This window comes from Denticeps clupeoides, chromosome 4 (genome assembly GCF_900700375.1).
Source record: "Denticeps clupeoides chromosome 4, fDenClu1.1, whole genome shotgun sequence".
NCBI lineage: Eukaryota > Metazoa > Chordata > Actinopteri > Clupeiformes > Denticipitidae > Denticeps > Denticeps clupeoides.
Window position 1 is genome coordinate 8130980 of NC_041710.1, and position 143703 is coordinate 8274682.

Here is a 143703-nt window from a genome sequence, read left to right on the forward strand (position 1 = left end):
TAGGGACTGCTGGGCATGACCGATAAGTGAAAGTGAAGAGATTATCATTGTGATACACAACACATGGTGCACACAACAAAATGTGTCCTCTGCTTTTAACCCATGATCAGTTTAACTAAAAACAGGAAACGTCTTAATATTTGAAGGGCACAAGTGAGAATCACTTGAGCTTTTAAAAAAAGTGAGGAGGATGTGAATTTGATTGCCTTCAGTGACTGGGCATCCACTGTAGGGGACAGCTGTAGCACTATGATGTTTCAGCCAAGCAGAACAAGGCCCCTCAATTTCCTGGAAGTCAAAGAAACAGCCAACGGTGGCACTGTCAACTTGTGAAGCTAAATGTGTCAGTCTTGCATTCACTGTACATGAAATATCTACAACTACTAAATTGTATGGATAATAAAGAGTCTGGCTGTACATAAATTCATGGTGACAACAAAAGGGGACATTGCACCAAGTGAAAACCCATGTCCAAACACATCGATGGGAAATATCATTAGACCTAATTTAGTGCCTGACAGAGGACATGATTGCAGATATATCGACAGGGTAAACACTGCACCACAGCAAATGGTGACAACAAAAAGAGTCCTCTGCTTTTAACCATCACCCTTGGTAAGCAGTGGGCAGCCATGAAATGATTACGGGTCTGCTCCCTTACCCGCCAGGCCACCACCACCCCATATTTTATCTATTGAATCTGCTCATTGCGTTGGGCCAAACACCAGCTTGGTTGGCTAAGGAAGTGGAATGTTGCCGGTTTGATTCCTGAACCACCAAGGTGCCATTGAGCAAAATACTGTCACCAAACACACTGCTCCCTGGGCGCCTTTCAGGGTTGCCCACTGCTCCCTCACGGGACGGGTTAAATGCAGAGACGACATTTCACTGGGTGCTGTGCTGTGTCACATCTGAAAACTAATGTCTTTCACATTTAGAAGAAGCGGATGAAGAAGAACGTATCTGAAGTGTTGAAGACGAGTATGTTGAAGAGTAAATATGCAGGCCAATAAGTGGCAAAAAAAATGTTCTCAAACTTAAATTTGAGTTTTTTAATCGTTTTAGCCTAATGTGCGAATATTCTTGGCTCTCGAGTGTAACGCATTGAGCCTACAAAATTATTCGTAGGCTAATATACTGCAAAATATGCATATGAAACAAAATTAGGCCACAATAATATGCCAATTAAACAAGTGTGTCTCAGCTGAGGTCCCACCAGCCAATAAAAAAAGAAAAACAGCAGTATTGTATCTGGGTAAAATGCAACACAGCAACCAATGAAAAGGCATCATGGAATTTTTCACGTGATTCTGCTACTTGTAACGAAATCTCATTGACCCCATCCATAGGAGCTCCTAGCATCACTTCAAGCAAGTAAATCATCTTCTGTTTTAATGTTACACTTACACTTATCTTCATTTATAATGCCACGTCAAGAGCTGTGTACCGTTACTAGGCAAGCCTAGTCATACTGCCATAGTACAGTATATAACAAAACATGTTCCAACTGACTTTGAAAATTTATTAGCCTTTGAATTTCAAATATTTCGAAAGCTTTTAGAAAATCTTTTTTCAGCTTTATAAATATTTCTAATGCTGAATTTTAAGATCCCCTATTATGAAAATGTTTCTTTTACATAAGTCTTAGTGCTCCCCTAATACAATATCTGAAGTCTCTTACGAAAATCCAGCCACTTTTAGCCAGTCACACAGTGAGATTTCCCCAGGACATGCCATTTCTGTGTTTACATGCAAATGAGGAGCGAGGCGGGATGAGGAGGAGAGCAGCCTATTAAAGGTGAGGGGGCATTCACGGAAATTACGTCATCAACATCATTCACCAACCACAATATTTGGCACAGACAGGAAATCGTGTCTGCGTTTTTCAGAGTCTTGCTTAACGGAACTAAAAATTACATTTTTGCTAATTTTTACATCCAATCACCAAGCAATAACTGAGTTTGTAAGAACTGCCTCAGACCGATACAATCAGTGCTTCATATTGCCGGACCATACTATTAGATCTATATTAAATTATCTTCCGAGCTGCAAGTCTGATTCCCATGTGTTACATTGTGCATTGATCGGCTGTAAAGGCACATGAGATGACTACGCATGAACAAGCCAAGTATATCGCCGCAGACAGATAAAAACAGAGATCTGTACCCTGTTGTGCTAATGAAAAAGCTTATAGCCATAAAATAAAGGGGTAAAATTATCGGACATTATGGGATTTTTGGAATTATTGATAGAGAGTGTAAATTTATCGTACAAATACGATAATTATCGTACGTCTGGCACTATGTTTTTCAGCAATAAACGTGATAAAAGTTCTAACAATAAAAGTAATAAAAAGTGATAAAAGAAGATAAACACATTTTGCTTTTACATTCAAGCCATTGTATGAGAATGGTCACTCAAAACCCCCATTGTGAGTACAGTATTCTTTTAGAACGACTTTAATTACACTCTGTCCCATTTATATTTGTACTTGCTGTAATTCTTATTTTGAGATAAGCGACCGTTTTCCTGGCTTCCTTCGTAATATCATAAATTCCAGGATAATTTCAATATCATGAGTTTTCAAGGTTTGTCAGATTTTACAATCCACATGTGGATTTCTCCCATCCACATTTTCATGTAGGGATGAATCGGGGGTCACAAGTCAGACTTCACACAGGAAGTTAACGAAACACAGCTGCATTATTGTGTCAATATTCAATTGTATTTAAAATGAATTTTAGAGGGTGGTAGTAGCCTACTGGGTAACACACTCGTCTATGAACCAGAAGACCCGGGTTCAAATCCCACTTACTACCATTGTGTCCCTGAGCAAGACACTTAACTCTAAGTTGCTCCAGGGAGACTGTCCCTGTAACTGATTGTAAGTCGCTCTGGATAAGGGCGTCTGATAAATGCTGTAAATGTAAATGAATTGCAGTGATTAACACATTGAATGTGTTACACAACTGAATTATGACTATGAGCAATGCAAACATTATGCATCTTTTTTTTTTTCAGCAGCAGCAGAAGCTATCGTCTTAGCAGCTGCATCTGACACTCTACTGTGGTCTCTTTGATCTTGCACATTCCTGATAAAATTCAAACCCCGCGGCCCAGTACATGACTGAATCTTTGCCCATCAGACCAAACTGGTTTAGACTCTTGCTGTTTCAGAGACCAACTGAAGCGAGCAACTGGTTTGAATGTTATTTTCGCAGATTGAATCAAAGCAAGTTTTAGATGAAATTAGGATCCTCTGTGCCAGGCGAAACACGTTTTGCCAGATCTAGGAGGGGAAATTATACATTTCTGAAATCACCTCTACTTTCCCTCCTTTTCCGTCTACCGCGAACCCGGAGTTCTATCTCACTGAATGCTTTCTCTTTCTCCCTGTCCCTCCCTTTCCTCTCCTGCCCCCTGCCCTCTCCCCCTTATTCTCTCTTCTATGGTCTTCCCTGCTTTTCTTGGGAGAATGTCCCATTACCCTCTCTGTTGAGTGTTTACAGTGAGCACTTTTCAGGCCTGCAGGGGCCTTGAGGAAAATAGCAACACGGTAACCCCTCAAACCAGCACAGGCCCCTCTCCAGAGTGGGAAGGAACAAGAGCCCGAAAGGGCAAGGGACTGGTGTGGCATCTGGAGTGTTTTCAACTCTCCAGAGGCTTTTGTGTGCTGAGACCGTGAAGGGATCAGCGAGGATAAAATCAGTAAAAAAAAAAGAAGAAAAAAAGTGTGTACTTGTTCCTTTGAAAGAATGAAAATGAATGATGAAGAAAGCTACTAAGAAAATATCTAATCATCTAATGAAATTGTCCACTCTGTGTGTGTGTGTTTGTGTGTGTGCACCGTGTTACATTTAAGTGCTGCCAGCTCAGGCAGCAGTTGTGAGTGGAAACAGTGGCTTTCTGAAAATTGCAGCGCGGGGTTTTGTCCGGCACTGAAAGCGCGGCTGGCCCTCCCCGATGGGATGTGTTCCCACAGAACATCGGCAAGGACCACGCAAGAAGGATGCCCCCCATCACTAATGCCCCTCTAAATACTTTGTAGCATCGCCAACACTCCACCCCTGTTTGTTTTTATGGGCCAGGGAGGAGTTTGGGCTGGAGTGTGTGTATGTGTGTGGTTGTGTGATGGTGTAAGGGAGGCGGGTTGAACTGAATGCAGCACATCTATAATCTCTCTCTCTCTCTCTCTCTCTCTCTCTCTCTCACACACACACACAGGCTGTAACAGAATGTTAAATTGAAACAAGTCATGACAAGTCATGCTGCTGTGTTTAATAAGAACACACACTGAAACCCTCACGGCATTAGACGCCACCCCAGTCAGAGGCAGCTCCTCTTAAGAGTGGGGAGATTGATATCGGGGGTCTGTTTTTGCAAATCTAGTCGCCCCCCCCCTCCCTCCCTCTTCCCCCCCTCCTGGGAAAACAGCGACAACAAATTAGCCTTCTTTTATGTCAGGGCCTAAGGACGACACTTGGACAGCCCAGAGGTTGTCCTCCCGGGTTCCCATGAACCCCTCTAACCTTCCTTTTCAGCACAGAAGGAAGCAGCCATTGTGCCAGCACCTGTTTCTGTGGAAATTGGTAAAATGATGGCTTTGTTAGGCATTGCCCAGGCAACCAGGAGAAAAGAGTATGGGGGGTGGGGTAGATGGAGAGTGGATATGGGAGGGGGGGGGGGGGGGGGGGTAGGAGAAAGGCAGGGTCTCGGGGGGAATGGAGAAGGCCTGTGTGCTGAGGAAGAAGATAAGGGGAGAGTGTGTGTGTGTGTGTGTGTGTGTGCTTTTGGGGAGGGGTGGCAGGGGTGTGAGGTAGAGGGAGGAGCACTGCTCTGCATCCCGACGGACAAGATAAAGTCATCTGGAAAGGTTTACCACGGCGATGTCCCCTCTGACATGACAGCAGTGTGAAGACACTGACAGAGAGAATGAGAGGGAGGGCGAACAGCATCATTTTACTAGATCCACCCACGCAGCCGAAAGGTCCACACAGGGATGAGAAACCAACAACCACTGAAATCAATCACCACTCAGCATGAACACACTCATTCCGAATGTGGTTATACTTGGAATGATTCGGGATTTTACAGGTCATTTAAAGGTGCCTACACCTTCAGAATCTAATGAGTTCTTACTGATCAGTAATATAAACCTCTCCTGCTCCACCTGTCTATGCAAAGAGGAGGACAGGATGGAGGGAGGTGAGGAGAGACAAAGGACATTGCTCATTTAAAGCATCAAACTAAAAAAAGTCATACACACACTCGCCTGCATCATGTTTTAACATTTAGCAATGTTAATCTGGTCACAGAAGCCATGCATGCTCAATTTATTTGTCCACCAGGTGGTGCTCAGTAATAGCCGGTGTTTGAAGGATGGTACAATTTGAGAGAAAAACGTCTAAATCCAATGTGACTTGAACAGTGCAAGGAATGAAGAACAACCAGAGTATGAGCTGTGTGACTGGCTCCCACAAAAACTTTGTGTTCTAGCCCTTGAAGGTCTATGAAGGCTCTGCTCGAAGAAAAGAGAAGAGAAAATCAATCATTTTGATACATGGATAATACTTCATAAGAAATTTGAAGCATTCACTTATAACCCTCATTCATAATTCATCTATAATTTAGTCCTTGACTGTCACAAAGCAACTGAACATTGTAAATCAGTGTTTCTTCCTCATTTTCGAATCCTTGATTCACTATTATTTAACCATAAAATGAAAGATGAATTATGTTATTATCTATCAGGTTAAAGGCCCATGGCCTTTCCAGTTTCCAAAATGATCCAAAGTAAAGCATTGGCCATGTCTGGAAAAATCATTCAATTTCCACTAGAAACTACATTTACCCTTCTTCACAGTGCATATGCAGCACTGATTGGTTGCCCATATTCCCACAGGAAAACCTTCAATTCACATTGTCAGCAAAAGCAAAGTCTCTTTTCCACCAACCTGTGTGGAGTTTGCTCATAACTCACTGTGTGTCAGGAAACTTGCGGTAACACCAGCTTACCATAACTCCACACCAACTCTTGTGCATAAAGGGCATAAAATCTCACGACTCCCAACAGTTTTGCAAAAAGAGCAGGTGTGCTGTGACTTGGTTGTGGTTCGGTAAAACAAACATGGTCTTCTCATGCTTTGATTAATGCAGGCTCTATATAAAAATTATTCTGTTTGGAGGAAATGTGAGTTGGAAAAGAAGCCACATCAGTTCCACGTTCACAGGCATGATCCTTCTAACAGTCATATCTCAAGTGACTGTTGGGTTTGATTGATGGCACTAATTTAAGTGTAAGTGGTAAAAGGAGATGCCTGTTGTGCGGTTCTTTTCAGTCTTATGGGAAATGGTTGCTTAATTCTTAAATCAGTATTTTATAGTGTGGCTTATAAAAGGCCTTGCTAACAGATGTATTCCCAGTGTCACCTAACAGCGACTATTGCCTAAATCAGGGGTGGGCAAACTGTCAGACGGGCCAGGCCAGCATCAGATGCATACATATCAGACATAAACATAAAAAAAGGCATTACAGTGACCATATGAGCGGGTTGGACGTAAATAGTTGAATGTTGCATATTGAGATGTGTGTTACATGGAGATTAAACACAGTTTAAATGTGGGTGGGCGGTTAGGCACCTTCTCCATTGCGTGGTGCAAGAGAGTAAGAGCAGCCGCGTTCTCACTTCGGCTTGTACAAATAAAAAGATCTTATTCCAGCCAGAATGAGTGCTGCTTATTCTCTTTTACTTTATCAAAAATGTGTCGTTTATACGTCCATTTGAACTCTGCACCTCCCCACCATTTTCAGTCAAACGCATCACCTGACTGCTCGTTTTCAGCTCCATCTGCGCCTAATGCGCCAGCTGATGGGACGAGTAATTATGACAATATTTCGGCAATTCTATAGCGGTCTTCGGCAGGTCAGATGTGGCCCGTGAGCCGTTGTTTGCCCACCCCTACCCTTAACACTGTCCTGACTTTGTCATGTTGTGTGGAACAGCTACAATTTTCTTTTCTGCTGGATATTTTGTGAGCATTTACTTCTTCCATTCATTTATTGACCCAAAGGTACTACTTTCTCATCAAACTGAAAACTGTGGATAATCTATAACTGTTAGCAGGGTGGCAAGAGGAGGATTCTGGCACTGGCTCGCCATTCCACTGGAACAGATTTCAGTTTCAAAGTCAGCCAAGATATAAATGAACGGACAATTAATGAATTCCTTTAAAGAGAAGCTTTATTATGAGAATTGCTAATGTATAAAGTGTAGTATAGGGGCAGTGGTGGCCTAGCGGGTAAGAAGGTCATGGGTTTGAAACCCGATCCACCAAGGTTGCACTGAGGTGCCACTGAGCAAATCACCATCCCCACACGCTGCTCCCCGGGCGCCTGTCATGCTCACCAATGGTGATGGGTTAAAAGAAGAGGGCACATTTATTTGTGTCACCGTGTATCACAATGACAATCACTTCACTTTCACTTTCAGAAGCTTTCTCCGCCATACAAGAATGTGCTTTTTTTTTTTTTTTTTTTTAAATGGAGCTAAAATACATTGGACACTCTCAAAAATGCAGACTGCTACAGTTGCCCTAATCACTGCTTCCTGGCCAGATCTCAGAAACGGTCCGGGGATTGTTATCCCGCGTTGGTGGCCCCTGGGCTTGGCTGGCCGGGACGCCCAGTGGGACTCTCTGTGTCACAGTGTTAGTGCGGTGCGGTGGTCCTCCATTGTCAGGAGCTGAGCAGGCTTTGTGTCAGGCATGTAAAGCACCTTCGTTAGCATGCTGAAGGCCTAGCGCTGGGCCCTGAGTAGCCTCCCCATTCCTCGGAGATTGCCCCGGCCCGGGTGATCTCATTAGCATGTCCATTCACCGTTCAGTCTCCTTGGCCGGCAGGCCACAAGCAGGGCTTTAATTGCCTTAAATAAGGTAGAAGCTAATTGACTTGGGTGGTTATAGAGTTGGTCCATAGAGAAAAGTAGGGAGTGTGACTGCAGGCCTGTGCCGAACGGGATTCCTGTTATTCAGTAAATTTAGAACAGATAGAGAAGTCCGCACCGTAGCTGCTCAACAGCAATGATTCAAAAGCTCCTCACTCAAGGGTAACTGATTCCCCCTTTTTTTCCTTCCCGGTCCAGATGTGGCTGCTGGATTCATGTGAGACTTCTTCTCCCAAGAGCAGGCATTGTTAGCTTGTTACTGATTTAAATCTCGTTCTAAAAAATTTTTTTCTGTTCATAGTAAATAGCAACTGGCATTTAAGAATTACAATGAGGTTGAGAAAATGTACTAGCTTACATTTCAATCACAGAGAAGCTCCTCGTGATAGCTGCATGTGTGTTAGCACATGTGTGTGTGCGCGCATGCCCCTGTCATTGCCTGTGAAAAATCTCTCTTTGAATGCGGCGCCCTGGGAAATATTCTGAATGAGTAAAGAGGTTGTGATGCTCACTAAAAGTGTCTTCGGTGCTGTCACGCATGTGTTATTTATCCCCGCGCAGAGGCTGCGCAACCTGGGCTCAACCCGCCGAGGTGGATACCATCTGTGGAAGGAGCGGCGTCGCCTCTGTTCCAGGCCTCACGTCCGACGCACCCTTCACTGTCTCGCACCCTGTGTATCTGTAGAGTACTTTAGGGGTGAACGATGCACATACACACAGACACACATAGTGAGGGAGTCACATACATACATATATATACACACAACAGACTTAAACCGACATATGTAGGTAGGCCTATACATACCCGCTTATACAGGCACCCACAGTACGGCATATGTGGGTGAAAGCACACACGGGATGACACGCTTCCATGGACACACACACACACACACACATGCACGTTTCAGCAGACGTAGACAAGTCACACAAGTAGACACTCAGCGACAAAAACGTATGTTGAAACACGCGCTCTCTCTCACACACACACACACACACTCAGTGCGCAGGCTAAACACATGCCTGGTTTTGTGGGCTGTGTGCTCTAGAGTGTGTGAGGGGGCTAGTTAAGGATGATTTATCTTCACTTGGGGATTCACAAGATGGCCCTGGTTCAACTGGTTTCCCAGAGTGAGCGGAAGCTGCTACCAGCCACAGCCGGCAGGAATTCTCATCCCCCCTCATCCCTCCATCCCACCCCCCATCCCTCCACCTTCCTAGATCCAAGTTCTAACAGATCCGCTGCACTGGAGAAGGGCGCCGAGCTCCCTGCATTCTGCAACTTGACCACTGAGGGGCGCTGCACATGCACATTCTGAAAGATATATATATTTTTAAGTGTAAGAAACTGTAAGGGCATTAAATGAGTAAGTAAATCAAGCAGCTGTTACAGAGTTTTATTTTTGGTTGGTTGCTTGGTTTTGAATATAGGCCTCCTAATACATACAATTGTTTCCACATGTTTTTATGGTGTTTGGAGTTATAGTCTCTGAGGAAGCATTGACTTTTCCACATAGTAAAACACATTACCAGTATCTACACAGTTTTATAAAAAGTACACGCTACACGGAGACAGATTTTATTGTTATCAAAGAGTCACACACAGAAACCACCAACAGGAAAAGTACACAGGCAGCTCAGTTTTCATTTACAATGAGAAATACAGACAAATCAAGCCGAAACTCCCAATAAAAACATTGGGGTGTGTAGTAATATCCTATGAAGGATTTGTAGAAAAGTTCCCTTTTCTCTGGCATACTCTCTATCTCTCAATCAACCCCACCTCCTGCTTCACCCAACAAACACACACATACACACACACATACGCAGGTAAACACCCAGACAGAGACACACACCTTTACGAGACTTGCCCCTCACAAAGTGTTGACAGGACCACACATACTGTCCCATACAAAATGTTTGGAATGCTATAAACATTTATTTCAGCGGCGAGCCTAGCGCTTTCAGTTCAAAGCGCATCCAGGAGGCGACGGCCACACCTGCGCTCCATAATAAATAAAAGATGGATACAAATAAAGCAGGGAAATTGGGGAAAATGTCTTTTTGGGTGGCTTTCTGGGTGCTTTGCCGGCTGATAGATGGCTCCTGTTCGACATTGCACACGTCATCTTTACTGTCGGGGTTAAAGGGGGAGGATAGCGGGCTGGAATAGAACCACGCCCTCTGCTAGCCTTTGTTCACCTCTGATATTAGATTTTTTTTGGTTTGTTTTATTAGTATGGCACAGGGTTCATGTGGGTGTGAGGCGGCTAGGAACCCCACTTCCGTAATGTGAATGTGTCCGTTGCAAGGGCTATCGTGTGGCCTCAATTAAGGGCCAAATTGGCCATGGGAAGATAACTGCGATGTTTAGAGTAGAACTCCAGAGTAGAACCATGACTCAGGCTGCGCCTTGGCCTCTTTAGCCTGCTAAATGGGAGCTGAATGTAAGACTGTGTGTGTGTGTGTGTGAGTGGTGAGGTCCCACCCATGTTTGTTCTGCCAGCAGACCCGTCGCCCAGGGAAAAAGGTAGACCTCACACAGCGCTCAGCCAGGGCTGAAGCCGCGGCCCCAGAGCTTCCGGCTGTGCAGCGGCGCTGGCAGCCGCCGCGGATGGGAAGTGAGGAATTCTCCGGGAATGATGCGGCCTGTGCCAGACGAGCGGAGGAACCCGGGGGCTGGTGAGCAACACGCTCTCTGCGGCTCCCGTCTCTACAGTCAACCCCCCCCCCCCTCCATCCCTCCCAACCAGAGCCCACAGCTCCAGGATTCCTCACACGGCTCGAGTGACGATCAGGCCAATTAGATGTGGGGATAAAATGCCTTCTCACCGCCACCTAACAGGCGTTAGGTTTGAGGTCTGCTGCTGCTTTACTGAAGAGTAGCCAAGGGGGAGGATGATCTGTCATCTTCACCTTTTCTTTCAAACCTTCCTCGCTGTGATATATGGCCGTGTGGTTAAAACACAATAAAACGTGCATTACTGCAGGTGAATGGACATAAACTTGATGTAATGCAACTCAGAGATACATCTCGGGAAACCACACAAGTATATTATGTCAGTTATGCTTGGCACGGAAAACACAAACTGTCCTCCTCCCTGTCATCCAGGGATAAATCAGATCTTTATAAATCTGTTTAAGGATTTTTATATTTCCCCTGCTCGCTCCCCAGCCTCCCGTCCTTCTCGCTGCAGAGGGGATTTGGGCCAGCTGGAGGCCGCTCGCAGGGCTTCAGGGGAGGCAGGCACCGAGACGGACAGCCCTCCCTGAGGCCCGCTCAGCCCTGGAGCATGACAGCGGCAGGGGCCATATGGGCCATATGGTTCACCGTGTCACGTAAACAAGAGCGTCAGACAAACACTGTCCCGGGGAGCCAAACAGTGTTATGGCAGCTAATAACACAAAGGCAAATAAAGCAAGCGACCAGCAGGCTGTTGTTTTACATCTGAGATCATGGGCCGTTTCTTTCTTTTTTTTTAGAGGAGGAGAAAAACACCAGCTCTTTTTTTTTTTGATGGATCAGAAATGGCCACTACAGAAGAACACATGGACCACAATTCATCTTTGTCCCACAGATGGTTGGTGGCATAAAGGTTTCTCAGAAGACGGCCACGGGGCGGAACGCTAGAACAAGTGCGTGCGGCGGCCAGAGTCCCTGCTCACCAGCGCAGGCCACCCCGTGTGGAGAGGACAAGGTTAATGGGCAGAGGGCACTGCGGTTGGAGGACCTCACAGACACAGGGGTTTCGGGTGGGCAGAGCTGGGGCAGACACACACAGAGATCACAGGGACCTGGCTGGGTGCTGTTTGCCCTGCTGTGGCTTCCCTTTCCTGGGCTGCTTCTCTAAAACCCCAACCCTAGCAGAGCCAGAGAAATCACCCCTAAACCACAGGTCTGTGTACATCTAAATGCAAACACACACACATTCAGATGCATGATATAAATATTGGGCATGCACATGCATATGTTCTATAAAACAGGAGATCAACACACACACAACACACACACACACACACACACACAGATATGTACGTGTGAATGAATGAAAACATATTTTACTTGTTCATCTATTTATTAGGTGGAGCAAGTTATCCAATGAGTGGTAAATGTGTTAAATATGAAAGTGCCCTAATTTTTATTATTACTTTTTTTAGAACAGCATTCTCTACTGAAGTCTGATCTTCAAGGAAAAGTCTTTTTTGTAAAAATCACTTTAAAATGACTTCAATCAAATGTAGTGAATTAAATTTTAATGTTATTAAAATGTATCTGTAATTTCCTTTCAAAATGTAGGGTTAGTTGAGATATTGAGGTGTTCAAAAACTTACCACAGTACGTGCAGCGGTGTCTGTTTAAGGGTTAAGGGTCCAGCATGTTTCTGTCTTGCTCTCTTTGTCTCCCTACTTCCTCTCCAGGTCTTGCCCAGTATGGTCCTCACCCACCTGAGGAGTTATGGTAGCCATTAAGCAGTGGAGATATGAGAAGATCCAGACAGCACGTAAAAAAGTCACAGAGCTGACACAGACCTTGCACAGCAGAGCTGGTCCTCGCCCTTCCTCCCCAGTCCCAACGCCATCCGGATGGGAGAGGCCTGTGGTCATCCCAGCCGAGGGTTCCGGGTGGGGGCAACAGCAGGGGCAACAGCGTGTGGCGGTGTAATTCTGGGCCTGTGGCTCCTGTACAGGCACCGGGCTGCCAGCACATCTGGGTTAACAAGGAATGCTGGGATTTTATGAAGTGTCACCCTGCAAAGCTTGTGTTTAAAGTTGAGGAGGAAACTGTGACCCTTGGCGCAGTTATCACAAATTATAATTCTCAGGAGGAGACTCCCCCAACCCCGAAAGAAAATCACAGGGCAGCTAATAAAATTAATAAACTGCAGAAAACGCCCATAAAAAGCAACCATGTTGCCCTGATTTGCTATGTAAGTGGCATTGCTATTCTTCTTGCACTGAGAAATGCTGGCATACCTAGCGGCTACTGCAATGAAACCTAATCCAGGCCGATCGCAGGTGCGATAGCACAGTGTTGCAAGTCACATGAATTTTTTTCACCATCATTTTGAGAATCAAGATGTAAAACCCGGCAACACCAGGAGATCCCTCAGCCAATATCCGAATGCCAGCATGGGTCCCACATGCCTACACATGTCCATAAACACCCCGAATCTCAGAAGATAAGTATGTAAATATGTGAGGCAGAGGGACGCTGAGGGACATTGCCGCTGCGGTACTCCAGAAATGCAGAAGATGAGGTCATTTGAACTTCTTCTTTGAGAGGAGAAAAAATCTCATTCCTTTATGCAGCTGGATCATCGTGTAAAAAACAAAAAGTATGTGTGTGTGTCTGCTAACTGCAGATGTTAAACGCCATACATATTAAAACATATTAAGCCAACCACACTTTTGCACTGTCACATTTCATACAAATTGTAGAAAAAAGCCTTTATAAAACTTTCTCGCCATGTATTATTTTACAAGAATTATTTTCTTTTACCAGAAGTCTTTACTGTTTTTAGCTGCCACTGAACAACCAGTTATAACTCCATCTAAACAGATAAGGGCCCAGAATAACCAAGGTGTGCTGCTGATTTCCCTGCTGTACATAAAAAATGTTGAACTCTTTGTCGTTTATTTGAGCCACTGTTGGCTCAAATTTAACCTCACAATTTAATAAATAGTTTTTTTGTCACTTGTGTCAGTTAAAAAAAAGAATTACTGTGTAGTTCCATGCATTTCTCTATTTCAACTCTTACATGCACTGACCACACAGTCGAACCCCCAAACCCCTGGACTTCCTTCCTTCAAACCTACAGTTGTGCAATATAAATATTAATATTTAATAACATTGAATATTGTGCAATAACTGTATACTTTTAAATAACATTATTCTCACCAAACACTCACTACTCACCACAACATTCATTATTACTATGGATACTTGGATATAAATGTGCATTAATTCTTATGTAACCCACACACTCTATATAAAATATACATTGTATATAAAACCATACTCAGTTATATATTTTTCCCATATGTATAAAACGTTGACACTTCACTTGTAATTACTGCTTTTATCTTATTGTATTGTGTTTATTTGTATTTTCTGCACTATTTTCTACATATATGTCTGCACTGAAGGAGCTGCTTTTAATCTCATTGTACATGCGTATATTGACAATAAAAGGCGTCCTATTCTTCTATTCTATGCCAAAAATCATATAACAGAAGTGCATTTGTGGGAACATCTTGGACGTTATTTCGGCTGCCAGTAGCACAAGTGTGTTCTCCTGCAGTTAAACCTGTAAATGTGGTCTGCCTCTCACACTGAGACGGACCGAGCAGGAACGGCAATACAGTAACGAGAACCATGTGTTTTATGCAGGGCTTCACTTATCAAACCCCCCTGCTCCCTCCCCGTCGACGTCTCTTCCACGCTCAGTTCTGGGAGGTCAAAAGGCCTGCCATTCTGAGTTAACACATCACACATCAGTTTGTCACACACTCTTCCTTCCTTAAACTCTCGAGCGCGCGATAAAGATCGGCCATTCGTGCTCGTCAGGTGTAAGCCGTTTCTTTTTTTTTTATTACGTGAACGACACATGTCCTGAGAGCAACGGAGAAAGCGGGTTTGTAACAGCGACGGCCAGCGTGGAGAAGGCCCTGCAGAGAGGAGCGTGTTTATCTATGTCACAGTCTATCGGTGGCTGACTGTGAATGAGCAGGGCAGAGGGGGTGTGGGGGGGGGGGGGGTGTTTTTGTTTCCATGGCAGCTGGGGCCCTGGAAGTGGCGCAAACACAAACCACACTGAGCGTGTTGTGCTTTTCGGCCTCGCCGCGGCTTGCGGGCCCAGGACTTGCTCCCTGGGTGGTCTGGCCCTGCGAATGTTTATGATCTAAACCAACCTAATCCAACTGGCTTGTTTAAGGGAATTGAGAATGATTTACAAGGGGTGGCTTCGGCCAGGAATAGGAAATCAGAGGAAATCGAGGCACAGCTTCAAGCCTGTGGTAGTCCTAAGGCTCTACGGTTTACCCCACGCTTTTTTAATCTACCTTTTTTCCCTTTTCCCCCATCACCATGGTGTCCTAGGGGGTCTTTATGTGTTATTCGCTGTGTGCCAAATTGCCAGCCTTTTTTGAGCTCCTAAATCCAGAGGGCTCAGTGAATTTGCTCTGGGTTATGAAGTCCTGCACCTGTATTTGCATTGTGTTGCATCGAAACCGATTTTCCACTGGCAGGAGAAACTAATCGTGCTTACATTCCCCAGCAGCATGGTGCACGATGTATGGACATGTCTGTGATTTCAATAACACAGAGCCCGCTGCATTATATTCTGATGGCGCTCTAACACGTATGGCCATTTTAAAACGATTGCCTCTTTCAGAAAACTGTGGGACGGATTACATTTTCAAAAAATAAGTTGTAGTCTTCTTTCCAAGGCCTTCTTTAACTTCTTACGGGCCCCTCAGCTCAGTAACCTCCTACACTCTACCATTATAGGTGACTCTACAAGCCTGTTTCGGCTGTTATTCTTCACCGCTGTGTGGAGTTCATGCCCATTTATGAACAACGCGGTCACGGGTGAGGGGTGACTTTTAGAATAGCTCTAAGTCAATAGGCACATTGTGAGCAGCATATGATTTCAAATGATATATTACATAATTAGAGGCTACAGATAACAGAGAAAGGCAACTTTCACAGTAATAAAAAAAAACTAAAAAGCCTAAGAAAATCACGTTCACCATAATATAGTAAATTGTTCAGTGTAAAACCATTTTTGCCTATTTTTTTCTCTGGTTCACATAAACTAGACAAAGGGCATGAAATATAAAATATTAACTGCTTTAAAATATTTTTTAAATGCTGTAAATGTGGACTTTTCATTTCTCATTATTTGACCAAGAGCAGTGTGCACCTCACCTGCACTACCAGGAATGTTCAGACATAACTTTCAAATGGTCAACTGAAAGGTAAATTTGTGTGTTTAGCTGGGTTTTAAAATGCAAATGTCAGCAATCCCTGTTTTCCTTAGCTGTTTATTTATGATCATTAAAAGAGATTTAACTGGCAAAAAGTCAGTGGGCTATTCATGCCGTGTGTGTAATTGCTTGAATTTGTCAAAGAGCCACCTGCCATGTGGTAAACTGGTCATGTCAACCACGCAGCATTAGCAGGGTGGTCTGCATAAAGGCTCACTATCTGTGAGACCACGTCTCTATTCCAAAGAAATGGAGTCGAGGCAAAAAGCAGAAAATTAATTCAAAAGTTGGGTGGCTTTCTTAATTTTCTGGACGAATGTGTCAATCAGCTAAACTATATGTTTTAACAGCTATATTCATATTTATGCTCTTTCTCTCTCCTTCTTTTTCTGCGCTTTCTGGAGGATTTCTACTGCTTGTCCTGTTATTCCCAAGTTTCCTTTGCAGGCGGCGACCAATGAAGCTCATCTCCTTTCCAGAAAAAACAAAGCCAAGCCACATTCCCAGAGTTCAATTTGCTGTTACAATGGCGGTCAGAGGCAGTCATCTCTGCTGATGAAGGGAAGGTGGTGGATCTGCACCAGTACAAGTAAAAAACAATTGCCTTAAATTAATTTGTCATCCGTTTCACTCCCAGTTGTTCTGCAAGGTTGCTGTTAATGAAACATTGCGATTATGAAGCTTTTACATATACTTAGGTATATATTTTTTTACATATACATATGTGAAACAAAAACATATTTTACAATATTATATGCAATTTGTTTTTATTATTAAATTATATGCATTATTAAATTTTGTTGGATGACCATGTTAACGGAACTACTTCTCTTAAAAGAAGTCATGAAATGAAATCATACATGAAAATATATATTATTCACATGTCCTTCAATAAATATTAACTAAATTATTTATTTTCTAGTCTAATAATATCCACATTTTACAAAACTGTATTTTTGGAGATGTGACAGGTTCACATTACCTAGGAACTTTATCCACCGGCTTGTGTTTCCGCTCCGGATTCATTAGGGAATGCGCTACAAATGTTAGCAAGTCTACATCCAGCGAATTTAATTTAGTGCAGCAAATATTAAATCTGCATTTTTCACAGTCATTAAATTAGCTAGCGTTCACTGTCTGGCTATATCGTCAGCTTCGACATTAATGTAACTCGGATCGTTGTCTTATTTACGTGGTTAGCTGCGCTGGCTAGTTAGCCACATGTGTTTGGTATTTCGGCTTTATCCGAAACCTGCTGATTCTCTTCTTACTGTCATTATTTCGGGGGCGCCGGGGTCACGGGTAAGTATTTCATCCACGCATATTGTCAATGTTTTTTTTTTCTAGCGTACACGTTTGTACACTTGTTAGCGCTGTCAGCTAACCAGCTAACATGAGTTCTGAAGGCATCACAAGCAACAGACGCGCTCCTTCGAGCTTCCTTATAGCGCAACATTTAATTAAAATTGACTTGTAACTGAGTGAAGAGGTTTAATGACCCTCCCGTGTCCGTTCGTTGACGTTTATATTACGGCTTGCACGCAAAGTGGCTCTTAATGGAGGTGTCGAACACGTTGGCAGGTGTGAGATGGAGCTGCAGGCGGTGCTGATGGCCGCCGGCGGCGGCTCCCGCATGATGGAGCTCACCTACAACACCCACAAGCCACTGCTGCCCGTGGGAAACAAACCTCTCATCTGGTACCCTCTCAACCTGTTGGAAAGAGTGGGCTTTGAAGGTAACGTTTGGTCGATATTTATGGCCCTTTCGCATTTTCCTCAGTAAATAGGCTGCTTATACATATTTAAATGAGAGGAAAAAATGATAATCTATTGTTCATTAGGTCACTGTGGGTTTTGCCCTTTGAGTGGGTAACAAATGTTTGTCATTTATTTAACAATTGTTCCATTATACATATTTACTAAATGCAAGAATTGTGCATTGTGTCACAAGAGAGTGACAAGTATTTTAATAAGTGATTGCTATGATGTAATAGTGTGAGGCTGCTTCCTCTTCATTAAAAAAATAATAATTGAAGGAAACTCAGTGGGGTAATGGTTCTGTTTACGGCACATTTATACCAATACGCCGTAATCGCTGTAGTAACGAGAGAGAGAGAGAGTGAGGTTGTAATAAATCACTATAACAGTGGGGTTGCGGCAGGTATGGCGGCGTTTGAGCCAGAGCCCTGCTCCCTGTGTGGCTCTCTGAGCCGGATTCACAGCCAGCCTGCCAGCACGGCCATGCAATTAGCTTTTACAAGTCTCAGCAAAAAGCTACAGTAACTACATAAACGCTTTCTCACAAAACCTGCAAGTTTAATCCGAGCCTTGGGACCAGCCATTCCCGGTTGGCTGTTGCACACCCTGGCTGCTTTTGTGGGTAAATAATGTAGCTTCTGTTCAGATGACATGCGTATTGTTCTTAAGGGGTGATATTTTGTGTGTTCCCTTCCCAAATAATGATAAAGCAATAGTCTGTACAGTTATTTTTCACCCAGTGCTGTTTAATTTTGATTAATTTCTGTCTAATTCTGTCAATCTGTATAGATGACAGTCAGGCACAAGGCTTTTGTTATATGGTCTGTCCAAATGATGTCAGTCAGGGTCATTAGTAACATTAGTAACTTTTTAATGGACAGTAATAGATAAAGTTGCATTGTAATTTCTTTGTTTTTTGTATCAAAGCTATGCATGGAGTCTGAATGTCCTCCTTGAAACAGGAAGTTAAAGTCAGCTTCAAGCTCAGTCATTAGTACAGCGGTAACAGCCACTGTCCCTGACACTCTCTCCTGCAGAGGTCATCATCATCACCACTAAGGATGTGCAGAAGATGCTGACCCCAGATCGGCTGAAGCTAGATGGGAAGATGAAGCTTGACGTGGTGTGTATCCAGCTGGAGGGGGAGATGGGGACCGCTGATGCTCTTCGACACGTCCAGCAGAAGATTAAGGTGAGTGGATTGTTGCTGCGGGGGTCAGCAGGTCAATCAGGATGTTGAGTTGTATGTACCAAAGTTTGTAAAAAAATAAGTGAGTAATAAACCGGCCATTTTGTAAGGCAAGCAATAATATGCAATCCAAAGTGCTAATCAGGCTACATAATTAGTTGGTACAGCGGCTCAAAAAGTCTAGATTATTCCTTAAATGTTATTCATTTTAGTACAAGTACATTAATCAGTACACAAATGACCTTTTAACCCTTAGTAGTGTATTTGCTCAGTGGTCAGACTGGAACAAAATATTTTATGGAATTTTGGTATATCAGTGGAAAGTAAATTGACCAGAGCTTATGAGGGACTGTGTGGGTGAATAAAAAGTGAATTATCTTTTTTTTTGTTTAAACATTAATCATGTGTTGATCTATTTTGCGGTCTGTGGGATTCCCACTTTGACCTCAAGTGAAAGACTCACAACAAAATATATATAACAGAGTTATTATTTAGGCTGTAAAACGTTCAGTTTTAAATGGGTCGGTCCATATTTTTCAGTTTTGCTCAACGATGAACGATTGCTATAAAAAGCAGTTCCCTGGTCTACATAATAAGCCAAGCAAGGCTGAGCCTGCTGGCCCGGTTTCTATGGCCACAGTCATTCCTGAGCCAGTTTGACTGGAAGAACCAGTGAAGATGTCCAGTCCAGGCCAGTTCCAGCAGACAGAGCACGGTTGTTTAAGATGTTTCCTGCTGCCAAATACCTGGATACTTTCAGTTCCTGCTGGACGTCACTGTCTGTCTATGTGTGTCTGTCTATGTGTGTCTGTCTATGTGTGTGTGTCTATGAGTGTGTGTGTGTGTGTGTTGGGGGGGGTGTAGCTCTAGAGATATGAAACTGTTGGACGTTTTGAGAGTTGAAGTGCATGGACACACACACACACACACACGACCCCGCCGGGGTCGTTTTCAGCATCTCCTCAGAACTGTTAGCATGTCGTGGTTGATGAAGTGCGGATGATTTATGATTTTGACATTTAGGAGGAACAGAGGCAGCTGCAGGCTCTCTGGATGACTGATAATCTGACAGTGAGGGGAAAAAGACAAACAAATGGACACAGAGTGTTAGTGTGTGAGCTGTGGTAAAGGGTGTGTGTGTGTTTGTGTGTGGAAGATTGAGCACAACCATTGACTCTTTGTTTTTTCTTTACCCTGTAGATCCCCCATTTGTAGCTTGCAAGGGCATCCAGAGTTTTTATTGACTGGATGAAACATAATAAGCCTTATTATTCTCCTGACTTGTCAATTTCATACAGATATCTATAATTTTGGGGGTACAAACCTTTCTTCAGACCTCTTCATTTTGTCCCAAGTTGCCCCTTTATCCTATCACTACATCTGTAAATCCACAAAGCAGATAATTCATCTGGGGTTGTGGTGTGCTGAGGGACTGGTGAGAAACGAGCTGTGAGGAGAGAACTGACGCGAGAAACAGGTAACGGGAAGGTGGGATGTAGCGGTGTAACTCTGCTGTCCTACGCGTCGATTGCTGTTTTATCTGTAATCACACCAATCTTGGGTCTTTCTGTCAGGACCGCTCATGGCACAGTGGTTGGTGCTGCTGCCTTCCCTCAAGCCCAGTGGCGTCTGAATGCCAACCTGTCCTCTCCCTCAGCGTGGAGATTGTACTTCTAGTGCACTTCTTTTTTTTTTTTTTGGTCACTGACACATATTGAAGAGCAGTTTAGTTTAGGGGCTGGTTTAGAGTTCTAAGACATTTTGTTAAAAGGTTACATACTTTCAATACTGATTGCAATATTTTCCTCACTATAATCTGTTTGTGTATTATAGTGCCAGAATGGAGATTTACCTTGACATGGTCACATGCCAAACATGTTAAATGTTTTTTTTTTTTTTTTTTTTAATATAACCAAAACATTGGTAATTGCCTTTTTCCTGCTGATTAATATGCCTATTGGGTAGACTTTGTGTCTGTATGTGTGTCACATGTGAGACTTTCTTTAGATGCTATATTGTGTATGTATGTGTATGTAAGATCCCGTGTTCCTCTGGTCACTCACTGATCCGTGGGCTTCTGTGTTCCAACTCTGCAGCAAACCGCCTCATTTCACCTGCTGAAAACACTCCTCTCCTTCTCTTCTGTCCATTCCTCCCTCCTTCCATCCATCCATTCCCAAACAGATGAGGTCAGCAGGAGCCAACTGTTGTCCTGCGGGGAAGGGGGGGCCCTTCCACAAAGATGTGCTGGGCTCGTGGACTGTGCGTGTGTGTGGGGGGCCTGTATCATGTCATTGTGTATTAGTCAGTATTCATGTGTTCGTATATATGAGAGCCTTTTTTAATGGCTTGTCTTGACATCTGGGTTCCGCTCCAAATCGGTGACTAGACTATCTGAGTTTCCCCTAATTTAACTCAGGAGGGTGAAAGCCTCAGAAGAGCAGATTCACTGCGTGTGCGTGCAGACCGTGTGTAGCCAAATGCATTACGGACCAATCGCTGGAGTAAGAAAAAAAATATTGAAACTAGCACTCACACGAATGCATCTTAGAGACGCATCTCTTCCAACATAACAAACAGTGGCTGCAGAGGCCGGACCTGCTTCAGCACGTCCCCCATTTGTAGCAGATGCATTTTTATTTCTAATCCTGTGCAGAAATGAGAGATTAGGCGCATTGAGTTGCACAGGCCCGGAGCGCACCAGCCCACTGTCGAAGTGATGAGCGAAGAACCTTGGCAATGGGGGCTCCTAATCCCCTTCCCAAAAAAAAGACAACCCTGCAGTACTGTACAAGCGCAGTCACCCCTTCCACTCCCCCAAGACCAACAGTGGCGTTTAAGACTCATAACAGCAGGTATAATGGAGCCATTTGTCTGAGGGACACTGCTTTAAAAGCCTGGGCTTTTGAAGGGCGAGGACTCCGAGTTAAATATTTGAGTTTGTCTTTGTGCCGTGGAAGTGAGTTAGCAGCTGTGTTGTTGGGACATGCTGCTGAAATGCATGTTGATGTGTTCCTTTTCTGTCTTTTATATTCATGCCGCCTTTCAGTTTAAAGCTGTGCAATTCTCATGTACCATTTAATGCAGTGATTTAAAAAAAAAAAAAAAAAGCTACTCAAATAGGACGTCTTAACTCCTTTTAGAGGCTTCGAATTCTCAATTTCGGATGTGTAATCTACATGGATCACCGGACAACTCACCTTTACAGCTCAATCTTTTGACACCTCCTTAAGACACTGAAGCCTATTTGTATGTGCCTATTCTTAATCTGTGTAATGAGTGTAATTCTGAGTAGAATTCAGAAATTTTCAGTTAGAACTAGATCATTTTCTGATTATAAGTAAATGAAAATTCTTTCTATTAATAGGTTTTTAGAAAATGTATTTAATTTATATAATGTGATTACTTGCAACATAATTACTTGCTCATTCATTCATAAATTTCTGGCTTTTAGTATTCTCTTAATTCTATAAAATGTATATTTAATGTGGATAATGTCTGGATCTGCATTTAAAATGTTTACATATTCTATAGTTAATTATGTTTCTAATATTACAAATAAAAATCTAATTTCACACTGAAGCACAAACGGAATGTTTAAAAGTCAACAAATGCCAACCTGGAGGAAATAGACAGCTTCAATTAATAAAACAAATCAATGTTCACCCAATCATGCAGCTGGTGTAATGGAGGCCCTTTGTGTGTTCCGCCACGTGTGAGTGTGTGAGAGATCATGCTGACGTCGGCTCTCCGTTCATCTTGTGTGTCCCGGTGTCAGGAATGAACTGTCCTTCCTGCTAGATAGTGGGAGTTCTGTTGTTCCTCTTTCCCTCCTTCCTCCTTCCTTCCTTCTCACTATTTCTCTCTCTCTCATGCTGTCTCTTTCTCCCCCATCTCGTCTCTTCCTGGGTGGTCTCACCTGGCGAGCCGTGGAGCCCTGGGGGCAACCAGGCAGAACCAGAGCAGCTGTATGTGGGTGGGCTGACCTCTGCCTCCCAGGCAGCAGCAGCCTGCCTGGCAGCCAGCACACACCAGGCCCCTGCTGAAAGAACCAGGAGCGCCGGCAGATGACCCCCGACCATGGCCACCCGGCCCCCCTCCTGCAGCTGACGCCCACTCCAGTGTCGCAGCGGCTGGAGCGGGGTGGCGGGGGTGGGATCTGCTCCCTCTGAAATAGCTCAGCATCTCTGAGCGCTTGAATCAGCTCGACCTGGGAGTCGGCGCTTCTGAGCTTCTAAAATCATGATTGATTGAACAATAACGGCTGTGTTTCCAGTGATGTTTAAGTCACAGCCTCAATGGCTTGACAGGGAAATCAATAAAAAATTATGTAATATTTAAATTAGGCATGCAGCAGGGGAGTGGAGAGTTTTTACCAACTGTGCCCAAATCAGGCCTCAAGTCAGGCTGGAAAATAAATCTCATAGAATAAATGTTCTCAGATCTGGATAATGATAAATATCGCAATATAGTACGTTTCGGTAAATTCATTGAGTTCATTTGTATACAGTTTAAAATGAACAGTTTAATACAATATATGGATCATTGCATTTAGATAGATATAGCTCAGGCTTTTTAACGGTAGTGGTGGGTCGTTGAATTTTGTGCATGCTTAGACTGAAAAGCAGTGGCATATTTTGTGCTATTGTGGCATGTTAGGGTTAATTTTCATGTTAGGGTGGAACAGTGAATAGATTTTAAATTTAAATCATAATTAGAAACATTGCAACAACTTAATTCATAGAATTCGTTATACAAAATGTGTGCATTGGCAATTCAGTATGTTTCATATTGCTCAGTCCTAATGTCAATAATATAATATCCTAATGTCTTCAGAAGGAAGCAGGGAGTTTTACTGTAATCACGTCCATCTTTATTTTGTCCTTGCTTCCTTTTTATCTACATGTCCTCCCCGCCCTCCGTGTCTCAGTAAGGCCTGTAATCTCAGTTGCATGAAGGTCTCCGCTACCCTTCATGGCAGAGTGGACACTGCACGCAGAAACAGACCGATGCCTGTGTTTGTGTGTGTCTACGTCTACGTGTACGTGTCCGTGCGCGTGCATGCTCTCCACTTGTGGGCCGCCTGCCCGGGACGGAAAGCGTGGCTGGACTCTGAGCGTAGCGTAGTCCAAGTCTGAGCGCAGCAGATCCCCTCTCTCCAGGCCCCCCGATGAGGCATGCGGCTCTGTCTCCCAGATCCAGGGCGGTTTTTACGGGCCCGCGCTCCGCTCTGCTCCCCTGTTTGTTTATCCACAGGCCCGCGATGGACACAGCAGATGGGAACCAGACAAGTCAAACAGAAACAATGGATTTATCGCCAGTCCCCCCCCCGCCCTCTCTCTGTCCTGCCCTGCGCCTGCACACGCACAGACACACAGGCATACTCTCTCTGTGAGGTTCGCGGTCAGCGGAGAGAGACTGTGTTTATCAGAACGTCCCCCCAGACGCTCTCGTGTTAGCATTAGCTGTGCGGTCCTGTTCTAAATGCAGATTCTGTTGTGACTGTCGTCAGGAAAACGTGCTGATTTTTCATGCACTGAGGTCTGCGAGTGGCGTGTGCGCACATGTGGAGTCGAAATCCATCTAATGGGTCTTCATTCATTCATTCATTCATTCATTCATTAAAAAAAAAAGGCCATGTGGTGGTGGTCTTCTCTCACCTGGGTATTTTCTTTTTAATAAAAAAAAAAAAATGTTCCAGATGATGCTAAAGTGGTAATAAAACGTGTCCTTGTCCTCGCTGCAGATCTCCAACAGCCCCTCTCACTCACTCAGCACCCGCTTGCTTAACAGAGTGCGTTTGGGTGCTCTGATTGCAGGCAGTTTGGGAAATGTAAACTATCGTTATGTTAATAACGGCACCCCGATATCAGTCTGCGCTCTTCGGTTCAGCTTTATGGGTAATTGGAGTGCTGTAGGACTATTTATGGCATTTATCTGTATCTGTGTCTCTGAGACTCGGTGGTTAGTGCTTAATGAAATTTACAAAGTTACTGTATATAGTGTATACATTATATATGCTTATAATGTCTCTCTAATATTAGTGGCTAAACACACACACAGTCACCCCATCAGCTATTGAAATCTGTCTGAATGATGTCACTTAAGCCATGGTTAAAATACAGGTTTTTATAGTGCACACTTGTCTGGTCTAAGCATATCTATATCTGTAAAGCAGTGGTTTTAGGCTAGTTTGGGCTATTTGTGTGTGTGTGTGTGTGTGTGTGTGAAATTTGTCTGGTTAAAACATTTCAGTTTAATGCATTTGTGGAACAATTAATTTATTTTAAGTGTTGTGTTCTGAAACGTGCACAACTGAGTTCTTGGGTATTTATGGTCAAGTCTGGCTTCCTAAAAGCTCAGGCGTTGACTGTCATATATAATTAAGTAAAGTGGTTCTTAGATCTGTCGTGATGATTGATGTGACCTTGCTGCACTGGAAATTAAGCAGGAAATGCAACAGCTCGCCATCAATACCTGTCGAAGACAATATCAATCTTGTGTTAACAGACTGATGTGTTGGTGTTGAGCTGTGATCTGATCACAGACGTGGCGCTGCATGAGGTGGTGGACCTGTTCCGTGCACATAACGCCAGCATGGCCATGCTCATGAGCAAACTGCACGAGTTCACCGAAACTGTGCCTGGACAGAAGGGCAAGAAGAAAGCAGGTAGGGGTTTTGTATAATTTCTAGTTGACTTTCATTCATAGCAGCTTAATTTTTTTCATTCTATTATTTAGGTATTACTTATGAAACATGCACATATCATTGTACGTCCTACATTGTAAGTAGTAGCCTAGTGGGTAACACACTTGCCTATGAATCAGAAGACCCAGGTTCAAGTCCCACTTACTACCATTGTGTCCCTGAGCAAGACATTTAACCCTAAGTTGCTCCAGGGGGGACTGTCCCTGTAACTACTGATTGTAAGTTGCTCTGGATAAGGGCATCTGGTAAATGCTGTAAATGTAAGTACACTGCCCTGGACCTTCAAAAAAATTGCGCACACTAATAATTCATTGGACCATTCTTTCACAACTGGAGCCTGATGAATCCTGACATTGTCATACTGAAATATGCCCATGCCATCAGGAACTTCTATTAATGGAAAAAAAATATATGTTGATGGAAATGTTTTCAGCTTGTCAGATGAACCCAGATCAGACCAACTGAAGCAACTTCATATATTGGCAATACCTCCAGGGCAGTGTACATTACGGCATAATATAATAGTAAAGCAGCACAGAAGGAACATGTGGATTAGTTTTTACTTCATGTTTTTCATTACATAACCTCTGTCACCTTCTGCAATTCGTCTTCAGAGCCTCGGCAAACAAATCAAGTTCATTGTGTGGCCATTAGCCTAACCAAGCTTGTTGGCATGATGACATGCAAACTTCAGCTGTTAGATATCTGTTAGATGGGAAAATGTATAATAAATAATACTGAATTGTGTGCGCAGTAAGCTTTGCTATGTTCTGTTCCTGACAGCTTTTCAAATATTTGTGTGCACCTAGATATCCAAGGTCTGTCCAGGCAAACAGTGTAGACAAGTGTTGGTCCACTAATGGATGATGATGCGTGGCTATCCCAGAAGTTTATAAATAAAGCAGATTGCACTGTCTGCAGTCTTTGTAATTTGCTTTCCTTTCTTGTAGCTAAGCAGTACGTGATTCTCACAATTGTGCATGTTTTAACACAGGAGAACAGAGAGACTTTGTTGGGGTCGATGCCACTGGACAGAGGCTCCTCTTCATGGCAAATGAGGCTGACCTAGAAGATGGTCTGACCATCAGGAAGTCCATCATGTGCAAGTGGGTATCACCTCGACCACTGATGATCATCAATAATGCGACTATTGGGCTGACCATTTATGAAGATCAAGTAATTTGCATTTGGAAAATATGACCCCTGACTCTATTGCACATTCTGTATGGAGCAGAAAGCAAAAAAAACAAAAAAAACACTTTACTAGTGTTTAAGCTTGTCACAATACTGAAATTTCAAACTTCAAATACTAAGGATGGTACTCGACACGTGATACTTTTTTCAATTCTAAAAACAAACACATGAACATTCTAAATGTTTTTTTTTTTTATAAATAATGTTTGTTTTTTTTGTTTTTTTTAATAAAGCTATAACACACAAACACACACACATGCGCACACATATGAAAAATATATACTTCAACAGTATTGCTTGACAGTGGCAATAAAATATTCATATTATGTTTTAACAACTTTGCTCCCCTTTTGGGGACTTTAAATCGGGTATAATTTGGAGTGATTGTCTTTCAAGTGCTAAACCTGTTCTTTGATGGTGACAACTAGAAAGCACTTTTTCCACATCTTTTGGTGTTCCCCCTTCATCTGGTTGATATCCAAAAAATTTTCAGACAGTCCTCTTGCTTTTCACATTTTCCAGCAAGCTTGGTGCTGCAGAATTAACTCTGGAGCTGCTTTCGACCGCTGCCATGTTTAAAGTGCATCTCTCGTGAAAACATTGGGTCCTCCAGTGGGTCTGCATGGTGCAATGCCTGTTGAAAATTGTTGTAGTCTGCCGGAGATTTCCATGAACCAGGAGATGCAAAACTGAAATTTAAGTATCGATACCAGTGCAAATTTTTATTGAAATCAATACTAAATGTTTGTTTCAATTATTATCTGAGAATAGATTTTTTTACATTAGTACACATGCACACATTATATAGTCACATTTTGTGAAATTGATTGTTATTGTGAAACACAGCATAGCACACAGTGCACACAACGGAATGTGTCCTCTGCTTTTAACCCTTGGTGAGCAGTGGGCAGCCATGACAGGCCCCCGGGGAGCAGTGTATGGGGACGTTTTTTTGCATAGTGGCACCTTGCCGGTTTGGGGATTCGAACCGGCAACCTTTGGTTACGGGTCCACTTCATTACCCACTAGGCCACCACTGGCCCTTTACACACACTTACACTTATAATTGTTTGCACACTTCCATATAACTGAATGCACTAATGCATGCACAATATTTCTCTCTCTCACACACACACACACACACACACACACACACACACACACACACACACACACACACACACACACACACACACACATGTTTTATTGTTGCAAACACATTGTAATATTTGTTTCACAAATGCTTTATACAATTGAACTTGTGATGAATGAAAGTCCTTTCTTACAAATACTACAGTAGGGTATAAGCATTGGTAGTCAATTATCTGTCCATCCACAAGTGTTTTCCATTCTCACCACATTTTCTGTTCACAGGAACACACACACACACACACACACACACACACACACACATACATGTACTTGTGAACAAATTGCACCCGGCTCCTTTAAACAGTTTAGTCTGATGTCCTGGTAACTAAGCCACCACCACCAAGTAATCCCAGTCTCCACCGCACACACTCGCACACACAGAGCCAGTACACAGAATCCCATTAGAAGTTGCGTCCGTTTCTGCTTTCGATCTCACAGATGTGCCCGGGCACACACACACGCTCTTTTTCTAAGCCACTGTAACTATGTATCCTGATCTCTGACACACACTGCAAAGTGTACATGCAGTGTGCTGTATCAGTGTCTTTGTTTTACTTGGCTGTCTCAGAACATTTTAAACGTGTGTGTGTGTGTATTTAGACTGTAACACTCTTCTCAGGTACCTCTGCCCCATGGCATTACGGGTAACTGCTCTGTTAGTTCCTGCATGATATTGTGTGCATGTGCTGAAAGCAGAGAGTCATGTGTGGATGGAGAGAGAGGTGACAGTCATAGTAGTGGCCTGGTTTGTTTTCTCATTTGCCAATGAACTGCTTTTATAGTTGCAGTTCATGTTTATAATGGTCGTATTTGATGCATCAGCTCCCACCCACAGCCTGTACGCCAGCGCAGATGTCCTACAGACGCAGCACAGATAAATACTTTAATGACCAGAAAGAATCTGGCCCTTGTTTTTCCTTAGGACTGTGTGGCTTTTCTCGGAATTCATTTTTGCCACCCATACGGCTGTAATCTTCTTTTATTCAGAGCAGGTATAGTCTACACTGTCCTCCCCCCCAAAAAGTTGCCATCTGGATTTTTATTTATTAGCCTTTGATTTGGATAATTAAGTGATTTAACGTTTTTGAGATGGCAACGTGTTATTTAATTGTAACCGATGTGAATATCTTTTATTTCAGGAAACTCATCCTCATGGTCAAGGAAATGGTGGCGAACATAAAGGGTTAGTCTCATTAAGCATGAGCCAGTGTAACTCTATGATCTCGCACAGAGACATTTCAGGTTAGGAAAACAGGACGTTTTGGTTGAACAAGAATGGCGTTGTAGACATAACTGTTTTATACTGAGGTCAGCGTGAGGGCTTTCTTATTGGTTCATATGTATGGTGCATTTAAACCCCCCCATAGATCATAGTAACCTAGTGCCCATCCGGACTATACATCAGAGGATTATAAATCATAAACACATATTTCTTAATGTCTCCTTACTTCGATACACAATGTATACATCTATACATTCAACATCTGTATATTTTTCCATCATTTCTGTATATTTACAGCCCTTATAAGTCAGGGCCTGTGTGTGTGTGTGTGTGTGTGTGTGTGTCTGTGAAAGAGAATGTGTCAATATGTGTACATATGTGGGAGAAAGCAGGGGAGAAAGGGAATGTCTGTATGTGTCTGCAATGCACTCCCAGCTTTAAAAAAATGCAGTAAAGGTTTTACAGATGGTGGAATCAGGCGGGCGAGTGTGTTAACACTGCCTTCGGAGCGCACACTGACTTGTTTGAAAGGTGCAGACGTTCTGCAGCAACATGTGGCTGTGTCTTATCCAAACAGGCTGCTCAGACTTTACTGTCTAAAGCGCCGTTTGGCCTCTTTTCTGAGGGTGAAGGTGTGAGCCATATGTCTCCAGCTATATGTCCCTGACCCTCCCCATGGGCCCAAGGTTGGGGTGTTTACCCAGCATTCAGTGCAGAGGTCTGGAGAGTCGGGCCTTTGTCGTGGACCGGGGCAGTGGGTACATTTGCCCCGTTATCCATGTTGACTCAGACACTCGCTGTGTGTCCTGCGAGAGCAGTATGACCTCAGCACGCTGCAATGTGGAGTGTGTTGTGGGGGGAGTGTGTGTGTGTGTGTGTGTGTGTGTGTGTGTTCGTAGTAAGCCATTAAAGTCATTGGTGACTCATTCACACACATAACCAGGCCTGAAGGCTTTTCCCATTTTTTTTTCTTCTCGTTGTTTCATGAGAACTCGAACAATAAAGAGGAAACCTGGATGGAAACCCAGAAACTTTATAGAATTACGTTTGGTTTTAGTTGAATTTTGAAACACAATTGGTTGATCGAGTTCAGTTCATGAAACTAGATGGACAACAAGTTCATTCTAAATTCTCATGTCTGGATCAGTGTTGTGCATAGCAGGATTTGCTTTCTGAGCAGACTGGCCGTGATGTCAGTGATTGGCAATGGTGTTGTTTTTCCCTTAAACCGTGTAAAGACTTTAGCGCTAACTGCACTATTAACATGCCGGCTGTGGTGAAGTTGCTGGTTTGAACCCAGTTGTGTTCCTGTATCCTGAATTGCTCCAGATTTACTGTCACTGAGGATCTTTAGCTACATGGCATCCAATGTACTGTAATGTATCACTGTGTGTGATTTATCCCAATATTTTAATTTCCTTAAGGTGTTAACACAAGTTTAAGATTACTTGAGAAGTAGTGAAACAGTGAAACTAATGGCATATTATTAGTATTAAAATAATTACCACATGGAATCGTTACATTACTCTAAACCTGAGAACATCAGATCGTAATGTTATTTTTTCGTTCATGAACAGTGTACAAAAACAAAAGCGACCAACAAACCAAGCTCTATTGCTAATGTAAAGCAAGCGTAAATACGGCCTGCCGGGTGAGAATCGAAACGTGTTGCACTTCTTCCTGTTTATCGTGATGAAGTCGGTCCTCCTGCCTCATACATCTTCCTCTGTCCACAGGGGTCAGTCTGGATGCTGTTGATCTGTGCAGTTTGTTTTGATATAGTCTGCAATAAATCACAGAGCAAAGACACCCGGACATAATCCCTCTACTGTCTGCCTCCTGCTGGTTATATTGCTACAGGCAACATGCGCTCATACACAACACACACACACACACACACACACACACACACAGCCGCTGCTGGCCGCAGGTGCCAAACTGTTATGTCACATGCTGAGAGGACCATAAACCTGACAGTTATTCTCCTGTTCTTTAACACAGGTTGGGGGTGTGTTGTATTTGTCTGCATACACACATCCATGCATTTCAGGAATTTTAGCACAGAAGTCCTTCTTCCATTTTTATTAATATTTCCCAAAAAGGCATGTGTGTGTATGTGTGTGCCTCGCACTCTGGTGAGGTCACATCACCTAAATTGTGCAGGAGAAGAGGGCCTTCACTTCACCCTGAAGATAGAACACTTCTCTTACATCGTTAATGTCTCCCACGTCATTAACGTGTGTGTGTCTGTTCTCCCTCTCACACACCGTATGGACACTAACAGGTCCTCGGGTCGAGGTGGCCTCACCACACGTCTTTGGTGATCAGAGTCTGTATCTCCAGTGAAACATGAAACTGGTAGGAGGCAGGAGTTTATTTCCATGTCTAGTCTGTTATCAATTGAAATAATAATATAGGAAGAAATTAAGGCAATAGTTGTAGCATTTTGAGCTCTTTTAATACAACTGTTTTTGATTTCATTTATTGATAACTTACATTTTTATTTTGCTTCCTTCCTTTTTCTTCAACATGTTTTGATTGTTATGTTGGTAGGTGTGAAACAGCATGGGTGGAAACCTAATCCAGAATCTCTAACAATGTGAGACAGTTCAGTGAAATTCTGTTTGGGGATGTATGGACTTCGAACGTAGTGGTCAGCAATCAGTTGCACTTCTGCCAGAGACGGCAAACACCCTTGTCATGAATCAGTTCGGGCCCCAGAAGCCTGTAAAAGGTTTGAATGGTGCTCTGGCCTTGTTGGCATCTGAAAAGCCAGTAGTGGCGGAGCAGGCGACGGAATCAGCAGGGGTTTCCATTGCAGCTGGATTGTTAATGTTCTTTGAATTTGTCCTCTGGTTGGAGACGGACCACAGATGCCCCCTCTGCCCCATTCAGTCTGCCTCCTGCAAAAGCAGATGTTCCCCAGTGGTGCCAAAATTAGGTCTATTAAATCTGGAGCTGGGGAAATGAAAGCCTTTATGATGAGAAATATGGCTTCTTCACCATCTTATCAGAAAGAAGGGAGCCCAATCAGGATATATATATACACACACACACACACACAAATAGAAAAAACACAATATAACTCCAAGTCAATCACAATTCTGTGAAATCAAACTGTCCTCTAAGGAAGCAACACCGATTGACCATCACATGCTGGCCAGTACATCAGGAGATGTGGTGTAGGCCATAAGAGGGCAACAACCTAGCAGCAGGACCGGTACCGCCGCCTTTGTGCAAGGAGCAACAGGAGGAACCCTGCAAAATGACCTCCAGCAGGCCACAAATGTGCATGTGTCTGCTCAAACGGTCAGAAACAGACTCTGCGAGGGTGGTATGAGGGCCTGACGTCCACATGTGGGGGTTTTGCTTACAGCCCAACACCATGCAGCATGTTTTGGCATTTGCTAGGGAATACCAAGATTTGCAAATTCGCCACTGGTGCCCTGACCTCTTCAGAGATGATGACAGATTTTCACTGAGCACATATGACAGTTGTGAAAGAGTCTGGAGACGCCGTGGAGATCATTCAGCTGCCTGCAACATCCTCCAGCATGACCAGTTTGGCATTGGGTCAGTAATGGTGATTGGTGGCATTTCTTTGGGGGCCGCACAGCCCTCCATGTGCTCGCCAGAGGTAGCCTGCCTGCCCTTAGGTACCGAGATGAGATCCTCATACTCCTTGTGAGACCATATGCTGGTGCGGTTGGTCCTGGGTTCCTCCTAATGCAAGATGAAGCTAAACTACTGTGGCTGAAGTGCGTTCCCCAGACCTGAATTCAACCGAGCACATGTTGCACCACAGACTGTACAAGAGTTGGCAGATGCTTTAGTGCAGGTCTGGGAGGAGAACCCTTATGAGACCATCCGGCACCACATCAGGGGCATGTCCAGGTGTTGTAGGGAGGTCATACAGGCACGTGGAGGCCACGCACACTACTCTGTCTCATTTTGGTTTTAAGGACATTGCATCAAAGTTGGATCAGCCTGTAGTAATCAGGCCGTAATCAGAAGGTTGCCGGTTCGAATCCCGATCCGCCAAGGTGCCACTGAGGTGCCACTGAGCAAAGCACCGTCCCCACACACTGCTCCCCGGGCGCCTGTCATGGCTGCCCACTGCTCACTCAGGGTGATGGGTTAAATGCAGAGGACAAATTTCACTGTGTGCATCGTGTGCTGTGCTGCTGTGTATCACATGTGACAATCACTTCACTTTTTCACTTTAGTGTGTTTTCCACTTTAATTTTGACTCCAAATCCTGACATCTATGGGTTGATAAATTTGATTTCCATCAATACTTTTTGTGCTTGTGTCAGCACATTCAGCATTTGCAAAGAACAAAGTATTTAAAATTTCATTCATTCAGATGAATGAATCTTATTTTTGTGTTCCCTTTATTTATTTTTTTGGAGCAGTGTATTTTGTCTGCTTTGACGGGCTGCAGGGCACCACTGTGGGTTTGTCGTGTCAGATTTTATAATAGAGCCAACCACAAGCAAGGTTTTATTAGAAATGTGAGTCACAGTGACACCTCAATCTCTTCCTTCCAGACATCCCTCGATGCGCATCCGAACAGGCCTGCTCGATGCCCACCTGTACTGCCTGAAGAGATGTGTGGTTGACTTCTTGGTTGAAAACAAGTAAGGGATTTTCCACTCTCTGTTTATGAGCCTCACTCTTCTGTCTGCATCCGTTGATCTGCGTTCTGTCTTCCTCCCAGCTGTTTTTCTGACCCACTGCCAAGTATTTTACTGTGGTTACTGTACCTGGATCAGGTGTGAGGACTACTGGAGCCATTAAGTAGTATTAAAGCTGTAGTTTTACAGAAAAAACTGTTTTCGACATTCCAAGCTCAAAAGGGCATAACGATCTTGCTTGGCCAAAACCTTATTTATTCATTTTTTTAAATATTGCAACACGTAGAATTGGCTGAAATTTATAGTATTTTGAGCATGTACAGTATGTGCTGTACAGCATAAGTTACAGCATTGTGTTCTCAGGAGGTGTTCAGAGGTTTTACAGTGTGCAGATGGGTCAAAAGCAATGAAATGCTCTTGCCAGGTTGGGTTCAGGCTTCCATCACCATGAATTCTCCTCCTGTAGTTTCTTGTTTCTTGTCTTTTTTTTTTTTTTTTTTACATTTGTAATATTGTATTGTGTGTTTTTTTTAGTTTTTTTTATGGCTTTTTTATCACATTAAGAAATTACATTTCTTTGTGTGTTGAGATCATATGCAATTTTGCCCGGATGGGGTTATGAGGCTAAAACAGTATAAAAATACATTTCCTCGCAAAGCATTTAATTTTAAACAGTACCTTTGTTGTCGGGGGCATGCAAGCACTGCACCTTGTCTTGAAGGGTTAAAGCTGACTGAAGTGGGTCACTTCATTGATCTCTTAGCATGCTTTTTTTGTTGTATCAGGTAATTCTTCCCCGTTAAGAATTCAGATGATGCTCAGGGTCTCTCCTCTTCGTCCACCTTGTTTTATCGCTCTCACACAACCTCATATCTTTCTTCACTTCGAAATGGGAATTCAAAAAACATTAAAGTGAGAGCAGACACTTTTTCTTACCCAGACACCTTGGGTAATACACACACACACACACACACACACACACACACACAAATTGTTAAGATGTGTCTTTTTGCCTTCCACAGGAACATTTCTTCTATTCGAGGAGAGTTAATACCATACTTGGTGCGTAAACAGTTCTCCAAATCTGTAAATTTACCAAACAATAAAGATGAGGTGGAAATGAGCCAGAAGATGGAAGGACAGACGAATTTGGGTACAGTCACCTGAACCTTCTTCTTATTGTTCTTATTGTTTTTTTAAACACACAAACACGCACCAACACATAATAGTGGATTACTGACACACACTTCATTGATGGACACATACACACCACTTACACAGTGAACACAGTGTCTCACACACACATAACTTATTCATTGTGTTACTAGACATGTAACGGACACACACTCTGTTTTATCAGAGATCCTAGGATCCTGTAAGGATGAAGAACTGTTAAGGCTGACACAGGAGCGCTCTTGCTGGAATGATCACCATGGAGACATGAGCGAGGCCTACCATGGTGGGAAGGTGCGGTGCTACGTGCACATTATGGAGGATGGCGTTTGTTACCGTGTGAACACGCTGGCCGCCTACATCGAGGCCAACCGCATGGTAAGTGCCGGCGCTTCGAGGCCTACAACGAGGTGTCATTTTTTCTGTATTTTTATTTATTTTTATTTTTTTTAAACACTTCCTCAATTATCTTTGATCCATGGGGAAAATGTTTCAAAACTGAACAAATGCCACAGTATGAACAGGATTAGAAAAATTGCGTGTTTATCGCGGTGATGTGATATGTGTGATGTACTCATTTCAGGATGTGAGTACATATGAAATGTTTTAAATCTGTGTTGAGTGGTTTTTATTTATTTATTTGTTTATTTATTTTCTATACCGTGTTCTAATGTGTGTCTCAGGCCCCGAAGCTGATTGAAGATCCCCCGATACACCCGTCAGCTGTCATCTCTGAGTGTACTCAGGTAAGCAGGACCGACTGTGTTGACTGGGCTATCAGGAGATACATTTATATTTATTCCTTAATATTAACAGCATTGTACCAGATGCCCTTATCCAGAGCGACTTACAATCAGTAGTTACAGGGACAGTTTCCCTGGAGACACTCAGGCAGGGTCAAGTGTCTTCCTCAGGGACACAGTTATAGTAAGTGGGGTTTGAACCTGTCACTGTCGTCTTCTGGTTCATATGCGATCGTGTTATCCACGAGGCTAATGTCAGCATGTGGCCGAAATCCACTGTCCTCCTCTACTTTCCTACCTCTCTCCCCTCCTGCCGTTCACCCACTCATTCTGTGCATCTCCACCTGTTTCCTGCATTCTCGCGCCCTACCCTCTTCGTCTCTACTGTAGGTCTGTTGCTCACATCTTCACTTTCACGCTCTCGGAGCCCATTAAGGATTACGTTATCAAGTGCACGCTAGCGCTGATGAATAGGAGCTTACGCGTATTGAGCGCTCCAGTAGTCCATGCTAATCCACTTTATCTGAAAACACGACTCTGTTTCTCCTCTGAAAGGTGGGAGCTGACAGCATAATCGGGGCTTCCTGTCAGATATCAGACAAGACATCCATCAAGCGCTCAACTGTCGGCGCATCCTCGACCGTCAGGGAGAAGGTGAAGATAACCAACTCCATCCTTATGAACGGGGTTACAGTGGAGGAAGGGTGAGTTGCCTCTGCCTCGTCGGTGCAGCATCGTGCGTTTTGGAGAGTAGCTGGTCTACGGCATTGTTGAACCTCACGAGCCAGACCTGTTGTCTTAAACCCATATATAGCGAGAACAGTTCGCTTCTGGTGTGAGATGGGAGACTGGAGGACGGACGGAGGGAGGGAGGGAGAGAAAGAGTTGGGGCGTAGGGGTGGGGTCATTGTGTTGAGAAAAAACAGAAACCTGTTTTGTCAAATGTGCATGGGTATGCAGTGACCCCTGAAGAAGGTCACCATGCAACACATGCAGACATAAATAGGTGATGAATATAAATACAGATATCCCCATGCCACCCAAAAAACAAAAACAAAACCGTGACGGAGCCAGGGTAGAAAAATTCCAATCCATATATATAAAGCGAAAAAAGGAGAGAAGAGCACAAATACAAATAGTATACTGCAGTCAGATTATACAATTCTCTCCTTATTTCCCTTTTTTGAGGTAAGGAACTTTTTATAAATGACGTTCCTCCTCTCCATTCAGAAGACGGAGGGGCAGCATGAATTGCAGTGAAAGGAGAAAGGGGGTCTCATTTAAAATCCTGCAGGAGAGCTTCGGGCCCTTCGGAGCAAGAGATGGAGAGGGAGGGCAGGCGGCCGTGGGCGAGCAAGAGCCCGCACGGGTACAGCACTAGCGTGCTCATGAAAGGAGAAGCGGATGAAAAGAGAGGGACGGCAGCGGTTCTTTGACGACAAGAAAAAAATGTAAGAGGGGATTAGCGGATCCCTGGCACAGTGAAGAAGGCACTTGCATTTTTTGGGCCTTTGTTTGCGCGGAGGAGTGCTTGTTTACAAAGCGGAGGAGTTTCTTTCTTTCTTTTCTTGGTGTGGGTGGGGACTGGTGGAGGGTATACGGAGCGCGCGGGGGGGGGTGTTGAGGAGTGAGGAGCAGCACAGTGTCAGTAATTAGTGGAGTTTCAGGGCTGCTTCTTTGGTGGTCTCTCTGTTTAAAATCCCAATCCTTGTAATCTCCCATCACCGACTGAACCCCCCCGCCACCCCTCTCTCGTCCCGTCAGCGCCTGAATAGAAATGGGCCCCGTTCCACTGCCAACACAAACCTGACTGTGTCGGTACCACTGCAGGAACCAACATGTCTCTCTCACACACACACACACACACACACACACACACACACACACACACACCCACACCCACACACACTACCTCTGACGGAGACAATTACACATTAGTGCATACACACACACACACACACACACACAGTCTGTCTCTGTCATACTCTGTCTCAGAGACATACACGGGGAAACACACTCACATTTACACACACATACACACACTACCTCTGACGGAGACAATTACACATTAGTGCATACACACACACACACAGTCTGTCTCTGTCATACTCTGTCTCAGAGACATACACGGGGAAACACACTCACATTTACACACACATACACACACATACACACACTACCTCTGATGGAGACAATTACACATTAGTGCATACACACACACACAGTCTGTCTCTGTCATACTCTGTCTCAGAGACATACACGGGGAAACACACTCACATTTACACACACATACACACACTACCTCTGACGGAGACAATTACACATTAGTGCATACACACACACACACAGTCTGTCTCTGTCATACACTGTCTCAGAGACACACACGGGGAAACGCACTCACATTTACACACACATACACACACTACCTCTGACGGAGACAATTACACATTAGTGCATACACACACACACAGTCTGTCTCTGTCATACACTGTCTCAGAGACATACACGGGGAAACACACTCACATTTACACACACATACACACACTACCTCTGACGGAGACAATTACACATTAGTGCATACACACACACACAGTCTGTCTCTGTCATACACTGTCTCAGAGACATACACGGGGAAACACACTCACATTTACACACACATACACACACATACACACACTACCTCTGACGGAGACAATTACACATTAGTGCATACACACACACACAGTCTGTCTCTGTCATACTCTGTCTCAGAGACATACACGGGGAAACACACTCACATTTACACACACATACACTACCTCTGACAGAGACAATTACACATTAGTGCATACACACACACACAGTCTGTCTCTGTCATACACTGTCTCAGAGACATACACGGGGAAACACACTCACATTTACACACACATACACACATACACACACTACCTCTGACGGAGACAATTACACATTAGTGCATACACACACACTCACACAGTCTGTCTCTGTCATACACTGTCTCAGAGACACACACGGGGAAACACACTCACATTTATTCACACACACACGCAGTCTGTTTCTGTCAGTGTAACACAGACACTGGCATACATACACACCGTACATCTTTTCTTTCTCATGTTCCGTCACCCCCTCACTCATTCAGTCCATCTCTCCCCCATCCCTCCATCTCTTTATCTGCTCTCTCTGTGCGTAGCAGCGCTGCTATCTCAGCAGCTCAGGTGGGTGATTACATCAGCGCCTTCACCACCCAGGAGTCGCGCTTCCTCTCGCGCTGATGTGTGCCGATAGATGATCGGCCGGCGGCTTCGCTCCTCATTCACAGAGAGCAGATAACGCAGAAACGTTTTCTGTGCGAGCGCCGTTCCCCCATAACACGGCCATATCAATCCGACGGCCAGGAATGTGCACCGATATCGCTTCTTTTGGGAAATGGCCCAGTTTTCTTGTTTTAAAAGTCGCTTTTCATAGTTAAATGAGAATCACTGGAGTCTGGTGAGTGTGTTCTATAATGTCTGCGTCTTGGTATTCATATGGTTTAATGTATTCATAACTCATGTTTATCAGTGACGTCAGTCAGTTTTAGTCTTTTGAAAGTTTATATATGTCCTTATTCATTTAGAAATGTCCCTGTTCTTGATTATGTAGTATAATTTAGTAGATACCTACTACCGTTGTCCCTGAGCAAGACACTTAATCCTGAGTGTCTCAAGGGGGACTGTAACTACTGATTGTAAACCACTCTGGATTTATGAATAAATATATAATCTTTTTAAATACTGTATTAAAATAAATAAATAAATAATAATAATAACTTTTTGCTCACTGATATAATTATTTAAAATGCATTAGGTGTCATGAGTCATTTCTATGAAAGGTGCCAGAGACTTAGGACTACACCCACCCAACTGGAATCAATTGAAACATAATTTTTTTAATTTGGTTAAGATGGTTGAGTTATACATTAAAAAGTAAAAAAATGAGGATATTTAGGTGTTGACTGGAATGTTCTAACCTGGGTCAACACACACATGCTACACACTGCCCTGCATACATCGGTTCCTGCTTCCATTATTTTCTTTGTCAATGATGTCAGTGCTGCTGATTTTAATATATATGTTAATGTCTTCTTTAGGCAAATAAAACATGGCTACTGAAAAGTGCAGTATTGGGTTTCCTTTCAGCTGGGAGTCTGAGCTCTCAGCTGTGCAATTAGTAAAAACATGAAAGGAGAATGTTCGTGGCAATTTTCGTCTCTGCACCAGCGAGGAAAAAGAAAGCAAGTCAGGGAGAAAGCAGTTGGCCAAGCAACTCGAGTAAACATGAAACTGCGCAAATAAAATTTTACAGTGCCAATGCGATCCCAGGAAAATATTATTATTTGAATGTGGCAGACATCGACACGTGTATGTCTCTCTCTGTCTCTCTCTTGGTCTGTCTTTCTGTCTGTCTCTGTCTTTCTGTCTGTCTGTCTTTCTCTCTCTGTGTCTGTCGGTCTGTCTCGGTCTGTCTCTGTCTCTCTGTCTGTCTCTGTCTGTCTCTGTGTCTGTCTCTCTGTCTCTCTGTGGGTTTCTCTCTCTGTCTGCGTCTCTGTGTGTTGCACTTGCTCTTCTCTCAGTCTGTTCTACCAACAAGTGTGTGTAATTTATGGGATGGGATGTGATAGGGTTCTAATATTGAATAAACAACTGTTTTTGTGTGTGTTTTATTATGTTTTTGAGTAAATGAATGTTTCTGAGGTTTATAAAGTGTGTGTATGAATGTGTTTTACAGTGAATTCATACTAGACGTATGTGGTGTAAATATGATTTGTATGTGTGCAGGTGTAATATCCAGGGGAGTGTAATCTGCAGTAATGCTGTGATTGGTCGTAACGCTGACATTAAGTACTGTTTAGTGGGGAGCAGCCAGCGCATAGAACCAGACGGTGAGTGTCTCACAGTTACACAAAATGCAGGTATACATTTACACTATGTCTATGGATGCTTATTCATATGCGTTAAAACTCATTCAACTCCGCACAGCTCGGCAGTAAGTAGAGTCTGTTGTGTGCATGTGTGTGTGAGACAGAGAGTGGCTGGATGAATGAATTTGTTAGCATGTGTGTGTGTGTGTGTGTGTGTGTGTGTGTGTGTGTGTGAGCAAGCCGTGTCTTGTAATCTATTTTAATAGTGTATTAAAACCAAAGCTTGTGTGTACAATTGAGTTTTTTTTTAACCTCTCAATCTTAGTTCACACTGTGAGGTTTGTGTGTGTGCCCAAGTCTCTCCCTCCCTCTCACTCTGTTTGTATGTGCGTGCTGTGTGTGTGTGTGTGGCTGTTGTATTCTGGGTGGTCTCAGCCTGGACTCTAACCTCTCTATCAATGACAGTGCCTTAGGCAGTCTTAAGATGTCCAGAGACTGGCCAGCCTAATTGACTGAACAACAGGGTGTTGCAGCTCCAGCCCCCCCTCCTTTTTCACTCCCAAACTGCAACACTTACACCCCCCTATACACACACACTCTGCATCTCTCTTACCATGTACTCCCCCAGTACCGGGCATCAAAGTTCGACTGGACCTGCCCGCCAAAATCCCACATTACAAGTCAGGCCCGCCGACATCGCACACCCACATGGTCTCCTCAGAGCGAAAGTCTCCAGCGATCCCCAGGAAAACCCAAAGCAGAGGTTAATGTAACCTAATAATTTAAAAAGCAGTGCTTATAATAAAGGCTGTAAATTTCTCCCAGCAACCCCGGGGGCAGGCATTAACTCTCCTCTGAACTTCTGAAGTCTCAGTCTAACCGGAGAAATGCATCAAAGTGCCATATTGCCCTTTAGTTTGGATGTTCCGGCCCACCTGAAGCGACGCTGTCTCTGCTTTGATGTGACATCAAACTTAAGAGTGTTTTTTATTGCTCTTATGCAATATCACCAAAAAAGAACTTATAAGGCAACGTGTCTTAGAGTACTATCATGGCTCAAGTCAAGGGAAAATCTGTCACCTGGAACCAATGACAGTTTAAATAGTGACCCACTTTATGCCACCTTCAGAAATTAACTGAGGCTAAGGGGAAAAATAAGTGATGTACAATTGCCATTAAAAATAATCTTGTGGCAAAAATGGCTCTCAAGTTACTGATTGAGTCCAATACACAAATTTTACATGAAGCAATACGCGTCATTGCATAGTTTTCTATTTTTTCCCGACACTGCTTTATGTATCAGAACATCATGGAATCAGTCTGTTGTGATACCACAGTAGTGGAGGGAAATTTAAGGGTTACCTCAATTCAAATATTGTGAGTATGGTGTTATATACCATAAACCCTTGTTAATACTTCTAATGAACTACTTTTGCATAGACCCGTAATCAGAAGGTTGAGGTGGCACTAAGCAAAGTACCATCCCCGGACACTGCTCCCCGGACACCTTTCATGGCTGCCCAGTGCTCAAGTGTTCTCAGACACATTTCATTGTGTGCACCGTGTCCTGTTCTGCAGTGTTTCACAATGACAATCAAGTCGCTTTCACTTTCATGTAAGTTTCTCCTTGTTAGAGAACCAATTTGGTCATCTTAATCAGAAACACTCTAATCACTTCCCATATTTCCCACATAGAATATATATAAGATACACTGATAAATACTGATTATTATAAAAAATCTCTGAAAAAGCATTTGGGCTCAACCGTAGACTTAGGTTAGATGTTTCTGAATGGGATGAGTATGGTTTATGTTCATATGAATTATGGGTCAGACTTCATTGAATTGGGAGACTAATAGTGCAGGATACTCACAATATTCAAACTATTGCAGTAGTACTAAACAAACACAACAGATAATATTGTTCTTCCATACATGGCTCATTACAATACTGATGTGTAGATTCATCTCAGCAGCCAGTTGATGAAGAAGTTCTTTGTGGTACCAAATTTTGGAACACGCCTAATTTGGAGTTGTTTTGTGGACCTGGGCTCCAACCACAGCGATATTTCCCCATCTTCATTCCTTCCGCTGCTCCTCTCTAGATGCCGGCCTGGCATGGACATTAGCATTATCATGCGTCCCCTTGGCTGTCTAGAGACCACCCTGGGAGAGAGAGAGAGAGAGAGAGACGATCTGCGGTCAGGTGCTGCTGTCTTACAGGTGCTGATGATCTGAGTCGGCAGACTGCGCCACCACACCGATGAGAATAACTGTCCGCTCTGGCTCTGTTTGTCTTGTTATTCTTTTTCTTCTTTTTCCCCATTTGACTCTCTTGCGTCCTGGCTTGCAAATGTAGCGTTCTCCTGGTGTTCCATGCTCTGTTTATCTTTCTCCAAACGCAAAACGCTAAAAGAGTCTTTGTGTGGATTCCGTCTCACTAAAATATGTCTTTATATGGAACATTTGTCTTCCTCTACATAATTTGGTTTGGAGATGTTGCATTTTTCAACATTGTGGCCTGTGTGTGTTCGCGAGGAGTTGTTATGCCCTCTGTACTGTCAGTCTATGGCAATAAGGTTTCATGTCCAATAAGGTTTCTACCTCACCCTTTAATTTATAATTTTATATTTTGTATCATATTCTGTATTATATTTGTAATTATAGTAGTATATGTCTTATTTTTAAGCTACCTTTTTTTCTACACACAGTAAATACCTCTGGCTCTGGGACTGCACCTAATTTCATTGTACTTGTTACAATGACAACAAAGATATTCTGATTCTGATATGCATTCATTCATTTGTGTTTAAATATTTTAAATAATTTTGTGTGGTTGTGTGTTTTTTTTTTTTTTCTCTCTCAAATAGTCACAGCTGTCTAAATGATTTTTCACATAATCTATAAAGTTTATGAACGCTTCAGTTCCTGTTCTCCTTGCTTTTCTCACTGTCCATTTTTCAGTTTCTAGCTGGTTTATATTTTTATGTGGACTAGATTACATACTTGCAGCATTATAGCCACGGTTCAGAATGTTCTTAGGACAGAAGGCAATTCTGCACCCTGTGTCCACTCATAGCACAGGTTAGGAGCCACTGTAATTTCACACTGTGTGTATGTGTCCGGATTAATAACACTTTTCTCTTGTCTCCTTTTTAGCTCAAAAATCCAATGAAGTCATCGTTGGATCAGACCAGCTAATGGAAATCTGAAGAAAAAAACTGAAGCTGCCTCTAAGCTTACATGCATGGACCTTTTTATGTACAAATAGTGTATCATCAGCATCCTAATAAAAGAAGGTTTATTTATCTTAAGATTCTGCGTATTTAATACTCTGTGACTTCATATTCTAAGAGTCTGTAGACTTCTTCGGAGGTGATGTTGAGCCACAATGTCCCCTTGCCTCCAGCCGTATAGCAGTTACGAGTCTGGTTGTAAAGGGCTTGAGCGTAGGTGGTGTTTGCTCTGTCGGACCTCCAGTTCATCTCCTCAAGGCCACCGGCAGTGCGGCCGCTCCTGCCCTGTTGCCGAGAGGAACGGCCAACCACAATGGGGTTAAGTTTATTTGTACACAGAAAAAGAGAGCGAGAGGGACCACCCAACGAGATCCCAACAAGCAATAGCCCTCCCTCTCTCCTCCCAGCACCATACCCCCCCCCCCCCCCTCAACATGCTCCTCTCGTTTACACTAAATGTCGCAGAATGCCCCCTCCCTCTTATTTTTTCGTCTTTCTCTCTCACTTTGGTGTCAGATTTATGACGTTCCATCGGCAACACATCTCTTAAATTACAGGTCTGAGCTTCCTCGGTCATGAAGGATGACATGACCTCAAGGAAGGCGCTTGGGTGACGTGTGATTTACGGGCTTTGTGCCTCATTGTATCTGTGGCTGGAGTCTTTTACTTTAATTGGTGGTACAATCACCAGATCCTTGTCTCTCCATCCTGGTGTCTCCTAAAGTTGGTCTCTTTGATTCTGTTGTTCGTGGGGTGAGATGGAATAATTGCTACTGAGATTCCTCATTCCAGCCTGATTGGGTGGATTTCTCACTCTTTAATTCTGATATCTACTTGCGTTCTATTGCAGTGATGATTGGGGCGGCAGCAGGTCCTGAGGGGTCTCCCCTGGTGAAACTGGTGATTGTGTCATGGCTGCGCAGAACATGCACCGCTGGCTTTCTTTTAAATCGTGTAGACATACCCGGGAATACCTGGCAAGGAGATGCAGGATGAGAAGACTGGTGGAGGTGGTGTGATGTTCTGATGAATAATCTACTGGGGGAACCTTGGATCCTGCATTTGTGTGGACAGAACCTAAAGGTGGTCGCCGGTCACATAACCTTGTTCTCTTATGGCAGCGACCTTTCTCGGCAGGTATCCCTGCTGGTACTAAAGAAGTAAAGAGGTGTGATTTATTCCTCTGTGATTCATTAAACTGGCCCACATGATCCGCTTTTGGCTCCTGGTCTTCTGTTTCTAGTCCTGAGTAGCTAGTGGTTTTTCTGATGTCCAACTATGAAATATAATTCAAGATGGCAGCGTAATCAACCCCAGCTTCTGCATTTCAGGTCATTCCCCAATATGGCCTCATGCGCCGTAAACAATAAAAGTACAGATTATCATGTTTGTTCAGTGTTTTGTATTTGCCTTGTACCACGATTTGAATAAACAGATTTAATAGAACGACTTTCTATTAAAGATTTTGTTCCAGTGTGAGATGAAGCAAAATGATTTTTATGAATCATTAGCTGGGGTGGCGATAGTTGTGGAGGGCGCTGCTGTTTAGCTCCCATGAATTGTGCCCTCCATTCTAAACTCTGCTTTATGGTCCCTCTCTAGCTGTGCTGACCAAAAGCCCCCCTCTCTGTCTCTTATGGTTCCTGGGCGTCGCACTCTCTCAGTTCAAGGCGCATGTGACTGATGCAGATCTTATGTATTTGAAGCTCGGTATCTTAACGTTGTCTCCATCAAATTGTTTTGCGTGTTCTTATGGAATGGCCTGTGCAGCTGACTTGAAAGTGCAGACTCCTGACTTTTGTTCTTAACATGATCAGAGGAAATAGAACTGACATAACATTTTTGTAAAAGTTCAGCTGGATGCCGCTCCGGGTGCTGCTGAGCGGTTCTCGCAGGCCCGCAGTGAGCGCCGAGGCGCCGTGGCCTCCTCCAAGATGAAGATGCCAATGTTTATGACCTGCCGGTTAAACACGTGTGAGTGGCAGTTACCGTAAGTAGCGTAAGTGTGCTGGCACTTGGGAAGGCCTAGGGGAGTGTAAATTGTGGAGACAGCGATATAAATATGCTGCTGGAGAGCGTCCAAATGTCTCTGCCACCGGCTTCAGATGGAGACGGGGAGAGGTGGGCGGCCGGCCGCTCTTTCCGGCCTGTTAAAAAAAAAAAAAAAAAAAAGAGGGAGAGAGACGGGGGTCAGGCTGACTGACCAAATGACAAGCAGGGGAGGAGAAGAAACAGGACCGGCAGCGCAAGATGCAACTAGCAGCATTTAGTCTGGCTGTTTGTGTGTGTGTGTGTGTGTGCGTGCGCGCTTGCTGGGTGGGGGGTTGTCCGCAGCATTAAACATGGTGAGACTGGCTGGGCCACCCAAGTGGCAAAAAAAAAAAAAAAAAGCTACATGTTTGCTGGTGACCCCTACACATTAACAGAACACTTCCTCAATTTGTCTTCTGTGTTCTTGAGGCACAAACGAATTTCGTCTTTCCTTGCCTGCACCCCCCCCCCCCCCCCCAACCTTTTCACCCAGTTTAGTGGACCCCCCCCCCAACCTCTCCTCTCTCATCACACCCACCTTCAACACATTGACAAGTCTGACAAAGTTGCTCCCTAACAGAGGTGGTCTGTCTCATAGCTCTAATGAACAGTTGGTTATGGAATAAATCCTTCAGTGTCTTCATAAAAAGACTTTTTCTTGACAGAACTGCATAATAAGTATTTTGCCGTTATCTAATAAGCGTTGGCAGAAGGTGGCCATACCAAGTGCTGGTTCGCTTACTGGCACTGACGAGCTGTTGACGTCCACAGACCTCCCATAAACACAGCGACCGTGATGTTCCAATAAAAAAGAAATAAAGTGTCATCTGTAATTCCACACCACCTCCAGTGCGACTTCTGCGTCTGCTCAGTCGTGGTTCTGCGCGCAACATCTCTGACATTCGCAGGGACAGTCGCTCGTCACGCGATGCCATCCTGGAACTTTTTAAGGTGACTTGGGCAACATCGCTGCTCAACGTGTTCCATATGCTGCTATCAGTCCAACACCGGGCCATGTAATATCCACGAATGAACAGATAAATATCAGGAGCTCTGGGAAAACAAAGAGGTCCCATTTCTGTCGCACCACCTGCTAGTTTCGCTCATACGAAAGCCACAAACAAAGACGCTTGGAAGGGAGAGAAAGACTTAAGAAGAAGAAAAAAAAAAAACTTTTTTTTTTTTTGGAGGGAGCTATTCATTACTATGACAAAAGAGGAAAGAAATACATTATCATAATTAATCTTATCTGAAGCTGTGTGTGGTGGGTCCATCCCTATTGGGAGCGCCTGAGCCGCACAATGGCAACATGTACACATCATTGTGTTACAAAGCACTTTGGGGGCTAAGAATATTTAAGCTTTGTAAACATTGGCCAAACAAGCGCTGAATGTTGGCTTGTGGGCACCATCTCCCCGTGTCTTCTGACACATCTGAATGGACGGCCATGGCCTTCCTGCTGATTACCTTGCATATCATTAGCAAGAAATGCCTGGAACGTCGCGGCCCTGGATGGGGAAACATTTTAAGTGCGGGTGCTTATGAAATATTGAACCGATAACAATATATATTTAATTTAATTAGTGTATTTTAAAGGTACAATGATTCCGTGTATATATTGCAGCGTAGTTGTAATACTCACATAATTTTAATTAATACATTTACCTTTAAATAGATGTCATTTTAATTAAGAAAAATATTTCAACGCAGAAAAAAAAGCTCAACGCAAATCTGTATGTTTTGCACAGAGCCCTGATGGTAGTTTTGGCGAGACGTGAAACTCAGTTCACAGAGTGCATTTCCCGGCCTGAGACACGGCATTGTATACAACAGCACTGAATCCCGAGGGCATTGTTTCTCTCTTTCTTTTCTCTTTTTTTTCTTTTTTTAATGTCGGTTTGAATCCAATTGGGATCTTGGAAAAGCAAATTCTGAGTTTCAGCGCCCTATCTGTACCCGCGTCTGACGTCTGCCTGCATGCTTGAGAAATAAATGCAAGACTGCAGGCTTACAATAAATAAACAGGCATCCCCTCCGCTGTCGTGTGAAGGGCTAGAGGGTGAGCAGGGCTGGTTCCATCCCTGAGTGATTACACACACACACACACACACAAAACCCGGACGGAATGGGTGGTTTATGTTTAGGGGTATTGGTGGGGCTGTGATGGCAGATTTCTGGACAGCGCATGGTCATCTCTCCGGTTTATTTATCCAAGGCCTCTGGACCTCGGATCAGACCTCCCTCAGTTTGTTAGGCTTAAAGGGGCCCCCTACCGCACACAGCAATTCCTCACATTCCACTTGAGCTCTCATTTCCAGCTGCCGTCTCCCTCATCGAATTAAACACGTTTTGGGAATGTGGCGCGGCCTTGCCGCCGTGCCAAACGCATGCCCTGTCCACCAGTATTAATGCGGGCTCGTCGCAGAGCGTCCTGGTCCAGTGCAAAATGACAGTGTTGGCCCGGCTGTCAGCGGAGAAAGTTGTACAGTATGTGGGAGATGCAAAATTATTGTGTATTTGTGGTTAAATGTATATCAGATTTCCCTTAATGTCGGGGTGTCCTGTTGTAATTACATCTAGTAATTAAGGTGTAACAAAAAGTGTATTGCACGTTAGAATTAAATATGTTTCAGGCCGATATTATCCATAAAAGCTGCCTAATCAATATATAACATGTACGTCTAACTTATGATTATGAACTTATGACCTCCATAACTGTGCAGGGAGTCCTGGAAATAAAAGAAGTTGATATTGACCCTGTTGTGTGTTTGTGGCTTTGTGTTTTCTGTGAAGTACGAGTGTGTGAATCTGGGTACTTTAGGTTTGGCTCTTTTTTTTTCCAGAGCTGTATAGAATACTAATAAATTAAGGTAAACTCTGCTCATAAATTATTAGTGATGCCAGTCAACTATAAGTCCTTTGTACTGTGTGTGTACGGCTCACCATATATGGCTATATAGTAACACTGCACTAACTTGTAGGGGCTACATACTTATACACACACACACACACACACACATAAACACGTTGCATTTTACATTGTATAATTATAATAATTATGCATAATTATTAAGCCCTCATCAAACCGTCCCACACATCTTCACTCCTAGAAGGCTGAGGAAAAGGCCCTGATCTGATCTGATCTGTTTCATTCTATTATTTTTTTTTTTTTTTTTTTTGTGTGTGTGATGAGTTTTAGATGAATGAGTTCACTCCAGATGTTTCGACGGCGAATTCCGCAGTTCGGCGCTCGCTCGCGCGCACGTGGCGTTTCTGCGTTCCGACCCGTTATCTGCGCCGAACGGGGTTTATACGGGATGTTGGGGGGGGGGCAGTTGGTGGGTTTTAAATTTTTTTTAATTTTTTTTATTTCATTTTATTTATTTTTGCACTGAAGGAGCTCCTCTCTCCGACGCCCCCATCTGCTCCCCCTCCCTCCCTCCCTCCATCCCTCCCTCCCTCCCTCCCGTGATTTGAAGGGCCGCCTGGGTGGTCTCCCTCTCTCTCCACTTTGGCGAGCTGTTGCTTAGCAGCTAATAATAGGAGATGTTTGCAAAGTAATTTGCCTCTTCCTCGGCCAATGAGAACCAGAGCAGTTTTCCACCAGCCACCCTTTTCTGGCTCCGCGGAGGGGCCAGCTTCCCCAAATGTTACTGCTGCGGGATCCGGGGCAGACGGAGCGATCGGCGCACGGTTTAAAGCACGCTGTTTCCAGAGGCCGTCGGCACGGATGAAGACCGAGGGATTTACACGGATTGGGGCGCATAATGTTGGCATGGAGTTGCGAGACTTTGGCTCCAGGAAAGACTAGCGACTGTTTCCACGTCGTGCCGGCGGATGCGCGTCTCCCGCGGACTGGATTACCGCCGCTCCCGCTGAACTCGCACGCCTCTTCTGTGACTTTGTTTGCGCGCTTCGCCTTCTTTCTTGGACTATGGCCTCGGACCGGAGGGTCCCCGGGGCCGGGGCTTTCGGAGATTCGCCCCCCGGGTACAGGCGCTCCCCGCCGGCTGTGAACTCCGGGTACTGCCGCGCCGCGTTCGCCCTGAAACAGATCAACAAGGTGAATAAAGTTGCATGGTGGAATAAGACCTTTTTTTCCAATACTATATATTTATATATATTTCTACCTTTTAGTGTCACCGTGGAGATGAAACTTTTTATTTAATTTATTACGTTTCTTTTTCGTTATCGAATCGCTGAACGCGGCAGCGGAGGTTGTAAACAATCCAAACTTTATTTTATTTTTATTATTTTTTTTTTTAGCTTTTTGTCAAATCAGTACAATTCGCGGTTAGTTTGACTTTCTAGCCGCTCGGTTGGCTTTTGTTTCCTACAACCGGGCAGAATTTGGCCGTAGCCGCTGCCGGCCGCTCTCTTCATTCATTTCCGAGTGGCCGGCAACCCGTGCGCCTTCCCCGGGCGACACTTTTTAAATCCCCGGGACCCGCCGGGAGAGCCGCTCCGCGCCGCGTCAGAGGCGCCCGAACACGCCCCGGTCCTGCAGCGGCACATGGGCCAGCTTCTTCAGGGGCTTCGCTGCGCCTGGGGCCTGCGGTGACAAACCCACGTGATTTTTCCTCCAAAATCTGACCAGGCCACTCTCCCTGTCAGCAATCTTCACGTTTCGTGGGGTAGGGGGAACCTGACCTCTGTATCTTCTCTGGGCGGGGGGCCAGAGTGGCTCCTTCAAACCAGTTTTCAGTGTGTGTGTGTGTGTGAGAGAGATTGCAGTTATATAACAGCACCCAACTATTCATCCCCAGTGCTCGCTGGAGTTTAACTCTGCTGAATGGGAACTGTGTGATGGCGCGGCCCGGAAGAGTCTTTTTTTTTTTTTTTTTTTTTAAACAGCACTGATTGTTGTGACTTTTCTGGATGGACGACATGCGTAACGCTATAATAAATGCTACTTGCGAGAAAGCTGACGGATGCGTGTCTCTCCCCTACGTGTGTCTCAGGGCAAGGCGGTGGGTCAGAAGGCCCCGCTGTGGATCCGGGCGAGGTTCCAGGCGCTCCTCTTCTCTCTGGGCTGCCACATCCAGCGGCACTGCGGGAAGGTGCTCTTCATCGGCCTGCTCGTGTTCGGAGCCCTGTCGGTGGGCCTGCGGGTGGCGGCCATCGAGACTGACATTGAGGAGCTGTGGGTGGAAGGTGAGTGAGGAATCTCTTCTTCTTCTTCTTTTTTTTGCTTCCGGCTGGGCCGCTCTGTGACGGTGGAGTTATCTTAACTTTTTCTTATTTTGTTCTGGAGCTTTGTATGATTTAGTTGACAGTTGCCAGATACTGAATATTTCGAAGCAATTATATGTGTCGTGTTTACTCGTGGACTTGCCTGTGAAGTGGTTTGGGATTTGTTTTCGGAATGGTTTGAGGAATTCTCCGGCGTCTGTCAAGCACAAGTAGTATTCTTTCAATCCGGAGCACATGCATGCCTTCTCTTGCCCCCACTCCCCCCACATCATCAGCCTGCATTGTTTGCATTGGCTCCCTTTTGAACACCCCCCCTTCTTATTTGACGTGCTTTCGGCGCTCCGTACTTATCTGTGCACATTCGGGCAGCTTTATTTGGTTTTCACACTGCCAAATTCTTTCCAAGTCCCCCCGGCTTTTGCTGCACTGTGGAGGCCCTGAGCAGATGGGCTGTGTGAATGGTTAGCCATCTTTGAGGCCCCTCCCCCCTGGGCTCCTTGTGTGGTCTTCAGCTATTCTTGGGTTCCATTCAACAATAAAGACACCCCTCCTTCCTCTTTCCCGAAAAAAAAAAAAAAAAAAAGATAGTAGTCAATACGACCAAATATCACTCCGGTTCTTTTGGACTGACAAACTCATTATTACTCATTATTTATTCCAATAAATTTTTCTTTTTTTCAGTGTGAAGCGTAGGCCATGTGGTTTGCTTGCTGAAATGCCACTGGTCAGATTCTCTTAGGCAGTATGTATGGTCATAAACCTTTTTGTTCAATTTGTTAAACGCCTTTAAAACACTAATGACATTTGAACACCGATCTTGTCACGTCTGACAAAAGGTTCCAGCTTGCTCTCCGGCTGCGAGAAGGGTGTTGTCGCAGGGTGTACGATGTGTTTGTGTCTTAATGTAAAGCAGACGTTCGCTGTGGGCTTATTTTTTCTTGGCCAAATTGCTGAAAAGGAGTGCTGTGCCTTTAAGAGACTGTGGCCACGTCTCTAAAGTTTCTGCCTGCGTTGTTTCCCCCAATAGCCCATTGACAAAGCTGCTCAAGGCTGAATGGAGAGTAAGTGGTTTGGTAACAAGGAAAGGTTAGTTCTCACACACACACACACACACACACACACTAGCGCACAAAGGGGGCGGCGTTCTGAAAAGGTGAGATTGAGGAATATTCGGCTGCGACACTGGCGGTCATTTAGATCATTCTGAAAATCAGAATGAATTTCATTTTGACCGTGGGAGGCATGTTGCGTGACATTGTCCGGAGCGGCAGCCCCGCAACACCTTGGCCGTTCCATCTGGCGAGGGTCAGTTACGCAGCCCCGGCGTTTCAGGATGACACTTGCCCGGCATATGCTCCCACCCTTTGCACCCCCAACCCCACCCAGATGTCACTGTGGCCACCTACTGTGGCCACCTTAGCGTAGAAGTGGACCACACTAGTGTGACTTTAATTGCTTCCTGTGGCGTTAAAACGCTGCGTAAAGTGAAGGCATCGTTGAGGGGTATGTTTAAAAAAGGGCAGTAGAAGGAGGGCAGCATGTCATGCTTGTTTGTGTTTCACCTTGTGAAACCTCACGCGTCGCCTGCAGAGCAGACGCCGTTTGCCGCTGCAGACGCCCTGTGTTGTCTCAGGCTGCAGGGAGCTGAGGTGTAGTGATTTTCTTTAAAATTGTGATTACAAAATCAGGCTAATTAAAAGTCCTAGATATCTGGGGAGGAAATAGTATTGTAGGGTTTTGAGAGATCCTTGTAGAAGCTCAGGAAATGGCAGGCTGACAGTGTATTGTTTCGTTCAAGAAAGGGCCACCATAAAGTGCAGTGCAGGATGATGTGATTGGAGGACGGAAGAGAATGGACTCCTTTCTAAAACTGGGGGGTAGAGTGGAGTGTGTCTGGAAGGACATCATCCAGAATGTTAGATGGGGGTGTTAAAATGACGAAGGCCAAGCACCGATTTCGGTTTCAGCTATGGCACACTGGTCACCCCGCTTTGAAAATCCAACCGGTGTTACAAGGAGTTCACTGAGGGGCACCCGCAGAAAGTGTCTAGGACATTCTGCCTTACAAACAGGAAGGAATGTTTATGTACTTACGTCCAGTCATTATTTTCATCCATCCTGACAGTTTTGGAGAGCCTGACAGACATATACACAAGTCAAGCTGCACAAATATACAAAAGCGAGGGGCTATCTGGCTAACAGACATGACTGTATAAAGTTTATAAAGTGACCATGCAGGGGAAAAGACCTTTTTCAAATCCAAAAACCTTCCGTGGACTTTGCATAAACCCTTGGCCTTTGCGTGGACAACCTGTGGGCACCTTTGTGCAGTGGAGCAGTTGTCTAAACAAAAAAAGTCAATGCAATAATTCATTAGAAAATACACAGACCAGGATTCCAGGGCCGGCGCGAAGAGAAAGAGAGCTCTATGGAGCATTATTCGGGGGTGAATGGCGAGCCGCGGTACCCCAGCTACATAAATAAACTCTAACTGCTGAGCCTCAGACCTCACCAGTAGAAAGAACAAACAAGGCCGGAGTCAGCCTGGGTCAGTTGAAAATGTTTATTTCACCCCCTTCCCCCCTTCTCCTCGCCTTCAGCAGAGTATATGCCTGCAGACTCGGCCCAATCTTCTCCGTATCCAGCCTTTTTTGTGGTGATAACCTTAACTCCTAATTGTGTTAAAAAAAAACAGTCTGGCGAGTCTCCATAATAAACCGTTCTTTTTTATTATCAGTCACGATATAATGCTAATGATTTATTATTTATTTTTTGGTAAAGGTATGGGATGTCTGTCCAGAAACTGCTCTGTCGGTTATCTAATATTATGAGGGTCTTTGCTGAGGTTCAGGGGAGGCCCACGGAGCCTCTCCAGACCCCCATGAAGTCGCCCCTGTTGCCAGTTCTCGTTTTCACTCATTTTGACAGTTTTTATTTCCTGCCAAGAGCGATTGTCCTCTTTGATCTGTATTAAAGAAAGTGACACCAGTCACCTTTTTTATAGAGAAAGTTTCTCTACTTTTTTTCCACTCCTTAGATTAAAAAAAGAAGAGGAAAGAAAGAAAAAAAAACTTTTTCTTGGTACTTGGGAGGAAAAGAAATGGTTCTTAGGCTCAATAAATTCATTTCTAGCCTGAATGAGAGCAGCAATGTGGAAAAATTTTGCCTTTCACCGTGCAATGAATGTATGTTTCAACCCCACATTAGGCTGCATTAACAGGCAGTGGACTAGCTAATGTGAGCATTTTTCACAGCGGCCAACACTGGCAATGATTAGCATAATTAGTACAGGGAACGCTATACATATGGAAATGCGGAGCCTAAATGCCAACACCAGTGGAAATTTATGTCAACGCTGACAGAAGTGGCAGGTCTGAATAGATCGAAACTGAAGCTATTGCAGTTGTGGCTCTTGCTACTTTTGTCTTTTGCAATTGTTTTTTTGTTTGTTGTTGTTTTGTTTCAATTTAATTGAGTTAATTAAGCAAAATTTGCAACTATTTTTTTTTTTATGGATCTTGAGTCCAGACGAGTTTTGGGTCTCGGATCTGTCAGTAGGTAAGAGACAAGGCCTGCCCCGCCCTTGCTCCCCAAGCGCTCCTCCCTTTATGCACAGAGTTATTTACTGGGGAAGGTCTGGGCCCACTGGCTTTTGTTGTGATGATTTTGCTTTAGTTTCTATTCCTCCTGTTTGTTGGGGAAACATCTGAAAGAAATTGTGAGGGGGGCTTCCAAGAGGGGGCTTTTACTGGAGTTGCCCTAACGCGTTCCCACTCCTCTATCGCTGCCTCTGTGGAGTGGCTCTGAGTGGGTCAGCGTTGAACAACCCGTTCTGCCACCACAGCCTTTACAATCAGATGGCTTCTTGGTGTTTTACCCACAATTCTAAATAATTGCATTGTGTCTCAATACTACGTGGAATATTTTTGTCCTTCATTATTGCTGATGAAGATCCATTTGTTGTATTGTGCGTGTTTACTCATCTATCATGGGGCAGAGAATCAGGTAGAAAAGTCTCCTTCACCGCTTGTCCTTGCGTACTTCCTCGGAGCAGCATGGGTTCTTTGAAAGGCCTCATAATGCAGCTAATCTGGCGCATGGTTCTTTGGTGGAGGCTGGGCTAATGGAGGGAGACGCAGCTCGCCACAGAGCTTTATTCTGCCACTGTTTAAGTTGAAGTTGTGGACGATGCTGTGGACCACCTCAGTGCGTGGAGGAAACTTTTTTCTTTTTCGCCGGGCTACGGCGCTTGGAAGTGTACTTTTTGGATAAAAAGTGCACCTTAATTTGATGGAAAGGTGGTTTTGTGCACAATAAATTTGCTTTCCTGTGGATTCCAAATTTGGTGGTGCTGTACAATATTCCAATGAGGTTAAGAAAATAAACATCCAAAATGCCTGTTAACCTTTCTGGTGGCAGAGAGCAGGCCGCCAAGTAGCCGCGAGTGACCTCTGATAGGGTGGGCCAACTCGGAGCGGACGTGGCTGCGATTGGAGCTGACAGGAGCCAAAAGGAGGGGGAAACATCCATGGTTAATTGCATGTCAGTTTCCATACTGCCCACTGAGGACGGGGGGAGGGCACTTGCATCATCCCCGCCGTGGCTCGTAGTCCCTACGCCTGGGTGGGAGATGGAGACCCTACCCCCTGGTACCCCACCACCATTGTCTCAGGGCTGAGGCCAGTGTGTGGATGGAGCGAGATTAGCCATAGCATTAGTCATTAGTCATTTTGTATTCAGCAGAGGGGGTGGGGGTTCGGCAGCGGTGGTGGGGGTGGATGTCCCCAGCGAATGCCATCAGCGTTTTGACTGGTTCAAGAGACGATGAGCTCAGTGACTTTTGTTTTTTTGGCCACGTCAAGGAGACTATGCTGGGCCCACCTCGTAGATAATTGGCCAGTGATGATGATGTCATCCCCAGGGTTGTGATAAATGAAGGAGAACAACGAAGGGCTTCCAACCCGGTGGGGGGCTGGGGGCGTCAGAGAGATCGACCAACCCGTGGCTGGGTCTAACCTGTTTTTTGGCAACAATTTTAACATCCAGTTGCATTTTCAAAGCTACTTACACATTATAACAGCGTGAATTGCACACTTGTGCACTCCCAGCAGTCCTAAAATGTCTGTGGTTTTAGTATTCAGCTTCAAACCAGTATTTCAGTTTCTGTCACTGTACCTCATACATGAAAACCGACCCAAAACAAATGGCTGGCGCGGTGTCCTCTTTAAATGATCTATAGTTCTCCGGTTTCCTCCTGTGTGAGTGTAGCTGGGAGGTATTTTGCGCGCCTGTCTCTTTAAGTGTGAGCGTGCAGTGCGGCTCTCCCATCTGGAGCGGTGGCTGAGAGAGAGAGGGCCCGGTCGGCCCGCTATCTGGGTGGTCCAGATGGGAGGACCCAGACCTAAATAGCTATAATTTACTTCAGGAGCCCCTGCAATTACCAACCCTGGGATTCAAGCTCAATTCCTGCAGATGCCTGAACGCATTAAATATGAACACCACGTTCGGTGGAGGAAAACACACACATGCACGTTGAGAAAGCGACAAATCGAAAACAAGCATGTGTGTTTCGCATTTGGCCAGCCAATTCATTCTTTAGATCTTGCGTGTAGATCTGCGAAGGAATGTGCCTCTGCACAGGACTGGAGGCGGTCGGCATGTGTTTGGCAGGGCGTTAGTGTGAGTGACTACAGTGAAGTCCTCCAAAACTGTGACATGCCCACCTGACGTATGTTTGTCTTCGGGGAAACCGAACTCCTGTGATTGAATCTGGCCGCGAAGCTTGGGGTTCCAGCCTCTTCCTCCTGCCCGTCATAAGGAAGGGGGCTTGAGGAGATTTGGCATTGCGGGCAGGAGGACAAGTTCGTCCGAGATCCGCTTGATACTAAAGCCAGCTACAATCTCATTTCTCTTTTATTTCCTCCCCCTCCCGTTGATCCACTCCGACTCCGGCTTTTCATGTGCCGTTGGCATGGCCGCTGATACTCCTCGCGTTCTTTTCACCATGGGCCTCGTTAATTAGGGGGCTGGGCTCCGGAGTTCTCCTCCGCACTCTTTGATGCTTTTCATGCCGGGCCTCTGCATACCACATGAGCTGCATTTTTTGCCTCGACAGTTTCTGCGGCTCCATCCATCCTGCAGCCTGTATCTGCACCGCCAACGGCAGCCTTTGTCCCCTCCCTCGCTTGCTCCCGCTCACTGGCTGCTCAGCCCTGGGATGTCGTAGGCCTGCTCCTTTGAAAATCCTGCAGACACTAACCAGTCCATCCGCCTGGCTGGCTCTGTGCTGGGCCTGGTGGCTTTTTTGATTGAAAGAGTCTGGGATGCCACTGCCTGCATGAGGGACGTCCAGATGTCTATGATCTGCCGTTGCCGGGCCGTACCAAGGCGCTGTCACCATCTCATGGAGAGTACCGGAGACCAACAGACAGCTGGTGTATGTGTGTGTTCCCTCCCTGGTTTGCTTTTTCCACGTTTTTATGAGCCGGCAGTGCTTTGTGACTCCCTCACCCTCGGAATCTGGCTTGACCGGCCAGGCTGTTGATTGGTGGTAGTTCGCCGGTAATGAATGCCATAGTGGCCGTGATGTTGGTGAACCAGGCACATGTGTTTGCTTATTTGGCTGGCGCAACACCAGGCGACTTGTTTTCTGGTTTTTTTTGAAGACCGCTTACTCATCAGTCAATTAAGCGCGTGTCTTCCCACACTCTGCCGTTACGGTGAGTGCAAACGCAGCTAGAAATAGGCCAACTACAGAGGCGCCGCACGTCCCAGATTCTTGTCTTTCAGACTGTTGATTCTCTCTCTCTTTCTCTCCCTTTATTACTAGCCGGTAGCCGTGTGAGCCGCGAACTGCAGTACACCAAGGAGAAGCAGGGGGAGGAGTCAGTGTTTACCTCACAGATGCTCATACAAACACCTGCACAAGAAGGCACCAACATCCTTACACAGGAGTCTCTGCTCCTTCACCTGGAGGCAGCCCTGTCGGCCAGCAAGGTTCAAGTGTCCCTGTATGGAAAGTGAGTAGTCCCGTCCTTCTGCGCTCGGCAGGATGTCCTCCGCATTTCTCACCGGCTGCCGATGCCAGTAAATGTTTGTGGTTTATCTGCAGATCGTGGGATCTTAACAAAATCTGCTTCAAGTCTGGGGTCCCCATCATAGAGAATGTGATGATTGAGAGGGTGAGTTCGTTTGTCGGCATCTGCCACAGATTTGTGTCAAGGGGGTGGTCGCTGGCAGCCTTTCCACCCCTTAGACACGATTCTGCTGTGTCTTCCAATTGACTAACAGCCAGCTATGTGCTTCTCTTCAGATGATTGACAAGCTTTTCCCCTGTATGATCATAACACCCCTGGACTGTTTCTGGGAGGGGTCCAAACTACAGGGGGGATCAGCGTATTTACCGTAAGTCTACCTGCTTGTGGCTCAATGGCTTTTTAGGTTTTTTTTCTCTTTTTTTCTTTTGTGATAACCTGGTCGGCTGTTGGCCGCAGACAGGCTTAGATCTCAGGTTACACAATCTCGTTTGACTCCCTATGGTTCTGACACACATTCCATACGCAGTCACACAAGCAGAATGGGCCATCGTTTCATTTAAACCCAAGTGGAGCATTGGCAACAATAACTTTCATACTTGAGAGAAACTCTCCAATCGGCCTGCTGATAAGCCCAAACCTGCCTCAGTCATCGCTTGTGTTTGTCCTGTCATCAGAGAAGCACAGGAGCTTTGCAAGACTCCATCACAAGCCCCTACAGAACACACACACCATGTACCCACCCAGGCTAGAGAAAGCACTCATAGAAAAGGAAAAGACCCGAGGGGAGATGGCTGCTACTGGGTGGGTGGGTGGGTGAAGGGGTGGTTGGGTGTTGGGGGTGGGGGGGGGAGTCTTTGGGTCAGACAATGGTAAGCATTCTTTTAGTTTACGAGTGAGTGTCCATCATTGAGGGGCCCTGGAGGGAGACCCGGCTTTGTCAGCACTGGGTAACACTGCGCATTCTCATGGTAATCGCCCGGGATCCGAGCTGTAAGTCCAACAAATAAAATGGGCATTATTCAACTCATGGGCCCAGAGAGAGAGCAAGAGAAAGAAAGAAAAAGATGTGGGGAAGAACACAAAGCTAACAGTGAAGTTAAAGCAAAATATCTGTGTTAAAAATACCCTGTTTATTTGTGCCCAGAAGAGTTAAATCATGAATTAGGTGGTTATGTACTGTTCATGTTTTTAATATGACCCATCAGAGCACTGTAGTTCATAACTGGAGCTGCGTAAATCGGAATTTTTCAGGTAAATAATCTTTTAAAAAATGCATCGTCCCTCAGATAAATAAGGAACGGACAGCGTGACTTAAGTCTTCCACATCTCCCATCACAGATCAACAAGTGAAAGAGAGAGAGAAAGGGGGGAAAACTTGAGAGGGAACAAAAATCTGTGGAAAAACAAAAGGACCTAGGCTGGTTCACTCAAGCAAAAAATAGGAGATAAAGGCACCTCTCTTTGCAAGCAAGAGCAGAAGCGCTTGGTATGTGGGAATGAGAGAGACTGTGCCTTCGGTTCAGACCCTGCATGAATTATTGCAAGGGAGACTATGTCCAGTTAATATATATATATATAAACTGGACACCTCTTTGATATATATATATACACACACACACACCAAGCGCAAAAAGCTTTTGAACAAATGTTAATATTCCTTAAATAAAATGGGTTTTTTTTTGTGAAGAAAAATTAACCCAGTGGCCATTCCTCCGACAGCCATGGCAGGAATCAGCCGCCTCGTGGTAAGGATAGAGCTGCGATTCAGAGCCACCTCAGCCATCTGCAGACACTAAACCACAACACAGAAAGTCCTTCACCTCAGTGGAATATAAAAACTATTTAGCTCAGAGGGAGAGGCACCATTCGAAAAGCCTGAGGATTAGTAGTCTTTTTGAATGTGTGTGTGTGTGTGTGTGTGTGTGTGTGTGTGAGCGAGATAGAGAGACGGAACAGTGTGAGAGGCTGGCCGTTATCAAGACATTTGCACGGCAGAGGTAATTGTTATGACTCAAGGTTGGAGCTTGCAGCCCGCCAGCGCATTATGCTCCTCCATGTAACAGGATAATAAACGCTACTTTATGTAGCATCTGCAGCTCACCAGCGGGCAGAACTCAGAGCTGTGCCCCGCGTTGTGTGAGGAAGGAGGACAGGGGCATTTGAGAAACCTGTGGTTTCCTGTCCTGTTGCAGGGGCATGTCAGACATCCAGTGGATGAACCTGGACCCTGTGCAGCTGATGGAGCAGCTCAGCCAGTTCACCTCGCTGGAGGGCTTCAAGGAAATGTTGGAGAAGGCACAGGTGGGCCATGCCTACATGAACCGGCCCTGCCTTAACCCAGATGACCCTGACTGTCCCAGTGGCGCCCCCAACAAGGAACAGCGCCAGGTGGGTATCTGATCCGCTGGGCAGCTACTGGAGTTCTGTGATGACAACTGTAGTTTGAAACGGTGTCGGTTTTTTGTCCGCTGCCCCCCACAGAGTCCCGACATCACTGCAGAACTTCAGGGTGGTTGCCATGGTTTCTCCAAGAAGTTCATGCACTGGCAGGAGGAATTGATACTGGGCGGGAGGGCAAAGGACACCCACAATGCCTTGCAAAGGTGAGAGCACTAGTATGGTGGAGGAAATTGTGGGTGGGCGTCTCTTTCTCCCTGCCACTGAGGCCCCAGTTCAACAAGCACAATCCTTCTGACTCCTAATAACCTCACACACGCAAGGAATTCCTGCGTGAGGCAGGATCGGTTTCCTCTCTTGACCCCAGTGTAGGACGGACCAATTAAACATGATGGACTGACACATAAACTCTGGACAGATGCATGAAAAATGAAAAAAAATTGAAAATTTAAACAAACAAAAAGAAAAAAGAAATCACAAAATAAGTACAGGCCCGTCCTAAAGAGCAACAGGAAGGGGAAAGTCTCCTATAAAAGCATTTGCTGTACAAACACCAGCGAAATCTGATCTTAGGGCCCCCCTGAATGCTTGTCTTTAATTGAAATAAATGAAAGGCCAAAGAATTGGAGGCTGATTAAGCAGCCGCCCAACTTTGGTGCAAATGAGTACTAGTGATGGGATAGGGTTCAGTCGGCCACTAAGGACTTTGGTCAATATCACGTTACAAGCCTGACTGTTCTTTCTCTCTGATTAGATTTGCCTACCATGACAGTTCTCATTCATTATTATTCATAATTTTGATAAGGATTGATCGATTTTTGTTGTATTGGCAGAACTCAGTGGTGTGGTGGACTGTGCGTCCATGTGTGTGAGTTCCTGCATTTGTGGCCTGTACTAATGATCTCCTCTGTCCGCAGTGCTGCAGCACTGCAGACCATGTTCCTGCTCATGAGTCCGCGACAGCTCTATGAGCATTTTAAGGATGACTACGAGATCCATGACATCAACTGGAATGAAGACAAGGCCACAGCCATCCTGGAGTCCTGGCAGAGGAAGTTTGTTGAGGTAATTTCCTGTCCAGTGTTTGGATGTCATTTGTGGTCATTGTGGCATTAACCTGTGTCTACCTACTGGAAGTAGGGTGTAGGGTGGCCAGGAGAAGGGTGTTTGTGCGTGTGTGTGTGTATGTGTGTATATGCTCTTGGCAGGCTTGTTGCGCTAAGGTCAGAGGATTGCAGTGTCCGTCTGAATTCCATCAATTCTCAGCTGCCCAGTAAACGCAGTTCTCTAAGGAGGCCACTGACAGCCTCCCAGTTATAGGAACAAGCTGTTTTTGTGATAGCCGACACCCAGCTTGCTGACTGAAGGAGCGGGAGAGTGGGAAAGAGCGTGCTGTACCCCTGTAAAGCCAAATAGATTAGAGAAGGGATGAGAGAGGGAGAGTAGGAACAGGATACAGGACATTTTGGAATGGGGTGTGGGGGTCACTGTAAAAACAAAGTTCTGGGGTATTTGTACCCCTTTAAGTTATTGGCCATTCATGGTGCTGATGGAATAGCCTGAGAGACCATGTGATCTCATCTGATCCCTGTGACCTCTGACCCCTGACCTCTGGCATCTGTGGTCATTATTTCTCACTTGTCAGGCTTGGTGGGAGCTGGCGGTGTCTTGTTTGTGTGTTACCGGGTGAAATTATGAATTGGTTGCTGGTGTACATTTCTTTGAAAGACTGTTTGTGTGGCAGGTCAGGAATTTAAGTCATTTTTTAAATAAATGTCATCACTGAGGACCAGTGCCCCACATGGTGTAAAGCTCCTTAATACACCGTATTGATTTATTGATTTGTTCACTTATGTAGGTGGTTCATCAAAGTATCCCTCAAAACGCCTCTTCCCACATGCACGCCTTCTCAACCACCACACTGAACGACATCATGAAGTCCTTCTCTGATGTCAGTGTCATACGTGTTGCTGGTGGCTATCTACTTATGGTGAGTCATGCTAAATGACAGGCCATGAAAGTACTGTGGCCTGACTATCATGAACTTAATTTCAACCTTGTGTGTTTAGCTGGCGTACGCATGTGTGACCATGCTCCGCTGGGACTGTGCAAAGTCCCAGGGTGCTGTTGGACTGGCTGGAGTTCTGCTGGTTGCCCTCTCTGTGGCTGCCGGGCTGGGTCTGTGCTCTCTGTTGGGGCTGTCCTTCAACGCAGCTACTACCCAGGTAAGCGTACAAAACACATGCAAATGCACAACCCATTATTAATGGAAACATACACACACAGTTCTATGCCCCGTTACTCTCTTTGTAATAGAGTATGTTCTTCTATTGCTCACTGTCAGGTGCTTCCGTTTCTTGCCCTTGGAATTGGAGTGGACGACATGTTCCTGCTGGCTCACTCTTTCACAGAGACGGCATCTAATATCCCTTTGAAGGCAAGCTCCTGCTGTTGAAACCTCAAACGCCATCCAACCTAAATGCTAACAGCCTGGTTACTTTTACTAACAGTCTCTGTCTCTGTCTGTCTCTCTCTCTCCTTTCAGGAAAGGACAGGTGACTGCCTGCGCAGGACTGGCACCAGTGTGGCCCTCACCTCCATTAACAACATGATCGCATTTTTCATGGCTGCTCTCGTACCAATCCCAGCCCTCCGGGCTTTCTCCTTACAGGTAGGACCCGTGTGCTTATGTGTGTGTTTTGGCAGCCTAGGAGAAGGGGGTGGGGGTTGGGAAACAACTACCTTTAGTCACAAGAGAAAGGTTTCTTTTTATCTTTCCTTTTTTAACTGCATGTTCCCTCTGTTCACCACTTAGGTGAAAGAGGGAGGGGGAAGGGAGGGGGGGGGGGATTTGGAGGACCGGAACGGCAATGAGATGGGTGAATGTGTCAGTATATCTCCCAGCCGTTGCGCTGCAGCTCTGTGATCTCCTACCCCCTGGCTCACAGTGGGTGGTCTGTCCTGTAATGTTACAGAATAAAATGCATGCCCTGGGGCTCTTGAGTGGTTGGGGGTCCTGCTTAGACGTGCAAAGCCCCCATCCCTGGCTGTTGATGTTTTTTTGGGCCAGGGGGAGTGACCAGTTGATTTACGGGGCATTTTCACGTTCTGGGATTCAATCCGAGGCAAGAAAGTTGAATGGAGTTTTTTCCCCCCAGACAGCAGCTGTGGAGTCGGTTGACTGTTTGTAAGGCAAGAGCGATAAAGTGTTGGCGCTTCTCCCTAACATCTCTCTTTCATTCTCCCTCTCTGTCTCTCCAGGCTGCCATTGTGGTAGTGTTCAACTTTGCCATGGTGCTTCTAATCTTTCCCGCCATTCTGAGTCTCGACCTCCACCGTCGTGAGGACAAGCGTCTGGACATTCTTTGCTGTTTCTACAGGTATCTTAACCCATAAAGTGTAACTTTCAGATTCTCTGCAATACAATATAATTACTGAAGGGGCATATTTTGTATTCTGAGATGATATGCTGATATCTGTATCTCTCTTTCAGCCCCTGCTCCTCAAGGGTTCTACAGATCCAACCACAGGAGCTTGCTGACAGCAGTGAAAGCCACCAAACCCGTCCTCCACCAACCCCCACCTATTCTGGTTCCACCATCACCACTAGCACCCACATCACTACCACAGTACAGGCCTTCACCCAATGTGATGCCACAGGGCAGCACATTGTCACCATCTTGCCTCCCACCTCTCAAATCTCCACTAGCCCTCCATCAGTGGTCTTGGCCCCATCTCCCACCACTACGCCCTCTGACCCTTATGGCTCCCAGCTCTTCACCCCCTCAAGTTCTACCAGGGACCTTCTAGCCCAGGTTGAGGAGCCTAAACCTGGCCAGGACTGTGTCCCTCTGCCCTTTTTCCACTGGAATCTTTCTACCTTTGCCCGTGAGAAATATGCTCCCCTACTGCTCAAGCCAGAGACCAAGACTGTGGTTGTAGTCATGTTTGTAGCCCTACTTAGCCTTAGCCTCTATGGCACCACCATGGTCCACGATGGGCTCTACCTGACAGACATTGTGCCACGTGATACCAAGGAGTACGACTTCATCTCAGCCCAGTTCAAGTACTTCTCTTTCTACAACATGTACCTTGTCACCATGGACGGATTCGACTATGCCCGCTCCCAAAGGCAGCTCCTCCAGCTGCACAATGCCTTCAATTCTGTCAAGTACGTGGTACGGGACAGTGACCAGAAACTTCCCCGCATGTGGCTCCACTACTTCCAGGATTGGCTGAGAGGTATGTGGCCTTTAGTTCTGCAGATTATTTGTATGGTGACAGCTCAAAGAGAATACCCTCAGGTGTAAACCTTGTCAGGGTGAGTTCAGGAGGAGTTCATCCCACTCCCTCACCTGTACCATCCTCTAGGGCAGGAATGGGAGAATCAGGGAAGGGCAGAGCTTTATCATTTTCTGTCTCCAACCTCTGACCTCTAGCTCCAACCCTTAAGCCCACAGCCAGATTTGGGGTAAACCTAGGGTGGTAAACTGAGCAACAGAAAGGCCCTCTTGGGTGCATGTGGAAACTGGAGAGACTTGAAAGACCTTGGCTCTCGCTCTGTTCCCTTTGCCCTGTTCCGTTCCCTTTCCCCTGCCCTCCCCCTGCGCCATTTCCTTTTCTTGTGAGGAGACCTCTGTAATTATAGAAAGGCTGTGGAAACTCTTTTTTTCAGCTGTTGCCAGACTTTGTAATTTTGGGGACACCAAAGGCTTTGCTGGTTAGTTCATTCAGGCCACACACTCATCCTCTGTGAATGGCATAAATATGCAGATGAAGTGGGTGGTGGTGAATGAGAGCATCTATTTGTTTTTTCTCATTTAAATGAATTTGAACTTGTCAATTCAATGTCAAGTGTTTTGATTTTGATGCAGACCAACACTCTCCAGCTTATCTGAGTAATAAACTGGAAAAACCTAGCCCCCTAGCTCATTATTTGTATTGCTCCCAGGTCTGCAAGCCACATTTGATGCCGACTGGGAAGCTGGTAGAATCAACCGTGACAGCTACCGCAATGGTACGGAAGATGGAGCCCTGGCCTACAAACTCCTCATCCAAACTGGATCTAAGAAGGAGCCATTCAACTACAGCCATGTGAGACTTCATTAATACTCTTTCATTCACGCGGCAACCCCAAAAAAAGAAAACTTCAGTGAGTTAGTCAGCAATCATGTAATTCCCTTCTATGTGTCTTTTCTTCAGCTGACATCCCGTAGACTGGTGGACAGTGAGGGCCTTGTCCCACCGGAGGTCTTCTACATCTACCTCACAGTGTGGGTCAGCAATGACCCACTGGGTTATGCTGCCTCCCAGGCCAATTTCTACCCCCATCCTCGTGAATGGATCCACGACAAGTATGACACCACTGGCGAGAACCTCCGAAGTGAGTTCACTTTCAGAAGCTGCAAAGAAATATTTACGCCACAATGGGCTATTTTACTTTTGAAAATGCTTCTGCATGTGGTTAATACATTTGTGTCATGTGTTCTAGTTCCAGCAGCAGAGCCATTGGAGTTTGCACAGTTCCCCTTCTACCTGAATGGATTGCGGCAAGCATCAGATTTCATTGAGGCTATCGAAAGTGTCCGTGCTATCTGTGAGGAGTTCAACCGGAAGGGTATCCGCAACTATCCCAATGGCTACCCTTTCCTGTTCTGGGAGCAATATATCGGCCTGCGCCATTGGTTCCTGCTGGCTGTCAGTGTAGTGCTGGCCTGCACTTTCCTTGTGTGTGCCATCCTCCTTCTTAACCCCTGGACCGCAGGTGTCATTGTGAGTATCGTTCCATTTCTGTTTTCCTTCTTCCATTTTTTTCTCAGCACAGCTCAATAAGCCTGCTTTTCTCAGGGGAGGGCTTTCCACACACACACACCACACACACAAAACCCCCCTGGTCCTTTTGTCATTATAATGAAGGGTAGTAGATTTTTTTTGGTAAAGGAAATGCAAAAGAGAGACACAGGCTCTCCTGAAGGCTTTTACCTCAAACTGCCTTTTGTTCAACAAAATTTGGGGACAGGACGGATCTGCCCAATTGCGACCTTGGCCTGCTAAGCCCATCCATCAGACCCCTTGGGTAGTGGGGTGGGGGTTGAGGGGATGACTCCCTGTCAGTTCTGTGGCTGGGAAACATTTAACACAGCCTGATGAGGACCACTTTCTGACAAGAAAGTGGCACAAGCGGTGACAGCTGATCACATGTTGGAGATTCCACTAGCTCACAGGCTCTTCTCTGCAATTTCACTGCCTCAATGTGCCCTCTATAAAACCCATTTTACTGTCTCTGTTTTAAGTGTGACCAACTTGAGAACCCCTGCCAACATCAAAGCTTTTTTTTTTTTTTTAAGTGCTCAAGCTTAACCCTCTTGTGTAAGGGAAAAGTTATGAGAAGCAACAATTTCCATTGTTAAGCAAAAACAACGCAAATTACAACTCTTTTGTCTTGACAGTGCCAGTCATCCTTAACACAAAAACACTGAGAGAGATGTATGGCAGGGCTGTTGTGTAGTAGGATATTCTTAGACCAATTGTTGCCAATTGGCTTTCGTAAGGATATTACCAAAATTGGCTAGCAAGCCCCTGTGAAAGGTTAATTTGTTAAGACTTTGTTAAAGAGTAACAGCTATCCTGCTAATGTGTGTGTTCCTGCAGGTCTTCATTTTGGCTATGATGACTGTGGAACTCTTTGGCATCATGGGCCTCATTGGCATCAAGCTTAGTGCAATTCCAGTGGTGATTCTTATTGCCTCTGTTGGCATTGGAGTGGAGTTCACCGTACACATTGCCTTGGTTAGTACACATGGACCAACCATCATTTATATATGAATTTACAAATTGCTAAAGCTATGCCCCCACTAGACTGTGCTTAACTGGCATCATCTTGTTTTCAGGGCTTCCTGACGGCTATTGGAGACAGAAACACTCGCTCAGCTGTGGCCTTGGAGCACATGTTCGCCCCGGTGATTGATGGAGCCATCTCCACTCTGCTGGGGGTGCTAATGCTGGCTGGTTCAGAGTTTGACTTCATCATGAGGTGAGCGCCCAAATAGCCGTACTCCACCTTATTGTGCCATGGGTTATATGGGAAAGAGGGTTTGTGGGTGTGCGTGGTGAGATAAAGCTCACCATACAGTTGTCAGCTTGTCCCCCAGGGTAATGGAGAGAGGAGAGGGAGGGAGAGTGCAGGTGGGAATGCGAAACTCCTACCTCCCACCTCACCTGGTGTTGTCTGTCTCTCTCCTCCCCCAAGCCTTTCTCTCTCGGAGTACCCTGAGAGCAGAGCAAATGGAGAAAACATCAAGGGTGTGTAGCAGCTGCTCATAAACATGTAAATACTCTGCCCGCTGGGTGGTGACTCTCACACGCGCACACACACATTCTCCCACGCCTTCTCTTCGGGGAATTTGTTGACCGTCCAGTCATACGCTTGACAGCATTTTTCACTTTACGACGAGCCACATGAAAGGTACGGGCTCTATCCAGCTGTGGGTTTAGCTGGTCAGTGGCAATCCTACCAAAAATCGCTAACCCCTCAAAACCATGGCCTTTCACTGCCTCTCTCTGCTTCACTGTTTGCCACCCCCTCCTGAAAGCAAACAGCAATGTTTTTCAGTCAAATCTGGGCTCAGCTTGAACCAAACCACAACCTTGAGAGCCGCCTCAAACAGACCCATGACATAAAAATTGCTTACTGCTTAGTGGAGAACCGAAAAGCATGTCAAACCGTATAAATATGCAGAGTAGCTTCTTGGCTTCTCAGACATCCAAGTGTTTCAATTCAGTCAGATGGTGAAAGGATATATATAAAAATGGGGACAAAGAAAATGAGAAAAGGAGGTGGAGAGAAGGAAGAACAGATTGGTGTGTGTGAGGGTGTTTGTGTGTGTGTGTGTGTGTGCATGTAGTGGGCCAGCACCAGGGCATTCATGCTGGGAGGTCCTGTTTAGATGAAGGGTGGGGGTGGAGGGGTAGGGAACGCTGGCCCTCTAGCTGAGAAGGAGCATAAATACATTGCTGTAAACATCTCCTGGCGGCGGAACGCTGAATAAACACCAGAGCGAGCCGAGCGGCCTCGCTCAAAAGGAGCCACCCCTTCCAACCCCCAACTCCGAATGGAAAAGATTACAGTTTATATAAACAACAGAATTCCTAACACTAGGTCTACTCTGGAGGTCCAACCAGGGCCCACGGATGGTTTAACCCCCCCCATCCCTTCCGTGCCCCCCACCCCCCAAATAAATCACACTCTACTTTCGGAATGTTGACTTGCTAAAATAAACAAGTGACCTTTTCCTCCATCTTTTTCTCCGGCCAGATATAATGTTAAGAGAGGTGGACAGAAGTGTGGTCCTGTTTCATCGCTGTGCTTTCACAACCTACATCCTGCGTGTGTTCTGCCCAATGCAACACTAACTACATAAATAATAAGGCACCCAGGTTCAGGGTGACTTTTTGTTCCTGGGATGCACATCATTTTTCGTAAGGTTTTTATGCTGGAAAAGAAAACAGTGCACACTCGAGCAGTCTGCTTTGGATTTGTTAATGAGGCAGGCATGAGAGTGGGAGAGAAAGGGAGCAAAGGAAGAAGGGGGGCTGGGTTTATAGAACAGGAGAAAATGAGTGCAGGCAGATTAGGGCTTCACATTTGAGACACTCTCATTTGCGCTTAGCCTCTTCATACGATTCTAAAGGTCTACACTCCTGACTTTGGGCAGGGTCCCTAGCCGGCCACCTACAGAGGCTATCAAGAGACTTTCCTAAACCTAAAAACACAGCCTGCAGAGACCAGGTAATTACAAGTTAAATGGCCGGACTGTAAAATATAAAAACGCCATGGCTGTGGAAGGCTGTGACCTGATCCAAAGCAGAGGTTGCGTGTGGCTGTGGCTGCAGACTTATAATCTATAAAACAGCAATGATGTTTTTTTTTTAGGTCTCGACATGCACTGCAGATGAATTGAAATGACAGTTTGTGATGTGTGTGTGTGATACAGCTTGTTGGTGTAAATTCCAGCGCTTTTGTATCCCTGTTCTTGTTTTTCCCATATTGCATTCCTCTTGCTCTTACCTTCAGAAGTCTGAACCACATTTTAAAACAGCTGAACTGTCTTTGTGTGTGTGTCAGCGTTTAGCTCGCAAGCTCTATAATTTTCCTGTGCTGTTGCTTTCTTGTGGTGGGGCCCAAGCCCTCCCCTGGCTCTGGGAGATGAAGACAGACCTCTCAGCCCTGTGGGCCATTACCAAAACCATCCCAACTAACAAGACGTGCCGGGCCAAAAACAGGGCCACAGTGAAATAAAAAAAAACTTTTTCCAACCCACATGGAGACAAAGAAGATGAGATGAGCGATCTGAACCCTTAGCCCTCTCCGTCTCCCATTTTTCTAGCAGCAGTGGCAGTAGCATCACATTCACATTCTCATTTTGTTCCTGGAACCAGGCCCACGGACCCCCACCCATCTCTTTGCTCTCTCAGCTGCCAGAGCCACTCCCAGCACACCGCATTGCCAGACACAACCATCTCTGCTGCCAGCCAGACCTCCATGTTCTTGGTCTGGCAGCATGAGTAGTGCTTTTCCCGCTCTAGAGCAGCCTTGAGGAGTTTGCACTTCATGTGTTTCTTGCATGGCGGTCTACTCAGCTAGACAGAAAGAACCAGTGAGAAGAGCTCCCTGAAAGAACTGGTGATTTTTGCATGCAACGTGACTCAGGACAGATCCCCATTTGAGGTGGATATGGGTTCTATGTTTTTAGGAAAGAAGTCAAATGAGACTGATGCAAGCAAAGCTGATCCCGTCCTGATTCCGAAAGAAACAAAGACAGCGGGAAAAGGAAAGGAAAGAGGAAAGGGAAAAAATGAGCTCTCCTCCTGCTTACCCAGCATAAACACAGAGGTGGTGCAACCTGGCTCTACTGAAATTGGAGCTGGATGAGATGGGATATTAAGTTGTTGAAGAGAAAATTGCATTAACAGCAGAGGTTCTGGAGCCACACAGAAGGGGGGAAGAAAACAGGGAGGTGGAGAGCGAAGGGCAAGAGTGTCTCTGACACATAGGATCTGCTCAAAAATGTAAACACATCTCTTTAGGAAGTGGCAGGACCATGGTGATAGATGAGGGTTCACAGCGCGGGGGGAGAGAGACAGAGAGCTTTGTCTGTGAAGACAGAACCCAGGAATTTCTCAGTATCCTCATGTCTGCTTTCTAGAATAGATCTTACTTGGCTAGCTGTGTTGACCACATCAACATCTAACAACCTGAATGCCTCTATTTGTTTTCCAGATACTTCTTTGCGGTGTTGACCATCCTGACTCTGCTGGGCATGCTGAATGGCCTGGTCCTCCTCCCTGTCCTGTTGTCCATTGTCGGCCCCCCGCCTGAAGTCACTCTGGCCAACAATGGCCACAGAGTGCCGACTCCTGGTCCTGAGCCTTTGCCCCCTCCCATGCACCACCACGGGTACTATGCTGAGCGAAATCCCGAGGGTGTGCATCAGCAGGCCTTTTCAGATTCGTCTGACTCCGAGTACTACTCAGAGACAACCACAACCTCTGGCTTTGGGGAGGATGAATACAAGTACTGCGACCAGATTGCCTATGCTGCCCCAACTAACGCACCTCCTGTGTCTCGAATCTTACTGGAGGCAACCAAGAACCCCAACTTCCCTAAACTAACAGTAAGTATCAGCTCACCTGTTAAAATGCAGTTTCCTGCCACTACAACCATGTTCTCTGTGGTCATTTTGTGCTTTTATTTTCATCTTTCTCAGGTGGTGAAACCTTACAGCGAAGGCACCATTACTCAAAAGGATAAGAATGAATTTTCTCAGAACCCAGTGAACTCTGTGAGCTCTCAGCTTACCCGGTGGGATGGGAAACATGAATTCCAGGGACCAAGCAGAACCCACCATTTGCCCAGGGACAGGAGCCACTGTCCAGGACGGACTAATCAGTGTGGGCCTCAGCAAAACAGAGGGGCACATGCGAACAGGACTAAGATTCCAGCAAGGGTATTGCAACAGCCTAGCAATGCTGTCACCATGGTCACCGCAACAGCCTCTGTGACTGTGGCCGTGCACCCCAATTTGCCTGGATCATATCAGACTTACACGCATGAGGGGTTTGAAGACAGTAGGTTGGACTCTTTTGAGGATACTACAAGAACTTTGCAACCATATGGGAAAGGCACGCAACCGATCAAGACTCAAGAGTCTTTGGAGCTTCAGGACCTGGAATGTGTAGAGAGGAACCAGCATCAAGCTAAATAGGCTCTAGGTAATAATTTGTAATGTTCTAAAAAAACACCGTCAGAAAAGGTTTTAGTGAGATCTTTTAAACAAAACGAACTCTTTTGGCCACTTCAACTTAATCTTTAGCCAAGCCCCCAAACAACCCAAAACACACCAATCACGTGGTAGCTCTAACCACACTTTCTCCCATTGCTTTGTTTTGCAGGTGGTCCATGGATCCAAGCAGCCAAAGATCGCTAGACTTTGCCCAGCCCCCAGCCCCTCTGTCTGGAATTCATCTCTGGCTGTCTCTGGGAAGTCCCGACTTCCAGCCCTGTCTCTTTGAACTGTACATAGACCTCACACAAAGACAAGAGGATTTATTTAAGAAAAAAAAAAAAGTTATTAAAAAGGTCTTGCTCTATAAATATGAAAAATTACAAATCTCTATTTTAATACTAAAAAGAGGGAAAATATTTAAAAGAGTACTGTATAACTTGTGCATAATCTTGTATAAAGGTCAGATGTATAAGAGTAATTGGAGGCCCGTTGCCTCTGCTGTATAGATTTAAAATGTGCTATATGTAAAAATGTAAGAGTGAAAAGGTTAAAATATTAGGTTATTGAAAATTACAGGTCAGTGTTTGTTTCTCTTTTTTTGCTGCTACACTTCAAATTGAAATGATTTGCCTTAAAATATGCAGTACCCCCACCTCCCTCTAAATTGATTAGATGAGAAATATCTCCTCATTCCACACAGTGGAAGGCTTCCTGGTATCATCATTCAGATGCTTTTGGTTGTCTTTGGTTGCACTGTCCCCAAAACACAAGCAGAAATTCCAATCCTATACCTTAAAGGTGTCTCAAATAACCAGTGGTTGTGTGTGCAGTGATGTGCACGACACACATCTGCACTGTTTTTGGTTATGGAACACAATGCCAACCATTGTGCCTTCCTTACATCGTCTTCCTCATTAACTCATTTTCTTCGTGTTTTGGAATATGGGTGTGGGTGTCTCACAGATTCCTCTCATGTGGTTGTCAGATTTGCTTTAAAAATTCATGTACTCCCCGTAACTTAATGTAATTCTTCTGGTGTGTGTATGTGTGTCTTGTACTGGTGGCATTCTAGACTGGAAAAGACTCTGCTGACAGTGAAGGATTTTTAGCCTCTGATCTAATTTCTCTGAGGTAGACAGGGTGGACTGTGTACAGTGTAGCACATTCATACTTGTCTCTGGGTCTGGTTCGCTATTGTTAGGATGCTATGTGTCTATTTATGCATTGTGCAACCTCTCTCTGCTTAGGATGACCTGTTGACCAATCCACCTAAATTATATGTCTGTTGCATCCTCTCATACCTATTTACAACCTAAATTTTGTATTACTTGAACATATCAAGAAATAAGCATTGGAATGGGGGTATAATACGTATTCTGGGTGGGCTAACATTTGTCAAAATTCTGAACACACATGTTGGTCACACATTTTCATTCTGAAAGGGAAAACAAGTGATTCGAATGCAAAAAGGGAGGTTTTTATTTGTTTCACTTGCTGGCTGCAGTATTGAAGCCCTGTGCAATTGTCTTAGATTAGGTGTATCCTTAACATGGGCAGAGACTGTGGGACAGAACAAGAGATATTGCATCTTCTGGTGCTTTTGTTTTAGTTTTCTTGTAATGTCCATGCCAAGAGCATGGACCTTGTTGAAGACAGTATTTTTTTTCTGTGAAGGTTTGGGGTTATCACAAGGAGAATATTTTTCTTTCTTTCTTTTTTTTTTCTTAATGGACAAAGTTCACACATTCAGTATTGAACAGTCATATCACTGCCAACTTTAAATGCAGGGAAGTGTATTAGATTTAAGTGGCAGCTTGTGTTTTTTTTTTTTTTAAGAAGAAATTTAAGTAGCTACTGAATATTGAGAATCAAAGAGGTGCAGCCTTTATTCACAGCAAAAAAAAAAAAAAGTTGGGAAGTACAGAAGTTGGGGTGGGAGGCATTTCTGCATAGGTCTGTAGGTTTACTTCAAATCTATGTCATGCCATATAAATTATTTATATAAAATTTTTATTTTTGTAGTTTGTACAGATGTTAGTCACTAGACTGAAGTTCTATTTTTAAAGAGTAAATATATTATAAATCTATATATAAAATATATATATATATATATAATTATATCTATTTGTTGCTTTTTAAATTTGTTTTTTTTTTCTTTTCTTTTGAGCCCACAGTATGTGGTAAAGGGGGTATTATCTGTCTTGGTTTGCTTATTGTCGCTTGGAAAATGAAGGAGAGGTGCGACAGACGCAGTCCACCTTCTGTAGTTCCCTTTCCTTCAGTGTGTAAAAGGTTTCATGTCATTCACTTTAGTCATTGTCTAAAACACTGTGGCTTCAGAAAACTATGTTTGACAAGCAAAAGAAGAAGAAAAAGAAAAAAAAAAACCTTTGTGTGGTCATCATTGTCCTTCACCCTTCATAGGAGTTAAACTAACAAAAATAAATGAATGAATAATGACACTGTCTTTTGTCCTTTTTTTACGTGAGACGCCTGACATGTTGGCGGTGAGTAATATTTCACGAGAAAGGTATTCGCCCGAGCAGATCGTGTTGCATGGGCTGCGGAACTATGTACATGTGCATTGCTAAACTCGGCCTTCGCCTACTTTAGATTCATTGAACGACGTGTCTGTGGTCGACGTGGCCGCCGAAACATATCCGGGGTGCGGGAACGCAGCGGAGTAAACTCCGCGGGCTTCGCGAGTGAGCTCCGAACGGTGCCGGAACTATGAAGCGCGCTGCTCGGCTTTTACCTGCCCCGCGCGGAGGGCAGAGCACCGCTCCATCCGGCCGCGGCTCCCTCCGCACGGCCGGCCCACCGGCGGAGATGAAAGGCGCGGCGCTGGAAATTCCTCCCTTTCCCACAACACCCGTCTCGTCTGTCAGCTACCCCGGGCCTGTCTGAGGTGGATACCTCCCCGGCTTCGGTGCGACTGGCAGCGGGAGCGGCAAGGTGCGAGCCCCCGCCCCCTTCTTCTGATTGGCCGCGGCGTCGGGTTCCGCCGTACCGATTGGCCGACAGTTGTCCCGCCTCGGCGGTGTGTCAGCGCTCGCAGCTTCGATGGTAATCTCACCGATTGCTTCCATGCAGGCAACCGCTTGCCAGGGGGGCATGGTGTGGGTATTTTTTCCAAAGTGCTTTCAATAAATTAATCCTAATATTTCATTGCAAAACTTGTACGTTAGTACGTTTCTCTCTCAAACGTTATACTAATGCATGTATCATGTAACAATACAGTGCCATCATCATATACACACAGCAAGATGTCGGCCAACATGCAGTGTGTGTTCTGTTCTTTATTTTCTATTTTCTTTGGTATGTTTTACATTGCCCATTATTAAACAGAACCGTTTCCCTCTCTGGCTTATTAAACACCAGGATCATTGGATGGACTGTGACTCGGGCGTGGTGGGTGGATCGTGGCGGCACTGGAGGTCCGGAGATCTGCAAGATCTTCCGCTAGGATTCCGGGATTTTGGGGACTGACGTACGCAATCAGTTGCTTCCTGTTGATCACCATGACGTGTAGTGCCCTCTAGATTACCAGCTTTTGGCCCAGCTCAACCCCAGAGAGCGCAAACACCCTGACTGACGCAGAATGTGTGCAGCAGTTCACTCAAAACACACTGCATTCTGTCATCATGGACGATTAGACCCGACGAGAAAGGCATAAACATAGGTCTTTGCTGTGCGGGTGTGTGTGTGTGTGTGTGGGGAGGGGGTTAATAGGGGTGTCCAGCAGCTGGTACTGACTGGAAGACCCTAAAACCACCCCCTAACACACACCCACACACACACATACACACACTGCCCACGCCCCTTATATAGCCTGCAGTGTGTGGCTGAGATAACAGCTGACCTCCCCAACCGCACCGAGCGGAGTCTGCTGTTGCTCCTTTAAAAGATAGGGTGCGGGAGGGGGGGTGTGTGTGCAGAGAACAAAGGAGCGAACACATGATCTGCTTTGCTTCTTGGGTGGCCAGAGGGTGAGGGCCCACTGTTGCACGAATTCAATAGGGCTGATTAGTGAGAAGTGTGTGTGCGTGCGTGTGTGTTTGTGTGTGTCTCCGGCTGTGTTTTTAAGTCTTAACTTAAAAAAAAAAAGAAACACACTTTTTTTACAAAGCTCACATTCAAAGAAGTTACAGAAAAAAATTATTGATAATCACAAGGAATCAAAGAAATTGTTCAAACACCATAACGGTAACAGATATTTGTTATATTCCGTGCCTTATATTACAGATGCCATTTATGCAAGAAATCCAGCATGCCTTTTGTATATTCTGCCTGTCAGTTTGTATCTATATGGACAGCTACACCGGGCCAACAGTTCCAATCAGTCCCTCTGACCTCGCCCCTTCGTAGACAGGAGAAGTCAACATTTACAAGGCTCACTTCAGACTAACAAATGTGTTTGCAATTTATCGGCCCTCTTCGACAGCAGGAACAATATGAAATTTCAGGCAGGCTCCAACAGTGTAAACATGTTTTAAATAAACAGGAACTTACGTAATGCCTTTTTAATTGATTCATTCTGGCCTGCGATGTTTACAGAGCGGCCTAAAAATGAGCTTGTAATGCAAACCCAGAGTTTAGAAGTGGTTTGTTTGGTTAAAACAATAACAATTTGAATGCCAGCCATATTGCGCTTCTAAAGGGGTGGGGCGGGGTGGGGGGCTCAGCTAAGGATGTTAATCTCGCTGGGCTGTTCTCGACAAATTGCACACCACAGTGGAGTGCGCAAAATAGATTGGGTCCTAAATTGGAATGGGAATAACCGTAAGGTGGTGTGCACACGCAGTCTGGGAACACTGCCCTTAGGATTATAATTAAACACATGCAAGGGGGTAATAAAGCCCGACGAGGGCGGAATGGAGACTGGCAGGCATTTTATGTGGCCAATGCAACGTGTTGTGTTGCACAGGGAGCAGCACCATATGTGTTTCAATGCTGCATGCAGGGTTTATTTAAGATAATTTTGGACACCTCTGCAGGGTTGTTTGAAGAGCTTTTCGAAAGTGATCGTCACATGTGATACACAGCAGCACAGCACACTGTGCACACAGTGAAATTTCTCCTCTGCATTTAACCCATCACCCTGAGTGAGCAGTGGGCAGCCATGACAGGCGCCCAGGGAGCAGTGTGTGGGGATGATGCTTTGTTCAGTGGCACCTTGGCAGATCGGAATTCGAACAGGGCAACGCTTCCTTAACCGCTAGGCCACCTCTGCCCCATGGCCACATGCACACTTTTATTGTTAATATAATAATTTTTGTGTGGAATTTTTTGCTTTGGGTGGAGATGAAAAAAGTGATGCACTGTACCAGTACTGCAGAGGCTTTTATTTTGGGGGAAAAACGACGCTGTCATATGAGCTGAGACCACCAGAGGGCGATCAAGAGACCAGGACTGTCAGCCAACTGGGAATGAACGAAGCCTGCGTGAAATGTACCTTTATGAGAAAAATGGGGTGACATGTTCCAACTACACATGTCATCTCACTACGTTCTCATACTAGCCGAGTGCAAAGCAAGGAACTGACTTTGTCAAATTGTCTACACTTACTTGCAAACATTGTTCACTATAAGAAAAAGTGGCCACACTGAACTGTAATTTGGCTGTGGGTCAGGAATTACACAACACCGTCCTGTCTCCAGAGTTTCTGGGTGAATAGGCAGCGGCGAGTGAAGTCCAGTTCTTTAACTGACATGGAGAGATGTATTTAATTTGGCATGTTGGGCCCAGAGGGGCTCGCCCCTGGCAGGAGGAGGCCCGATATCCAAAACAAAATGGCTCTCAACACCTTCATCCATCATGGCAATGCTGCAGCAGAATGAAGCAGTGTGTGTGCGCGCGCGTGTGTGTACACTCTCTAGCCCTCATCCGACGTCTCCAACTTCACGCTTAACATGTGAGGTCCTGGCCAGTTCCTGTACACAAAGACACAGATGGATTTGCTATTAACCATATTTAAGATTCATTGAGGGATTGCCCTTTCAAATGGGGCAGGACACATTTTTGTCTCCCTTTTGAGCGTGACAAATAACAGTCAAGCCCACATCTGACCCTATACCTCATGTAAAACAAAACAGAAAGCAGGGTATGAGCTTCCATGTCCGACAGGATATTTGAACTGTGTCAAGCAGCGTGCAGTCGGATTTCTGTTTAATTTTCTCTTCTGTTAAATCTACTAATGCAGTGAGGGAGAAAGCAACCAGGCGTTGTGTGTGTGTGTGTGTGTGTGTTTTTTTGGTCAGTACCTGTGTTGTCGAGCATCCTGGCTCTTTCAGAGGAAGGTAAATAAATACACCCAGAGAGGGGGAAGCAGCGTACAGACCGGAAATGTGCACGAGTTGTGTCAGAGCAGGCAATAAATCACCCCTACATCTGCATACCAATCACCTCAGGATCAGCTCTGTACGGATATCGCTATTTTATGGCACAAAATATAGTCAGTGGTGCAAGCACAAACAAACAATTTTGATGGCCCTAAATGACCTAATGCTCATATCATTACATTATTGGCACTTAAATTATTGTTCGCGCATTTTCCATTTTTAAATAGTGTCTTCCTGAATCATTTTGAGTTACAGCTGGGAAGAGAAATTTTAATAATTATTTTTAACTATTGCCTAAAATGTTTGTAATATATATTCCAAAAAGCTGGCACATCATCATCTATTATTTAATGGTGTTAAAATAATGAAAATGATTATTACAGACACAATGTGTATACATTTTTAACACTCGACATTAGAATATGGCAAAATGGCATAAAACAGATCTGCTTGCATTTCACACATCCTTCAGTAAACAATAAAACATTTTCTACAACGTCCTGATGCCTTTTAGCTGCAAAACCCCAATCAACCACAGAAAATGAACGGGTGGCGAGTAATGGCCAGTCCCTTTACACTCATCATAAGGTTATGTGAACTGCATATCAGGATAATTCGCATCATCTGTGTGCAGAGTTTGGTGATGCGGTATGAGCGCCACCTAGTGTTCACAATGCACAATACAGAATTTACATTTACAGCATTTGTCAGACGGCCTTATCCAGAGATATTACGTACATATGCACAGAGTGGATACATATGCACACATTGCACATACAAAAAGCACTATGGTATATTGGATGGGTGTGTGTGTGTGTGTGTGTGTTAATCTGTGAGGATACTGCTCATGGGGTAAGGTTACTCAGACACAAGCCATGGGGTGAGGCTTTTATTGTACTTGTTTTGTTTTGTGTGGGTGGGAGTTGTGTGTGCTGATGTCTTCTCTGCTGCAGGACTCCCAGGTTAAAGCACCCTAACTGTGTACCTGCGGTGGCTTTACATTGAGTGCAATGCCCATGATGGACACTTTCTATGAACAGTAATTATGTAATATAAAAGGGGATTGCAGGTAGGGGTAAGTGTATAATCAGAGCTGGAGTTTGGTGTATAGAAAAAGTACATTGTGAATGAGTTGTTGTGAACATTGAAAATGATATATGGGGGTTTTGTAGAGCAAGAGCAGTTGGGTTATTCATTTGCATGTCACATGTCAGCTGTTGTAGAGTGTGACAGCGGTTGGCAGGAAAGACTTTCGGAATCTCAGCGTCCTATATCGTGGGTGCCACAGCCTGCCACTGAAGGAGCTGCTCAGTGATGTCAGGGACTCCTGCATGGGGTGGGAGATGTTGTCCAACAGGGATGACAGCTTAGCCACCATTGTCCTGTCACTCACCACCTCCACTGGGTCCAGATGGCATCCTAGAGCAGAGCTGGCCCTCTGGATCAGCCTGCTCAGTCTTTTTCTATCCCCATCAGAGATGTTGCCTCCCTTGCAGACCACATTGTAAGAGATGGCTGAGGCCACCACAGAGTCCTAAAAGGTCTTCAGGAGGGGGCCTTTCACCCCAAAAGGCCTGTGTCTCCACAGCAGATGCAGCCTGTTCTGCCCTTTTCTTTAGAGAGCATCGGAGTTGTGTATCCAGTCCAGTTTATTGTTCAGATGAACACCAAGGTACCTGATGGTGGCAGTGGTGGCAGTGGAGGATGTTTTTGCCTGCGGAAGTCTACCACCTGCTCCTTGGTCTTTCCAGTATTGGTCTGAGGAAGTTCTGCTGGCACCAGTCCACGGGTCACTTCTCTCTACTCCTTGTCATCCCGAATCGTGATGAGGCCAACTCATCAGAATTGCAAGAGAACTTTTGTAGGAAGCAGTTGGTGCAGTTGTAAGTGAAGTCTTCAGTGTAGATGGTGAAGAAGAATGGTGCCAGAGCTGTTCCCTGTGGGGCTCCCATACTGCAGACCACCCTGTCCGACACACAGCCCAGAGTTTTCCCATACTGTGGTTGTTTGGTGAGGTAGTCCACCATCCATGTTGTCAGTCCTGTGTACTCCAGCTTGTCCCTCAGGATTGAGGGAAGGACGGCGTTGAAGGCGCTGGAGAAATCAAAGAACACGATTCTCACAGTGCTCCCAGTGGTCTCCAGGTGAGAAAGGGATTGATATAAAATATGGAGCACTTCATAGCAAGAATCTATACCGATAAATATTCTTGTCACATAATTTCCAGTTGAGCCTGGTGGCCAGCATTTCATTCATCATATCTATTCATCTTCGTGGCATAAATCACTTCAGTGTATTAATTATGAATGCATAACGTTGAATGAAAGCATGCAATCATGCATGAATAGTGGTGGTGCACACACAGGTGTGTGGATAGTATGGGTGCATGCCTGGGTGGATTCACATGTGTGAGTATTCGTGTGGTCTGTAGGAACAAAGAAAATATACACAAGTAAAAATGTGAACTGAAATAGTACATACTTGCTCATAACTTCGCTTACCCACAATACATATCCAACTAACTAATATTGGCAAGAATATTAACAAAGTGGGTACGGAAAGTATCCGAAGTAAATTTTCTTCCTCATTAACGCACACACAGCACGCCATATTGATAAAAAATACAAAATTGTTGACATTTTTGATGATTTATCACATGGTCCTAAGTATTCAGACCCTTTGCTCAGTTTTTAGCAGAAGCGCCCTTTTGATCTAAAACAGTTTTTTCTTTCACACCTGGATTTAGGGGTCCTCTGCCATTCCTCCTTGCAGATCCTCTCCAGTTCTGGCAGGTTGGATGGTATACGTTGGTAAGCATCCATTTTTTAGGTCTCTCCAGAGATGCTCAATTGGGTTTAAGTCAGGGCTCTGGTTGGGCCATTCAAGAACAGTCACAGAGTTGTTGTGAAGCCACCCCTTCATTATTTTAGCTGTGTGCTTAGGGTCATTGTATTGTTGGAAGGTAAACTTTTTGGACAAGTCTGAAGTCCTGAGCACTCTGGAGAAGGTTTTCGTACAGCATATCTTCGTACTTGGCTGCATTCATCTTTCACTAAATTGTAACCAGTCATCCTGTCCTTGTAGCTTCAAATCACCCCCACAGCATGATGCTGCTACAACCGTGCTTCACTGTTAAGACTGTATTGGACAGGTGATGAGCAGCGCCTGGTTTTCTCCACACATACCGCTTAGAATTAAGGCCAAAAAGTTTGATCTTGGTCTCATCAGATTAGAGGTCAGGTGTTTTTTTTAAGCAAAAATGGACAGCACCTGAGGTAAATATATGAGTGTCACAGCAAAGGGTCTGAATACTTAGGACCATGTGATTTCAGTTGTTCCTTGTTAAGAAATCTGCAAAAATATCAATAATTATGTGTTTTTTTTGTCAGTATGGGGTGCTGCGAGGAAAAAAAACAACTTAAATTAATTTAGCAAATGGCTGCAATATAACAAAGAGTCAAGAATGTAATACTTTCCGTTCCCACTGTATAAAGATGGTGGTACTAGGCAGATTTTTGGTACCTACCAAGAGGGTGGGCTACTAGCTTCCTGGGTCCAACTTATTAAACCCTGTCATATCATACCAATGAAATTACTGAACAGGTCACAGCGGACCAATGAAACTGTTACTCAAACTCGTGTTACCGTCGTCACATTTATGTGACTTTAGGGCATTCGGCTTTTACCTCAAACACTGGATTGGATTAGGAATGAGAGGAGAGTCAGTTCCCGGTCAGAATGCAGACATTAGCGCTGTAATACTTGGACATTTTTAGAATCCGGCTCCCTCTGAGTCACTCAGTAAACTGATCCAGGTGTGTGAGTCACTTGAATCAGTATTTTCCGGATGTACTGACTTAGGAGCGCTAACCTGGATCCCTGAGCGATTCCGATTCAGTTACATTTCCACCCATTGGAACCACCAGATCTGTCGGAGCAAAGAAACTGTAAGTCATGTAACTTTTGTGGTAGTAATTGGTGTTTTAATGATTATAACATGTATTTATGTCACGTTTACTATTACAAAACTTCAAAATTACAAATCGTATAATCGTTGCATCATGATGCAGACATGGACGATATTGCATCGATACAGTGCAGAACATTATCGATTACATCATAATGACGTTGCTTGATAAAAATGACAGTTAAAACGTCGCAGTAGTGACTGTGGCGGCCTGATCTGAGTACAGTGCAGCTACAGGTACGGGTTTCATGCTGCGCAGTTTTATGTTTTTTGCGCGACCATGAAATCCAAGCGGGCGAGTGTTCTTTCTGCCACTTTGATACACACAGACGAAGCGGGAATGGAGAAAAGGGAATGGTGATCTTCAACACGACATTATCATCTTACCAGGAGTGAATAAAGAATGGTACCAAAATATCCTCCAAAATCAACTACCAACCATCCCAGATCCTTCAACCAACCAATACCTTTTCCAGCATGATGGAGCGCTGTGCCATAAGGCCAAAGTGATAACTAAGTGGCTGAGGACCAAAACAATCTCCCTGGAGCTTAATCCATTTGAGAACTTGTGGTCAATCTTCAAGAGTCCTCAAGGGTGGATAAACAAAAACTCTGACAAACTCCAAGCACTGATTATGAAGGAATGGGTCGCCATCAGTCAGGATTTGGCCCAGAAGTTGATTGACAGTATGCCAGGGCGAATTGCAGAAGTCTTGAAAAAAAAAAAGAGGGCGAACACTGCAAATATTGACTCTTCGCATAAACTTGATGTAATTGTCTGTAAAAGCGATGTAAACATTAAAAACGCTTGTAATTTTACTTCAATACACAACAGAAACAACTGACAAAAAGATCTAAAAACCCCGGAGCAGCAAACTTTGTGAAAACCAGTATTTGTGTCATTCTTAAAACTTTTGGCCACGACTGTAGTCCGGAATTTATGGTATAAGATAATAATCTTTTTTGATCATGTTGACATAAGCTAGTTTTTATTTCATTCTCAATGTTCAAAGCAAGAAGCAATGATACCTTAAATTGCATTTTAAGATGTTTTTGATTGTATCCACGTTAAAGGAAATAATTATCATGCCCTATATTGCAACTTAATTTGTTTTTAAACCTTGAGATGAATGTTCTTGTCTTGTCCTTTTTGTTGATCCGTTCCAAACCATTTTTTTGATCTGCTGCATCACAAGCAGTAAGTGGGTTTTGAACCTGTGACTTGGTGATCTTCCGATTCATAGGCAGGTGTGTTACACCAGGCCACAACCCCACATGAAACCAGCAATCACTCAGCCATCAAAGCAGCCAAACTGCCCAGCATTAAGAAGGAATGCATGAGAATGCTTGATGCATGAGAATACAAGAGGAAATTATGAATTTCATTAGAAATGATGGCTCCCAAAGTGATGGACTGAAATTGTAAAATATTTAAAACATAACCAGGAAAATGAAATGGACTTTTCCTGTAAGCAGGAGACACGACAACGAACACCATACCGAGGGATTTCTCATAATTGTTATCATTTTAGAACTTCCTCCAGGGTTACCATATATTACTATATTTTCGAAAACAGGAGAAGAGGGATGAGCATGCTACACACACATTAAAGCTGAAGTCACCACCACGGTGGCTGCTTTCACTTTAACTGCCGAAAAAACAGTGAAGACACAGACAGAGAGGAGGAAAATATCAGAGGTCACGAACAAAAGAAGACTGGGGGTGGCTCTCTGTGGATGGTCTCGCTGGGTGGTTTGCATGTTTATTTAGTCTGCTGAGGTGATGGGAACCCAGCGGTGGCTGCTGCCAATTCTCTCCATATTGGGAAAATATTCCTGCGGACAGCTGGAACTGGGGGAGCTGAATCCAGCTGTCTCAGGGCCAACAGATGTAAGACCTCGGCTCACAAGAAACACGTTTTCGAGTTGGAGGGAAAAAAAAAATCAAGCTTCCCAAACTTCCTGGACATTCAGAGACAACAAGGTGAGGGGAGTTTAAAATGGAAGAGCCCAAGGCACCTCTGTAACCCCTACGGTGAATTACAGCCCGAGCCGACACATTGTTGATGGCATAACAGCGTACTGGAGAGGGGTGTGGCCACCCCTGTGGAACAAAGGAAGCATGCCCGGACTTCCAGCCGAGCCACGGTCAAAACTCAGTGTCAGGTGGGTTTAGTTTTTGGCCAGCATTCCAGCTTGTTTAATAATGTTGAGCTGAAGCCTCTCTGAATGCAAGTGGCAAATTATTGCATGTTACAACAATTTAATTTCAGGGAAGTAGCAGATCATGGCAGGACACATTTGAAGCCAAACCCGCTTAATTCAGGTCATAACACAGGCCATTAAAACCCCTAACAGAAGGTCCTGCGACTGATGACAGTGAAAGCAGTTCACGCAGAATAATCACAAGGGTTCGTTCACACTGCCTTAGATGGTGACAAGATTTTACCAAGTCTGCTGTGGTACATGGACCACAGCAGACTTGGTGAAGTAGCCATTTTTACACCAGAAGGTACGTACCAAAGCTCTGTGACTGTCCAGGTCCAGACTGATTTGGTACATGGCAAACTGAAGGTTTTCTCTAAGTTAAGGAAGAAATATGGTCTGGACTTTTTTTTTGGCCAGATGGTGTTTGGCACAGTCCCCTTATTCCAGCTAGAGCCTGAAACAGAGGCACTTTAGGATCTCGTCCAACCAACGGTCAGGTGCCAGCAAATAACAGAAAGGCTGAGTATGCAGCTACACATGAAAACAAGGAAACCAGATAAAAAAAAGCCCTCTGTGCTTTCTAGCTAACATAGATTAGGATTCGGGGGTGAAGAACTAAAGAGCTGCAGCCTTTTATAAAACGAATTTGCCAGACTGCTGTCTGACGTTAACAGTGAAGGCTTGCTTGAGAATGTGTGTGTGTGTGTGTGTGTGTGCACAGGGCAGGGTAGCTGGGGCACTGGAAAGGAGTGGATGCCACCCACTGAGACGAAGGAAGGGGGGGCAGGGAGGCTCTCAGAGGAAACAGTTGTGCTGTGAGGCCGCACACAGAGACATAGGGCCACCCAGTCACAGGCGCTTTCTGTTTATTTATATCCTTTTGGGGGAAAATTGTTCAGTGCGAACAGTTTATTAAGGCTTTGATTTGTCATGTCAGTTTTTGCTGGCTGGGCGAGTGTACCCCTGCGGACTGGGACCGGAGGAACAGAAATTTGGAGAAGGGGAGTGTTTAAAAGGAAATGAGGTAGGGGGAAACTCTGGTTTGGACATAAAGAATGTATTCAAATATAATTGACACAACAGAAACATGAACGGGCCTGAACAAATTACCTAACAGGGAGCTTATTATGGGTCGAAGCCAATCAAAAATAGGTCTTTGCCAAACAGATTGATACAGATCCAGCAGTCACTCCTCATGAGAAGAAATGTTACAAGATGCAACATAAAAGCTGGTCAGGTGAGCTGGTCATAGTTTTGTTATAACTAAAAAAAATATATCATGTATTATTGTTGACGAATAAAATGAGACTAAATGTGTTTTACAAAATAAAAAACTATAGTAAAATGTGTCTTCGTTTTCCTTGAAAAAAAAAACGAGACAAGACGTTATTTCCTGTAGTATAATCACGTCATTATTTTTATGCAGTATTTCTGTTTTCTGTGTCTTCCATCCAGTCCAGTTGCACTTTTTTCCAATATGAAATCGCTGCATTAAAAAGATTTCAAGATACTTGAGGTGGTTTAGCAGGTGGCTGGGAGAAAATGTTAAAGCGATCATTGAACGCGCTTTCTTTACAATGAACTGGAAAAGAAAATGGAATGTGATGAAAAACATGGAGGAAAATCTTCCATGTCTGTATTGCATGCAGCGTATACTTGAGTCTATAAGGGGACAATAATATAAACATAACATAAACATAAGATAACCCTGTTTTAATAATTGACTTATTGAAAATGTTTATGTCTGTTCTATGAGGTACTTGTGCTGTATTGACTGGGTTAAATAGAATTGCATTTCTGAACACACAATTAAAAAAAAAGTCATGGGTGATTCTGAGGCATGACTATAGTAAACTGAGTATGTAAGACTAATAAAAACTAAAATGCAAAGACTAGACTAAAACTAAAGAGACCGATATATCTGCAACGCAATACACCTCACATTTGGCCCCGCCAAATGTGAGGTGTATTGCGTTGCATATATATATCGTCCCCTTGCAAGAACACCCCCCGACCATAAACACAGCTCAATGAATACAAAGAAACACAGGATCAGGGGATAGACAGTTTTTACAATCTTAGACAGTTTTTACAATCTGAGAAAGGATTTGTAAAAATTTAGCAAAAAGTCTTTAGAAACATTCATATCTTAAATCTATGTCCATTTCAGTTTCTTTACAGTTCTTTTGATTTTTAAAAAGACACATTGCTTGTCTTAAGACTGCATGTCAGGTAAATAAAAACCTACAGTAGGTTCCTAAATCTCTGTTGTTGTTTTTGGATTTGCTGAGCTGGATGTGCAGTTTTGAGCTGGATATCCACAGTTTTGTAGAATCTAGCATGTTAACAACTAAGACGTACTCTTTGGAGAACATTGTGTCCTAATTAGGGATGTAACTGTCATGTCTCAGGGTCAGTGAGGGAAAGAAGCAGGTCGTCATAATGAAAAATGGATTTATTAGAACACAAAGAAACCGGCACCAATGGCAAAACCACCCAAAGGCATCTGGCATAAGGCCAGGAGCTGAAAAACACCAAGATAAGGTACGAGGAAGGGTCCATGGTAATGTTGCACCCACGCACTGTGGCTGATCTCTGTATTTAACAGGTCCTATGAGCCACACGTGGGAGCGATCAGGACCTGAATGCCGGCTGTGTGTGCCCATCCCATTCCAACTCATGATTAAATTTACTCTACAGTTTTATCACAAATGTTAACAGAATGAGTTGCAGACAAATATTATTTTTTTCCCTTTTCATCAAAACTGCAACTAAATTCTAGTTGTATTTAAAATAACAAAAAAAAAAAAAAACACTTGCACAAAAATAAAATAAAGTCTTGTCAAATTTCTGCATGTCTGGCCTGATTCCAACATGGAAGCTTTGGTGAAAGAAGACCACAACTCACCTGATACAGACATGTAACGATAGGGCAGTGGAGGCCTAGCGGTTAAGGAAGCGTCCCCGTAATCAGAAGGTTACCGATTTGAATCCCGATCCGCCAAGGTGCCACTGAGGTGCCACTGAGCAAAGCACCGTCCCCACACACTGCTCCCCGGGCACAAAAAATTTTGATTTTGAAAAATTTGAAATTTTGATGAGGGATCTGCAAGTCTACATGAGTTGCTAAGTTTAAGTAAATTCCTTGATGTGGTGTGCATGTACGGCGTTCACGTTTCAAGTGATGGTTTCATTAGCTTGATGTCTTTTGTTAGCTTGGTTTGTTTAAAATGTGCTTTCACTGTGTATTTCTGTCAAAGGTAGACAGTTTGTTGAATGAAGTGATATGAGAACATGTAGGCTCCCCAGTAAAATTAATACAATTTCTCCATTTACTCAAGGGTAATATCAGGTATAAAATCATATTTACTTAAAAAAAAACAAAAAAACAAAAGTGAAGTGATTGTCACATGTGATACACAGCAGCACCGCACACAGTGAAATTTGTCCTCTGCATTTAACCCATCACCCTGAGTGAGCAGTGGGCATCCATGGGCATCCAAGCGCCCGGGGAGCAGTGTGTGGGGACGGTGCTTTGCTCAGTGACACCTCAGTGGCACCTTGGCGGCTCGGGATTCGAACCAGCAACCTTCTGATTACAGGGCCGCTCCCTTAACCGCTAGGCCACCACTGCCCCCGCTAGGCCACCACTACTTGTCACACCAGAGGTGTAGAGGGAGACGATTAGACATAACAGGTTGCACACGTTACATGGCGAGGATCCCTATCCGTGCACTACGAGAAGTGCACACTACGAGATGAGGATTTACCAGGGAGTTCCAACTACACATGAAACAACACGAACACAGACATAAATCCTAATACTCAGGGGAGGGGGGGGGGGTCGTGGAGTTGGCGCTGACGTGGACATGACATTGCCAAGTAATAATAATAATAATCATAATAGTACTATTATAATTAATAAAAACATAATGTGTTTCAGACAAATATTATTTCTTTCCATTTTCATCAAAACTGCAACTAAATTATAATTGTATTTAAAATAATTAAAAAAAATGTTTTGTCAAGTTTCTGCATGTCTAGCCTGATTCCAACCCGGCAGTGGACGTAGGAAACTTTGGAGAAAGAAGAGCACAACATTAGACACAACATTAGACCTCAACATTAATCAGATTGGTAACTGGGAATTTATATCAGAGCTGCTCAAAAGAATGAAATAGCAAATTATTTCTTACATTTAGTGGTTCATAAGCACAACATTTATGTTCCATGTAAATTTCTTTCAGTTGTTATAATATGCAAAAGAATCAGTTACTTTTTAACTTATTTCGGTAATAAATAATCCTTAAAGTTTGTGTTATCAGTCTTTTTAATTTGAATAGAAAGGCGCCCAGGGGAGCAGTGTGTGGGGACAGTGCTTTGCTTTATTGGGTCCCACACCTCAACTATAGGGTCCTACATCTAGCATTTGGCAGATCGGAATTTGAACCGGCAACCTTCTGATCACAGGTCCATTTTCTTTCTCACTAGTTCACCACTGTCCCACTGCTCAGAGCAGAGGAACCCCTGCCCTTCAACCACCATTGTGCCACTGACAAAAGTCTTGTGTGAGGTAGGCCTTTGCAGCGTCCTACAAAACACACACATGTAAATGTCTGATAAATGCTGTAAATGTGAGATGCACCCCTCCTTGTGACCTCATAGTCACATCTGTAAATTTGTACAAAGTGGCTTCCACAACAGACAACACAAGATGCTGCCACAGCCGAATCATCAATTTCATCTCATCTGCAATCTGGCCACTTGGTGGCACTATGGCAAGCTTGAATGGGCCTGAAACTGAAGTAGTTTCACTACTGTCAGTGAAAGGAATCGGTTTACTTCATGTGCTTCAGTTTACCACTTTTGTCAGTTTTAACGCAGGATCATGATGTCTGTCTGTATGTCAGAGTATCCTGTTCCAGCAATCTTAGTTTACATGAATCAAGCATCACTTCATATTACAAATAAGGTCAAACAACATAAATACCAAAATAATGATTTTTTTCTACATTTCAGATCTACACTTCATTCCACTTTTCCCCAACCCTCAGTGATGAAAAATTAAATATATGAATTCCCACATTAAGTAATTTAAAATTCTTTATTTCTGTTTTGTCTTTTACTGATTCATTTTGACTTCTTTGATTCTGCATTTCAGATCATGAATGTCATATTTTTTGTTTGTTTTTGTAGTAGTACTGCACATGGTGCACACATGAAAATGTGACCTTGCATTTAACCCATCACCCTCACTGAGCAGTGGGAAGTAATGATGACAGACTGATAGGTCAAGTGTCATTTTCTTGTTGTACACCACACGGTACAATTATGAGACAGGTCAGATGACTTTGGTCATGAGGAAGCAGAAATTGGGATTTTTGTGTGTGTGTCCCTGCTGTTGGCTCAGTGGCAGTCAGCTGATGGTGAAAGAAACAAGCTGTGTTGAGGAAAGCCTAGTCTGTTCTTATTTATTTTTAACCACAGCATGTGGGCCGTCAGTGATGAGTCACAGCCATGGATTTCACTGCCTCAGGCCTACCTCAGAGGGTGAAAGGTCATGAGCAGAGGGAGGGCTGAGCTCAGTGTCCCCTAATCAATGAAGTCATGTGCTGTGGACAACACATGTCATCTGACCCCATATCCCATCTGCTAGATTTTCTCAAAATTAGTTTAAAATATTCATAATTGTATGATGTTTACATGATGGCAATTATATTAATAGCAAACTTATAATCATCTGCAGATGAATTATTAAATTAATTACATAAACAGTACTCGCTCAAAGATAAAATATTAAAGACAAACTTTATTACATCAATAAAATCTGTTTATGCTTTTAGATCATGGCTTAGGAAAATGATTGAATAGATGAATGCCTGTTATTTTCACTTTACACATGTACAATGAAATTGTTTTTGCTTATTTATAGCTCTTAGTGGTCCCCTATTAATGTAAATGAAAAATCTTTGCAGAATTAGAGCCAATTTGAGCCAGTCACCCAATGAGATTTCCCCAGGACTCGCCATTTCGTTGCGTCTAGCTTTAAATGAAAATGAGGACGAGAAGGGGAGCGGCCTATAGAAGTCGAGGGGGGCATTTGTGGAAATGACATCATCAACACCATTCACAAACCACAATGCTTGCCGCAAACAGGGAGTCGTGTCTGCGTTTTTTTCCAGCAAAAAATGTAATTCATCCATTGGTTCTTCAGAGTCTCACGTGAAGCAACTAAAAAATACATTTGTTCTCATTTAAACATCCAATCACCGATCACTCCAGTGCTTCACACGTTTTCAAGCCATGATGGTTGGTTGAGTTACTTTTTTAAGATAGGGTTGGAAAATTCTCTGGGCGGAAAAAGCATGAGAAACGGGAGTTAACCTTTCCCCTTATGACAACATAAGGGGAGACATTCCAGATCCGACCATCTGAGCTGCCGCTCTCGAAACAGAATGACCAAAGCACCCTTTATACATATCGCCATTTCTAGCCATTGCAGGACCATAGACAGGCCAAGGGAACTCGTATTAACGTTAAATAATCTCACAAAGTGAAATTTTGTGCAGACATATATGTAGAATATAACACAAGATAAAGTAAGCACACCAAATAAAGTTCTGTACACATTATTTAAATATTGCATGGTAATTATGTTCATATATATATATTCTTGATTTGTCTTTGTTTTGATGCACCTGTAGCGTTTCATGAGGTCAACAGGTCTAACAAATCACAGCCCGGGTGCTGAGGCAGCGAGATGTGTAAATGTCTCCTCTGAATGTAAATGAAATAAATCTGTCAGGGGACACTTATGAAAGAAGAGTGAATCTCACACATGCTAGGCAAGCGTTTTTGGCAGCTGACAAGGGGAGTAAGTAGAGGTAAGAAGCTCCCGGGTAATGGTTTCTAAAACCTTCATAAACGGAAGTGGGTTGGAAAAGAGAATTTGGCCCGAGCTCCAATGTGTTCACATGACTAAACCAACGAGAGGGAACTTTCCAGATCCGCAACCAGAACATGACATCATATGACATCGGTGTATATCAGAATACATCACGAGGAACCTGTTCCATCAGACAAATCTTATGATAGAGACTTCTTACTGCATTTGGCAATCATCAAACCTTTCAAATATCACCACCTTCTTTTGGAAACGCTAAAGGGCCTGTCACCTGATACTATTGTGTTAAGATTATTTTACAACATAAAATCTTGCACATTTTGTGTCATTTCAAACAATAAAAAACTAAAAAACTAACAGAACTAATGCATATTGAGTCATTCAGGTATAATCCTTCAGAAAGGCATTACATTTGGTGGTCAGTATTTATTTATAATTTATTAAATTCTCAAGTTACAACAATTCTTATCTGCTTTCTGGAACGCAGAATGAATATTCAAACATTTTTCCATTTATGATTATGAAGACACATTAGCTGCAAACCTCTTACTCACCAATGTCGATTTAGTGAAAATGTACAAATTTGCTTGACACCAAGCACTGTTTTTTTCTTATAACGTTTTACACAATTTATAATGTAAAACAGTGAGTTTAAATTTTTGAAATGTCTATGCCAGGTCCACCAGGTGGCAGCACCAGACTATGGTCACGTGCATCAGGAGACAGGGTGAGGCCTGTCTGAGATTAGATGGAGGGATGATGCAGCTGTAGCAGGGCAGTGGAGGCCGTCAGTGAATCAGGGATTTCAGGCCAATCATAATATGTCTGTCTGTATGTCAGGGTGTCCTGTCCCAGCCATCTTTGAAAGGAGTAGTGCATGAATCAGGCATCACTTCCTAGGGGAGTAAAAGAGTATTGCCACTTCATAGAGAGATTCATTAAATCCTCTAATTCAATGACAATAAAAATATGCTATTTCTGTCACAAAAGCAATTACTTTCTCTGTTGGTTTCGTCACGTGGTTAAAATATAGCCACTGGGTAACACAGGGATGAATGACATCACATCACTACACTGTCACCTTCTGCATGAAATACAAGGACTTACTAGATAGCTGAGATTCTAGGCACCCCCCTAGTCATCTGGCAGTTCAGGAGAGCTTGCCAGGCTGCCAAACGTTCGCTTCATTCACCCTGTCCTGTAGTGTGCACTTCATTGTGCCATTGCCTCTCTTTTCTTGGACATAAGACCTGTAGATATATCACAAGCAGCAGCGAACAAAAGTGGAAGAACGGAGACTGGAAGAGGGGGAGAAAAGATCCAACGTCTGTTTCATCCTTTATTGTGCCCTTTATTCAATCCTTTATTCATAGTCTTTCAAATCAATGGATAGATGAACAAGGTGGTTCGGTTTTTGAACCATCAAATCCAGAACCGGCAAAACCATGAGCCATGAGCACACACATTTGATATGGTAAAGGACAAGAACAACTGGCGCTTCTAGAGTCTGTTTTCCTCATTGAAAACCTTGTAGATTTCTAAAATGTTCATGGCAGGGCAATGTTGCAAGGTAATGTCCCACCATTAGGGGCAATGGTGGTCTAGCAGGTAAGAAAGCGAACCCGTAATGGAAAGGTTGCCAGTTCGAATCCCAAACCACCAAGGTGCCACTGAGCAAAGCACCGTCCCCACACACGGCTTTTCATGGCTGCCCACTGCTCACCAAGGGTGATGGGTTAAAAGCTATATAAGACACAGAACATGTTGCACTTCAGATATGTCCTCTGGACTAATATAAATGAGCACAAAGTGGCTGATTGCTAGTTGGAGAGTTGGAACTATCTACCCGCGAAGCTGTTGGGATGTCATTATTTCCGACACCAAGAAGAACTGTAAGAATGTGAATATGGACCAATTTGAAAATGGAGGAACCTGTAGGTATGGCTGAAAGTGCACACGCACCACACTTCTTCATTCTGGAGGATTTAGACACCCTCCTGTCAATACTTCAAACACCCAGGTGTAGCACAGCATCCATCTTCTTACTTTCTCCTCAATTTCCATGTATCCTCAACACGCCGGACACACACAGGGCTGAAAATCCCTTATGGGGGGGGGATTAGACAGTAAAATTTTCAGGAGTAATTCCTGAGGGGGACATTTTTCATGTGCTACTGACACTTTCTTAAATGTCTCATATACCTTGCAGTGCACTCTGGGTGCAGCAGCCACTCCCATTGGAGAAAAAGATAGTTGGACTTAACCCTTGAGGATTTTGTTTTATGGGGTTTTGGAGGACATTTCCCTTCTGTCCCACCCGGGATTTTGGTCTATGGATACACACCCACACCACACAGGGTTTTCATCATCCATTGCTGCTTATAACATTATGGATAACATAAAAAACACAAAAGCCGGGGAGCAGTCTGTGGGAACGGTGCTTTGCTCATTGGAACCTCAGTGGCACCTTGGTGGATCGGGATTTGAACTGGCAACCTTCTGCAACCTACTGCCTAGCGGTGGTTTCCCCTTATCCAGAGCAACTTACAACCAGTAAGTACAGGGACAGTTCCCCCCCTGGAGAAACTTAGGGTTAAGTGTCGTGCTCAGGGACACAATGGTAGTAAGTAGGGTTTGAACCTGGGTCTTCTGGTTCATACCCACTAGGCTCATACCCACTAGGCTTCTACCACCCGCCATCAATTTTTTCCCAATAATACTTATCTCCACAGTTTCAGTTTCTTGTTATGATACAGATTTTTCCATGTGTGTCCTGGGTGAATATATACATTAACATAACTTTTTAATTTTTCTGATGGATGACCAAGATTCAACCTCAATTTTTCAGGGATGGAAAATGCTGCAATTTAGCAGATATTTTAGGGGTGAAGGATAGAACATTTTTCTTGTGTAACAGTATAGATTTTGTTAGATAATTTTGTTGGGACATTTAGTAAGATCAATGAAGAATTGACTGTGCTTAAAATATGACCTTGTGCTCTCAGCCACCACCTCCCTCCCTCTCTCTCTCCCGGGACGGATTTTTTTTTGCGCGTTTCAGGCTAATAAACACATTCAGAAAAAAAAAACCCACTGCAACAGGACTGCTTTACATTATCCCTGTTTCAAACAAAACCAGGCCCATCATTACGCCTCGCTCTGTAACGTCTTCATAATCTCCACTCTGACGTCAAGAACTTCACCCATCCTTTGCAATTTTTTCAGTCGGCCTGCATCCTTTGTACTTAATTACTGGCTAAACTCTGCAAGATGACGGGCTAAATGCTGCGAGCTGGGCTGAACGCTGAATCACCCTCAAGCTATAAATACAGTGTTTAGAAGCCAGAGAAGCTCAACTGGAGAATAATGTACATGGATGACCTGGATACAGGGCTTGACATTATCCTGTGAGCCTTGAAGTCTGGAGGAGAGGAAGATTAGAGATGGGAGTGTTGACGTCTGTAGCGTCCAGATGTCCTTGAAGAGAAACAAATGTCTATTCATGAACTTGAATGCAATCTATCCATAGTTAAGATCAAGTGACTCAAATGATCTAATATAATACAGTCCAACTTGGTTATTGAGATACAATCATACTGATCTGCACCTGGAATACGTGAGGCTTCAGCCACGCATCCAAACCCTCTAAACCGGCTGACAATCTACAATGTCTGCTTTTCCTGTTTCGCGAATTTCCTCTGCTGAAACAGTGAAATAGTTCTGATCTTCTTGTGCCTTGACTGCTTTGTTTTCTTGATTGAAACGCAGTAAGGCAGAAAGGCAGACTGATTTTGACATTGACATCAGTGGCACGTGCAGGACTAGAAGAGACAAGAACTTTGTGGTGAAGTGAAATCCATGGTCCCATTAACATTGGCACCCCTGACAGGTACGTGAGCATGGGGCAGTGGTGGCCTAGTGGTTAAGGAAGTGGCCCCATAATCAGAAGTTTGCCGGTTCAAATCCCGATCCGCCAAGGTGCCACTGTATGAACTAGACAACCTCTAAGTCACAGATACAAACCCTCTTACTGCCATTGCGTCCCTGAACAAGACACAGGGGGACTGTCCCTGTAACTACTGATTGTAAGTTGCTCTGGATAAAGGTGTAAATGCTGCAAATGCTAAATGCTGTAAATGTAAACCGAACTTTCCACTTCCTCTCAAAACACATTAGCGTTTCTACCGACTCCCTCTTCCGACAAAAAAAAAAGAGTAAAACAGCTCTTCCTTTACCTTCTGTATATATGTTCTCATTGTTTTTTTTCCCTGTATAAGGTATTATACAGAGACACTGTCTTTACTGGTTCATCAAGTCAGATGGGGAGAGTAAAGACAAATCATTGAGAGCCAAGATTCCCGTAAATTCAGCAGACTAATACATTTCCCACCAGTTTTGCAACAATCAATACCTCTCTGGCGTAGTTTATCGCATCGCTCTGCAGCAGGGCAAAGATTAGACTTGGCCAGAAAATCCCCCGCTGACATCCTGATGCTGGCCATTTTTTACGTTTGTTTGACAGCAGTGGTTACGCAGTTTGGGTCATAATCTGATGGCTTTGTGACGTCTGCTCTGTAGTGACGAATCATTGTCCAGCTCTGTCTTTAATCTTTTCGGTCATTGTGAAACGCATGTGGTCCCCTGTTCAGTAATGGATTTGCTTGTAGCTGAAATTCCCTCTGGTCACTTTAAGGACACTAACTGCTTAATCCAGCGCCCTATAGCACTTACTTGCACAAACCACAGACAGACAATCAAAACTGAGGACAAAATTCATGGCATTCATGGCATTCAAAGTCGACTGCATTTGCAGAATGCGTGCATTAATGTATTTAATTTACGATACATAACACTTAAAACGCAAAGTACTTATTTAATGGACATCCACAGTAACTTTAAACAATGTTATCCACCCTTCATTTACACACAGAAAGTTCTAATAATCCCCATTTCTTATCATTCTATTGCTTCCAATTATTGTGCATTGTTAATTTGGAGATTTTTTGCAGCAGAAGATATCGCAGCAAAAAGCACAAACACATTTTCAGTGAAAGCCGGAACCTTCCTGGGCTCAGCAGTCTGTTATTATGTTCTTTTGATGTGGTGGTGCTGGTATCTGTAACCTATTTATTTCTTTTGATGTGCTGCTGGTACCATGAACCGGGCTTCTGGTGCAGCGTGACCTTACGGGTTGTTATCATGGTGGCCGCACCAGGGCTCTCTGCCTTTTCACCTTCAGCTCGGTGGCCATATCGCTACACTTGTGTACTCATGACCTACTTTCAGGAAATGGAGATGGAGAAGGGAGCGAGCTGGTTACCACTAATGCATTTTCTCGGGCCCATGCCAGAAGTAAATTCTGCACGGTTGCTGGTTTTAAGAAAGGTGATGGAAAATACGGCAGAAAATCATATTTTGGTGTCATTGGAGTTTGTTTGCAACGTGTTGCAACCAACAGGCCTGCTGCAATGTTCAAAGCTTTCTGGAGCAAAATGTAAGTCACGGCCTTTGACCTTGTGTCTGGTTGAATGAGATCATTGGAAACCGGCGGCGGATGGAAAGAAAAATGCAACGCATGTTCTATTTTAAGAAGGAGAACACACCTTTGCATCTGCTGCTGACGTTGCAGCACAGTGTGTATGCTGACCACAAACATCAACAGGATGCCGAATCCTCAGAAGACGGCGCGCGCAGGGGAACAAAACAACGGTTGGGCGGGGCGCTGCTCTGTAGTGGCCTACTTGTAAACAAACAGAAATAAACAAGTTTGGTTTAAAAGCCAAAGCACGTTTTTGTACTTATACAGGAATAATAATGAAAAAAACGATTTTATATAAATAGTTAACTATTATATAATTTATCACTCCAATGACCTTCAATTAAAAGCATTTCCTGTCTGATACATAGCCTAGACATTGAAAAAGTTCATTATGTGATGTTGGTTTGTCATTATGAACCTATTTGATCATGTTTTTGCTGAAAAACAGGTGACTCACTGAAGCATTAAGCATTATTAACGGCTCTTTTACGTCATTCTAATAAGTTTTTAGTTTGATGAGAATGGTATAAAAATAAAACCACATTTTATGTTTTTAATCTGTGCTTTGAATTTTCTTTGAATGATCCTTCCAAGACCAGTAATCAAATTCGTTATAATTTGTGGTTTTTAAAGAAACTGCAAATCCGTGACTTTTCTTAAAGTCACGTAGAAATTTATGAGCATGCAATACTGAGTAGTCATAATATTCCTTATGACGATGCTGATATTTAACAGGCTTGGTGATTCACTGTCTGCATTTCCAGATGGTCTACTGGATATTTCTACTGTCTCGAATATTCTTAACAATATTAACAGACTAGACTTGGATTATCAGACCAACATTAGAAATTCTGATGTGTTTATTATGTGGCGGGCAGGTTTTTTTATAGTAATGCTGGCAATACAGTGTGAAGAGTTTAGTTCTAGGGGTTATGTAGGTTTGTCAGCTGTTACCTTTTAATTTTGGGATAGTAACTGTGTCTCCCTGGCACGGTCCAGCATCAAAGACCAGAACGCCTGCAGCCATTGTCTGGCACTGCCACTGCTGTGGTGCGGGAAGGCCGATCCCTCTTACCGTTGCCGCTGGCTCTGCTCCAGACCCTTGGCCCTCGCAAATTGTCAGTGTGCTAACATAGCAACACATCAGCACTCACTTTCCCGAAACTGAAATGTAGATGCACAGCAGATAAACCCCTGGTCCGTTTTAATAGGTGTAATGCCAAGGGGACAGAGCAGAGGGGAAGGACACGAGTACAGATGATTCCCAGAACTGTTCATTTACACTCCAAAAACCCAAAACACATGGGACATGGACCGTAAAAAAGGACCGCCGGCTTTTCTAGAGTGTGGGCTGAAAGCCTTATGGAGAAAGCAAGGCTGTTTAGCGCCATTACTCACACAGGCGTGGTTCTTAGGTTGACACAGTGAAGATTGCACACCCACTGGTGGTAGCACCGGAGCTTTTAAAGCGAAGTGATCAGGGTGTGGTGTGGGACGGGGACATGTCTGTTGATTATTGAATAATCGGTAATCTGGTGACGGTGCATTTGTGTGCGATTCCATATTGTTAGTAATTGCTCAGTTGCTCAACTGCTGACTGACATTTTATAAAAAAATAAAAACCTGGCCATATGAACATCGAATTAACAGGACATAACGTGTCCAAATGTAAAAAACACTGGAGACTTCAATGCGGATGATGCAAAGGGGAGTGAAATAGGAAGTTCCTGCTGCACTTTGCACAAGACGTTTGGCATTTCTGGCATGCGGTTTTAGCACATACTCACAGTGGCAGAGAGGAAGGATGTAATTGCACATTGTCCTCAGCTCTGGAGATCTTTGGCTGCTTGCTGAGGACGTTATGTAACTGGCAGCTGCTGGGAAGCGGGCCTGTACTGAAAGGTGAGAAGGCCAAGGGGTCAAGGGCTCCACTTGTTCGCCATTTTGATAATGTAGGTTTCGCAACACTATCAGGGTTTTGCTCATTTGAATATGGCAATTGGAATTTCACCGTTGGCAGAGGTCATTTCAGAAGTTGAAGCAATGCATAAATGAACAATGAACAAATAAATTGTTTTAAAAGTTTGTAATAAAAGTTTTGGACATATGTTTTCATACCCGACTGACCCAATCCCATACAGCCTTCATTGTTCTGAGCTTCGGCAATAACCCACAGATTTCCAGGATGGTGTGGTCTTTCAAGGTTAGTCCATCTTGAGGAACGGTGGCTCTGAATCTTTATGCAACAGCAGACCTAAAAAGGCACCCTGAGGTCCGAGCGATACCCTGACTGCCAGGAGAAGTCTGGCTTTTCTCCTTTCATTTGCTGATGGCCTTAAGTCTGAGACAGAGAGTGCGAGTCTGTCTCCTCGTTCCCTCGAGTCATGACTCACCGTACTTCACTGTGCTTGGCTGCCAGACCTCGGCCCGATAATCTGTTCTGCCACCGCAGCCCCCTCAGGCTTTCACTCACGGCCGACATTCGGACGTTCAGCCCTTCAAGGCTACCTGAGGCCACGACTACTGCTTCGAGCTCGGGCCACTTCATCAAGGGCCTCATCTGTCAGTCACCCCAGCACAATGCTTTCGGAAAAATGAAATCCTGTTAATTGCTGAATGATCCACTCTCTAATAATCTGGCCTTTAATTGTTTCCACATGGCGGCATTAAACAGGAGCCTATTTTTGCCTGAATTAGTGCTACGTAATCAGACTGAAATATTTTGGGTTAAGAGGTCCCCGGGCTTCACTTGTTACATCAGCATAACATCAGTTGGTGGAGCAGAGCAGCATTAAAGGAGTCCAGAAGAAAAAGCTGCTGTTGGCACAATGGAAAAGCACCGCTGAAGGTCGTTGCCTGCGTTTAGTTCTGCATGGCTCTCCCCTTCATCGCATGTCATTCTGCCCCACTGCTCCTGACAGGCATTGTGGTGGACACCCCATGGGTCCTCCTGTGAATAAAGGAACGTTGGAGACGCTTCTGTGTATCTTTGGATACCAAGTTCTCGGGCATTGTAGTGCATTGGTCAGGCCGGTCCACTACAGCTGGGATGTGTATATTTTGTGTGTGTGACAGACAATATCAGGCTTTGCAGTGGTATACCCTGGTATATCTGTTAATATTTTCCAAAAGGAACAGACCCCAGTGTAAAACATGCCATGCAACATATCTCGAGCCAAATGTTCCAGCATATGTAAGTGGAAAAGTCAGTGAAACACTATAATCATTCCTCTGCCCAGTGTGTAAGTATTGCTGATTGTTTAGCCTCTGTGGCCAAATAAACTACCGGGTGGGCCATTTATATGGATACACCTTAATAAATTGGGAATGGTTGGTGATATTAATGTCCTGTTTGTGGCACATTAGTATATGTGAGGGGGCAAACTTTTCAAGATGGGTGGTGACCATAGTGGCCATTTTGAAGTCGGTCATCTTGGATCCAATAGGTAGAGGGTCATGTGACACATCAAATTTATTGATAATTACACAAGAGTGTGCTTGGTTTTAACGTAACTTTGTTCTTTCATGAGTTATTTACAAGTTTCTGACTTATAAAATGTGTTTAATGTCACCAACCATTCCCATTTTGATAAGGTGTATCCATATAAATGGCCCACCCTGTAGGTTGCGTTTCATTTACAGGATTTTTATTATTTGTTCATACTCTAGCCTCTAAAAATGAAATGGTATTTTAAGTAAGTAAAAGAGCAAAGGAAGTGAGTAAGGGAACTCATGAGTGAAGAAACTGTCAGTTGTGCACATTTCGGCTGTCAGAGTGTCAGGTGAAGTCGCTCTGATGTCCCGCCTGGTTGCCCTCAGCTGCAGCTGTGAGGGTTTTTGTCGGTTGGGGGATATCCTATGAATTGCTCGTGACTGGCATCTGTTGGTCTCCAAAAATATGTTTACAGAGAGTGTGTGTTTTGTGAGTGAGTGGTGCTCGGTTATCATGCAAATTTTTTGCTGTTTGGCCTCATCCCTATTTTTAATTAAACCTATTCTGGCCATCTGTACTATCTTGGTTGGAGTGACACTCATTATGCTGTGAGTGAAAAGGACGCCACAGCGGGTTAGGGGACCAGACAATGGCCACACTTTTCTCCAGCCCACAGATTTACTGAAATCTGCCCGCCTTGTCCCAGATTGCATAACATCCACCCGATAAAAGACACTTCCATACAAGCTAAAGGTCAACATCAGACAGTGCAGACAAGTCTAGATATGCTTAATCTAGACACAAACTATGCATTTTAAGAAACTTATCACTGTGTAAACATTTTGAGACTAAAACCCACTTTTTCAGACAGGAAGTCCTCCAAACACCCCCACATTTCTTTACGTCCCTTATAGGTTTTTAATTAGTGCACAGTGATGCTGCTCTCTACTGACAGCTCCCAGTGCTGCTTCCCAAATTTTCTCTGTTCGTCCTACATTCCCACACAACCCACTAAAGACTGGAGTCCTAAAGTTTTCGGATGCAGGATTCTCTTCTCACCACATATAAATATTCGAGCATTATTTTGAGGTTATTATCTTTTTGAGGATGATTGTTGCCATGTTGTACGGTCTCATTGACATCATTGCATACTTACACAGCACACCAGACAACTGTTCATTAGCAAACTGATGCAGTTCATTAATTCAGGCTGGCAATGATGACTGTCAATTTGGGCAGCCTCCAAAAAAGAAATAATCTCAATTGATAACAGTGAACAAATAGTACCAATAGTACCAAAACCTCAGATTTGCCCGCCCACTGTCTAGACTTGATTCAATAGGTTAGGGCTTTTCTTCAGAACATTCCATTGTTTCCATTGTGATTTTGATGCATCAGACAACCATCATTTTAATTGTAAACATTATTATTAAATGTCATTCACGCTAACGTCAGAGACCTATGACCTTAGAGCGGTTTGCAGTGTATTTGTACCATATGCGTAACTGATGTCACTTACTTTGCAAGAGGATCTTGACCACAAAACCTGTCGCCAGCAAAACAACATGCATGAGTCACTTCAACACAAGACATTAAGATCTGGCCTAAATACATCTTGCAAATATAGAAATACATAATTTTTTCCTCAATGTCAGTGAAAGATTTTTTTTTTTTTTGCTGAGCACCTTGTAACAAATTCTCTTCTAACAATAATTTTCATCCAAACCAAAGCATTTTTTTTAATCACACTCTGAGATAGATCAAGGGCTTTTTTTTCTCTCCAACTGGTAGATGTTAAGAACTGATTCATATAATCACTCATGGTGTGCAACGGACAGACAGACACCCCCCTGATGGCGCATTAGATGCGTGAGAGGGAGTACGAGGCAGAAGGTGCGAGAACGAGAGTAGAGGAAATAGAGGGAGGTAGTGAGAATGTGAGAGACAGAAAGAGACGGTGTTCGAAAATAACAAAAAACTGTTTATGGAAATCTTTCTCCTTGCTGCCATAGCAACGGCAACCACCACAACACCCTCAAAGCGACTTGTGATCTGGGGTTTCCTTTATCACCTGCCCACCTCCAACGGCTTGCCTCCCAGCTAACGTCACTCCAAATTTCTCCCTCCGTATGAGCGTGAGTCAGTGTGCTCTGTCAATGGGTGCAGCTCTCTTCTCATGTTAATCTGATGGTCTCCCGTCACCCTTTTATTGAACCCAGCCATCTGCACCGTCTCGACTTGATGGACTTGAGTGAAATAGATGCCGCAGAGTGCTGTTGTGGGGCCAGGAGACGGAAGGAAAGTGCATCCTGTTTCTAAAGTTTCGCATTCGGCAGAAAAAGCCCTCAGGCTACTGTGCCTCCCTTCCTCCTCCTGAGAACACATTTCCTGTTCAGACCTGGCAGGACCAACACGCATCACTTCCTGTGTGCAGCCGGGTGTGTTAGGCAGTGTGCTATCAGGGTCATTAGAGCCTTTGATTGGTAAATGTAAGGCTTGTGAATGGACTCTTTGTTAGCAAGTACCTTACAGTTAATTATTTACTGTATTGGCATTAAGTCCACTAATTACAATGAACTCTTAAAATGATCAAGCCTAAAAGCATGATTTATAGCAAGCTTAAAATAATTTAGCTATTTCATTAGGCATGATTGCAATAGTTTTTTTATTAGGGAACTGAATTGTGTTTCATGTTACCTTATGGGGTATGGAGGACTTTGTTAATATTCCAATACCAATAATACAGAATAATGCAAAGAAACCCTACATAAAGCTTTCTCTAGGAAGAAAAGAGTGACATTAGATGATCTTGCAGTTTGGAAAAAGTAAACATTCAGAGCGCATGCATAATAATACATAAAAACATTTTCACATGTAGCAGGTTAAAATACTGCAAAATCCTCTGAAATTCTCTCTGTGCTTTAAAAGGTCAGATGTATGGTCAAGATCGCAGATCTTGTAAAAGGCCATTGTGTTGCTTCGTGTGAGCAGTGAATGGCTAAAGCTATTTATGCAATTATTCTTGGGCCTGTCTGAGGCCATGGACTCGATGTTGATGTGCTGCAGCTTGTCCTCGTATTTCTTGGCTAACACCTTGGACAAAAATCAAAGCATACTTGCCTGATAAATGCCTGATAAAGGGGAAGGCCAGTGCTCCCTTTATCTTTCAGTTCGCACCATGTGAATTCCCCTTCTGTGTTTGATGTGGTTACAGAGATATTGAGGAGTGCTCCTAAATAAACAAGCGCATATTAGTCTGAAAAGTTTTTCTAAGTTCATGGGGAATGTTCAGCAATGCTATGTGTGTGTGTGTGTGTGTGTGTGTGTGTGTGTGTGTGTGTGTGTCTGCACGTGTCCAATGAACAGAACAGCAGCAACCCCAGCAACTCCCTGCATCCCTAAACACAATGACAGATGGGGGCTAATTCTGACCGAGTTTCAGTGACAGGTGCTATGAATGGAAGGTAGGAGGTCAAAGGTTAACCCCCCTTAAACTGACAAAATCAGTCCCTCATACCCCTTTACACACAAATGCATTTCCAGCCACTGAAAGAAACACAGACACTCATGCACCAGCAACTGTGTGTGTGTGGGAGTATAAAAAAGTGAATGTGGTGCTGTGTCTGTGTGTGGGTTCTCTTCAGTGGCTGCAGCTATAAATCATCTCACTTTAAAGATGTGCGAGTGTGTGTGTGTGTGTGTGTGTGTGTGTGTTCGCCATGGGCTGGTGGCCTGTGCAGGGATTTGTGCCTCAGGGTGCTAATATTGCTGTGACAGGCACCAGCAATTTTGTGGATCTGAACAGGATCACTTATATGGTGCTGGAGCTACATTATAGACTAAGCAAGACAATGGTCGCTTTGTCTTTTCAAGTTTACAATATTGCAAAAAGAATGTAAGAGCGACCATTGTTTTAATTAACAAGATCATCATTTTAACATGCACTTCTAACAGCTCAAATTGATGAAAGAGAAGCATCATCTCACTGCATCCAAATTAATTAGGATAGATAAAGGTGGTGTACTTAAAATGATAGGCTGAACAAGACTACCTGGCATTGTCTTTGGATAAATAGGCATGAATATTTCTTTTAGATTCATGACATAATTGGCCCATTAGTAAGTGTGCTAGTATGACAGCAAAGTGATGGAGTCTTGAAGTCTTTTGTCTTGAAACTCAAAAACTTCAGAAGTTGAACCTGGGTGGGTAAAAATACCCGGCCTGCTAATATCATCACTATTGGTAACATGTAAACTTTACAACCAATCCATATAACCAATATTTGTAGCAAATGCAAAACACATTTGCACATTGGCCTAAAATACTCTACATAGCACAATCCCAGTACGGGCCAGTGTTGGGCCTGACTTCATTAAAGAACTAGAAAAGATCTAACTTTGCAACACCCACAGACGCTGTGAGATTGTGACTCTAAGATAAGAATTCAGAGCTTATTTGAGCTTCATGTGAATTTGCCTCAGGGACCCATTATTCATAATGCCCATAATTACAAAGGCAGCTTCAAATGCACTAGAGGTTATCCCTATACCATCAAGCGAGTGAGGAAATGGCCACCATCTGAGATCCCCTCCTGTGCTTCCAGGTGAGCTGCTAAAGGCACACTGAACCTCAGCAGGAATGTGGCCAGTAGTCTGAGCTGTACAGGTGAGTAATAAGTATATCAAACAAACAACCAACTCGTGTATATCAGCTTTTTCAGCGCTTGTGGCCAAATTCCCAGCCTTCCCAGAGGAATGCAGGCTGCTGTGGAAGCTCAGTTAACCATAGAGTGGCTCTAAATTATCCAATTCCATGTTAGCTGACAGAGTCAAGACTGAAGCTTGATCATTAAAAATACAGAGATCTGAACACATTGGAATTTTAAGATACAGATGCATTTAGGGAACTGAGCCAAATAACTTCTGCTCTCGGTTGGTCAAAAATCATTTCATGGTCAAGACACCAGGGGATGAAATGAGATCTCCCCTGGTTCTCATCCTATGTTTGACCTTCAGGGCATGATGGGATGGTCAGAATCAGATCCAAAATCCAGTATATTAAAATTGTTAATGTGGTTTACAGTTAATGAAACCATCATTAATTACCATTCAGAGGCATATCCCACTAAAGATGACATGCCCTTACAATGTACAAAGGCGGGAGAACTCTGACATCACACACAAACCAGTGTCTGATTCCTGAAGAAAACTGTCTTGTTGAATTGTCTGGTTCGAGGTTTCTTGGCTTAGATTTTTGACCTGTTACCACTTGGGCTTAATGATGGACAGATGGAAATTTTCACTGGGCTATTTAAATATTTATTTTTTTGCAGCCAATTTTTATTCATTTATGAAACCAGCCAAATGACGCAACTAAAAGGGAAAGTTTCACTGAAATATTTATTATTCCACTTCTTCTATTTCACAATCGTGGAGACTTTCATAGCACTTTTCAAAACTTCTTACTTGCATCATTATAGCAACACAGCCCAACACAAACAAGAGCATTAAGAGCATTAAGCAATGCACTTGTCACGGGGGCATTTTAAACTTACTTTAAATGAGCAATTGTGATATTGCATGCAGTTCTGGGATCAGTCATGAAGCTCAGATTTTCCAAAGTCAGATTTTTCCATCAGGCAACTGTGCTCCTGGAATCTGCTGAGAGCTCCACCATCTTAAATATGGGCACAAGGGCAAGTGGTGTAGTCAGGAACACCTGAGTCTGCCCAGAAACAGGTGTGGATGTGCAGACACACTCACACACACATCTACACACACATTAGACGAGGATTTGAATAATTACACAGAGCTGAGTGAATGTCTGAAAAGAGGGAATGTGAGGCCCCTTTCCGAGCCATTTTTCTCTTGGTGACAGATGAGCAAATGAACAGAGCTGCTCCTCATTGTGTGTAGAAGGCTGTCGGGCCCCGCTGCCACCCCCACCCACCTTCCTTACTCTCTGTGGAGGGTTGTAGTATAGGGGGCAGCTCCTGGGGTCGTGTGTCCCATTGCGGCAGGAGCAGATGGGGGTTAGACCCCTCTCCTTGCCCCAGACCTCCAGACAGTGTGGATTGGGGGTGGAGGCATTCTTATTCCACCTGCCAGACCCTCACAAAGCCTGGCTACCATGTCACATTGGCCAGGCTGCAGCCCACCAGACCCTTTCACGATGGGGAGGACTCACTCAGCGATATTTTAAAAAGCTTGCATCTAACATGAATGCTAAATCATGAACAGCTGTCGCGGATGGGGCCTAGGCTACAGTCTGCAGCCTTCTCTGGCACCAGACAGCAATGGGGGTGATGAAAAAGCGAAGCAGGAGGAAGCCATTCTTGTATTTCCTGTCTGAAGTGCTTTGTTGGAGGACTGATAACTCATATAAAAAGAACAAGAAAAAGCACATGGCAGAGGACACACAAGGTGTGATACTTCCTGTCGTTCCAACTAAAGCCATGAGAACTTGTGTTAACATTGCATTAAACATTTGCCAAGAAAGTGATTTGCAGTGATTTCACCTCTTACTATGAGGCCAACTTTCTGTCACAATGTGTCACAATGTAGCATTTCATGCACATCATGTGACATTTTATAAAAAAAAGGAAAACACGCTTAGATTAACATCTATTTGAAGACATTAAGGTTGTGGATAAGGTGCAATGTGCCATATCCTAGTTCTGAGACATAAAATGAATGGCATGTACTTGTACTAATTTATGTAATGTAAATGTAATTCATACATGGATTACGGCTTTCTAAGGGAATTTTCCTACAACAACATTGATTGAAATGCCCTTTTCTCTCTGAGTTGGGTACAGCGTTTTTGCCAGATGAAAAGCCATTGGAATGATGTCAGTGCAGCCAGTAGATGGTTTATCTTGTTCATTTGTTAAAGCTGTAAATTGCATTGATGGACAGCTTCTTGGGACAATGTTAATACAAGTACCAAAGACCTATCATTTAATCAGCAAACAGCAGCAAATAAGCACGTTATGTAAGCAGCACACTTATTTGCTGCTGTGATTATGTTTGGGGTGTGTGTGAGTGTGTGTGTGTAATGACATCATTGCGCAGACATCTGCTGGAGCTCAGAGAGATGGGAATGCAGCTGGTCCTTATGTCTATGGGGTCCCAGCGTTACATCTAGGGCTGTAGACAAATCTAGGCCTTTAGACAAATGTCACAGACATTTTGATGAAGAGGGGGCAGGTTCTAAAGCCCCCCCACACACACACATACACATTTTTGCACTTGTGAAGATATTAAGAAATCAGCAGATGAATAATTAATAGACAATACACTATTTCTACACTGATCACAAGAACATTAGGTTTGCATTAGGTTTGTTAAACAAAAAAAGAGAAAATAAAATACATGAATGTAAGCTAGACATCTAATTTTCTAGCCATGTACTTTTGCAAACAAGCATTGCATATTCATGATCTCTGGTCACACAACGGCAGGGCGTGCATGTGCCAACTGTTGTAATTAGCGCAGTCTCAGAGTTATCGGAGCGGTAGACATGATGCTGAGCCACAATGCCAGGGCCTATCTGCAATGCTACCCTCACTGGGATTTGAAAGTAGCCTCATGGAACTCATGATTAAGAAAGCCAGACTGGGGTCAGACGTCCTAATGGGATTTGTGCGGTCCACAGCCAAACTTCAGCAGACCTAGAAAAGGCTTAATGTATAAATCAGACATTGTGCATGTGAACTGGCCCTTTACCTCCCACGATCCCAGCTGCATTCAGAAACTCCATGGAAGTCTTCTGTGAGGAAAAATCCTTAATCCAACTTTTTCACAAAGTTAATGAAATCCCTTTTCAGAGCACAATTTAAAAATAAATGTGCTGTGCCACAGACATTCTAAGTGTCTGCAATGCTAAGATGAAGTCCCCCCCAAATGAGACATTCTGCTATTTAACAAGACACTGCTGCTTTGCACAGTCACATGAGCTCCATCGAAGGACAATCTTAGTGTTGGCCAGGTTGGGTGATGTGTCAAACATGTATTGATTCATAGGTGCATTTCTCCATATATTCACTACAGCGCTGCAACTGCTTTTGGGTGTGATTTTTTTTTTAAATACCTAATTTTCTGATATTTTACATAATCTACTCATGAGAAGTCATACACCTACTTCATTAAAGCTCAGTGGCCCTTTACACACACAGCACCTGTCCAACCTGTATGTGGCACAGTTACCGCCCCTGTTTACGTAACACCGAGGCTTGGGGCACTTCCACCCGCTGTTCTCACGTTGCCAGAGTAACCATCTATATAAAAAAATGTTAAAAATGCAATCAAACCTCCTCCCCTAGGGACATTCGTGCTTTCATGACATTCTACGTTTTGCTCATCCTAGGGATTCTTCAAATTTTGATGATGTTTGTTAACATGTGAAAATGGATTTAATTACACACATTCCTGTGGCGCATGTGTCATTTTTCAGAGGAGTTTCTCTCAGCAGTAAAAGTGGCAAACAGAACACAGATGTCACAGGTGTGTTCGCCAGCCAGAATGTTTGAAGTGGTGACAAAATAGGAAACTTATATTGTCCCAATGCAATCATCTCTTGTTGGCAAACCAGATTTCACACAACTTCAAGTCAGGCATGCAGCACCAATTTGAAGGTCTCTAGAAATGCATGCCATTTAATAGACGTTACCAAACCATGCAGATCTCTATTAAATAAGTAATGTCTAATTTTTCACATTGATATAATTGACTTAATAAACATTCATGGTTGACTGGGTTGACTGAGAGTCGACTCTCTTTGGCTGAGTATCTTCCCATAGCTCTTGATTTAAATAATTTAAAGCTGTCATTTCTGGTGAGAGAACTTGATTTGCTGGAGTTGTTCATCTTCTGAAATAAAATGCATGGTCTGTGTTGGAACAATGTACAGAATCTTCTGGGGCAGTGGTTGGCCTAAGAAAACGGACCCGAAATCGGAAGGTTCCCGGTTCGAATCCAGAACCGCCAAGGTGCCACTGAGGTGACAGTGAGCAAAGCACCGTCCCCACACACTGCTCCCTGGGCACCAGTCATGACTGCACTCTGCTCACTAAGGGTGATGGGTTAAAAGAAGAGGACACATTTCCGTGTGCTGTGCTGCAGTGTATCACTATGACAATCACATCCATTAAAGAAACTATTAGACTTCATCTGTCATATTGGGTTGGGTCTTGGCAGGGTATATTCATCATGTGGAGTTTAATAAACTCCATTTATCATCTCATTCCTGTGGTTCACTTGGTACCATTTGCAGTCAATGTAACTGACATGATGTATCCTTGAAATGTTCTTGACAGGTTTCTACTGGTGCTTTCCTGGCCTTATTTTAATGTATTCTGCGGTATGACCATCTTCAACATCAACAGTCTCATGGCTGTTGAATTGGATCTTCAGCTTGTCGGTATTCGTGCTTTGGGCACCTGTTTGTCTCACCATTTATTCCTCTTTGGACTTTTGACTCAACAAGAGTGTTCCTGGAGACGTTTATAATCTCATGCTTGGTTTGCAGCTGCCACATAATAAACTCTCTGCATTTCAGAATTGGAAAATGAATCTCTGCACCTTTTGTATTGAGCGTCTGATCTTGCTTTTAGAGAAGCAGTGCAGCACTCTGCTGGACCCTATCAGTGGCATGTGCTCTGCGTTCTTATCTGACTTTCCTGTCTCTCTTTCATTCTGTCTTAGCCGAGTCAGCACATTTTGGCTGATAGTACTGGAAGATTTAATATTCGTTGCCGGATAATGAATTTCTGAGACAAGTGCTATTATCTGTAATTTATTTGATCTGATTCGCACCAGTGGAGTCATTCTGACTGCAATCTTTAGCCATCAAAAATCACAGAAATTGGAAGCGCATGAGCATATAATCTTGTTGTGATTCTCATGATTTAGGGCTGACCTGCTTTTCACTCTAAATACAGAAAAAGGATGGTTTGAGCTTTCCATCTGAATCTGTGCTTCATAAAAATGTCGATGTGGCCAAGGTAACCTGTATAAATAGTAAAATTGTATTGGCAATAAAATGAACTTGTTATCCCACAGGCGAAGGCTTCAGCGGTTTTATTTTGTTGATGTGAGAGCTGTTTTTCTGAACGGGGTGTTGTTACATCACGGCATTGTCATCGGGGGTCTGAGAGAGCTATTGAATCTCAAAACCAGATGCAATACTTTTATTACATTCCATGTTTCAGTTAAATCAAATCATTCACACCGTTAATGGGTAATAATTGCATGTGCATAAACCAATTCAATCAATGTCCTGATAATTATATTGTTTACATTGGTTGCCAGTGATGTACAGAAGTGAAACTTCATCAGGCTTCCTAGTGTTATCTACTCCAATTAGACGTTTATAGACATTTACCACTGAATCAATCAGTTCAATCTATCCTACTGAAACCTTATTCCATGTATAACATAAATGTCATGGCGCTGGTCACATGACTTGGAAGGAGGACGCAATTGCTCGACTTCATAAGACAGGGTTTACTGCTGAAACACAATACAAGAACAGCAATACATGGCACAAGGTACACCAACGAGGACGAGGTGATACATAAAATGGCCGGGCAGTGACACAGTGGAAATAAGGTACATTTATCCTAGAAACAGCAGGTGAGAATGATTAGGAAATCAGGAACACAGACACACAATACGAACTCCGGTCCGGAACATGGGTCCCTCTCATTATCTTGACAGTGAGTAGTGTATTCTTTTCCTGCAAGTCATGTCATCATCTCCTCTGGGGCTCTGACCAGAGGTGCAGCTGTCTGTTGTCTCCCCTGATCGACTCATCTTTCACGCTGCTGTCCACCTGCTGCACTGGCCGTTGTCACCATGTACAGCAACTGACTCCATCATGCTCCCTGCTTTGTCTCTGATTTGATGGTGTGGTTTGGTGCATCATATCATACCATGGACTATGGTTTAATGCTCTCTGTTTAGCATTATGTTCTATTCAGTAGAATATGCCCCCCTTACTTTTTGTGATGATGTATTTATTAGCAGCATCACAGGAGCAATCACAAGAACTCAAGTTGTTCACTGACGTGTTGATGAATTCATTGTTTTGTGGATGCAGCACTGATGATGAGGGCCCCGGCTGTCGTCATCACTATAAGCGTTTGGCATTTTCATACCATTGTATACCCTCAATTCCATGGTGTTGAAATCACACATTTGGATCCAGCCTGCGTAAATGGTGTTGCCAAGGCAACCAGGTAGTAGTGACTCCATTTCACATTCATTCAGTGGCATACTGTGTAGAGTGGTGGGGAGAGACAGAGCCATGATCACATGAGGGTACAAGGCAGACAAGGACAATATGATGATGCTTGTGCTGCCATTGAAGAAGATATTGACTCACAAATGTTGACGTTGCACAACTAAACCTTCGTCTTTCTGTAACTCCTAATTGAGACTACTTTGATGCAGCTCGTCCTTGGAGGATTCACTCATATCAAATGGCTAATTATGACACATTGTTTCCCTCCACATCCGTGTGTACAACAATATGAGGGTGTGATCCTACCTGGCAGGCAACTTTAGACCTTTAACACAGTATCCTGATCTCTGATTTCTTCACGCAGGGAAGAAAGGATCCTTTTCATAGCATTTTTCAGATGTGAGAAAATGTGATAATTAATACCCCCCCTGATTACACATTATATAATACATGAATAAATAATTTGTAGGGATTGAAAGGGATCTTATTTGTGTTCACATCAAAGTCCTTGTAGTAAAGGAATGCACGCTTAAATTGGGAGTCAGACACCAGGACCGAACCCCTGCTGGTTTCAACAACATCTTTAAAGTGGGTGACAGTGATTTGAGTGGCGTCAGCAGACGCCGGTATGAGACGTGGGTGTTGTTTTTCACACGAGAAACACTCTGAGGTGTCGGGCGCACCGCAACCATGGTCCATAAACCCTGGAGGGGGGCTTCTGGGAAAACACTCTCCACCTCCCATGGTGATGGATCTCACGGCTGCTGTGTTTATATTCCCCCTCCATAGCCACATATACACAGCATGGGAAGGACATTTTATTTATGGGTTCTTTTGTGGGCAAGCCCAAAACACCATTTTCATGTTTGTTTTCATAAAGTCCTTACCTTATCCTCAGTTTCCCTCTATTTATCTAAAATAGATTCATATTTTTTATCTATATTTCTTTTTACATCTATATGTATTGCTGTAAATGAATGAAAGAATAGATTAGCCCTCAAATATAAGTATGATTATTTGCTGCCACGTACAGTACAGGCCAAAAGTTTGGACACACCTTTTCATTCAATGTGTTTTATTTATTTTCATGACAATTTACGTTGGTAGATTCTCACTGAAGGCATCAAACCTATGAATGAACACATATGGAGTTATGTACTTAACAAAAAGTGGAGACTTGGCCTCCACAGTCACCGGACCTGAACCCAATCGAGATGGTTTGGGGTGTGCTGGTAATCAGAGCAAAGGGTGACTATTTTGAAGAACCTAGAATATAAAACATGTTTTCAGTTATTTCACCCGTTTTTGTTAATTACATAACTCCACATGTGTTCATTCATAGGTTTGATGCCTTCAGTGAGAATCTACCAATGTAAATGGTCATGAAAATAAAGAAAACACATTGAATGAGAAGGTGTGTCCAAACTTTTGGCCTGTACTGTACAGTGAGGATCATTTCTAAGTCTTCCATCCTTGCATCTCACATGCATTTCGATGCAAATGAAATGCAAACACATGAACAGTGTGCAGAAAGCACTGGAAATGACCCACTGAGCCAGTGAAATATAAATACAGACTGAATGAGTCATCATATTCAGCATGCGTTTCCCATAGCAACCTGCCTTAAATTGCACCGACGACCAGCCTTGTGTAGGAGGGACAAAACATCACAATGAGTGACGCCTAATTGCAAATGCATTTGAACACAATTTTTCCTGTCACTTTACATTCAGCGGCCGCTACCGGGACACCTATCTATTCTTAATGACTATTTTCCGACAGGCATGGCAGGAAGTTCTTCAATCACTTGCTGTGATCATGTGGTGAGAGAAATCTAGCACTTAGCTTCTGAAGAAAACGACATGCATACGGCAGTGCAACCTCCTGGGCTGCTTGATGAAGCCATCAATCAAAATGCTGAGAGGCTGTTCCACCATCAGTCAGTCATCATTATCACTTTAATGCACATGGGTGATTAAGCAAATGAAAGACAGATTTGACTCTCATGGGGAACCTATGTGGAAAAATATTATTTAGCATTATTCATGTTTTTTACTGTGCAAAATAAAGCAAAAGCCAGCAAGGGTTCTAAGCCACCACAACAGCTTCAGTGTCCCCTGTCACAAAAATGTTTTACTATTTAGTCCTCTCTGTGAAATTCCAAATCTTTTTCAGCATCAACCTCACACTCTCATGCTCTCAAATTCTATTCCCATTAGAATGTTATTATACATTTATTCACAAATGCTGACTCTTCGTCATGATACTTCTGCATCACAACTACAATCTATTTCTCTTAGCAAACCAGGTATGAAAAAATGCTTTGGTTTATTGTGGGGTTGGATGTTTTTAGGCTTTATTCCTCCTGAAAATAGGATGCCAGTGGTGTTTATGTTGTATCTAGACACACAAGGTCAGAGAACAAATTCCACCAGCTGAACTTTTGCTTAAGGTTTTGGTTTGAAGAAGCACGGATTATAAAGAAGCATGTGACTATAAAGATGTTACTTGCATCAAGACTGAAATGTTTACCCTAGCAAAATGCCAGGACAAATTGCTTATTTTCTTTTAATTGACTGTGTTTTTATATAATGTGAGCATAACATAACGTTGGATGAGTTTTATGTTTCCACCTGCAAAATGACTCCAGATGAATAAGGAGCGGCTTTGTCAAACGGCCCTTCTTCGGGTGGGCGGCTCTGCAGGAGTCAGCTGAGGTCCATGCTGCCATGCTGGTGTACTCCAAAAAGGCTAAACCTCAGCAGAAGCAGACATTGAGTTCAGATGAGAAACTCAATGCCCCCCCCCCATACATGTTAGAGCACTAAATAGCCGCACGTGCTAATGTGGCAAATTCCAGACTTATCTGTTTTTTGATAAAACTCTGATTGCACAGTGGTGTTGTTAAAAGCATTTTTACACTTTTACTGCTGGCAAGGTCATGACAGACCTTCAGTTGCTGGTCTATAAAATTTTCCCTGTCACCACACGTGAAGTGTTTGCCCTTTGCAGAAAATGAATGACATGAAAAAAAACAAAAAAAAAAACAATGTTGGGTGAAGGCATGAAGTTTCGGTTCACTTTTGAGATCACCCACTCAGCCCATTAGGTTTGGGTGCTCAGGACCCTTTTATAAGTGAACCTGTGTCATTGTGGCTCAGTAGACTACCTTGTAGACATCTGAAGGTACAGGAACGAAAAAAGTCGCCCACAGAGCTGAACCTGAAGATGCCACTGTGGGAAGTGTCACTCTTTAGTGTCACTCTTGAGATTCTTTCTCTTTATCTGCCACTGGTTATTGTGACATTTCTGTGTGTAATAATGTGATGGGTGGAGTGTAGTGTGAGAGTAGGCACAGAGGTTTTAGATTGATGACACTTTGCTCTGTGGAGGTTGGCTTAGGGTCACAGAAATCAAATAATGAGGCCAGTAGGTCACTCTGGCGATAGAACGATAAGTGACAAATGTGTGGAGTGGAAAGGTGCGAAACTATTCAGATGATGCTGTGGAAGAATTTGTTGCCATCCCGACTGTTACAGTCAGGCAAGAGGGATGTGTAGACAGGAAAGTGCTGCACTGAGTGGAGATCTTGTGTAAGTAATGCTGGAAGCTCTTTTATCCATAGGACACACTTAAGTCTCAGACACGCTCTGCACTGCCTAGTCACTTTGGCAGACCTCCCAGTTACCCATTTTGACCCTAATAAACATAAAAATGCGCCTGACTCCAGTCGGGCATAATGAGGAGTAGCAGATCATTTACACTGCTGCTGAAGGCCGACCCAACATGCTGATTCATTCAAACAAAATTGACAAGAGGGATGTAGAATATGGGCAGCGTTTGCTAATTTCCCATTCACATGTATCTTTAGGACTGTATCTTTGCGAGAGGAAACGGACTATTTGCATATGTACATTTTATATATGAATCATAGCTCTCATGTGCTATACTTTACCATTCTCCATGATTTAAACTCCCTGTCAGAACACTGCATACATCTTCTATATTTTCCCTCATTTTGCCTCTGTTCCCTACACCCCTAATACCTCAAGGAAGTGTACATGGGCATAATAAATGCAGTCTATGTAAAACACTTTGCGGGACCACACCCACAACCAAGCCAAAGAGGCAGATATGTAGATTATCAAGCGCTTTAATTCAAGAATTCAGATTGGTGAACAAGTGAACGTAACATAAGCAGATGTAACTCCCCTTATAGTAGATTTACATGATCATACAATCAAGTCAATGTCATACAATCACTTTTATGAGTTTAAGCGTTTTATGAGTTCAAACGAAACAATGTAATGTCAATACATTGAATGAGTGTCATTTTAATTTTAACCTCGTTTGACTTGATGGCTAAGTAGCGATGATATCTTGAGGACAGGTCAGGGGATGAGTTGTGAGGGGCATCCCCCCACATGCTGGCTGGTAGAATGATGACTCTGAGATGTGATCTCATTCGACTTTATGGTCTGTTGCAGAAATACATGCATGAAGCATTGGAGGCTGCCAATGTGCATCATAAGTCCCACAAGGGCTTACAGTCCTCGTGCATCGTGTTCTCTATTGTAAAGAGAAAACTGAAAATGAGACATTTTGAGAAAATTTAAAGACCAAAAAAACCTGAAACTCACAATGTTTATGTGAGTCAATTGTTTTTTGTGTTGTTACTCTTTCCATGTGTTTTTGAAGTGTCAGTGGCAATTTTTTTAAAATGTTCTTTTCTCTGTGTGGGTGTAGGCCCTCATCATGAAGTTTGCTTCTTTGCCATGACTTTTCTTAGCTTCTGGGCAGAATTCCACTGTTGTTCCACTGTTTCAGTGATGCGCTAGATATATTAATAGGCAAGACATATTCAGCATCTTAAACATTCTCCCATATCCATGCCGCACTGTTCATAGTAGATGACACTGAGGTAACTGGAAGTTTGTAAATTCATCCTGCTTTTCAAATAATTTTTTGTTTTGATGATTGGCAGCTAATGCATTTTGTTACATCAGTGTTACATACTCTATATTAGATAACTCTATTAGATAGAGTCCAAGGGAGGAGAAAGAAATGAAGAAAGAAAGAACGCGAGAAAGAAAAGCATTGTGGATTTTTCTCTGACTAAGGGAAAACTACTCCTCTGCCTCCCACTGCCTCAGCCCGAGCCTCCACTTCCCTTTCAACCGCTTTCCCCGTCACCATGCTACTGCTATCATGCACCCAATACTCAAACAGTCTGACCTCAAAATTGCTCTGCCTAAAACACCCACTTGGTGAAGAAAGACACAATTCTCCTCTGCTGAAGAAATAGCATCTAAGAGAAACACCCCTCTCCTGTTCTGAAGAACTAACTGTCACAGCTGCCATCTTTTTTTTTCTTCTCTCTGTTTTCCACCACACTGAATGCACCACAAAGAAAAGAAAAGAGGGGGCTTTTTTGTTGGTTGGCAAATGTCAGAATAACTTCAGTAGAATCGTGCCTTCTTCATAGCTCAGTGTACTGAGGCTATTTTTCGAATTAATTATTTATAGATAATTATAAATAATTATCTATTTACCCTTGATACCAACCGTTAATGCTACACACAGTCACAAAACCTTAATGTATAAAACTATTTCCTCCAGGATAAATAATGTTGTTCTGATTCTAACTAATTCATATACTGATCCATGCATCTAGAAAGAGGGTCACAGTCCTATGCTGTTGGTGTAAAAAGCAGGTATTTGGTTATTTGGACCAATGACATTAAGAAAGAGTGTTGGTTGTTTTGCAGCTTTGTTGTAAACTGATTAAAACAATAGTTACTTCTGCGGAAAATGAAACAAATCTTTAACCTTGAAAAAATATTTAAACGAACATTTATTATTGTAGAGTAACATGGGGTTAAGTTAATTTTTTTTTTATTAATTTGCTGGCCTACTATTCTAATTTGATTTCAAGTCCAGTCTGAAAAACAATAAAAAAAAGAGTACAGATCAATCTGACACAGGCCTACAGGGTGTATCAGTACAGAAGATACTGCACTCAGCGTCAATGGAATTCTTCTCAGAATGATTTTTCATAAACATTATTGAATGTTGACCTTCTTAATAAGCTATACTGAAAGCATTTGCAGCACTGCTTCTCCATCCTGCTGCTGACTCCAAGCTGTTTAACTGAAGGCGATCAGTTATCAGTGAATCTTATTGCATTTTAATTGAATTATGAGTCTTTTAATCTCCTCATTAATGACTCTGAGAGTGGTTCTTACAGCTAATTTTTGTCTAATTGAAAATTAAATGTAAAATAAACAATCTTTCAACTGTTACCGATATTTCATTGTGCAGATAAGTCAGGAAAGGCCATGGATAATCCCCCCTGTCACTTAGTCCATTAATCTGTCCATTGTTAGTACATTGATTAGCCTATTTTTGGTCTGTTGATTTGCTGCCAAAAGTGTGACCATGGTTGAATGCTTGAAAAAGATTAGTGCCACTTGGAAATTGGTTGGTGTCATGACAAATAAAGCTGTACACAAATATCTTTACAATATCTTTATTTGACCACATGCTTCATGGAAACACAACACTGTGCAATTATACCCTCCTGTATGCTACAGCATGTTGTTAATTTCATCCATCACAACTTACTGCTACCTCTATCTCTATGGCACAACACATTTTTCAAATCACTTATTTAATTAATGTCACTTTACAAAACACTGAGCAAAGCACCGTCACCACACACTGCTGTCATGGGCACCTGTCATGGCTGCCCACTGCTCCCTCAGGGGATGGGTTAAATGCAGAGACCACATTCCAGTGTGCACAACTAATCACTTTCACTTTCACTTAAAAAGAAAGTAGCTAGCTGTCATATGTCTGTAAAAGCACCATGACACACTGGATTCACCGAGGGCAAAAGCACCTATACTTTGTTCCAACCTGAAACTGGCAAATACTCCATTACTAAATGTTGACCTTGATAGCAAAACCCTGCATTTTTTCTTGCAGGCAAAGTTATGGGAATTCCGTGTTATCTGCTTTCTGGAATTTCTTCCAGCTGACAGTTCATTTGAGCTACCAAGACATGGGCTCAGGGGTTGAACTGGGGCATAAACACCACTTTTACTGCTCAGCCTGCCAAACTTCAATGATTTTCTTAGCATTCTTTTATCCTCTGAGAGTAAGCATGCGCCCTTTCATTACTGCTTAGACACATGCATGGTTTTGTGGGGTTGAGTGGGAGTAACCCGGAGATCCCAGAGGAAACCTGAGACAGCTTTGTAGGTGTGAGGCCACATTGCGAACTGCTGCACCACTGTGTGAACAAAATCACTTCGTCTAAGTAATATGTTAAAAAAAAAAAAAAACAACAGAAGCTTGATAAATCCGGTTTGAAGGGAAGAATCTGATAAGTCTATTAAGGGAAACATTGTAGTGCTCAGTGTGCCCTTTCAGACTGTATCTGAAAGATGATCTTAAAAGTGGGTGTGTGTTTATTTGTGAGTGTGACACTCTGATGTTTCCGTCTTCCACTACATTGTGCGAGGGAAGCATAATGTCAGCATTTGCGTACTGGTCGCTGAGATCCAGATGGAAAATAGATGTTGTGGGCGATAAACACAGGCAGTAATTAATAATGCACAGCCCAGGCAAAAGCATGAATCCTGCCCGATTCTAAACAAGTCAGCATAAGCTGTTGCACTTATGCAACAGCTACAGGGATTTTTGTCCTCTGTGTCATATGGAGATCCTCACTCTGAAAGAAAACCCCCGGCACACAGCCCTTTCAGATCCATAAATACTTTTCTGTCGTCACTGTCAGAGAAGTCGGACATCTTTAGCAGAAAGCACCCAAGCCTGTCAAGTACTTCATGTTGGCTGAGGCTTACTAAAGTCACACTGTCTGTGGGCATGCCGTCCACCAGTGAAACGGAAGGTATGTTAAAAGGAATTTTCCTGCCGGGTGTTTTGGCTAGAACAAAGGCCCCCCCATCTACACAACGACCTGCGGTGTCCATTTTCAAAAGTGTCTGTGTCCACACATACACACGAAACGCCATATATGTTAAGTATTTAGAATAAAAAAAGGTCATCAGAATTTCTTTACTTGATAAGTATAGGACAGACATCCTAGGGTATAAACCCTGTGTAATATGTGTGCTGGTACTTGCAAGGGGTTATGTATCTCAACCACAGTTCATTTGCGAATGCTGTTGTCCTGCTTGTATAGTTTGAAAATGTTACAGGACATGTGTGATTTTGATGACTGACTGGACAATTCAAACCCAGTCCTGTCAATACAGGGAGTGACAAATACAGGGAGTTGCCTTATTTTTTTATTCTATTTCCCTCAATTAGTTTTTGCTCATAATGCCACTTGTTCATGGGCTAAACATGCACAAATCATCACTTTTATAAAAGAAGTCTGACTGGTGCACTAGTTAACCAGACACTTGCTCATGGGCTAATCGCACCTCTGAAAACTCCCCATTGCTATTCAAACCACTTTTTGCGTTGAGTGAGACTTGCTTTACGCTGGTTGCCAGTGAAACAGAGATGCTGTATGCATGGAATTTTCCTGTTGTAAAAGACCTTGCCTCGAAATATTGATTCAATTAGCCTAATGTCTTACATCCTGATGCTGCCGCGTTCGAGAGTGAGCAGACCTAAGGAAACGAAGCCTTACGACAGAGCGAGTCTCATCTCTGAGCAGGCCAGGGTGCCAGGGTGCCAGGGTTGAAATTTCAAAGGATTCGGCGTGACACAAATGGGATCAATCAGACATACAAACTGGCCTGATTTATTTTCAGTGCAAGAGGGTGATTCAATATGTTTTGCTTTCGGGGTAATCTGCTGTATCTCTGTGCTAATGCGGCCATTTATAAATGGTTCCATAAATAAACACAGTCCTCGTAATTCGTCTGCTAAATGTTTTTTCAGCCCAATAAAATACTTCCCACGGTCCACTGTGGCCTTTCTCACAATAGCCGCTTATCAGGACTTTCCCTGGCCCTGCCATACGTCCAATTCATTTGGAGGAAATCAGCACAGTCCCCCATCGCCTAACACCCACACAAGTCCTGCCTGTTTCAGGAAAAGTTAAACAGCCGCACAAGGCCATACTGTGAACCCAAAAGCTAGGAAACTGGAAGCGAACACACAGGTAAACGATCAGAAACAAAGATTCACATTCTTTCAGTCTTCTTTTTCTGTTGTGGTCGTCTTTTTACATGGACAGTACTTGAATGTGACTTGAATGTGAAAGTTTTTAGCGGCCATAATTGTTTCAATGAACCAACTGTTTCAATGAGTGTTGAAATAAAATAAAGACATTTAACAAAGACAGACAATGAAATTAGGAACACTTTATTAAATAAAGACAGAAAAATGTAGTTTAAACTGTGGAGGGAAGTAGAGCAGAGCATCCATTGTCGTTAAGCCGCGGTTGAAATATGAATGAACACTGTGTGCTTTCACTGTGGAATGGCAGACTGCGTCACAGACCAGACAGACCACATGGTCCCCTTTACCAAGTCATTACGCTCCAACCCCCCTTCTGAGAGAGTCAGGAATCCTCTGATGTTTAGATGAGGAAACTGGGGGGTCGGGGGAAGGAAGCACGCATCCTGTTGGCCCCCGTCTTGACGCTGTTTCCCCACGTTCCCTGTGATTCAGTCCATCTGAGCCACGCAACTTCAACGAAAGCCTGTGACCTCATCGAAAGAGCTGGTCTGAGTTTAAATTAATCACAGACGTAAGATGGCTTTTGTTTCTGCTCATTGTACACAAGAAAAATCCCTAGTTTATGCAAAACTTCATAATTATTTCATGGTTTATTCATTCTAAATCTAAGTGCCAAAATAAGTGCCATCTTCTATATTTATCCACGTCTATTCAGATTTGCTGAAAATGGGAGACCTAGAACTATATCATTTCATTATTCTAGATCTCACTACTATCATTAAACTAAAAGATTTACAAAGAAAAGATCTGTGTTTTGACCAAAAAAGAAAATAGGGCAAGTACACTGTTAGAAGGCATAAAACCTGTACAGTTGCTGTCTCATCTGCTGGCGCACAAAAAAATAAACCCACCCTGTTCTTCATCTTTGGACAAAAAGATTAAATAAATAAATATATAAATAAATCACCAAATCACTTTTTCTCCAGAAATAGAAAGAAATTACAGGCATGAGATTAGAAACGTTCACCCATGCCGAGGTAAAAGAAGGGTGGTGTGATGGGTCATCTGTTCTTCAGATTAAACCTGGAGGGTGACGAGAAAGAAACAATATCAGCAAGTATTACAGTAATCTGTTTGCCGATCAGACAAGCGTCCTAAATGAAAAAAGTGGACAAAACCACACAGCGGGAGGGAGGGAGCGTCTCTGTTTACGCTCTCGACACCTAAAAACAACTGAACTTTTCCATGAGCTTTCCACGACCACGCCTGAAACTGCAACCATGTACCTGATACCCCACAGGGCGTCCACACATGCACTTATTTGCTTGTTGACAGTCTCTTAATATCCTGCTTGCTAAAGGATATTCCAGACTGTGGTTGTTTAGATGAATGCGTTGTGTCTTTGGGAGCAGTATTCATTGGATGCTGCTTCCACCACTTCACCTCAACTGTTTTAACACCCAGCTGTAGTTATTTTGCCTGACGTTGCTACAAGTCTTTATTGACAGTCCATGGTTGTGTTTATAGGCCTTTTGGATCTAAACTCACATTTTTTTATCCATTGACCTCCAAGAGTTAAATCCAAGTGCTTTTTTTACCGTTTTCCCACGTGCCATTAATGTTTTGTGTTCTCAGTCCTCTTACAAAAATGATAACAGAACACTACATTTACATTTACAGCATTTATCAGACGCCCTTATCCAGAGCGACTTACAATCAGTAGTTACGGGGACATCCCCCCTTTCCCGGAGCAACTTAGTAAGTGGGATTTGAACCTGGGTCTTCTGGTTCATAGGCAAGCGTGTTACTCACTAGGCTACTACCAACCTAGAAACACTAGAAACCTAGTACATCATAGTACTTTAATATTTACTCAAGGGGAGGACTGCTTTTTACTGCAGTCATTTTACCTTGTGTATGTTTGTGTCCTTCTCCATTAGAAAACAATGTAGGATCACCTTAGAAAACATCCTCAAGATAAGCATATGACTGAATGCTATAAAGATGCTGATGTGAACTTTGAAATATGAACTGCAGGTAAACAAATCTCACTTAAGTGTTCTAAGGAGTCTAAAATTCACAATTTGCCATGGTGCCTTGTGACTTCCTCTTACAATCGACAAACCTGTGGAGAGTACATACATCAACCTCAGATCCTGCTCTTCTACAAATATATACGAGTTGTTCAATTATTTATGAATAACTTTCATACATTGGTTTTACACTATTACCCATATTAATGAATGAGAAGATGTAATGTACACAGAAACCTTTTTCTTTCAACATCAGAAAACATTCTATTTTGTGTACTTTGTTTCTAGGTTTCGTGTGTTGGTATTGAGCATGCCTGTGAAAGCATGACTGATCCTCATTGACCCCATCAGGCAAGCCTGTGCATGCCGAGGTTAACGTATAATGTGTTGTAATGTGCTGTAATAACTCGTGCCTGTTGTTTGTCATGACATGCCAGCCACACCTAAACCATGCAAGCTCAGCAAGTTATTGAGCCTTCTGGCTGAATCTGTAGCCTCCAGTACCCTTCAGTGAGCCTGCAATGAGGTGGAGGCCAAGGTGGTCATGTCACACCTTTTATATCCTTGGGATTTACAGAAATAAAAAGAGGACCTACCTGCCAAAGCCATCAACATCTGAAACCTATGCAACAAATTTTATGATTCACTATGAAGCCCATAGGCATGATTGACAAATTCCTTGCATTCTATAGCCTCATTTTCCCATCTCCTCCATTTCTATCAAGAAATAACAATGATTTCATTCAAGCATTCTGAACTAACGACTGTGAAATTAGCTACATGCCCCATTAGAACTTAATTTTGTCTCAGAGGTGCAGGTCCTAATATATGTCATTGGGTGTGGTAACTGTTGAAGTATTTTAACTTTCTGGAAGCAGTTACATCTTATTTTGTTTAAAAGAACTTTGCAAGAAACCCCTCATCTACTGGCAACTACGGTCTTGTTGTACCTGGGAATTTTAATCATGTTTGGATCCCATGTAGCACCTCCATTTTCCATGTTCCATTTAGTAATGGTATCAGAAGGTTCTAGCTGGCTAGAAGGTTCACCAAATCAACTCCTCTCTAGTCTGGGCTGCACGAGGGAGGGGCAAGGGACGTGCCAAGTGCCGGTGAGCCTTGGCAGCCTCCACACATCTACAGTAAAAAAGGCCAAGCAGTGACTCAGCGGTTTCCCTACGAGAAAATGAAATGACACCTGAGACAGAGAGGAGCATTATTTCCCATGATTCAACCCCTCAGTGACAGGAAGTCATTCTTGTTGATGGAGGGGGAGGGGTTTTTCCTCTACGGGTGCAGGAAGTGGAAGAGATTTACTGAAGCCTCCTCAGAAACAGTGGCAACTGTCCAGGTGCTTGTGTGCCTCAGCTGAATGGCTGGCCTGGTCTCAAGCTGCTGCCACGTTTATTGACCTGTACAGGCCTCCTGCAAATAATTTACAATCGGCCTCCCTGCTGAGCAATAAAACCGGCCAGAGTGAGTGTGTCTGATAAACCACATGTGGGAGTGTGCGTATGTTGGCGGGTGAGTTCAATGCTGGTTAAAAAAGAAAGTCCTAACAGGAAGACTTTTCTCTCAGCCCGGTACAGTCATTCTCATAGGTAAGGTCATGATATCACTGCTTGTGGGAGTAACAGTCACAGGGGTACAAGAATAGAAAAGGCTGTGTTAATGTTTACGGTAAACACCAATTCACGTGTTTTTTTTTTCACATATGTATATGTGGTAGGTAGGAAAAAAGCCTTCGGCAGCACCTGTGAGATGTTTAAAACTTGAGTCCGTCATTGATGGGAACAGCGCAGGAATCGAATGTGTTGAATCTTGCATTGCTTGAAACAGGAGAGACCAGGACGGGAGCGTGGTTCTCATGACAACTTTGTGAAGTATTTAACGCTGAGGTCATTCTTGCCTAATGCCTGGAAGTAAGTTGTACACAGATACCCGGAGTTATACACAGATTTGAGCATTTGAGTCTTTTTGTTTAGAAGGTTGTGGTGTGAAAAACCCATAATTTCCCAATAAAGTGCTTGTTTCCTTCTGGGGGACTGAGCTGACTGCATATGTTAAACGAAGAGAGGAAGTAAGGTAGATTCAGACCGGTGCTCATCCCTTTGATCGGTGCCGGTACAGGAGCTTGGCAGCCGAGTGGGAATTTCCCCTCAGAACAAAGGTTTGAGGTAAACAGGCTTTCAGAATTACCAAACAGAGGTCGTTTGAGTAAGGACAGCATCTACAAATGCTTCTTTCCATGAAAGTTCAAGCCAATAACCTACCACCTGTGGGTGGTAGACACCTAGTGGGTAACACACTCACCCATGAACCAGAAGACCCAGGTTTAAATCCCTCTTACTACCATTGTGTTCCTGAGCAAGACATTTAACCTTAAGTGTCTCCAGGGGGGGGGGGGGGGGGGACGACTATCCCTGTAACTACTGATTGTGAGTTGCTCTGGATAAGGGCTTCTGGTAAAGAGGACTGCGACTCACCTAAAAATGAAGCATTTTGAATTGAAATGACAATGCAGTTATGTGATTGGTAATTTTGTGTAATGGATCTGTATTTGTTGCTCCAAATTGCTCAGTTGATGAAAACCAAATGTAAGACAATGAAATAACTGCATTCTGGCAGCAATTCCTGCATTTCTTGTATGGGGTCCTCAATTACTGTATCTGGTCAGACTCAAATATTCACTTACATAACTATTCATGAAAATCACATCCTCAAGATAAGTCAAAGGCATAAAAGTATGTCCCATTTTAAACACTATACAGAGACGTGTTATTGGAAGATATTGTAATAATCTGATGAGTGATTAGTTTAAATAAAGTTAAGACAGATTGAGCACCATTCATTTTACTAGAACAGTAATTGTTATCACTGAGTACTTTTTGCTCCAGAGAACATGCAGAGGATCTCTTAAATCCACAGTCCTGGGCTTCTTACATTGCAGTTAATTGAACAATTAGTGCCATTGATTCCACACAAAAGGCTTATTGCTGAAAGGAGGGTGGAAAAAACAGCAGAGCTCAAGGACTGTATCTTGAAATACAAAGGTGTAGAAAATGACCCTTTGAACAACAAATCCACTGTCACCATTTTACTGTTCAGTAGATGTTACCAAGCCTTGGAGGATAAATTAAATTATTTCTGAGAGCATATCTAACTGATGTTTTTCTGTTTGTCATTAATTTTATCCATAAATTTCTCTATTACATAGGACACAAAGGCCATGACCACCAGGTTGCCTTCAGCTTTCCCGGAAGTGGAGACTCCATTGGATAGTGTGAAGCCTGCTGATTCATGGGCTTCTGGGCAAAGTCAACATCATCTGGCCTCTATCTCTGATTGCCGGCAACCCAGGGAGCACTCTAAAGACAGACACCTGCCGCCGCTTTTCAGAAGCCTCCCTGGGGGCGTCAGCTCCTCTGATGTGTCTCATCTCAGCCCCAACCTGAGTAACCCCTGCTCTCCGTTTAGCCGCCGGGACTCCTTGAGAAAACGTTTCTCATTTGGGCCAAGCGTGCATGGCGCCCGCATCAGCTTTTCAGGTTTACTTCTGCACCAACCGACAGCACCCATCCGTCTGGAGAACACATACTGTTTGGAACCAGAACCAGGGTGTGCTTTCAATGCAAGCCAGACCCAACTTATCCTGCAGGCCACTCTAGACAGCTACCTGAATGGCGCTCAGTACAGCCCAAACAGCTGCAGCCAGCTCAGTCAGGTCCTGGCTGAAGTGGTACGCGCTAAAGTCAAGGATGTGTGCCCTTCCCGGTACAAGCTTGTCTGTCATGTGGCTGTTGGGCAGACAGGAGATAACTCCTTCCTGATGGCTAGTCGCTGCCTGCATGATTCTGAGAGGGACAACTTTGCCTCAGCTGCTTTTCAGAACAATTCTCTTTTTGCTGTAGTTGTTGTTCATGGACTTTACTTTGAGTGAAAGAAAGATAGGACCGATTATTATTTATTACATTACTAGATCCTCACGTTTATCCAGAAAAAAGAAGCGACAACGTAAAATACATCTGCCCATCATGCTTGAACAGATGCATGTATTAGGAATTATGTTAATATGGAGACAAAGCAGATCAGACAAGACAGGCTATCTTTTAATTCCCATTTTAAAGTGAAATTGATTGTCACTTGTGATACACAGCAGCACAGCACATGGTGCACACAATGAAATGTGTCCTCTGCATTTAACCCATCACCCTGCATGAACAGTGGGCAGCCTTGACAGGCGAGGGGAGCAGTGTGTGGGGACGGTGCTTTGCTCAGTGGCACCTCAGTGACAACTTTGCGGATCGGGATTCAAACCAGCAACCTTCTGATTACAGGGGCCGCTTCCTTAACCGCTAGGCCACGAGTCTCGGATGTTCCTTTACCTGGAAAACTCACAGCTCTCTCCTTCTACAACAATAGACAACCAACTCTCCTTCTCGACTCACATCAGCAACCTTTCCCGCTCATGTAGATTCCTTCTCTCCAGACAAATCCGCCCTTATCTGTCAACCCAGGCCACCCAACAACTGGTTCAGTCCTTAGTAATCTCACGACTGGACTACTGCAACTCCTTTCTAGCTGGTCTACCACTATGTACCATCCGACCTCTACAACTCATACAAAATGCAGCTGCACGACTGATCTTCAACCTTCCCAAATTCTCCCACACCACCCCTCTGCTACGTTCCCTCCACTGGCTCCCAGTAGCTGCACGCATCAGGTTCAAAATACTGATGCTGGCCTACAAAGCCAAACATGGAGTAGCACCATCCTACCTCACAGCCCTTATTACACCTCGCACTGCACCTCGTATACTCCGAGCCTCCAGTACTGCTCGCCTGGTCCCTCCATCTCTGAAGGTAAAAGGAAAACATTCATCTAGACTCTTCTCCGTCTTGGCCCCTCGGTGGTGGAATGAACTTCCCCTCGAGGTCAGAACAGCTCAGTCACTGAGCACCTTCAAAAGACAGCTCAAGACCTTCCTCTTTAAAGAATATTTAGATTAACTTGTAACTTTCTTATTGTCGAACTTGTGTATAGAATCTACAACAGAGTGAATTAAAAGGTTGTATTCATAGTTGGGGGTCCTAGTGAACCGGAATTGATCTCTTCATCGATGGTAACTTGAAAGCACGTTGTAAGTCGCTCTGGAGAAGGGCGTCTGCCAAATGGCATAAATGTAAATGTCCATGAACCAATTACTTGCCATTAAACTCCTTTCGGTAGGAAATATTAGAAACATTAAAAAAAAAGAAAAAAAGACCTGTTTTGTGGAGGTGGCTATAACAAGTTTATAATATGACTTATCCATTGTCCCTTTAGATTGTTACACTGGTCACTTTTTACAACTTTCAAGCCAGTAACTTCAACAACTGTTCACTTGCAGTGTTTCATATTCCATCAATAAAGTTGATGGCAGACTGGTGAATGGTGATTTAAGCATAATAAGGACCACGTAGGTCAAGACATTAAAATTGTTAAGGATTTATGCACTGGTAAAATTAAACAAGATCATTAACAGGGAGACATAAGAATATTTTAATTATTCTGTTTTTTTTGAGGATACTGGGATTTGTTGTTCGAGGGAGGACAATCACCTTTTAATACATGGGACAAACAGATAACAGAAGAAATTTATGAATAATCTTTATTTTCTTGGATTCTCCCAAATACATAAAAAGTGATCATACTGAACATTTCCCCAGTGTCAACACCATACAATTACATTTTAATAAATAAAAAAAAAGTATAAATAAAAATAAATAGACTGAACATACATGGCACATAATTCATTTTCTGAAAGAGTGGTACCCTTCACAGTGTAAAAGCCTCTACTCTTCCATACAAACACTTAGGCATACAATACTTGTTAGTTTCAGAACATTTAGACTTTACAGAGGGTGGAGGACAGAGCTGGAGGTACAGGATTACATTTAAACCACCACAACACAGCTGATATCACTGCCATTAAGAGCTGTACCAGCTGAAAGCTTATACTGGTGAATGTTGAGCCCCCCCACCCCTTCGTTTGCTTTTTGCAGGGAAAAAAAAAAAAAAAAAAAAAGAAGAATGGAAGAGTAAAGAGACATGCTTTTATAGCCCGGTCTCAAACATTTTAAGATAATTCAGAAGTGTCATTATTGCACAGCATCCTTCTGAAAGGCACTTACACCAAACTGCTCCTGTCCCTGCATGAAGTACATTCATTTAACCTGCAGTCCACAGCAAATAACTTCTGCCAGTTTAAAAAAAACAAACAAAAAAAAAAAACTACTTTTAAAAGTTCAACCTTTTGGTGTCTACAGCTTTCCCTATACAATGTGCACCAGTTTGTGTAATCAAAAAGTAACAGGCATATGACAACTAAAAACAATTCTGCACAGGGCTTTGGGTTGAGGGTGATGTGTTGGGCTGTTCACTGAACCAGTGACATACGCCTATAGTCAGTTTTGGAACATCAGTCCAGCTGAGAGAGAAAATAAATAAAGAGTCAAAGTCTGTTGTGCGCATTGTGATTAAAGCCAGTAGTGTGATCCTGTAGATGTCAAATTTCCAAACCAAAAGAAAATGGGCACCATAGGTCCAAAGAAGCTAGACACAGACTGGGTATTGGAAAGCTTCAGATGTCTCCCATACATGTTTGTTTCTCTGTTTTGCCTCCAGCGAAAGCAGCAAACTGTGTGGCTTTTGGGAAAAGCCTGGGGTGCTCGGGGGGTCCAGGGCAGGGTCCGTTAGGCATTGGTGTGGTGCTGAAGCAGCTGGACGACGTATCGCAGCCGTTGTCGTAGCTCAGGGGAGCAGCCGCGCTCGCCAAGAACATTAAGGGCGTAGGTGTAGGACATGCGCTCCCGATTGATGTAGGTCAGCATGTAGGAAGAATCAGACTTGGACAGGATGATCTTTGTGTGGTCAGTGTAGAAATTCACCTGGGAGGAAAGAAAAAGAAATTGAACCCATTAGCCACAATGTTCATTTGTCTATAAAAAAAAAAAAAAAAAAGAAAAATCACGGTCTAATAAAAGTGTGATAAGGGTGCCTACCTGCAGGGTACCGTTGTTAAATAGCATCACCACTGCGTGGTCAGTCTTTACCCACTGCAGCAGAAGAGGGGATGAGGTAGGTGGGGGCTGGTCCTCACAGTTGAGGTCTCCACCCTGATAGAGACATGCATGCATTTAGTAATTAAAGAGGACTAGAGGAGAATGACAAGAATGACAAGGGCCAAGAGGCAAGAACAGACCTCCATAAGGTTCTGCTCCATGTAGTTGGCCATCAGTTCCACAATCTGTTTTTGGGCCTGGAGCTGTTCAGGCAGCGCATCAGCTTGGAAGGTGAAGTGCTTGTTCTTGGTTAAACAGTAATGGACTATCCTGTGGGGAATAAATGTATAAGATGAGGTAAGGCTGGAACCCTTGGACACAAAATGCAAAGATTTATTACAACCAGTATGAAACAATCAGTTGACTTTGGATTAAGAGACATATTTATGCTTATCCTCGAAACCTTCTAGGAGTGCTACCAACCTGCGCTGATCACACAAGCTCAGATGAGTTCCTTCGTTAAATAGCACACCAATGTTCTGATTGGAGAGCTGGTAGCCAAAGCCATACTTATTTGAATAATCCACCCATTTGGTCACCCAAAGAAAGGGTTTGGGTCTGGAGATACCTGGAGGGTTTCTTGAAGCTGATAAAAGGTAGGAGGGGAGAAAAAAAAAAAAAAAATTTTTAGTAAAAATACATTTTATATATATATATATATATATATAAATTATCTAAGGGTTTAATTGTTCTAATGCTCTTACAGACAGAAATTTCTGGAAGGCAAACTTCCAGGCTACACACCTGCAGGCATGGCAGCCAAGCAGCCATTAAGTAGCTTCACTGCTGAATCAGCAACTGCAGCAGGGGTCAGGACATCTTCACAAGCTGTAGGGGTAGAACACCGCTTAGTCAAGCCAGGAATTCAATGGAAATGTATAAAACCAAAGCACCACCCTGATGAGGGTATTGACGTGTACAGCTACTCTTCAGTCAAAATAACTACAGGGAGCAGCCTTGCTAAATTAAGAGCTAAAACAAGTGCAGGTAATTGCAATGTTAAAACAAGCCAAGAAAAAGACCTTCATATATATAGCTACATGCTAAAAGCCCAATGGCTGAATCTAAAACATTTACATTTACAGCATTTATCAGACGCCCTTATCCAGAGCGACTTACAATCAGTAGTTACAGGGACAGTCTCCCTGGAGCAACTTAGGGTTAAGTGCCTTGCTCAGGGACACAATGGTAGTAAGTGGGATTTGAACCCGGGTCTTCTGGGTCATAGGCGAGTGTGTTACCCACTAGGCTACTACCAAAAACTGGGCCTTCTGCCCAGAAACATCACAACATTCTGGCCAGCGGGTGGATGTGGACCCCAGAGGCCACCTACCATCCATGCTGCTGGCCACGGTACCCTTAAAAGACCGGGAGGTGGACTTGCGCGACTCCTCTTCAGCTGGGGTGTCCAGGGGCACAGAATTAGCCACGGGAGACGTGGCCTGTAGGGAGAAAAAAAAAAAAAAAAAACGGGGAATCAAGAACACTGGCTAAAGACGAAACCATTATTGCAATTGCATTATAAGAAAAAAATAAAAATAAAAAATAAAATAAATTAGGAGATTTTGACAAACAGGAAGGCTCAACGATATGCTAATGTGATTAAGGTGCTGCTAAAGAGCCATTCAGCTCAAAGCACAAGGCACCCCTCCCCTGACTATTACTCCGAACATTGCGGACCACCACTAACCACAAGTAATTTCGAAATAATAAAAAGCCTCCTACAGAATGTGTGAAAGTCAGAAAGTAAAAGTTATTCCCACTGATTATGGCAGTCAAATACAAAAGCAATGCTTCAGATGATCGGCTCAAATTTTATGCTTTTCAAGAGTGAAAAACACTACTCTACGTGACCCGGAGATAGGGCTACAAAATGCACACTGACCTCATTTGGCCCCACTGTTTTGTAGCTCATCTGTCGACTGATTGAACACTTGACTATGCCAGACACCAGCTTGGAGATGTCATCCTTCTCCTCGCATGGGCTTTTTTCCACTGATAGATATTAAACGCACCATATAATGGACCACATACTACCAAAAAGAAACCTTTAACTCTATCATGGCCAACAACTCACCCTTTGATTTCTTCTTGCCAAAGAAACTCTTGGCCATCTTGGTGAAGAACGTCTTGGCAGGACTGGGCGGGTTCAGCTCAGGCACCATAACACAGCTGCTGGGAGGAAGTTTGTCCGGTGTGTAGCCCTGGAAAACGAGATCAAAACGACAACATTCTAGATCTTGAAGCCTGTTTCAACAACCCATAAAAGCCACAGCACTATTAAAATTACTTTTTTTTTTTTTTTTTAAGCAGGGCATAAACACATTGTTTTTTATTTTTAGTCTAGTCTTACTCTGACAGGAAAGGGAAGCAGGAAGAACAAACACATCACTAAATTAAGAGATGCCGGTGTCTCCACACTCTTGACCCATTTGAAATGTCTGGGTACCTTGGTAAAGAACTCGTGAGCCAGGATCTGGTCCAACGTGAGTCGGTCACTTGGGTTTTTCTGCAGGACTGATGAGATGAGCTTCTGAGCTGCAGGTGAGAGGGATGGCGGAATGGTGTATTTCACCTCCTTTATACACTTGTAGGTCTCCTTCAGGTCCAGGGTTTCAAATGGCGGGTTCCCACACAACAGCGTGAACCTGGTTGAGAAGAATGATCAGAGATCAGTTAGGCTCATTGTGGGTGTGCAAACCCTGAACCACTGGGGGAACCCCCCCCCACTAGAAATATAACTTACATTACACAACCCAGGGACCAAACATCTGACTCTGTTCCATGACCTTGTCTATTCAGGACTTCTGGGGCCAGATAATTTGGCGTTCCACAGATGGTTCTAGATGGGAAGGTCAGATACAGCAGGGTCAGTTTATACAACGTTCCCAACAACTTAGGGCAAGTCTGCAATCCTTGTTAAAAAGAACTCACTTCTTCCTCTGCTCAGCGGTCTCAAGCTTGGCTGCCAATCCGAAATCTCCCAGTCTCAGCTCCATGTTCTCATTTACAAAGAAATTGCCTGAGGGAACCAGATGCAATGTCAGCTTACTGCATTATTGGTACAAATTGACACAAGATTTTTTTTTAAGTAAGCATACAGTAATAGGCGTACCTAATTTGAGGTCCCTGTGAAGAATGCCTTTGTTGTGGAGATACTTGAGCCCAGATATGATCTGTCTGAGGTAGTATCGGACCTCAGGATCGGTGAGCGTGTGCCTGGCTTTCCAGATGTGAGCCAAAGACTGCAAAGACAAAGTAAAGGGCACTGATGAGAGCGCTGTACCAAAGCCCCCTGCCTAGAAAGACAATGAGATCACAGACGCACACCTTCCTACTGCACAGCTCCAAGAAAATGTAGATGTTCTCCAGGTCCTCGAAGTGATGCGAGAACTTCACCACATGCTTGTGGTGCAGCATCTTGTGTAGTTCAATTTCATTAATTATCTGGTGGGAAGGAATAGGCACATCTGTTAAGACTGCCGGTGGCAGTGGATGGGGGGTGGGGTGGGCAGAGGAGTGAACACTGTGTTCTGTGGAGCAAACAGGTACAAAACCGGTTACCTTCTCTCTCTGGTGGGGCTTGGACACCCGGCTCTGGGGTATAACCTTCACTGCATACATCTTGTTGTTGGCAAGGTCTGTCATTTCATAGCATCTCGCAAACCCACCCTTCAAAAAATAAATAAATAAATAAATGAAAAAAAAATAAAATAAAAAAGCCAACAAACAATAAATCATGCCATACAACGCATTTTTTAATTAAAATTGTTATTATTTTAGTTGCTCAGTAGCACGCTGTGCACATGTGAGGAACATGACGTAGTGGAATCCCCCCCTTCCCCAAGAGCTTACGACGACGTTGCGGTGCAGGAATATATATATATATAAAAAGAAGAAGAAGAAGGAGGCGACGCAGCTGCCCGATGGAGAAAGAGCAGACGCGCACCAGACGTTTCCGCCGCGATAACGCGCACGGGCGGGGGCGAAGAATGCAGCAGGGCCGCATTGATCCTAATTGCAGACAGGATCTCTGCCGAACCCACTGCAGAGCGCCTGAAGGACCACCACCATCATCACCAGCACCAGCGCCTTTATCACAGCCAATTACACTTCAAACGCCACTAGGTATCAAAGTGACAGTCTTATCAAAAAAAGAACAATAAAAAAAATAACAATAATAAATCACTATCGCGATAAGAGCGACCAGATTGAACGAACGTACCTTCCCTAAAAGCTTCCCTCTGCAGTACGATCTGCCCGTCTTGGTGTCCGTCACCACCTGCGCGAGCTCGGGCTTGACCTGCTCCGATTTAGCCCGCGTCGGCTTGGCGGGAGCCGCCGCCGCCGCCTGCGCGCGCTCCGGAGACGCCTTGAATAAATCCGGATTCATGATCTGGCACGAGAGTCGCTGGGTCGTCGTAAAACAGGTGGAGTCCATCCGGCCGCGCCGCTTTGCCCCGCTAGCGCGTCAGCCACGAGTTCCACGCAGACATGCCGGGGCACGGGATTCCGCGAGTATATAAAGCGTCGTGACGTCACGGGCCTGGGCGGAACAGTAGGCGGGATCAGTCGGAGAGAACGCGACATGGTTTGCCCAGGACGCCGTCAATCAAACAAGCAGCATGTGGCATACATGCCGGATAAAAGTTGAATGAAAAAAGGAGCCAATCACATGCGTTCACTTCAAGACTCATCAATGACCGGACGTGCATACAGTTAATTCATTTGTTCTTCCAACACACCATGAACATGAACATAATTTAATCATTATTCATTATTATTTGTTTACAATTTCAGAACTACTGTATATACCCTTAATTACTTTCACTACTGCCTAACACCTTTGCATATTTACATGTATACAGAGTCATTTCAGTATGTATGCTGGGTTACACGCTATTATTGCCATAACAGGTTATTTTTATAGCAGGTCCTTCACTCCCTGTCTGCTACTCGACAGTATGGGAGAGTATATATATATAATCAACATGACCCATATTCCAAGACGACACGTAAACCCTGCATTCTTGCAGTGAACCACATCCCCGTATTCCTCTCGTTGTAGTTCGTGGCGCCCTCTGCTGGTGATTTCCTCTCGTTCAGTCGTGAATTCAGTACCACCACGACCTATACGTCAAGAGCTCCTTAATGCCCAGTGTAAAATAATTTTTTTTTGCACACAATTTTGAACAAACATATTCAATAAACCGAATGTCAAGATCACCAAATAATTTACTGAGATTATGTGAATATGCTTTTATTACAAGCGCTTGGATTGGTAGAAGCCTAGTTGGGTAACACGCCCGCTCATGAACCAGGTCACAATGTCACAAGTTCAAACCCCACTTACTAACATTGCACCATTCCTGAGTGTCCCTGTAACTACTGATTGTAAGTTTCTCTGGATAAGAGCGTATGGTAAACATATGCGTTTTTGGCTCCATATGTAAAAGAAGCAGGAGCCGTTAGCTGAGCCACCTGCTTATATTCCCAGAACAGGTTCTGATGCAAAACTGGCAGGAAAGCTGGAGGGAACGACACAGATGTCAGCGCAGCGATACGCATTTGAATCTTTGTTCTTGTCATGAAGCATTCTAGCAACGCAGAACCCATGTAGCTCGTCAACTGCTGCAGAGCTTTTCAAAAGGTAAGCCCAGGTTTTATAATAAAACAAGAAAACATTTTTCACCTTTTATTTTTTCAATGGAAATGGTCCTGAGTGCTTTGTCAGATGACACACAAACTACCATGAACTACTACACACATTGGTCACAATTAGAAGGGAAAAATAAACATGTTCCAACAACAAAGACAAACTCAAGTTTTTACTACATACAAAAAAGAAAATGGCCACTCATGGTCTGGGTTGGATGAAGAATGCGGACAGCCAGGCTCAGAAATCCATGTCCATTTCTCCTCCTTTAGCTCTCTTCTCCTGGGACTCTGACCAGGCTTTATTAATGGTGCGTTTCATCTCATCATCGCCATCCGTGTAGATCTTTTGGAGCATGCTCATGAGACCCTCACTCGGATCACCGTTCTGATCGTGGTTGGGTTTACTGTGCGGAGCAGAAAAATACGAAATGGTTGACTACTGGTCGCATAATCAGCACAAGGAAGAACAAACTCCTGTACATCACCTGGAACCAGGCCTTCAATATGCTGTTTTATTTGCTCTATTTGTGCTACATATCTCCACACGACCCAGTAATATTATGGTGTATAACAGCCCCACCTGGTGGACGCTACTTACAGCTGCACAACAATGACCAACTGTTTAACTCACTCTTTCTCTTTTGTCTTCTTTTCCACCTGCGTCAGACACTCCCACTTCTTAGCTGACTTCTTCCGGCACATGACAAGAACCATGTCTGTTTTCACCTGCAAAATTAAAAGCATTCTCACTTGCCCAACCTAATGAAATGTCTCATCTTGAAACTATTTGTCGTATATTCTTAGAACACAGGACGTATATGAATATGGGAATAAATGAATGAGGGTCTGAATTGCTGAAGATGTGAATCTTAATTCTCAGTTATACAGAGTGAATACGCTGTTTGTACATGTTTATAATGTACTTGGATTGGTTTTCATGAAAAGAAAGAAGTATATTATGTCTTTATGGTTCATTGAATATTAATCTGAAAATTGACAAAGGAATAATTAAAGTATTTCTTAGCTTTATACATGTATTATTATATATATTTTATTTATGAATATGTTCAGATATCGCTGGGAAATTAGTTGTTTTGAGCCCATACCTTTCTACAACTTTCTTGCACATCTATGGGACTCAACAAGTTGTTGATGGTCATTTGATGATTTTTCCCATCCAAATCTTTAACCAAAAGAATAAATGACCTGGAAAAAAAATTGCAGCTTATTCATTAGCTTAATTAAATAAACTGCACTTGGCAAACTCTGTGAAAACACACAACACATTTTTTATCTCTGGGTGAAAATAATACATACAAATACAAAGTCGTTAAGCAGAATTACTGCCTTTATCACATTAGTCAAATGATTAATTCACTTAATGGAGCAAATCAATGCGCATTAAACACCAGCCAAAGCTGCGTTCTGTTGAGACTCACGTTTCAGTGAAGCTGACTTCAACATTCTCTGCCTGGATTTTGTGCACTCCTTTTAATGTGATGTAAACTTTAACAAATTTGTCTGACTGGTCCCAGCCTATAAAAGAAGACCTCATATTAGGTGTGGTGGACAGGGAACGCAAAACCAAGAGCTGGAGATGATTTCGGGGCAGGAAAAAAACGTTTTCCTTCTTTACCATAGTTGCTTATCTTGACAGTGTATCCCTTCACAGATGAATCTGTCGCTGCAGATTCTCCGGGATCCTTTTTCGAGTGCTGCAACACTAGCTGTCGTTTTTGGGAGAGCTCTCTCTCAATCTTCTTCAGCTCCTGTGTGAGGACGTCTTTTATGCGCTTTCTTTCAGAAACCTTCAGCATCTGCTCCACCTCCTTCAGGTCACACTCCAGCTCGCTTATCTGTACAAGCAACGGTTGCATTCGTTATTAATGGACGATGAACCTCGTGACAGCATGCACAGCGGAAACTGGTTTCTACGGAAAAGGATTGTTTGAGGACAACGCAATAATTTATTTCGTGTTTGTGATGATGACAACTTTCCAGCTATAACACTGTGTTAAAATGTCCCGCTTGTGTTGAAATGTCTCAGTTTGTAATGTGCAAATTTATGAAAGTGTTACGCTGCACAGGTCATTCCCAAATGTATGCTGGTGAAATGCCGCCCCCTCCCCATTATTTCAGACAACGTGGCCGATACATTGATAAAATCCTCACTGTTAGGACACTAACAGACACGCTGACAACCAAGTAGGACCATAAAATATATCAATATAGATATATTTTATATCTGTGTGTGTGTATATATCACGCCGTAGAAACCAGTCGCGCACGCGCAGCTCGGCATTACACCAGTCTCCAAACTATACGAATAAACGCAACAAACACGCACGTCAAACACGTCATTTTTATGAAATTTTATATTGCTTAGGATATTAGCTAAGTGTTCTACAAACCGATTAAAAAAAAACTACATTCGTCAAGGTTCAAGATTGACGGAGCAGTATAACGCCATTGCAAACTGATAAGCAGCATGACAGCTAGCATGTCGCTAAAACAAACCAAACCTTCGTAGAATACCCATTTGTACAGCGTTCAGTTTATCAAACAATACCCAAGCCCTTGCCTGCGCGTTGAGGTCCATCGATAATCGTCCGCGGGAAGACAATGCGATGCACTTTACTGAACCGGTCCCAAAATCCACACGGTCGCTCCAGCTCCTATGACGTCACTGCAGTTCTAGAACTTTTTCCGCCGTGCTTCCGGAAGAGCAATTATCAAAATAAAAGTCGAAGATAAAATGTGTATTTTTTGGTGCACATACGGAAGAAAAGGAATATCCTATTACATACGCCGTTTAATTCATTCGTAAGTATTCGGAAAAGGCATTTTTAAACAGCATTTAAATGTATTAAAAAAACAGAAGGGTTTACTCATGAGACCATTTATAATGGTATAACACAATTTGAGTGATTCAAAGATTTTATCTACACCACCATCCATTGGGTGATTACATTTACAGCATTTATCAGACGCCCTTATCCAGAGCGACTTACAATCAGTAGTTACAGGGACAGTCACCCTGGAGCAACTTAGGGTTAAATGTCTTGCTCAGGGACACAATGGTAGTAAGTGGGGTTTGAACCTGGGTCTTCTGGTTCATAGACGAGTGTGTTACCCACTAGGCAACTACACATGATAATATGCATGTGTAAAAATAATGTGTACTCACAAAAGTAGTATGATGTGAAAGCAAAACCATGGAAAAAAATATGTACAAAGTTTTATTTATCAATGTTTTCAAATACAGAGACAAGCGCACTGCAGACACTGGACTTGGGTCACACATTATACATCAATTCTACTCCATGTCCTTACAAAGACAGCAGCTTCTGGTATAAACTAGAACAATGAAGCTCATCAGAGATCACCACATGGCCCTCTGAATTCCAGACATCTGGTTGTGGTCAGCAAGGTGACGGAACACAATGCGACTGAGACGCCACCTACGTTTCACCCCACGTGGCCGTGATGTCATTACGCATCTGTTACGGATGCGTACCGGGCAGCTGTCACGAGGCAAGGCAGCAATTTCTTTATCAGCAACTTCCTGTGGCACAAACAGATATCACAATCATTTTATCAGTATTATCTATGCTGCCAAACACATTCAAGCGTTAACAACAGTTAGTGTTTAAGTTGTTTAAGTTGTACAGCATGCTTACAGGCAACTTTGGAATATTACAAATATCAGTGCCCTGAAGAGAGAAATCTTTCTGCAGCAATGTTAATGATCTGTTTAGATATGATAAAAAGTGGTATTTTGGTTACAGTTAACTACAAAAAGATTCATTTGGAATACATATCTAGGGCACACATGAAGATACTGGTACTAATAGTGCAATTGAATGTAATGGTGTAGGTCTGGTTGGACTGGTGCACACACAGAAAGGCTAAAAATGTCTGCTACCCAATGATGCTTCTTTTATATAAAAAAATTATAATATAAAATAATGATTCTAATATATTCTAACTCTAATAATATTCTAAACAATACTAAGTAGAATCTAGATGGCTTTAACAGTGTTAAAATAATAAAAAGTGCTGTGGGCTGCAAGTGAATTTATCAATTCTGTTTTAAGTAAACCAAAACTATCATGACATCTACAATGGTGATATAATTGAGCATTTATTTAAACAAATCTGGAAACATTAAGAAATCATAAAAACAAATATAGGTCTTTCCATAACTTGCCAAAAGCTAATCTAAGGCTAATTATAGTCAATAACAGATATGAATCTGAAAAGTCTGGAAACGTGTAAACAAACATTTGCTCGTAAAGAGAAGACTGTAGATTGCAATTAAAGATGATGTGTTATGCATTTTCTTCCACTGGTCAGTATCGGAAGATAACGAGAGTGAGGTTCTGTAGCCTTACTGTTTTTTTTTTAAAGGTGCCTGGGGATCAATGTGTGGTAGGAGCAAGGGGTGGTAGTGGCATAGTGGGCAACACACTCACCCATGAACCAGAAGACCCAGGTTCAAACCCCACTTGAAATGAGCAGTGGGCAGCCATGACAGGCATCCGGGGAGCAGTGTGTGGGGACAGTGTCAGTGGTACCTTGGTGGATAGGGATTCGAACCGGCAACTTTCTGATTATGGGGCCGCTTCCTTAACCGCTAGGTCACCAGTGCCCCACTTTGAGTAAAGAGAATTAAACTGAACAGAAACCAACTGAATACCTGAAGGTCTTTAGGCAAGAGGGTGTTCTTCCTCAGTGCATTAATGCGCAGTCGTGTGTCTGCGTATTCGAAGGCCATCTGCCTCCTCTTCACATCCCGCAACATCCTCCAGTTTACATAGTATCCCCGAACCTGCTGCACCACTCCGAACGAGCGCTGAAAAGCCTGAAATTAAATAGAAAAACCATCACAAACGCCGATACTGCAAACCGCGTACGAACACGTGCAACCCCGTGCATGAAGCTGGCATATAATAATAAAAAAAAACGTTACCTGATGTGGCAGCAATATCGATGCTTTTAAAATCCCGAGCCCCGTGTTAACAACCTTGGCCGTCGCCATGTTGATTCATCCCGCTCCCTCGCACATTACCATTGGGCTGCGGCGGCGCCTTTTACCGTGTTAGCGCCCCCCGCTGGCCTGGCTCCACATCGAACTCTTCGGAACAGCGCACTGCTGCCTCTGCTGGTGATTACAAAGAATGACAGGTGAATGACAAGCGTACAACTGCAATTTATGCGCTCTTCTCAAAGATTGTAAAGAACGAAAAGCCCAAAACCTTTATATTAACTGAGATGTCAAGTAAGTGAAAAAAATATATTTTGCAGCAATAATCCTGGAGAACGAAACTGATTTCATTCAGATGGAGCCGCACTAATAGACGTATGTGAATATGTAGTTTACATTTTAACCACAAGGGGGCAACGACGAAGCAAGTGATATATTCACACTACCTGACGATTCTTTACTGAAACATATCGTTAGAATTATAGTATACTTATTTAAGTAGGACATTTATCATTAAACTGATCTGCAGACTGCCCCATCTGCACCAGGAATAGCAGATGCATTTTTTCCTCTTGTCTGGTCCGATATCAAGACCTCAGGTGCAACAGCATGACAAAACCATCCCAAAAATGTAAAGATTGTGTTTTCTTGAGGTATGGGCAGAGTTAAACCGGCAGCAAGTGTCACTGGTTGATATGGATTATGGACACATAATTGTTGCTATAAAAAAGAAACGAGAAATTATTAGCAGCTTTGAGTGTCTGACAATTTTCATCAGCTGTTGGAAGGCAAAAATGCCTCACTAACTGCATAATGCTTGAAGGTTAAAACCAAGTGCACAGAGACGTGCTGCCAAACAAGCAACCTCACCGACAAACAGCACGTTCTCCCGCCTCTAACTCTTTGTAAAAGTAGCAGACGTTAGTCTCTAAGGCCTTTGCCTCATACTCATCATGGTGGCTGAAACACATCTATTTGGGGCAGTGGTGGCCTAGCCCCGTAATCAGAAGGTTGCCGGTTCGAATCCCGATCCGCCAAGGTGCCATTGAGGTGCCACTGAGCAAAGCACCGTCCCCACACACTGCTCCCCGGGCGCCTGTCATGGCTGCCCACTGCTCACTCAGGGTGATGGGTTAAATGCAGAGGACAAATTTCACTGTGTGCACCGTGTGCTGTGCTGCTGTGTATCACTTCACTTTACATCGTGAATGAGACTGGCTTCCAGAAACTGCACCGAGGGCCAATGTTGTCCTACAGACAGCGGTAGATGAGACTGCTTTCTACCGCTCAGTGGTTCTCTTGCTGGCATGTTAATTCACTGAGATTCCCGTTTTTTTTTTTTTGTTTTTTTTTTCCTTTCATCCGTCCGCGGCCGCTCGAGTGGCATTTCAGCTGCAGGCTGCAGAGAGTGACTGGTCCACCTGGAGGCTTGTGTTTAAAGGGGGAGCGTTCCATGCCTGCCAGGCAGCTGCTTGACAAAGAACAAAAAATAGCTATCCAGAAACAGTGAAAGGTAAACAGTGAGACACGTGTGTGTGTGTGTGTATATATATGTGTATATCTGTATATATATATATATGTGTGTGTGTGTGTGTGTGTATATATATATATATATATATATATATAAAGAGGAAAAAGCCACGACTGTACGGCAGAATCTGAAATGGAAAATAAAGCCCTTTGTGTCCGGCGCGTACAGTAGCCTGGGCGATTTAAATCACTGCCAGACGGGAAAGCTGCCTTCTCTACCGTTGCATACGTCAGCACATACAGCTCCGTCTTCTGATACGGTACGTCGAGTTCAGGAAGTGGCTCTTTAAACTCTATGCAGTAACCTGTGCTAGACTCCCGCACCATTTGACAGCTAATTTTTCCTCGAGACAAGGGCGCTTTGTTACCCAGCGAGAGCGGACGGGGGCTTGGGCCTGTTATTCTGTTGGCGCAGAATTCATACGACTCGCATGCGAGACGGAGCTTGTGTTGGAGGAGAGTCGAAAGGGAGATGCAGAGATGAAAGCCCTCAAAACAGGAAAAGAATAAAAAAAAAAAAAAAAAGAGAAGAAGATGGGTATCTGTCCGCAAATGAGAATCGTACGTTTGAGCAGCAGATGGTTTTCCGCCGCCGTCTCGTGTCAAGTACATCTTTGGTTGTGACAAAACAATCGGCAGCACACAGACCGCAGCGTTCTGGAGGCCCTTTCGCCTCATACCGAGCTTTTCGGAACATAGCCCTCAAGCTTTCATTAAGCGCGGCGCAAGTGAATTCCTGCAGATTTTCCCAAGAAGCCGGCGCTGCTTGACAGCCACTCGAAGATGCGATTCAGGATAAACGCAAACACATGGCCCGTTGCACAAGTTCGCAATAAACAAGCACATTATAATAAAGCGCACCATTTTTCTCATAGTAGTCTGGACATCACGTGCGCTGTTATAAAGTGAAGAGGGATCATTGGCAGAAAACTATATTTCATGAGCCGCTCATCAAGGCTGCAGCTGCAGAAGTAAAGACCGACGCCGCTTGCTCACCAGACGTACTCGGTGCTGAGAACAATGGAAGATTGAAATTGCCGTCATACACAACTAAAACGTAATAATGCGGGAAACATCGTACTGTCTTATGCTGGTTAATTTGTTTTTCATCTTCCCGGGGCACTAAATGTTAAGACAAAATGTTCAAACATAAATCGATTTATGACACTCAGGTTCGGACTTGTTGGTAGTTCAAGTTCACGTTGCAAAAGTACTGGCTTTGTAATGTCATTATGAATAAAATAAAGAAAATAATTTTGAAGGTGCAAGAGAATGCCGAGAGCAAAGTGCCTCAAGAAATGAGCAAAGTCACACAGAACGCACTAGAATGTGCCTTTGATCACCAAAATAGGGCCCTTAAATCCCATAATAGCCATGAGAATTACAAAACAACCATTTTGGACAAAGATAACTTGACCTCCAGTTATAGAAAAGAAACTTTGTTTAACAGCTAATGAATGTAACAGTTTCCTGGTTGAATGAGTTTATGTGAGGTTTAAAGGGTTTTCATAATTAGAACAATTTTGGAAAATAATATTTTTACACATTCAGAATGTTTTTATTCGTGAGCGGGTACGTAGCTGCAATCTGCCCGTGATTACAGCAGTTGTAACACTTCACCCATTGCTGGCCAGGGTATGTAACCCCAATGTCACTGTGTAACTGGGAGGTCAGACCACTCGTGCTCCTGTGGATTTTTCACGCTCCTTGTTCACGGGTGACGGGGGGGCCCTGACATCATCACAATGTGCCCTGCACACTCAGCAATCCGCTGCCCAAGTTATACCAGAGAATCCCCGAAACCGCA

The 143703-nt window shown here is 43.7% G+C and overlaps 6 protein-coding genes across 9 annotated transcripts; 3 read left to right on the forward strand and 3 right to left on the reverse strand.

Moving 5' to 3' along the window:
* Positions 1–16955: 16955 nt before the first annotated feature.
* eif2b3 (eukaryotic translation initiation factor 2B, subunit 3 gamma) lies at positions 16956–43922 on the forward strand. Of its 2 annotated transcripts, XM_028978118.1 has the most exons (13): positions 16956–17231; positions 17511–17665; positions 18725–18879; positions 25387–25546; positions 26580–26691; positions 33704–33793; positions 34813–34943; positions 35151–35341; positions 35647–35709; positions 36262–36410; positions 40527–40630; positions 40728–40734; positions 41045–42132. In XM_028978118.1, exons 2-13 carry the CDS (start codon positions 17518–17520, stop codon positions 41115–41117), a joined length of 1383 nt encoding a protein of 460 aa, XP_028833951.1. In that variant the 5' UTR covers positions 16956–17231; positions 17511–17517; the 3' UTR covers positions 41118–42132. The 2 variants fall into 2 exon arrangements, with proteins under 2 accessions (XP_028833951.1, XP_028833952.1); XM_028978119.1 differs by lacking the exons at positions 40728–40734; positions 41045–42132 and adding an exon at positions 43768–43922.
* A 5542-nt stretch (positions 43923–49464) lies between these two features.
* ptch2 (patched 2) lies at positions 49465–74247 on the forward strand. Its single transcript, XM_028977776.1, has 22 exons — positions 49465–49938; positions 50837–51029; positions 57898–58087; positions 58180–58249; positions 58381–58472; positions 60298–60493; positions 60587–60708; positions 61420–61567; positions 62361–62492; positions 62572–62727; positions 62847–62939; positions 63048–63173; positions 63764–63882; positions 63996–64744; positions 65454–65596; positions 65705–65885; positions 65994–66274; positions 67154–67291; positions 67393–67535; positions 70782–71175; positions 71269–71773; positions 71954–74247. Exons 1-21 carry the CDS (start codon positions 49810–49812, stop codon positions 71764–71766), a joined length of 4293 nt encoding a protein of 1430 aa, XP_028833609.1. The 5' UTR covers positions 49465–49809; the 3' UTR covers positions 71767–71773; positions 71954–74247.
* A 49899-nt stretch (positions 74248–124146) lies between these two features.
* On the forward strand, positions 124147–126823 carry dynlt4 (dynein light chain Tctex-type 4). Of its 3 annotated transcripts, none has more exons than XM_028978182.1 (3): positions 124163–124219; positions 124348–124540; positions 125836–126823. In XM_028978182.1, the coding sequence occupies exon 3, from the start codon at positions 125848–125850 to the stop codon at positions 126556–126558; it is 711 nt and encodes a 236-aa protein (XP_028834015.1). In that variant the 5' UTR covers positions 124163–124219; positions 124348–124540; positions 125836–125847; the 3' UTR covers positions 126559–126823. The 3 variants fall into 3 exon arrangements, with proteins under 3 accessions (XP_028834016.1, XP_028834015.1, XP_028834017.1); XM_028978184.1 differs by having other exon boundaries at positions 124186–124219; positions 124458–124540; XM_028978183.1 differs by lacking the exon at positions 124348–124540 and having other exon boundaries at positions 124147–124219.
* Positions 126824–128250: 1427 nt separating this feature from the next.
* Positions 128251–134224, reverse strand: plk3 (polo-like kinase 3 (Drosophila)). The gene is made up of 15 exons (XM_028976782.1): positions 133947–134224; positions 133286–133393; positions 133052–133168; positions 132837–132966; positions 132656–132743; positions 132468–132563; positions 132171–132369; positions 131799–131925; positions 131607–131716; positions 131055–131163; positions 130466–130549; positions 130145–130307; positions 129862–129991; positions 129662–129775; positions 128251–129547 (listed from the first exon to the last, which is right to left on the reverse strand). The coding sequence occupies exons 1-15, from the start codon at positions 134160–134162 to the stop codon at positions 129353–129355; spliced, it is 1986 nt and encodes a 661-aa protein (XP_028832615.1). The 5' UTR covers positions 134163–134224; the 3' UTR covers positions 128251–129352.
* Positions 134225–135403: 1179 nt separating this feature from the next.
* Positions 135404–138093, reverse strand: cacybp (calcyclin binding protein). Its single transcript, XM_028977806.1, has 6 exons — positions 137961–138093; positions 137016–137235; positions 136819–136915; positions 136486–136585; positions 136011–136105; positions 135404–135783 (listed from the first exon to the last, which is right to left on the reverse strand). The coding sequence occupies exons 1-6, from the start codon at positions 137976–137978 to the stop codon at positions 135618–135620; spliced, it is 696 nt and encodes a 231-aa protein (XP_028833639.1). The 5' UTR covers positions 137979–138093; the 3' UTR covers positions 135404–135617.
* A 509-nt stretch (positions 138094–138602) lies between these two features.
* On the reverse strand, positions 138603–140446 carry mrps14 (mitochondrial ribosomal protein S14). Its single transcript, XM_028978092.1, has 3 exons — positions 140352–140446; positions 140079–140243; positions 138603–138944 (listed from the first exon to the last, which is right to left on the reverse strand). The coding sequence occupies exons 1-3, from the start codon at positions 140418–140420 to the stop codon at positions 138762–138764; spliced, it is 417 nt and encodes a 138-aa protein (XP_028833925.1). The 5' UTR covers positions 140421–140446; the 3' UTR covers positions 138603–138761.
* Positions 140447–143703: the final 3257 nt, after the last annotated feature.

Excerpts from the sequence above, each read along its gene's own strand:
- eif2b3 (XM_028978118.1), top strand. The coding sequence starts at position 17,518 with ATGGAGCTGCAGGCGGTGCTGATGGCCGCCGGCGGCGGCTCCCGCATG. Across the intron at positions 34,944-35,150 it reads GGAAGGACAGACGAATTTGG|AGATCCTAGGATCCTGTAAG; the intron begins GTACAGTCACCT and ends CTGTTTTATCAG. Across the intron at positions 35,342-35,646 it reads ACATCGAGGCCAACCGCATG|GCCCCGAAGCTGATTGAAGA; the intron begins GTAAGTGCCGGC and ends TGTGTGTCTCAG.
- ptch2 (XM_028977776.1), top strand. The coding sequence starts at position 49,810 with ATGGCCTCGGACCGGAGGGTCCCCGGGGCCGGGGCTTTCGGAGATTCG. Across the intron at positions 58,250-58,380 it reads AGAATGTGATGATTGAGAGG|ATGATTGACAAGCTTTTCCC; the intron begins GTGAGTTCGTTT and ends GCTTCTCTTCAG. Across the intron at positions 65,597-65,704 it reads AGCCATTCAACTACAGCCAT|CTGACATCCCGTAGACTGGT; the intron begins GTGAGACTTCAT and ends TCTTTTCTTCAG.
- dynlt4 (XM_028978183.1), top strand. The coding sequence starts at position 125,848 with ATGACCACCAGGTTGCCTTCAGCTTTCCCGGAAGTGGAGACTCCATTG.
- plk3 (XM_028976782.1), bottom strand. The coding sequence starts at position 134,162 with ATGGACTCCACCTGTTTTACGACGACCCAGCGACTCTCGTGCCAGATC. Across the intron at positions 133,394-133,946 it reads GAGGGAAGCTTTTAGGGAAG|GGTGGGTTTGCGAGATGCTA; the intron begins GTACGTTCGTTC and ends TATTTTTTGAAG. Across the intron at positions 131,926-132,170 it reads CTCACGAGTTCTTTACCAAG|GGCTACACACCGGACAAACT; the intron begins GTACCCAGACAT and ends CTCGTTTTCCAG.
- cacybp (XM_028977806.1), bottom strand. Across the intron at positions 136,916-137,015 it reads TGTCAAGATAAGCAACTATG|GCTGGGACCAGTCAGACAAA; the intron begins GTAAAGAAGGAA and ends CTTCTTTTATAG. Across the intron at positions 136,586-136,818 it reads GAAGTCAGCTTCACTGAAAC|GTCATTTATTCTTTTGGTTA; the intron begins GTGAGTCTCAAC and ends TTTTTTTTCCAG.
- mrps14 (XM_028978092.1), bottom strand. The coding sequence starts at position 140,420 with ATGGCGACGGCCAAGGTTGTTAACACGGGGCTCGGGATTTTAAAAGCA. Across the intron at positions 140,244-140,351 it reads CGATATTGCTGCCACATCAG|GCTTTTCAGCGCTCGTTCGG; the intron begins GTAACGTTTTTT and ends ATTTAATTTCAG. Across the intron at positions 138,945-140,078 it reads TCTTGCCTAAAGACCTTCAG|GAAGTTGCTGATAAAGAAAT; the intron begins GTATTCAGTTGG and ends TTTGTGCCACAG.